The sequence below is a fragment of the Atractosteus spatula genome, chromosome 13, assembly GCF_055471065.1.
Source record: "Atractosteus spatula isolate fAtrSpa1 chromosome 13, fAtrSpa1.hap1, whole genome shotgun sequence".
Lineage (NCBI taxonomy): Eukaryota > Metazoa > Chordata > Actinopteri > Semionotiformes > Lepisosteidae > Atractosteus > Atractosteus spatula.
In genome coordinates, this window is record NC_142718.1 from 28,296,933 (window position 1) to 28,441,111 (window position 144,179).

The following is a 144,179-nucleotide window of genomic DNA, read 5'->3' on the forward strand; positions in this document are numbered from 1 at the left end:
AGTGGGTTTTTTCTCAGTTCCTTTTTTAGATTTGTCATTCTTGTCACGGATCACGCAGACATGATTCTGTTTTGAATAATATTTCCAATTTGTCTTTATTTTTTAATATTAACCTTTAATAATCTTACTCTTTGTCTGAATAGATTTGCACTTTCCTATTGCAGATATCAGTTTTCATATTTTGCTTAGTATGTTAGTGTGTCTGCTTTAAAATAGAAGCCTCCGAGGTACCTTCAAAGGCTTGTGTTTCTAAGCAAAGCAATGTCTTAAAGCCTGTCTAAACAGCATTACAGAAGGGGCCTTAAGACATGCTACATACAGTACATGCACATATATTACAGCAACTGCTTAAAGATTTATTGTAACAATTTACAGGAGAAAAATCTGTCAAACAGAGTGTTGCTTTCAGCCATGAAAATAAATTCCTTTTTGATGCTGAAATGGTGTTAATTTATGTGCAGGATGCAGACTTTTAATTGGGTTTTTTTATTTTTTATTAAATTGGCTGCCAAATATTCCACAATAAACGAGCTGATATTTACTTAGATGTTACATTTCTCTGGGCAGAAAGGAGCCTTCTTAATATTTCATTTAGGGTTATTTAGCCTAGTATTTTTTTTTCTTGCAAAAAGTAATTAATTTTTTTAATGAACAAAGCTATCATGTTTTATATTAAAACACTCACATGAGATGTTTTAATTTAGAAGTAGTTTTTGAGTTTCATGAATTGAGTTCTGAACTAAGGAATTCTGTCTCTTTGTATGTTTTTCTTAGGAACCCAACATGACAGACGTTTCTTCTGTAATTCGGTCTCTTCTGTAGCAAGAACATGAAAAGCAAAGTCTGTCATTTCATTTGCAGTAACTTTTATTTATAGACCAAGGTTACGTTTATTTAGGTTTTTTTGGGGGGGGGGGAAGGGGTAAAATCTTTTGAAAGAGATTAAACAGACGGCAGATGTAAACAAATCTTCCTTTCTCCCATCACTTTGTTAAAATTGAACATTATTCATTAACATAACTGCTGCACTGTTTAAACAACTGCTGAAAATGAATTGCAATGAAAAAGGATGTCATATTTTGAGAAATTTAGACTTACACTGAAGATTTTTTTTAAGCAGTTTCTTTGTTATCTGAAAATGTGCTTTACCTGTAATAGATGAGTAAAAGTCTGAGGAAACTTTGTTAAGAAATATCCATTCAATCAGAAAAAAAATCTTACAAGTTTGCCGTTTTGCATTTCTTTCTTAGTATCAGGGTAACTTTTAAAAGAGCCCCTTAGCCTGACTTGACAGGTCATTCATTTTCTTTTTGTTTGCAGGACAGCCTCAACCCTTAATTAATAAAATGTCAACCCTTAATTAATTAAAATGTCTACCTGTAAATATTGGTCACAGTACAGGATCTGAAGCATAAGGAGTTGTATATTGTGTATTTCAAAATATTTAAAAAAAGAAACCTTGGTGCTAACATAACATATCACGAAACCCATGCTGTGTTCTAAGTAAATTATGCACAATTTCCTTTTTAGTGTCATCAATGAAAATGAAGGATACAAAATTAATATTCTTCTGTGCAACTGTAACTCATTCTGATGTGAGGATTAACTGCAACATAGTTTAATCCTGAATGCTAAGGAACAGCCATGTCATAACTATTAATAATGAAAGAGTAGCCCGCTACTGTGTGAAAGAACATGTGTAAAAATGTACAGTAGGTGCTCAGAATGCCTTCAGTACTGTGGCCAAGCCTTTGCACAGGTGATGCACTACAGTATTTGTTTTGTGTATATACTGTATATAATCTTGATTTTATGATGTTTTGTTGTGTAGATCTGTATTTTTTTTAAGATAACTGGAATGAAAGAGTGCTGTAAATTGTGTACAAGCAGAAGTTTTAAAATACTAGAATGAATATTATGAATGAAATTGGTGCCAGTTTGGCTTCCCATTCTAAATAACAAAAATTACAACTTAATAAGTCATTTGTTACACAATGCTTTGCTTTATTCTTCTTGATTTAGTGAAGGTATTTATGTTCTTCAATTCTCTGTGCAAATTCATTTTAACAGTGATGATTCATAAGATATATTGCATTTTCCATGCTTTACAATACACAATGCTACTGATCCCACTTATAAAGATGGTCTTTTCATTCTTAATGAGCATTAATTATAATACCTCATGACCTACATGTTGTCTGAAGTTGTTACTTTTAAAATAATTAAAAAAACAACAAATGTGAGTGTTTGATTCTGCAAGAAATCATTCATAGCATGAATTAATTTTAATCTGCTGTACAATTAAAGTTGTTTCACAAATGTATCCTTGATAAAAATTATTTGATGTCTCTGGAGAGATATCTATTTATTCTACCTTAATGTATTTTGAGCTTGTGTTACATTAATAAGTGCCATGATTAACATGAACATGAAAGCAAAAGATCCAACAAGGAACCTAGAGATCCTTTGTTTTTAACCAGTAGTGCCTTAAAAATCTCTGAATACAATCTGAGAAAATAAAGGCAGATTCAGTCATTCTATGTTTTTCAAGATGGCATCCCTATCAAGCCTAATGAACATACATTTTGACTTGTTTTAGCAGAGAATTAAAGAGGAAAATGTAATAGTAACCAAAGTGTAACTGTAAATATGTATTGCAGGGCATTAGCTTAAATGAGATTCTTGTGGTGTTCAAGAAATGTGGGAATCGTGTTTAATTTTAAGCCAAGGATCAATAAAAGGTTTAATTTTCAGGTTGAAAACCCTTGCTGTTATTTTCCATAGAATAAATTCTCAACAGATGTTTCCCATCATACCAGTGCAGTTCTTTCTATGGCTTGTATTGCTATGGCAACCACAGTTTTAATGTGAGAAAACTGTATGGTAAGATAGCTCCTGTAGATAAATATATTTCAGTATGTGTAATAAGGCAGCTGGAGAGACCTCAGATTACTTGTACTATTCAAAAGTAATATGGCCAATTGGTGGTTCCATTAAGTGGTGTGAATTTAATTTTAGTTTTGACCTTTAAGCATTGTGCATTATGGGTCAGTAGAATGTTTATATCACTTTCAAGGAATCTTGAACAAATTGTGTTTTTTCTCTTTTGTTTTCAAGCTGAGTTGTTATTTATGCTCCTTTTTTACTATAAAGGGAAATACTCAAAATGAAATCTATTACCTAAGAGCTGTGAAGCAGCACATGGCACCATGCCACCTTTTTCTGAATTCAATATTACTATCATCTGCCATTGTACTTTTTATTGATGTTTTTGTAGTTATGATTATGGTTAAGCTATTTTATGGATTTAATTTTAATCTCTTTAATTATCCCATTTTCTGATGTGCATATTTCCCCAAATTACATTCTGAAATCGTTTGATGACATTTTCTGTTCTTTTGTAGCTTTGCCATGAATCAGCTCACCTACTGTACCTAGGTTCAATATCAGAGTTTTTTAGAAAGAAATCACTGAGCTGAAAAAGCTGAATTGGGGTAAATTAACATGAAGTCGACATAAGCAAGTGGCACATTCCCAAGAGAATAAAACATACACATTTTAAATAGAACGATAATTTTGGAAATGGCTTTGGGGGTAAACGATTGTTAGAAAAATCTGCAGCAAAACTTTGAGATTAATTAATTATTGAGCCTTCATTCTTGTACCCCTGGGCTAAATCCTTATTCTGTGTAGATACTTTTGAACTCTAGCAGACAATGTGAAGGGAATATTTTTTTCCTTTCTTTAGAATCGTAAAATGTTTAGAGAGCCCTTGTTTTCTGCTGGATCAAAAGGTGTCCACTTAAACGCAACAGTTTTGAAATGACTACCAAGACCTAGATATAGAATTAATGTTTTTGTTTCTAAAATCAGTATTTTCCTTTATCCAAATCTTTCTTTTTAAGGCACAAAGATGGCTTCAGAAAATAAATGGAACTTAGCAAATGTCTTTCTTTAGTTTCCTAGGGATGCTTCCAGGACAGTCCTTACATTTAAAACAAGTGAGCCTTGAGCTTTCAGTTCAGGGCTAATGTTTTTCATCACCCTACAAACCTCTAAGTGCTTTTTTGCTTTCAGGGTTTGTTATATGCCATTAAGGTTAATTTTTGCCTAACAGTTCGAGATTGAACTGGTTAGAAAATACAAAATGCTGGGAATATGATGCCACTGGATTCAAATGGGTGTTGAGTCATCTTTTCATGGCATGTACTCACTCAGAATCTAATTTTAGCCTTCTGTCTCCCTCTGCTGTGACTTTACTTTAACCCTTTCAGCACTGATCCTCTGTGCTCAAGACTTGCTGTACATGTGATATTGTAAAAATTACATCATTGCTTGATGGGCTAAATCTGGCTTAGATAGGCAGATTGTGTGTTCAGTTTAAGAAAATGCAGTTCAGTTTAAATGCAGTAGGAGTTTTTGTATTACGAATATTACAATCATATGCTAGCGACAGACTATGATAGTTGATTACAGAAATCATTTCATTTTTTGATTCCTGAATTCCTTTCAACAATTCTCCACATTTTCAATGTGTTTGTTATTTATATGCAAGACAAATATATTTAATATATTATAGAAAAGGGTTTTGGTAAAATATTAAACTAATTAACAAGCTTTTGTTTCAGAAAAAGTAAAGTCTATATTATCACTTAGCTTTCCATTGTGTTTTACAGTTTGATTTTTATTCAGTAGCATTAAAATTCACTTCACTTCATTGATTTATTTGTGATATGATTCCTAATTATATGAGAACATCTGTGAACTGCAAATGTGTACCCCCATTCTAAACATTAAAGAAAGAATTCCTTAGCAAGGTGTTTAGTTAGATCTCTTAGAACAAAGTAGGAGCTTCTCTGAACTTTAGGGGCCCTGGGAAAATATAGTTATGAATAAATCATGTATTTATGAGTTACTGTAGTTAGTCATTGCGATCAACACTCTGACCTTGATTATGGAAAAACAAACTCAGTCCCTTGATGATGCGATATAGTGGTTTATTTGTCATTGTTCAGAGATTAAATCTGTGTCTCTTCACAATCACAAAAAATAAGGCTTGTCATTACTGATGTTATTATATTTTAGAAAATTCAGTAGAGTGAGTAGTTTTAAGTATGACAGTATTAGTTCAGACATACTGTAACTAAAAGATACTTTTCTCGTAATAAATAGATAATAAGCGCACAACTAAAATCTTTGGATTCATTTGAGACTTATCTTTGAACCAGAGATACTAATAAAGACTTTAGCTTCATTACTAGAGTATGAACTGTAGATTTCTCTAATTTCTTCCTGATTTCCTGACTCTACAGATGTAGAAATGATCTGGATAAGAATGCATTTTTTTTTCTGAAAAGCAATAGTTAAACAAGCAATTAAACAAAATCTTAGGAAATGAATTATGAAGGATGGATTGAAGGTATTTTTTTCTATCCAATAGCCCTGACAATCCTTGGAAGCCAAGTACATTATCCTGTTAACCATGTCTCGAGTTTTAAAGATTTGCATTTCAAACCTGAAACATTTGTGCTGTAATTCAATATGCAAAGCCAGTGCTCTAGCCTGACACATTTCTAAGGAAGGAAAACCTAGTCAGGGTGTCAAGATTTTGGTTTGTCTCCGATTGTAGATTGTATATGATCTGTGTGTCATATATGTGTTTATTATGTTTCAGAATTATTTTAGACTCACTGCAACAATCTGAGAACATGGTATTTGACCACATTAGAAAAAGAGGAATTCTCAGACATTTAGAAGAGCATTGTGTTGTCTGAAATGATACTGTATCAACAGAATGGCAGTTTTGTTGATGCAGACTGGAGACTAGTTTTCAATGTGCACCAGTTTTTAGTTCATTAACGTGGATTGAAAGTAACTGACGTCCTGATGGTAGGATATACAACTAAATCCCTGCTGTCCTCCTCCCCTTCCTGTTATCTCTGCAATACCTTTCTTCCTGCTTCAGAAAACAAGGCAGTGTTTTTCTATTGTTAGAGGAAGGCAGAGAGATCAATACTGGTCATTTTCATTGCAGCAGTTTCATTCGTGTGTGGAGTGCTGAGTGGGAGACGGATCTGGGTTTTTCTTTTTTCTGTGTGGTGAGATGTCTATAGCCTTGGGTGATTACAAGTTAACAAATATATTAGTAAAAATTCAAAGGCTTATTTACATACAGTCGATAAATGTGCTGTGTGTGTGGGCTTAAATGACTTCTTTTGAGATGAAATTTGTTTTCATCTTGAAAAACGCTTTCACTTGTGATGACTCCTAGATTCTTTCAACATCCAACAGACAATACAGTCAGTATTGTCATTGCAGGATCTCTTTTATTTTTTTGCCCTCTCCTTTTGTGAGAAGCCCAAAGGAGTATTTTATTTGAGCTTTTCCAGGATTTTTAGTTTGAATACAGATTTCAGACTTCGTTTTTTGCAACATAAAGAAAGATCTTAAGACAGGATTCTTTGCACATGCAAAAACAGCTTTTGCTTTTGTACGTTTGTGATCTGAAATTTCTTGAATGTAATAATTCATAAAAACGTGTTCATTTGTTCTCTGTTTTTTTACTTTCCCAGGGTCTGTGGGTTGGTGGTTGGTGGTTGGTGGGTTGGTTTGTGGGTTCCCCCATGTAAATCATTTTCCCTTTTCAGTTCTGTTTCACTTTCTGGTTGGGTTTACCTGTATGGATACAATACATGAGATGTAGAGAGGTCAGCATGTGAGCATGAGATGAAATCCAAAAATAGTTTTCGTATTTTATCTATGATAGTAATAATTATACAATTTTATCTAGGATTACTTTTCAACAAACTCAAAATGCTGTTCAATAGCATGCATACAATGCACAACAGAAACAGAACAAAAGTGGGAGGACAGTAAATTAACTTGGCAAAACCAAGAATAAAACTAAATATTACATGTATGTACAACCTTGAGTGAAACCTTGATTTGAAAATGTTGACAGTTGTAGAGTCTCTATTGGATTTCAGCAATGAGTTCCACAGACGTAGTGCTGCTGATGAGAAGATTCTATCACCCATTGTGAGGAGTATGAAGGACGTAATTGGAAGATTGAATGAAAATTTACACAACACGGGAGCTATATGCCCAAGCTAGAAACCTGCTGTAGTTTAAGATCATGGGCCAGAGATTTGAATAACTGAAGCCTGTTTTGTAACTTAGATGATACTCAATTATGTAAGGTGTTACTGTTGTCTAATCTTGATAAATTAAAGACATGTCATGTCAAGCAATGCTATGGTCATGTTAGGCAGTACAACCCAAGTCCATGATGGGTAAATGACCTGACCAAAAGGCCGCATGTAAATAAAAAGAAACTGTAACAAGACTGAAGTCTTTGGCAACCCCCATCAACTCTATAAAGCCAATGCTGTGACCCTATCTGTGGATGGCACTGTACTTGAACTTCAGTCTGAAATGAAAAACATGGGGTTGATATTTGATTCAGGCTTGATATTTGACCCACATGTGCAACATACTGTATTGTCAAAACATCTTTCTTTCACCTCCAATATATCGCTAGACTATGTCCTGTGTAATCACTAACTGTGGCTGAAACTCACTGGGGTTTCTAAATCCACATTGAACAAACTCCAGTATGTCCAAAGTTCGGCAGCCAGAATGTACTGGCTTCCTGTCAAGTTTCGTGTCGACTCCAAAATCCTCATGCTCACCTCTAAGGCTCTGCATGGCTTGATACCTCAGTACTTGTCTGAACTATTATCATCCTACTTCCTACCTTGCAACCTTTGCTCTTCTAATTCTGGTCTCCCAAAGCTCTGGAAGTCTCTCCCCAAGGTTATCAGAGAGTCACCTTCTCTAAACTCCTTCAAATCTAGACTCAAAACCTTCTTCTTTAGAGGAGCCTTTACTTAACTGGCTTTGCTCCTACTGTATTCAGTACCCCCATCTACTATTTTCTCTCATTGTGCATACAGTATCTTGTGTATTTTTTTATTGTTGTTGTTCTGTAAAGCACTTTGAGAAGCCACCTTTAAAGGCATATATTTAAAATTAAGTTATTATTATTATTACTATTATGTAAATAAAAAGAGTAAAGAATCCAGCTCACATCCTTGTGGAACACCAGCATGTGAGTGTTAATGGGAAAACATCCGATTTAAAACCTCCAAGAGTATTCAAATAGGTGCCAAACCAACAAAGGAATGCAGCAGTAATCCCTAGATATATTTTCATGCAATTCAGTAGATATCAAATACTGCACATACTGTAAATCAAAGAAAAGAATATTTAGTGACATGGACTCAGAAGCCATCAGAAAATAATTACCTTAACAAGGATTGTTTCAGTGCTGTGTCTCTGTTTGAACCTTAACTAAAAACATTTGAAGAGCTCATTAGGTGCAAGCGACCATCTTTTGAGCTTGATTTTTGTGAGAAAAGGAAAATTGGAATTAGGTTGGTAGTTATTATTTTCTTTAGTCTTGGCCAGGTTCTTTTTAAAACAGGTTGTAGTCACAGTGGACTTTAAACCTACAGGAGCAAGACAAGATTTCAAGGACACGTTGATGACAATGGTAGCAAATAACCAAAGAGCTGATAAATTAGCAGTAGGTCTTATTGTAGCTACCAAGCCAGTTACACAGGCAGTATGAACAGCAGTAAAATGAGAGAACATCAAGCCAAGAGAGGGTGTGGTTATCATGAACTGCATGATTAAGTTACACTGTTCAGTAGAGAGAACGAAAGAAGACTTACAATCTGGTTCAAGCATAGTACAGACAGTGACTGAAGTTTTACTGTTTACCTCTCTTGGTCCTTCCAATATGACCAGAATTGAATCATCTGGCTGCCTGGGTCTGGCCACCTTACATACATCTCTATAGTCCTAGTGATGTTGTTCACAAGTCTGTAGATAAACACTCAGCTTTGTTCTCTTTAATATCTATTGAAGACGTAATCCTGCTCATAGAGCACAGGTCATTTGTCTACCTGGCAGAAAAACAAGCAAAAGTAACAAGACTAGTTTTCATAGAAACTGCACTATTAGTAGCTGAGTGAGGGCGTTACTGAAAAGAGAAAAAAATCTCTTCAGATGCCCAGATGTTGCAATGCTGTAGGTGAGGGACTTGTGTAGCCTGCCATCAACATTGATCCTCTGGCAATGGAGCTGTGCTCCACGTGACGTGTTGAGTGGCTTGACTTCCAGATTCTCTCACGTGTAGTGAGCAGAGTGGTTGCAGGATGCGAAGCCATGAGACGAGACATAAAAAACACACAATCAGAGACGAAAAAATCTGGTAGGTATATTGAAAAATAACATGCATATTCTAAACAGAAATACAAAAACAGAAGAACATAACTAAAGTTTCTGTGTTCTCCTCCACCATACTTGTAGAGTTTGTCAAATCCTTGATTGTAGTCGGTTTACTTTTAGCAGGAGCTGGAGGCTTGGGAGGTCTGGTAGGACAGCCTTGTGACCAAAAATACCCAGTTTAGATGCTTGTAGGCTGGGAATGCAAACGGAGCAAGAACCGATTAAGTTCAATGTATGGCCTCAAACATCTCCGACTTCTAAATTAAGTAAAATGAGGCAAAGTAGTGGTATTGCTAAAATTGTGTTGCAGTGTGGGCAAAAGTAAAACCATATTTTGATTTTATATTCAGGGGACACCTTCCATTTGATCATTTTAATAAATATTTTGCCAAATGTTGGTCTTCATTTCACAGTGCCGCTAGTGTAAATACAATCAATTCTATTTTCAAGATTCCCTTTTCACACCACATTTTAGAAACCATCCGCATCCTGTGTTCTTTAGTAAATTGAACTCTCGCGCTTAAGAGTTAAATGGTTGATTCACTTTATTCAGCTCTTTGAACCGGAGGAAAGCTGCTTGAAATTTAATTTATTTCCCTTGTGACACCAACTTAATAAACCTTGGTTGTCAAGAGCAGATAGCACTATTTGCACAAGAGCTCCACGTTTTTCTTTTAAAAAAAATATCTTGATCAAATAAATTGTTTCTTAACTTTTGATTATTATTCCCTACCATGGGCTTTAACTAATGGGAAAACTTTAATGTATTGCATAATATAATGATATTTTCTGCCTTGAAACACTCTAGACAATTTGCTTTTCAGAAAGCTAAATTTGAATAGTCAATTCATAAAAGCACTATTGTTCTCATTATTCTTACCAGAATGTTTTTGTTGTGCATTTGCGTGATTGTCATTCTTTTTATTTAGTAGAATATTCAGCATAAAAGTCCAACTCTAGCATTTCTGGAAGGGGGAAGGGTATATAGCAGAGTATAGCACTTGGTTTTCAGTGCAAACAGTAGACTTAGCTGGAACATACAGAGTACTCAATACTCAAAAGTAAAATTTAATAAACAGTTGTCAGCTTTTCGGCAAATAAGCCATCATCAGGACAAACAAGTGTGAGGCAAACAAGCTTGTTGTGATGAAGGCTTGTTTGCTGAAACGTTGACAACTGTTAAATAAAATTTATTTTGGCATATAGAGTGTGCGTCCAGCTGTCTCCACTGTTTATATTGCATTTGGTTCTGGACAGCACCTCTGTGTTTTTTGGGTGTGCGTTCTTTGTTCTCTTTTTGTATACTGCTTGGTATTTCATCAGTAAAGCAGTAAATATTCAGTGACCTGAAGTCAGTTATTACCTACCAGCTAAATTTGGATGTTTAGACATGTAAATGAGGTTTATCGGCAGTCCCAGTTGGTTGTCAAATTATACTCCATTCCGAAGATTTTTATTAACTTTATCTCTGCACTTCTTACCTTCAGCTGAATCCCTAGACCTCAATACAAAGCCTTATTGCCTTTGAGTTTGCCATCAATGATGACATGGGAAATCTTCACAATGAGAAAAAAGGTTTCTGTTCTATGAAAGAGTGACTTTTTTAGTGCATTTTTACCTCTGATTTAGGTGCAAAATGTGACTGAAGACCCCATACAACAATGGTGTCTTGCAGTAGATATTTTGAATATCACGTGATGTTGAAAAATATGTTAATTGGACTTTCTGAATATTGTAATGCATGTGTTGAATGCTTAATTTAATTTTTAGACTACAGGATTACAGTACTCGGAATTTTATTGGAAGCAGATGGGTAAGTAATGTTATTACAGAAATCTCATTAAAAAACTAGAAACATTATATCTTGCTGTATCAATCCCTCAACAATGTTAGATAAAATAGTTACTTTGCCACAACACTATTAAAATATACAAATATTGACCATAATAGACAGTAAATAATGTTCAATTAATTTGAAGGTTTGTACATCTTTGTACACAAATATTCATAAATAGATATCTATTTATAATTTATCTATTATATACATACTTTAAATTGTTAAAACAATTGTTGATGAAATTCAAGAATTTCTTGTTGACATGCCATTAGACAGTACATATGGTGAAACTTTGCGTTTTGCATTTTATTTAATATACTGATCAGTTTGTGAATAAACTGAAAGTCAAAATAATGGCAGAATTCTGCAAAGCTGTTATATGAAATTACCGTGCAGTAATTTAGCACTCAAAGAGCATGGCACCCTATTGAAATGCATTACATTTGCTTAAGCAAGGCACATGTACAGTATGAGTCACAGTTACAAACTGAATGCATCTGATGCATAAACAGCTCGGTGTAATTTAGTGTTGTCTTTAATTCTGCATAATTAAGCCTATCTCCTCATCCAGAAGACAGAATGTGCCAGTGAATTTGACCTATAACCTGCTAAGGCAAATTTCTCTGTGACCTTTTTAATTTCTGATTTATGGTAGCAGCTGTCTTCAACATTATGAAAATAAATTTGGATCCATCTTTCTATTGTCTTGATTGCATGCAGTTTGCACGCATTATAAAAGTGCATGAAACTTTGAGACCTCATTATGGTTTTCAAGGTGGAAGTTTTTTGTTAAGACTGGAGAAATCCATTCATGAAGTAAGATTCAACCTCCAACTAAAACTATAGCTCAGGTCTTGTTCCTTTTCCCCCACGATGCAGTTGAAATGCCTTTGTTTATTGCCTTTTTTTATAGAGATTGATTTTGTCAGTGAACAACTTTGTGGGGTTCTTCACGAACTACCATGCTATCTAGAGCCCATGAGCTCTAAATCATGCAGTGAGGTGCTAAGCACAGGCATTGCATTTTGTTTAAAATGAGTCGTATTGTATTTGTGCAGAGATTAGCAAGACATCTGCTTTGCTTTTTCAGTGTAACTTTGGTACTGTGGTACTAGCTCCAGGCTGGCTTCAGAGCTTTCAGAAACAGCCTGCTCCATCTCTGTTCTAAGACTTGGAATGCTTTGGCTAAGTGCCAGTTATGGATCTAAAAAATAAAAAAGAATGTCTGGAAAGAGAATATTCTTTATTCTATTTTTTTATTCTATAAGCACTGTTATATTTACTCTGGAGTTCAAATGAAATAAATAAAAAGACATCCTGTTTAATTTGATTTGGTGCATAAGGACATTAATCTTACACTGCGATGGACTGGCATCCCATCCAGAGTGTATCCTGCCTTGCACTCGATGCTTGCCTGGATAGTCACTGGCTTTATTCAGTATTATGATTCCTCAAGGCGTGGGTTGGAGGCCATTAAATGTTAACATAAGTTAAGGTTAATATGCATGTGTTACATTTATAAAGAGAATGTACAGTATGTAAAGAAGAACTTACATTAAAGGGCTGGTCTGATGTGCAAGGTGTAGCTCAATAGACTAAGTTCTGGCTATAATAAACACAACTCCTGCTCTATTATGATTCAAAGCTCCATGGTTAGGTTTAAACCAGAGCATAGCCAGCACACTTTTTTCAGTTCAAGAAGACATCGGTATGGCAGAGGGAACCAGTATAAAAACAGCTGTGATAAAATCCTCTGTCTTAGACTACATTCAAGTTTGATATACAGTATCTATTTCATAAACAAAACACAAAGTCTTATTTGAATGACTAATTGTTTGGTTTGATGATACTTCCTAATAGTGTATACTTCAGATTCCCTTATCATCACCGTTTCAGTTCCAAACCCCTCCAAAAAGTGGTGTATTCAGTTTTCCTCAATAAGCTTAAATCCTTCCTCACACTCTTAGCTGATGGCAGTTGGCATTGCTGATTGAGAAGTATAGTGTATAAAAAACATCCCCATTTTTCTCATCACTTTAGAAAGCCCAACAAAAGCTGAAGGCAGATCGTTAAAAAAGTTCATTCCAGGTTCTACAGTCACACAAATGCTGTGATCAGGTAGCCTCTACCACATTCTTCCAGTGATCTGTTTTTTTTTTTTTGTTAAAGTAGGTTTTAATGTGAAAGTACTCACTTTGGACTGTTTATTCAGGTATTTGCCAAGAATGCGGAAGAAAACTACATAAATTGACCTCTCCTGACCCTCTAACTAATACTTCTCATTTTCCGGCCTCAGGGTGTGCAGAGGTCAAGACAGTGCTAATTAAACCCAGTAAGTTTAGTTGTAGTTGTGGTAGCATTCCTCTATTCTTTCCTCTGCCATGATTATATATATATATAAAACTATGCTGGAAAAAAAACAAAAGTGGAGCATTTGCACTGAGCAGCAGCACGGTGAGTTAAATGAATCTGACAGCTGGCCTGAATTCACTTTTCAGGCTGCCTGTCATTTAGAGAATGTCCTTGCATCTAACAGGGATTATTATCTAAGAAAAGGCCTTGCACTCTGATTCTGCACTTCATTGTATCAGCTGATTTCATATTGGCTTTTGCTTTAGTCTTTCTTTCACTGTGTCCCCTTTTTATTGGAGTTTGAAATTAAGGAACTTGCCTTTGATACTGTAGTCTATTAAACAATAAATAACGAGAAATGCTGCCATATGTTCAGCTTAAGACCTATTTAAATTGTTTGAGAACAGGAGGTGCTGATTTTATTTGCTGTAAAATCTAATACAGTATATATAACATTTGTAATAAGCAATCTGAGCAGTATTATTTAATGTTTGAGTGATCCTTGTAAAGGTTAACCTACTGTATGTACAATTACAGTAGTAATACAATCAGTGACAGAGACATTTTCCGATCTAAATTTTGTCCTAAGCAAAGATACATATCTAACAGTCTTATTTTATTGTACACTCCATTAAGGATCTGAAAAATAGATTTCAGAGTCTTTGTCTTTGTATTGTTTTGTCATTTTGTTTGTTCTTTGTCCTAAATTTTGGTTCTATGACATTGGGGGAAAAAAGAGAATGGTTTATGTGGGTCTTTTTGGGTTACAGCTATGAGGGAGGCAATTGTATTTTTTTTTCTGCAATTGAAAAGGAAAAACTGCTTTGCATACAATGCACTGAAAGTTCCCAAGAGGGTTTTCATTCCTTCATTCACTTGGTTTAGTCTTAAGCACAAGTGACAAATATTTGTTAAGTGTTCTGGTTTGGACAGCTGCTTTGCATATGACCTCAATATAACTGTGTGTTGCTTGGCCCTGTAAATTAAAATACATTAATCCTTTCCAAAATGTGTATTTTTTTTGCTTCCTTCAAGGGCCTCTTTTAAATTTGATTAATATTTTTCCAGACATTAAAAGACAGAGTCGCAGCAGAGTAAATATAGGTCAGTAGCATTGTCAGTAGTATAGTGGTGTCATGTTCGGTGCTGAATGCTTTATTTATAAATCCTTCTGTTTAAGTTATGTTTTACTTAATGAGCTTCACATTTTGTTTATTCTACAGCTTTTATGGTATACTATATATATATGTACAGTATATATCAATTAACTTACATGATAATGTCTATATGTGTGTATATTATCTATGTTGTATATAAATATCTGAATCCTAAATAAAAATACTGATCATGTGCTGTTTATATATTTATGTATTTTATGAATATTCCACATTGGAAAAGGAAAAACACCAAATAAATTTAAGCATTAAAGTGAAGAATTCTACATTTCACCTTTTAAAGTTAAGCTTGTTTTGTTATATAACAATGCTCAGAACTAAAAGGAAATTAAAATGTGTCTGTTGCTATCTCCCTCAGTTTCATAGGGTCTCTGGTTTCAGTTAATTTACCTTAGTCTCTAGCACTGTGCTCAGCAACCCACGGATCATTATAAATATGCAATACCCTTGAGCTTTGGCTGTGTGAGACGACCAGCTTCCTGTATGTAAATTACATTTCTAGAGGCAGCATCACAGAGGAAAGGCTAGATTGAATTCGACCTTTACTGGATTTAAAAGGTACAGTAACCCCTTTAGATAAAAAGAAAGAGGAAACCAGGAGACTTTACAAAGCATGCTTCAGTATTTAAGTGCATGGTTGAATAGGTACTGAAATGTATGTTTTATTTGTAATGTGAACTATAATCATACCACTTGTAGGTGCAAAATTGGATCTCCAGAATTACGTTAGAGTTAACTGTCTCAGATGGACTTTATGTGTAAATATGGCCCTCATGTTCAACCACTGCAACTTTGAATGGGCATGTTGACTTTAAATGGCAAAATGACTAAAAATAGGTCCTCCTTTTGTTCTGCTTTTGTCTTAATAAAATGTGATTCTTTATTAATTAAAATAATTCGACAGGCCCATATACCTGTCACAAAAGGGCACACTAGTTAAAAAACGACATTAACATTAAATGATTAACAGTTTCATATTACTCTCTCATTTAGTTAGACTCACTCAGTTTGTATTAGTTTGTAACTAATACAGATAAAACAAAACCATAAAAACAAACTTGTGTCACAAGGTTTAATCTGAGTTAAATGGCTTGCAATAAAAAAAACACCTCCACCAAACCAAAAGAAAATGTGTTTTCTTGGTTCTCCTATCATTATTATTAGTAGTAGTAGTTCTGGGCAAACTTCTGTGTAGTTTAGTAAACATTTTGTGTATAAAATATGTACAGTATTTTTTTTTGTTATTTACACAGTTTTTCACTAAAAGGCTGGTGTTTTCTGTTTATTATTTCTGAAAAAAGACAGTACAGATTTATTTTCACTTAAGAGCTCAAGCTTTTGAGCGCATACTTCCATTCAGATTCGGTGTCTTGCTGTCAGATACTGTAAGGGAGAATTAATGTAAATGCATGACCTTCAGAAACCTTCCAGCCTTGAAGGTGGAAAGTACCAAGTGTATTAGGTCGCAGTAGGGAATGCCGCAAAGGAAAATGTTTGCTTTTTTGTGAATTCAAGTTCTACCGTATTTGTACAGATGTCACTTTTAACTTTCCATTGCATATCTTCAGATCTGTAGGTCAATATTCCCGGTGCATTATTTAAGACATCAGATTTTGAAGCCATGATGTCCCTGTTTTTAATCTTGTATATTAATATATTATGAGTAATGTATAAGTACATTTTTTACTAAATAAAGTAAATCGGAGCTGTGAGCATTTCTATTCTAAAATAATATATTTCTACTATGAAATTATAGCCTCAAGTTAAACTGTTCACAGACATGGAAGAGGTCAGGAAAGCAGAACTTTAGGCTAAACTGAAGAAGAGACCAAAGCTTTGAACATATATACAGTATATATATACTTATTGTTTTTTTTTCATGTATATAAGCCAGGTTTATAGACTCACTAACTGAAAGCAATACATTCTTTTCCATTTGTTTTTAAGCTTCATGTGCTTTTTATCTTACTGTAGTTGTTTTGATTAAAGCTAAAACAAAGCTTAAAGCTTTGGAGCACAAAGATTTAACCTTTATGTATAAGAAACACTTTTCTGTAACAATGGAAGTGTTTAGTGTTATTCGTAAATAAGCAAAGACAGTAGCAGTGCCTGAAATCAATTGTGATTTTATAGTTCATCAGAACTACTAAATACAGGTACTATACTGCCTAAATCCAAGATCAAGATACAAATGTATCCATATTATCCAAAATGTATCCATATGCATGCATATGTACTAATGTTGTACATTATTATACTAAAAAGCAAAGTGAAAATTAAAAAAAGGCTTTATTTTTCCTGGCTTATTAAAAAATCAAGAACTGGAATTGCAAAAATTAAAATGGGTGTGCCACCTAGTGTTAACTGAAATATTCTGCCATTAGAGCTGATAACCACAGGGCAAAACAACACCAAGCAAGACTTCAGTGTGATTTGAATTTTGTGATTGTTTTGTTTCCTCGCAGAGACATGCAGTGTTGTACAGTATATGCTCATTTCACAGTCAGATTCCACCTGCACTTCCTGAAATGTTTTCTTTTGCTGTGAGTATGTGTGTAAATGTTTGTATAAACTGAATTGCTTTAACAATAAGCAAAGCTCCTCTGTTTTTGTTGTTACAAGTAAATGTAGAAAAGAAAGTGTCATTCAATAAGAGTTTTAATGGCTTTGTAGTAACTAGTCCTAACTAATAATGTTTACTTACACTAGTTGTTCCCTTATTAATTGACTAATTAATTTATTAATTAGTGTTGGTTATGGATTTGACATTTGCAAACCCTAAAAGAAAGTGTCACCAACATTTTGTTTTTTCTCTGAAAATGTCTCCCTTATTCAACTGAGGCATTGCCATGCACTTTTTCTATGGAAGAGTAAATGAAACATTTTTTGACTTAAGACGGGATAATGCAGTGTCAGTTTTTATTATCCTCTGTCGTTTGTGCGTCTTTTAATATCTGATTAAAATACCTCTCCATTTGTTACAGTTTTTTATGTTTTTTCAATCTGTTTGAATCATAAAAAATAGTTTACAGTTGTGCACTTCAGGTCTCAATGGGAGTTGTAATATATGCGACAATATAAGCATTAATACTGTACTATTGCTTTGGCAGAATGTCACTTTCCACTTCAGGTATTGAAAGATTAATTGGTAAGCCAAAACAGTAGATGTAATGCATGAAACAAAAAAAGTGTGTGGCCAATAATGCCATTATTTTCATTGAAAGTATATTTAGAGTAGCACTTATTGACATTCAAAAATATTTATATGTATTTTTTATTCAACAGTCCTAAGCAAAAAGAAAAATCATTGGTTGGGAAGTGTGTTATCTCATTGGACAATTGCTGTTATGAACTACTGCCATTTTAATGAAGCCAAAGGTGGAAAGACTCACATTCAGTAGTAACTGGATAGCTGCAACAAATCTGCAACAAGAGTCAGTATTGCATCTGTTAGAGGTTAGTTGGCAGAATTTTATTTTTGGCAGTAAAACAGTGGATTAAACCTCTGCTCTGGGAAAGGAAGTGCACCAAAACTGATGCTGTTTCCTTCTCCAATTGGCTGTAAAAATTATATCGTCCTGTTCAAGCTGAAAAGACTGTAACATCTCTGTAATATTTATTAAGGCTTCTTGAGATAGGAGGTTCTTAGACTGCAATTGGTGTGTCCGTTATTACATAGGTTGTGTCAGTGTTCTTTAAATAGATATGTTAAAAACAAATATGCTCTTTAAATAGGTAGGTTTAATCTAGTAATTGTATAATGACTGATTATAATAAATCAGAGTAAGTTTCCATGGCTATGGTGTACAGTATGTGCATGGGTCATAAATCATGTGCAGTTCATGATCTTGCAAGTGAAGGCTGCATACATTGAGACAAATGTTTAAATCCCTTCAGTGTCTGATCCTAAAACAAGTTATCCATCTTGTGCTTTTATGCTTACATTCTTAAATGTAACTGATTATGTTAATGATACTGCCTTAAAATCATAGTTTTGACTCTCCCTAATAAGGGCAATGATTAAATTAATCATGCCTTCCCTTAATTTAAGTCTTTCTTCTCTGATCAGAAAATGGATCTTTTTCTATAACATTTTCATTGAACTAAGGGGAAAATAATCTTAAACAGGAGTAGTACGACTCAACACATAAAATTTGAAAGACTGGATTTAAAGAAAGTATTTAATTGGCTATATTTAATTTGAGCATTTTATTGCAGCCCTTGTGAAAAATATAATTGCTCAAAATCGGGTATAGTACTTATAGGTTTTCTCATAAATGTAGGAGCCAGAAGTATTCAGAACATGATTAAGACGGAACTCTGAATTTATGTTGCTGCTATCCTGTTGCTTTTTTATTCTGTACCTCATTCACAATTATACCTCAAATCATGGATACTGGTTCTTTGACATTTGAACTGTATGTTATTTTCTTCTAAATTAAAAGAACAAAACCCATAAATCTGATCATTATTGCACTGTATCTGGCATTTTCCCTAGTATTTAGCTGGTAAAAATATCTGCAGACGGTATGAACATAGGCACGCCTGGATCTCTCAGACATCCCACCCATGTGATCTCACAGGCAGCCTCAGTCAGACTGGAGCTATTCAGCCGGCAGCAGCTAATGAGCCTTTGTGCAGAGAGCGCCTCTCGTCATTAAACAATAAAGCATATGGTACCGGCGGTGTCAGTCAGTGCTGGGAAATTCACAGGTTTCTGCTGTGCCTCCGAGAACAACAGTGCAACTCAATGGACTGAAGCAGTATGGAAGTCCTTAATTTATTATTACCATTATTTTTTTAAATAACTTCATTGCTCTGATTTCCAAGAAGGCAAAGAAGTGGGAATATACCAGTCGAAACAGGTCAGTTGCTGTGCTGAGGGCTGGAACAAAGTGTTGCCTTATTTACTCTTCACAGAGCTAATGTACCAAGACATACAGTAGGTGTTAAAAGCATTAGGCATGCTTGTATGCCTGGAGTATGTTGTTCCATTGTTATACTGTGTGTCTAATGCAGTTTACAGTATGAGATTAATATCTCACTTCTTCATATAACTAATGAGGCAGCTGACTTAAACTTCCATTCTGATTTAAAAAATCTAAGGTCTTCTGGGGAAACTGGGGGTTGTGGATCTTTATATTTTAGCTAGATTTTAATGCTGTAATCAGAGATCTGGGAGGGGCTTTTTACATTTTTGCTGCATTTTTTTTCATAATTTCTTGTGCTGTGGCAAGGTTTTTTCTGACTCGTGGTCCAGTCTGAATTTGATGTTGGTTCCGATTCAGGTTGAAGCACAAAGGAGGAGCTGCATGGTATTGTAGAACAGCAAGTGCTGCTCTGACCCTCTTAGAAGCCTAGAAGTAGAAAAGTCTGCTATCATTACCTACTGTACTGCATATGATGTCATGCCAGTTCTTAGTCTGCCAAGACCGAGCCTTTGATTATCCTTGGATATGGTCATTTTGTTACAAGCCTTTTCATCTTTATCTAAGACTACAAGATGAAAAATCCAGTTTTGTCCATGCATTTTTTCCATACCAACTACGTATCACTTTTTACAGTTACATTAAGCCACCTACAATACAAAAGTGTATACAATATGTATATGTACAGTAGCTGCTCATTAAGAAATTTATTAAAGAGTTTAAAATGTGTTTAAGTATCTTATCAACTTTAGCTCTTAATGAGGGGTTTACATTTTAATTTAAAATGCTGTTTGATGGTGACTGTGGTTTTTGGTGATTATCAAATCAGCGTTATATCTTGGTTTTTATGAGTGAATGCATTTTTTTTTGTTTGGTCAATCAGAATTATATAGCAAAATCACTATTATATTTTTTCAGGAACATGAAGGCCTAAAATTGTTAGGTATATAATTGCTGGGTTACTTTCAAATATCAGATCACTAATGGTGCAAGCATACTGGAATCTCCATGGAAACCACTTTGGGTATCAAAGCTAGGGGCTGCATAAGCTGTGTGCTGAGAACATGAAGGGTTTTGTCAGTCAGGGGGAAAGTACTAATGATGCTTTTAAGGTAAAGGTTTACAGCTATATCTATAGATAGTCAAAAATAACCCCCACCCCCCACTCCCCCACCTCTGGGATAGGTCTCCCTGGTGCTAAGACTGAAATGCAGCTCTTGCTTCTCCTTTTCTGTCTATTCTAGCGCTGACCAAGAGGAGCTGTATGCAAGGGGAAGAGGCTTTGCCTGCAAATACAGGGGGCCAAGGGTTATTTCAGGCTGGAGAGCAGGCCTTAAACCAAGAATAGAAAACACCCTGAATTACTAGATTCGAAAAACAATGCTTTATGAAATGTATCAGTAATTTGGAAGTTTGTTTTGAGCTATCTGTTTATATTTTCAAAATAGAACATGGTAATATAATGAAAAGCCAAGAAAATCATGATCTCTCTTTCCTGGTTTATAGAAAAAAAATAGTACTTTAATTTTCTGAATACATGTTGTACAGTATATAGTGGTGTTTACTCTAGAACTCTTTTTAAAATTTTTCTACTTTATTGTGAACTGAATGCTTTGAGTTACATTCATAATGTGATTTTAGTTTCTCGGGATTGCTGCTAGAAATGACTTTGTGGTATTTTCATATTTTATTAAAATAACTCTGTCTATCCAGTCAGAGAATAGGTTATCTTGTGATGTTTTATAAGATGAAAAATTTTCACATTCGTGTTTGTGTATATGCAGTATAGGTAAATAACTATTACAAAGTAATTGTGTTGAAGTGTTAAATGTTATAAATTCAGATATCATGAGTAAACTCATGACATTCTGATCCTTTCATCCTAAGTGTAACTGCTTTATGTGCTCACTTTTATTTTCAATATACATAATGTTTTAGGCTTACGCTAATTAGTATTTACTGTGGCATATTCAGACAGAATAAAAAGAGCATCTTCACCACATCTTAATGAAAGGACATGGGAAAATCCACCCATTATATTTTCCCTTTCACACATTTTGAATTGTGTTCAAGTGCATAATGAAAGGTGGAAGACTCAGGAGTAAAACTGAATCGCTGTTGGGCGAGCATAGAGATCCTCTGTGTGCAGCAGTCTTTTACTGCTCGGTGTATTCTGACCAGGCCAAAAGAGCACTCCGCAAAACACCACAGAGACTCCCTCTCCCGCTAACAGTTGACACCATGCATTCCAAATGATGTTATACTAAGCTTCTTTTGGAGCTTTTCCAGATGCAGACAAGCCTGTGTGACAATGGGCACATGAATTGTTGCTTTCTGCAAACCACTGGTGGCTATCTCTTTTGCGGGCTCTATCTCTGGGTGTTAGAAATCCCACTTGCATCTGAAATCGGCTGATAATGAAAAGCTACTCCGGCTCAAACAATGTCCTACTGAATGGAACTCCCTACAAGCTGTTTTCACAGATACTGGCACCTACAGGTTAAGCTGCTGTCTTTCCCTCTGTCTTGGGGCTGTCTGTTTCTATAGCAAAAACTACCCGTCATATTCTCTTACATCTGGGTTCCATTGTGTGTCAAGAGAATATTTTCTGTCCACCTTGGTGACAGTTATTTTAAGACAGAAAATATGTTACTGTAGTAGAGGTTCCATTTTGATTTTCTGCTTTCTTACAAACTATCAGAACACTGGAATCAGGGTCTTACATTTTAATGCAGCACTTTCATTACCATAGCACTGACAGCCTATGCGCTCCCGTTAATTCATATTTTATTTTCTCAAAACATGCATACAATGCTGTCAAAGGTACTTCTGAGTTATTTTAATGCTTTATTTTTGAGGTGATGCAGAAGTTCAGCCATGAAAAAAATGTCTTAGTGTTACGGTTTGGAATAATCTCATAACGCTTATAGAATTATAATTCTAAATAATACGTTCTAATAATGTATTAGAACAATGCTAATAATTCATTTGTGTAGTTGATACAGCATGCCATTACTGGATTATATAATCCCCACTAAAGATCTGTCTTTAGATCTGTCCTTTGCTAAAATAACCAGCCTGTTTTACATTTAGATCTGATCTACTGTACTGTATATGACATCTTCACATCTGGGCTTTCCCTTCTTAGATATGCTATTGTCTTAATCCATATTATTATCAGTGAAACAGTCCTCTCACACTACATACAGTAGATAAAATCTTAATCTAGAAAATCTGGACTTTTGATTAATACTGTAGGTACAATATACTGTATGTTTTTAATTAACATTACATACAGTATATAGACAGTCAACACTGTTATGAGTTCCAAAATTAACTGACAGGAGAATTCATACAGAAAAGCAAGATATGTTGCATGTTATTCATCAGCCTCCAGCCTCGCTGTGCTTTTTAAGGCTTTATTGCTTAATCAACATTCAGTGAAGGGTGATGATGGAATAGGCCTACTTCATGAGTTGCCTTCATGATGTTACCAAATACTCTGAGTGAGACATGGAAAGCAAGTGGTTTCAAATTGATGAATTCTAATTAATGAGTAGTTACAAAATCGCATCTCATTTAGCTTTGCAAAGTCATTCATTAGAATCTTCTCTCAATTAGAATGCAGGGCTTATCTTGAAACACTCTTCAAAGTTACTGTTTATTCTTTAATCAATGGACGGAATTCAGTTGTTCCAAAAACACTTCATTATATATTCTGCTAAAACCATAGTCATCTTGTATTATATAGTTTTTAGTTATGATCATTATATAATAGGATCCTGCAAATGTTAGATTTTGTTATTCCATATCATAAAATATCTTAACTCAACCAACTGTGCAAATACAGTAATTACTGTATGTTCAATACAGTTACACAATTTATCCCACAAACTGTATTTCACCAGTAATCCATTCACAAGCACTGTAGTGTAAGTAATCTAAGTATATTTAACAACAATTAATTTTCCTGGCCATTTAAGTGTGTGAGATTACACAAAATTGTTACTAATGTTCTCTGCAGCTGTGGTCTAGAATACATTTTCACACATTTCTCATGATCAGCAAACACTTTTAGAACAAAGAAAAGTTTACATAATTCTCCAGAAATTGTTCACCGAGACCTCAAGAAGTTTAATGAATATCCTGTATGTTGCTTAGCAACATTGTGAAGCAATAGTTCTACAGTATGCTACTAGTTTAGCTATAAATTAGCACAGATTTATTTTAGGTGTTCTTCTACAATATTGTACTGAATATATTTGTAAATGCAAAATTACAATAGGTCCTTTGTCTGAATTTTACATCACTTTGATACAAGATAAGGCTAATAGCTAAATTACCATAATCTAAATAAAACAATCCTATTACTAATTTTAGGTACAGAGATCTCAGATTGAAGGTTTGCTCAATTCCTGTAAGAAAAGCAGAGGCCAGAAAAGATTAAAATAGAAATGTATGACTGTTTCTGACAATAAAGAACAATATTCATAAGGAATACATGGCAGCCTCCACTATATTCTTATATCAGAGATCTCAGAGGTTCACTAATCAGCAAGTAGATAATTGTAAACCGTCTGAAAGAAATAAGATGCTTTTCCTAGAAATGCCTTAACCAGACTTCCTGTTTAGAGAAATAATGCAACTAAGTAAATAGCTAGCATTGTAATTTGATTTGTCATAATTACATTTACAAAGTTTAATTACTCATTTATTAGCATTACCAGTTATGATAGACAGAATTATATTGCCAAGAATATAGTGATGTAAGGAGACAATTTACATTGATATATTTTTTGCAAAACAAATGTGATATCATCTTAATCACATAATTGTTGTTTACCAAATCACAACATCATATATGGTTTTTAAAATCCATTCTGGTTAAATCTAAAATGTTATTTTATATATGTATAAAATGACCCGTTACCAGTGTTTGTCAGTATGACATATACAATTTTACAAGTTTTACATAATATTAATCAATATTGGTACTTTAAAAAGATACAGTAAGTATTAACATATTGAGATAATAGCTTTAGAAATTTACTTCTGTGTATTTTAGAAGTCTGTATTGTTTTAAATAAATATTTTTTTTAAGTTAGTAGTAATTAGGCAAAGATAATTTAGTTAAATTCCTTCCTCATGATAATTATTTTTATGATTTGTGGGTTTTAGAAACTGTTTACAGCTTGTCTTTTTGTTCTTTTCAATAATTCTTATTGTTTCATGAAGACGCATTTTCTACACTACAGCTGCAACACCAGAAATCTGTCTTTGCAACCTTTCAGCATCTGTTATGGAAAAATATTCGTAGGGGATGTAAAGACAATCACTGACACCCATTAATGCATTGTTGAAGTCAGTGATTTTGAATTGTGGCTTTTCTGAAGACAGTAAGTTTTCCCTGCCTTGGTTTTGTTTCCTATAATACAAAAGAAAAACTGAGGTATTCTAAAGAAAATGGGGTTCGTATTGAATTTACATGTATATGTATGTGCTAGACTCTTAACTGAATTATGATGATGAAGTGGTTTATATACAGTGTGGAAATACAGCCATTGAAACACATTTCCATAAACCTTATAACCACAGGGGGCCTGATGTCCTAAATATGCTTCATTTCTAATGAACAAGTCCTACTTGTGTGGAAGCAAGGATCACACAGAGCTCCTCATCTGGGCTTCACTGCTGCTTGTCAATGCCAGCTCTGCGGCGTCTCTATTTTGGATCTGCTGCTAATCAAACAGCAGTCGACTGCTTATATTTCTACAGCTTATTTACAATTGTAAATTTTGTCCATTGAATATTTTGCAAACTGACTCACCTTGCTATTGTCAAGAGTGCGTTTAAATATAGGCACTGTGGTATACTGGCCTTTTTATAACTGTTTTTTTTTTCCCCAAGGTCGGTTTCTGCAAACTAACTGTTATACAAACATTCATGTTTTGTAACCCAGCTCTTTTATAAGCATGAAATCAAACCTTTTTGCTTTCTGTTTTCAAATTTAGCACTTCTTTTTTTTTCTTTACACCTCTATTTATGTGCATTAATTCAAACTTTTTGGTAACAAACGTGCTTCCAGAGCATATCTTGTTTTGCGCCAAATTAAGTCCTAGTAGAAATATTGAGATTGGGCTACAGGGCATGCATTTTTAATTTCCCTTAAGATGAAAATTAATTATTTCTGAGCAAATGGATGTTTTCAATTTCGATGTAAAAGGACATTTGCAAGAAAAAAATAAGATATGCTAGAAGCACTGTGTTTCTGGTAGAACAGCTATAGTATTGTGTTTTTTCTAACAGCCTTAATTGGCATTTCCTGCATCCTCTCTGCAATTGTTGAAATTCAGTTACAGAATTTGTCTTGACAATCTTGGCAGTATACAGTCGGTTCTTTAGGTTCTTAATGATAACTGACATATATGCTTCTAAAGATTGTGGAACGTTAAATTGAATACATGTCGTCACAGACAACCAACTCTGAGCTGTCTCGCATTTTTTTGTGGTGGTCAATTGATCAAAAAGAAAGAAGTGAACTTCCTCTCCGTGTAATATCGCATACAATTAGTTACTTTCTTTCCATTGAGGTCCTCAGCAGCACACTGATCAATTGCTGGAGGAATGTCGGAAAAAGAGGCTCCTATAGCTCACTGCTAATTAAGTGTGTTGAGAATTCCAGCAGGAATACACTCGGTATTAAACAATGCCTTCCTTGTATAACAGGTGCACCTGATTGCAAGCTTGAAGCCATGAGTGGAATATTAAAGAGGAAGTTTGAAGAAGTGGATGGCTCTTCACCGTGCTCGTCCTTGCGGGAATCTGACGATGAGGTTTCCAGCAGTGAGAGTGGGGACAGTAGTGACAGTGTAAACCCCTCCACCTCCAGCCATTTTACTCGTGAGTGACATGGCGTTTCTCAAGCCACTTTTGTTTCGTTACTTTCCCGGTAGCACATTGTGTATTGCTTCCAGGGCCTTTCCGTCAGACAACATTGTGAGTAGAATTATTTTTGGAAATTAACAGAATGAGCTCTGAGTGGGTAAAAATATATGCAGATTGTGGCTTTCACTAACTCTGTCGCAGTGTATGTGTTCTTTTGTCTATGTATGAGGAAAAAAACTACCCTTCTGACAAATGAGAAAAGTTAGCAGGAAAAAAAAAAGATTCAATGGGCCTGAATTTCCACAGTGGGCAAACAGCCCATTTAATTCCTTTATTATGGAATGGGCACCTTGCCCACACTTTCCCTATAGTGGGGAAATAATGCCTAAAGTCTCAGAAGTCCTTGAAAACTGCTGAACTGTTTTTTTTTTGTTCCTTACTTTTAGCAATGCTGTCATTTTCCCCCTCTTTAAAACAAGCAAATAAGCTTCGCTATGAAATAAAATGATTTATGGAAACCTCTGCTTTACAAAATATTTTGTTCAGTGTAATAAAGCTTAAACTTTGGCCGTCACTAACAAGGTGAAGGAAAATTATATTGAAAACATCCCTCCATGAAGTTATGCTTCTGCAAACCATGTCAGGTAAATTTATTTTTGCACGTGCACAATCTTGGCAGCTTCAATCTTGAAGGATTTAGTTCAGAAAATAGGTTGCTCCTCTCCACCTTGTATTCTTTGTTAAATAACCACAAGCCCATCAAGCCCTTCCAGTGTTAATAATTCTACCATTGACACTTCTATGTTGTCTTTCCATTTTTTTAGAAGGCCCCAGTACCATTAAATAAAACTAAATGGAAAATTTGGCTTTGATCTGTGAGCTTTGGTTTGAGCACACTGCTCATTCCATTCTCTCACACTAGGCTAGGTGACGTTGCTAGTTTCTTTACATGTTAAACAGTCTTGATCTAGAGACTGGAGCTGGGAGAAACTCCCTGCAGACTCTAATGTCGTATCTGTTCCTACTGATAATCACAGCCACTGACCTGGGGATTAAAGCACCCAGATAACACACTGTGCAGATGAATACAGAAGGAAGAACTGTCTCTTTAATAATGGAGGGCTTTACATTTTAGATTTTTTTTATCTGATCAAAATATACAGTAGCTACCTCCTTAAGTTTCATCAGTTTCTTTACGATTGTTCCCTGCTTTTTTTCTTAATTGTAATTTGTTTTAGATCTGATAAAGTGTGAAAAAGATTACTTGTAGACCAGACTCAATCATCTGTTATCTTGCTTGTAAAGATAGTGCTGAAAGCAAGGAAGAATATTCATCCCTTATTTTGGATTCCTGTATATGACAAGCGACAATGCTTGAGAAGCAGATAAATTAAGAGTTTCGTGTAACCTACAGTAACTTGAATTACTTGAAATACTACAGGCATAGCGTAGGCTGCTGATAAAAATCTCCCTTTCCTTATGTTGTGATTACTGAATAGGTAACACATAGTAAATCGTAGAATGAGGTGAATTACCTGTGTAAAACACTTTAGCCCTTCTAAAGTATGTGTAACATGTTATACATTCACTGATGACTAATTCCGGTGACTTTATAATTGGCATCATTATAATTACTACGATGCCATGCAGTGCTATTGAAAATGTCTTTTTGAAATTTCATTGGGATCAAGTGATACTGGTCCACCTTTAGTCATTTCAGGGTAAGACAGAGACCACATTCCATGGCTTAGGGGCATGTTTTTGTCAATCAACTGGAAGAACATACTCTGACAACCCATGTGCCTTTAACTGGGCTGTTGGCTGGCTCTTTACTTGAGATTTCCTACGCTGACCCCTTCCCCCTGAATGTATTTTATTTTCTGTGCAGTCAGTCACCCATGTGAAACCATCAGATTAAAATGGATGAACACTTTATTTGCTCCAGATGTTTGGAGAGAGCCGTATTCCTGTACTGCCTTTGTTTAATGAGGCTTCCACAGCACTAGAAAGAAAATACTAATCTTTGCAAAATATGTATTTTAGCATGTGTTGCCTGCTATACCAATTTAACTTTTCATTTTTTTTTTTGCTGTGTTGCAAAAAAAAATATTTTGTGGTAAAGGCAAATGTCCCATCAAGGGTCTGATGCATTAAAATGGTATTAATTTAGCTGATGCTTTTATGCAAGGTGACTTCTCACATTTGTACCCAGTTTTATATGCAATGAAGTATCTTACTACCTTGCTCAAGGGTACAACAGCGGTGGTCATCCCTGATGTGGTTTCACAGCCACATTTAAATTCACTGCCTGCCAGTTATGACTCTAAACCACACACACCAATAGATTTATATATATATATTTATATAAACATATAAAGATTTCTTATGTCTACTCATTTCATTTTCCATAATCTTGAGACAGAGTCTTGAATGCAGCACTTTAATAATTAAAGACATACTGGAACTGTAGAGGGAACTTACTTGCCTCGAATCCTGATTTTAGATCAATTACAGCAAATGTGAAGAGTCGTACCTTTTGTGTTTTTCAATGTATTCCATTGCAATAAATTCTGTATTTGCTTTTTCCATCTTTAAAGAATGTTTTTTTAGAAAATAATTGCAAGCTCATATACATGGCTTACCGTGTCTACTTCTCGTTTTGTGATTGATGCCAGTCACATAAAGGAAACCAGCTGTTTAGTAGTAATCCTGTAGAGGAAAAGACAGATTACTTAGCCCAGGCATGTTTAATATTGGCTACTGCTGAAATATTTTGACCTGTCATATATATGTATGTGCCAATTTGTAGCAGGGACATACTTTCACTTAGTGTAATGTGTACTAAATACAATTTGAAAATTTTCTGGTGAAATGTAATTCTACCAGGTATAGCAATATGAAGAAAAATCATAATGATTTAATATTTAAAGGATTGTCAGGGAATTGCTTTATACTAATCATTAAGATAGTAATTGGAAATACAGGTATAAAGTGCATTATTAGCTTTACATTGTTTTAGTCTTACAATTGCTGAATGTTGTAATGTTGTAATAGTGGTATTGAATTTGAGAACAAAAAGTGAAGATTTTGCATTTGCATTACCACATACTAATGTGTTCCTTCAAGTATGATTTCAACACCTTGTTAGACCTAATACCGGATTAACACATTAAGATCTATGTAGTTCATAAAATTGTTAATAGAATGCCAATTAGAATGAATTGCAACACTAATTCAATTGTATGTTCAGTGCACTGAAGGTGCTAGCATTCTACTGAATGAACAAGCAAGCTTACTGTGAGCAATTTACCATACTAAATTCCATTATGTGGTCTGTCTTTCCACTTGAAATGCTTAAAGTAATTGTTGTAGCAACACCGAATCAATAAATAAAGCTTGATCTCATACTACTGTATTATTAAGGCATTTGATATAATTAACCATGTGCTCTATTATTGTTTCTTTCTTTCATGTAATCCCTACATTTCTCTGAGTTTTGTGTAAAATACAAGTCATCACAACACAGGAAGAAATGCCAGCATGACCTCATAATGTATTTTATGATGTAATTTTGGTAATACTATTATATTTGTATTATATTTAGTATTATGTTACTTTAATAGATTATATTTGTGCAGGAAATTTCATTGTAATTTCTAGGTTTTACCTTAATCTCAGCAGATCAATAATTTACAGTTTGCTGTTAGATACCACAGTGTTCTGAGCTGTGTTATTAAGCAGTGTGAATTGTACACTGACAATATACTCTGACAGGTAGAATTTTGAAGTACATCATCACTGCTTGAATAAAACTGATAGTAAGACAATCAAAGATTAGACAATTGTTTAAATACTAAATTTATAATACCTGTACATGTATATTGCGATAACTCATATCAGGGACATATATACAGTATAAACCCTAGTAAATAATCAATGTAAACATACAGTATTTTAATAAAAGGAGGTATCAGTTAAACTTGCTTTTAAAGACAACAGATATATTATACAGACAGAGTTAAGGAAGGATAATAATTTCACTTAAGAGAAATATTGACTGAAATACTTCCCGTTTGTAAGTAAAATAGTTCTACAAAGAGCCTTTACTGAAATCAAGAGTGCTCTCTTAATCAACTGAATATAAGAAGGATGAAATCGTGTCATTGTTATTTTTAAGAATGTAAAGTACATCATTTTTTGGAGTAAATGTTTATGGATGGTAAAGCTTATTTCTGCAAATATGATTCACGAGATAATTCTAATACTTTAAAAGCCAACACTTAGTTAGCATAAAGGCGAAAATGGCCTCTAATGACACTAGATAATCTAGTCTCATCAGCTTTATAGGTAAACTGATATTAACGTGTGCACATTAATGTTATAATTCTATTCAACTATACTTCATAAATAATATCATTTTTTAATGAAATGCACCCCTCTCAAAATTATAATAGCTAAACCCTGTGAAAAGAAAATCTTGATTTCCTAATCTAAATTCCTCATATTCTAAATTCTGGTGCTCTTGTCCTGCTCTCCTGGATTCCCCTCATCTGTGTAAGATGTGTGTTCATTGTCTGTGGTGAAGCGCACTGTCCTCATAGCATGAGCTAGTTCTCAGCTGCTGAACCAGATGGTTCCCATCTATTTTAATGTGTGTCAGACATCAAGAGAGGAACTGTGAGAGCCACGCAAAATGCTTACACACTGGATTCCTGCCAGAAGGGGGGGGGGGGATTATTTATTTTCCGTGTATAGCAGCGCTGCTCTTTTTTCCCCCCAATAAATGTGACTAAAAAATTAGTGGTGGCATCAAGAAAACGATGTGTGTTTTCAAATGCGCATTGTTCAAAATGGGGACTTTGCTCACAATGGGTGTTTTTCACTGCCATGAGTCCACTTTCATACAGTAGCTCTGCCAGAGAAGTGAGGTTCTCTGCTTTCAATTTGGATCCTTCAGTTCTTCTAAGGCAAAGCTATGGATGGAGAGACTAATTTATGTATTTTTTTAGTAGTGAGAGCAGAATATTAGGGTCAAAGGCACTGCAACAAACTCAGCAAAGCTCAGAAAGTCTTAAGTATGTCTGCTCTGCAGTAACACTACCTCCTGTATTGGGGCTACACTATCCATTCATCCTTGCCTGTGGGATAGCCCTTTTTATGTATGCTGTAAAAATATTAGTCTTGAAGATGGTAAGCAAACTCATTATCCAGTGACAGAGTCCAGGAGGCATTCAAGCTTGTGTAACTCAGGGTAGTGTCACACTGGCTTAGCTATGAAATCAGAAGCTGATTCAGCATTCCTTGTTGAGAAGGTAAGGGAGCCTGTCTCTGTGGACATTCCTAATGAGATTTTCTGAAGGGAGAGCTCAGGTGCAATATAACTCAGGAGGTTGTGCAGTTGACTGTGCATATGGTGAACTCTAGACATAGGGCAGACATATGCTCCAAAACCTAGCATTAAAAAAGGATATGATTTCTCTCTTGTATAGGGTTTCAGCACCAGGAAATGTGTAATACATTTAGCTCGGGGCTACATATTAGATCGAATTAGGAGACCAGAATGACTCCTTTTGTAACATAAATAAAACAGCCGTGTTCAAAACATGAAAGAGTCGAATATGCATATAGTTAAAAATACATAAACATATTTAAATAAAAAGTGATTCATGGATAATGCAGTTCTTGATTAAAGAGGTGGTTTCTGCAAAGAAAATGTGCTGGAGAATTCCAAAAAAAATGAACCCAGTTTATTATAGTTGGCAACCAAAAAAAACTTTTCCCTATTTATTTTTAAATAAGCATAGCATGGAAGTCTAACAGAGAGCCATCTGAGCAGTTAATGTTAAACCCCAGTGGTGCACTCAGTTTAAATGTCTGTAATTGGAGTTACAGTAGACTCGTTTATTTTCCCAGAGATCATTCAAATAACACCAGGATCTTTTACAAATTACTTTTGTACGAACAGTACCAAACGGAAAGTCCAGTTGACCAAATGGAGTTTTTTTTCATAGCACGTGCTATGTCTGCAGGGCATAATGGTAACATTTGGCTTTCTAATTTCATTTTGGATGCAGCGTCTTCGATCTTGAAAAGGGAGAAACGTATGAGGACGAGAAACGTGCACTTCGAGAGCGTCACGGTCTATTACTTCTCCAGGAGACAGGGCTTCACCAGCGTCCCCAGCCAGGGGGGCAGCACTCTGGGCATGTCCAGCAGACACAGCAGCGTGCGCCAGTACACCCTGGGGGAGTTTGCCTTGGAGCAGGAGAGGATTCATAGGGAGATGCTCAGAGACCACTTGAAAGAAGAAAAACTTAATTCCATAAAGCTAAAGGTAAAGTAACACACAAAAGCATGGGTATTCTGAAATAAGTGCCTTAACCGGCAGTGTTGTAAAATAAATAACTGATCAGGAGGCATCAGATTTTACTCTTACTAGGATGGTATTCTTCTTTATATATTTTGTACTTTTGAATCTGTTTCATAATTCCTGTTATCATGCCAAAACCTTATGACATGAAACAGTTTCCCTGTGTGTTTAATACTACTCGAGAAATGCTGCTCAAATCAAAGGTGGGCTGTACCCTGCTGTGTTCCTTTTGGAGCTGTTTTACTGAAGAAGACCCTCTGACCACCTGATTTCCTACAAATGAAAGGGGTAGGTTAGATACATGAGAGTTAGAAACTTGAGAGTTCTCATGTGTCCAATAAAAAGTGGAGAAAATCCAGTTTTTTCGCAGACGGGGAAAATCTACAGTACATGAGAGAATCACACCTATAAATGCAAGCTGTTTCAGGTGACACCTTGATTTACAAAAAACTGTTTAAAGCACAGTTTAGCTGATGTAATAAACCTGAGAATTTTAAAAATGTTGCGGAAGGTTGTTTAAAAATGTGTTTTAGAGCGCCTACCCACATTATCTTTTAAATGTCATTACTAGAGTTGCATATGTAATTATACAGTAAGTGAATTATATTGCTACAAATTAATTTCATGACCATTTGAACAAAGGAGCAAATACACAGTAGGTCTTACCTGGAATAAAATAACACTCCCTAACCAAGTAATGACCAGATCACCGTGGCCCAAAACGGGAAGAGACACAGGTCTACTGAGATCAGGTTCAGAGGTCTCCCGTGCCTGTGACTGAGGTTGTCATAGCTCAAGCTAATTTCCACTTTCCTGTGAAATGGGGTTTTCCTTGGGAAAATGGATATCAATTTTCGGTGTTTTCTCACATTTGAGATTCACCCTGTCCGCAGTTTTCTCCCAACTTTTCTCCGGAACGTGCACGTGCACTGCCAATGCCCATGCCACTCACACCGCATACTGCTTTTCATTAGTATTAAAATGTTTTAGGTGGTTCTAACAATATATTCAATCCATTGTTTGAATCGGTCCACGAAGCATTGATTCTGACATAGCACAAAAACTGACATAGCGGATTGTTCACACAATTACCCCGTGTAGTGACATGAGCTCACAGCATTACAATGGTCGATGGGCGCAGGTGTCAGTGCAGTCCGAACAGGTGAGTTCTGAGGAGGAGCTGGATGGTGGCCAGAGAAGCGAGGTGTTCCTGATCTTCACTGATCTGGTTGCAAACCACGGAGCCAAGGGAGCAGAAGCAGCGGTCAAAGGAGATTGGAGAGCGAGGGGAAGGAATGACTAGTCGGCCAGCCAAGGAGGAGCGAAGAAAGCGAAAGGGGAAGTAGGGAGAGACGAGAGACTTGGAGGTAGGAGGCAGAAGAGCAGAGAAGAGAGTGAGTGGTAAGACAGGACAAGGCCCTTGAACTAGATGTGACAGGGATGCCGTGCATTTAAGATGTTTCTTCATCTTTCTCTATCTTTTCAAACATTTCAGAAATATAGACAGTAAAGACAATTGAGAACATAGCAGTTGTAGCTTTTAAATAAAGTAGTCTATTTGAAGAAAATCTGACTCTAGCTCTTTTACTGAGGTGTATTTGCCTCAATGAATAAATATCTGAATGACAGATATTGTTGAACATCACCAAGAGACTGAAGAATACACAGCACGGTAAAAGCTCTGGTTATCCAGAATTGTCATTGCTTTCTGATTTACGGTTTATTTCCCTAATTTAACTTAATTTGACCTTTAATGCTTTTAGCTGACTAAAAATGGTACCGTGGAATCCGACGAAGCCAACGTCCTTACAGTGGATGACATTTCCGATGATGACATTGATCTGGACAACACAGAAGTGGATGAATACTTCTTCCTTCAACCCCTCACAACCAAAAAGAGGAGAGCTTTGCTGAGGGCTTCTGGTGTGAAAAAGATAGATGTAGAAGAAAAGCATGAGCTCCGCGCCATCCGAGTGTCAAGGGAAGACTGTGGGTGTGACTGCAGAATATTTTGTGATCCTGAGACCTGTGCTTGCAGCATGGCTGGGATTAAATGTCAGGTAAATGTAAAACACACCATACTGTATATTGTGTTGTATCAATTTTATTTGAATTTGAAGCCATGGAATTTAAGTTTCCTGAACAAAATTCTGTAGTGTCCAATTATGTGTGCATTGTTCTCCAGTACAGACCTCTACATGACTAAAGCATTTTCTAAAGCAAATCTGCCTTTCTGATTATAATTGTAATTTATTTCAGTAATGAATAATAAAATAGTAATTTGAGTAATAAAGTATAACATTAAACAAAGTATTAATAACCTGTTTTATAGGTTAAAATATCACATTTTCAAATCCTGTACTTTTTGTCTTAAAATATCTTTTAATGTCCTCAGAAATCAAAGCAAGTGTAACTTGGATTTTATCTTGCGCAATTTTTGTATGACAGCCGGCAAGACAAAATGAAGATTAAGTGGATTTTTAAAGTTGCTTTTCTGCTTTTCTGCAGGTAGACCGTATGTCCTTCCCTTGTGGCTGCACAAAAGAGGGATGCAGCAACACTGCAGGTAGAATTGAATTTAACCCAATAAGGGTACGGACTCACTTTCTACACACCATAATGAAGCTTGAACTGGAGAAGAACAGAGAGCAACAACAGGCATCTGCAGCAAACGGTTACCATGGTGAAACGAATGTTCACAGTAATCCCTTGGTCCAGGCCCAGCATAGTCTTGAGTATTCCCTTGCAGATACTGTTCCTCAGACTGCAATAATGCACCTTCAGGCAGCTGATGAACTAGAGGAGCCAATAGAGGATGAGGAAGAAGAAGAAGATGAAGAAGAAAATGAGGATGATGAAGAAGAAGAAGATGATGGCAGCAGTTTATGCAGCGGTCTTACAGACTCAAGCACACAGAGCTTAGCAGCTACCGAGTCCGATGAAGAGGATGATGAAGAAGATAAATCAGATGATTTTGGAGAAGGAATGACTCCACCAGTCGTATCAAGGGCTGAAGTGGTTCCTCTTTCCTCAGTATTGTGTTATTCAGATGGTACAGTGGTCCATGAAAATCACAACAGCACCAATTCCTATTACACTAGCTCATCAGTGGAGTATTATCAGCTGGAAAATTCCAACACTGCTGCAGGGAACATAGCAGCTAATCAAGGCAACGAGGCCTACAGTGAAGCTTCATCATACCAAGACAGGGTTACCAATAACAATGGAACAATGTCATTGGTGCCTTACAGCATGACTTCTGAGCAGTACACAGACTATTCTCGGCAGCAGGATGAAAGGTATACTAATCATCACTTCGCAGTCTCAAACGGAGCATCCTCCGTTATTGTCTGTTGTACCCCTGACCAGGAAAACAACGTTCAGTCAAATGGGATATACTGTGAACAGACTCCAGGCCACTCTCAGATGGAGTTTCACAACTACTTGAACAATAATTCTCAAGACCGTTATGTCACTAATGGGAATTGTTTCACAGTTGAGCAGCCAAAGGAGGTTTCAAACGGACTCTCTGAAGTCTCCCCTCTGCCAGACAATAAAAAGAATCCAACACTTGAAAGCGTTCCAGAGGTCACGCCAGTTTAGGGTCCCTGACCCGTTTAGATTTTTTTTAATTAGCCTTGGTCCAGTAATGCAGTAGTTCTCAGCTTTGACACTGGAGGGAATCCTGAGTCTTTTGGTTTCCGTTCCACATGAACTCTTAATCACTGTGGCTAACTGATCCCTTTAATCAAACTTTTTTTGTGTGATTAGACCTTTTTAACTTGTTTCCGCACTGAGTCTCTCCTTCCAGAAATACTCCCCTGTGGGCATGTTTTTAAAAGAAATTTAGCAAACAGAGCCCCATCCATTCTCTTTTTTAGTTTCTCCGTCATATTTCATAGGTCTGATATTAATTATTAAATTATATTAATGGTGTCCATAGGTGGGAATGACATTGAATCAAATTATCCAGCATAAAAAAAAATTTAACTTGTATTCTTCAGAGGCCCAGTTACATTTCACACACCTGAATGAGGGTATATGTGAATAAAAAGGGGTTGATTCTTGCTAGTAATTCTAATTACTAACCCTCATTTGGAACAAAAACCAGAAAACACAGGTATACTCCAAGTCTAGGATGGAGTGCTACTACAATAATTAACTTCTCAAATATGATTAATTGGTTCAAATGTATGTTATTTAAGAGAAAGTTTTAAATTGTGGCTAATGCTTCAGATATGTATTGTTTTTTTCTACTTACATGACTTGATTGCACATGAAAGTCTCATTTTTAGATCTTGCCTGTTTTATGAAAAGTCCAAGTTATGAATAATTTATGTAGCTTTTTGAAAACATCTGTCAAACGTTATTAATTTAAAACACGAAGTGAAACAAGATAAAAGACTTTAAAAAACTGTAAGCTTAAGCCTGTGCTATGTAAGTATATTGTAATTTCAAAGTATCCTTTTAAAGGATCTAGTTTTCAGCTAATCTTGTGGATAGAACTTTTATATGTTCATGTGTCAATTGTGAGAAAAATGTTTACTGTTTCAATTTATTTATGGGATTATGATGTGTATGTAAAATATAAATGTTTTGATAATGAATAGCATGATATTTTTTAGCTGATGACCTTGCAAATTCAAGAATAAGCTGACTGACAACACAAGTTGACTGAAATCACTCAGTGTACTGTATAAAATGTTTTATCTGTTTTATCACAGACTGTCTTTAGTACAGTATGTCCTTTTTATAGTTTATGAAAGCATGCAACTGGATCTGAAAAGTGCTTTTTGTTTTCATCTTTCTTTGCATTCTGGTTTAAAGACCAAAGCATTGTTTGATCTGAGACATTCATATTTCGATGAAAAAGGCTGCTTAAGCACTTTCTTTTTACAATTCATACCAAGAAAGGGCAGTTGCCATATTATTAGGAAAATGTCAGTCACTCATACTTGAAACATTCTCCAGTGGTAGACAGTAATTTAATAAATTGCATTTTGTGAAGTAAACATTTAATGTTTTTTATTCAGTATTGTTCCTGCTTCTTGCTACTATCATAACCTAGAAGTATTTGATTGTTTTAAAATAGTCTTGGTCCAATAATGGTGTGGTTCTGAGCCCTGACTTTGAAGGGAGCTTTTTGTCTTTGTGGCTTTCTTTCTACCTGAAATACCAGATCATTGACTATTTTTACATGTGCTAATTGTCACCTTTCATAAATGCACTTGTAGAATGATCATTTTTCTGAAAGAATTTGTTGGTGTTTCACTTATCATTTCACAGTGCTTTCTATTTTGATCATTCCGCCATAAACACTCATTGAATTACGGTCTTTTACATGATTATGCTTAAGTGTTATAATTTTGATCTAGGGCTATACTTCCCTACACAAATCAGATATTTCCCTATGTAAGTCAGCTATTCCCACAAATACCATCAATAGTTAATTGAGATAAACTAAAAGATTATTTCCTTCCTGTGTGATGGGGTGCTCCACATCTGTGTTAGTAAATGCAGTCAGTACTGGTGAAAAGTGGAGCAGTAAATATAATAACGACTACTACCTTTTTGTTACATATTTTGGCATAATTGAAATTAAACACAATGAAACCTATTACAAAATCTGTGCATGTATTTGCAGGCAGGAACTCTGTCTTAATGTGGTTGCTTTTAAATTAATGCTTTGCTTTCTTTTTTTCAAACTCAAAAGTTTAAGGAAGCATTAGAAAACAAAGGTTATGAGGGATGATCTGTCATTATGCTCCCATGGGTGTGCACATACTGTATACAGTGCCTTGAAAAGTATCCAGACCCTTCCTATGGTGAATTACAAAATGTTGCATACACGTATTTTAAACGTCATATTTTGTTCAAAACCCAAAGCTCAAACTGAAGACTTTTAATGCTAAGATAAGTCGCAAAAAACTAAGGAGAAAAAAAAATTGCGTGGATTGCATAAGTATACAAACCCGTAAATTCATTGCCAGTATTTGGTGGAAGCATGTTTTACAATTGCAACTGCAAGCCACTGTCCTGCCGAAAGGTGATCTTTTGTCCCCATTTTAGATCTGAAGCAGGTTTCCTGTGAGTACTTTGCTTTGTTCCGTTCTCTCTTCACAAGCTTCCTAGACCCTGCTGATGAGAAGCAGTATCATAACATAACATTGCCCCACCATTGTAGTAGGGACAAAGTTGACTAAGTGATGCAGTATATCAGGATTATGTTTAAAACATAGTGCTTTGCATTTAGACTAGAAAGTTCCATATTTTTCTCATTTTGACCACCGATCCTTTTACCACATATTTACCACTGTGAACAAGTGCTTTGTGGCAAACTCCATGTGGCATTTAAGATGTGTTTTTTAGTTCCATACAAGACTAAGGATCTTAAGATTAATGGTCTTGACTTCAACTTGCTTAAATAAATATTACGGGTCTGTTTTTATACTCCTGTCATGATGTGTGCCTTTATGCCTGTTGTTTTTAAAGTTACTTTGTCTTCATAGTTCCTTGAAATTCACTAGCTGACTAAGATACCTTACAGAGACAGGTGTTTGTACTCTGAAATTATGAAAACTATTATTATTTCACACAGAGATTAAGAGTTTTGTGCCAGAGCAAAGGTATCACAACTGTGTTACATATTATCTATTCATTTTGAGGTTTTTTTCATGTGTGCATTAGGTTGTGTATGTAGCAAAGTGTCGTGATTACAAGCTTTAAAGCAACAAAACGTGAGAATTATGCATGGGTCTGAAACTTTTGCGGGGCACTGTAAAACAGAGAAATAAGCCAAGGGTGTCCCTAACATCGTTCTACAATAATTTGAGGGTGATTTTCAGTAATAATTGTATGCATGTTCAAGAGTTAGCAGGTCATTTTATCTTTTTACCATTTTTTTATTGTAAAAGTGATTGATATTTGAGAATTCAAAATTAAATAGAAAATGTACACCATCCAGTAATACTGTATTTTTCCTTCTGTTGTCTGTCCCTGAATGAAAATCATTGTACTTTAAGAGCAATGTGTTTTAACATAATTTTCATGTGAATTATTATAAGTAAAGAGTCAAAAGGGAGGCTTAAGATTACAAAATCAGAAGTAAATATTCTTGTCTTTATACTGCTTGCATTACATTCCACTCTTAGAAACCAAAATAAATGTATTTTGGATTGCAGTACTAAACCTCATACAAATATGCTGAAAACGTAATGCATCATAGAATTTACTGTAATTAAAGGACTAAAAGGATAATGAAATATGTCACGGACAACTAAAGGAAATACAGTTCTACTATGGCCACAGAACTGAAACCAGAAAATTAACTAATTATTAACTAATAATATTTTAACTTCACATATACAAATTCCTTAAGTTGCTGAAGAGAATAATAGACACTTCTGTAAGTGAAATTCTTTGAGATTTCAGATAGGTTTAAAGATCTTTCAGTAATTTTTACATTACCTTGGGCATTTAATGTAATGTAATTATAAGAGTTATATGAATAGTGAGAACAGCAATTTATTTCCTTTTTCATGTATGAAGTGCAATATCATTTAAAAAGTAACAGTGCAATCAACTTTCTTTATAGACTTTGTCCATGAGTTTTATAGTGACTTTGACTACCAAATGCTTAAGATGTAATTTATAAATGATCTTGTCTTAAATATTTGATTTTACATCTGGTCTATGTGCAGTGTTGTACAGTATATTTGCTTGATCAGTTGGGTTGCAATACGTATAATTATGCAGGATAAAACATTAGCACATGATTTTTAATGAACTACATCCCCCCAAAAAATTCCAATTGAAATGTCTAATTAAAAAAAGTCAAAATCATGGTAATTGATTATTGATTTAATTGATGCCCATCCACCGAAAACAGTAACAGAATTTAGACAATCTTTAAAGACTTCATACAAATATAAAAGTATGGTTTATAGAACATAGAACTCTTAAGAAGCAAATATATATTTATGATAACAAAACTCTGGAAAGGGAACATTTCAATTAATATGGTGGTATATGAAACCAAATACTTTGTGCTCTATTTGTCATTTTTAACATCAGCAATAATAAATCTTTATATCTGTGAAATGTTCTGGGAACCTTTTTTTTCCTTTAAATTAACATCCAAAAGTTTTATATATCACATGCAGACTTGAAATGAATGAACTTAAACAGCCAATTTGTTTGCGTTTACAGATTTTTTATGCATTACATAATTATTAGTAATTTTCAGGATCTACAAAAAATAAAGACTTGTTTCATTTTCTTCAAAGTTCACTCTAGATTTTTATTTTAGCCTTTGTTTTAATCACAGTTCTTGAAATTTATGTGGTACAGAGCTGTAAAGGCTGTCTTTTCAGTGTATGAAGACCAGAAAACATCATGTACATACAGTAGGATTGCCAGGCATACAGATCTTGTGCCAAAGTATCAGACAGTTATCTAATAAATCCTAATTAGTGATAGTCTGATGTTTTTATCATTTTCAGTATTGATTATGAATGATATGATGAAATATGTATTTATTGTGGTTTATTACAGTAGCCTGTATTGGAACTTTTGACCTTTTTTAGTCTTAAATTGTCTTTTGTTTCATGATTGATGTAAATTGTATTAGGCTGTAATTTTATTTTCAGCTGTATGAGCCTGTTATTGTCCAATTCAGCTTTTCAAATGGATTAATCAACTCCATGAAGTCAGTGAAACTGGAAAGTGAGTTTTTAGTTGTTGTTTTTTTTGCACAGGGCACTATTGCTTTTAGATAGATGTACAAAATTGTCTTTCAGTTTTTAAATACAATTGAGAGCCAAAATGCAGTTATGTTGACTTCTATTTCTCTTCCACCGGTATCACTTTTGGAAAAAAAAAATAAAACATTTATGGAACAAAAAATTAGTTCGCATTTAATTTGTGTTTAATTAATGATCTGTTTAGTCATTCATCATCTAATGAGTTATTTAGACTAGTTTGCATTGAGCATTACATGTGACTAAAATGTGAAAAAATAAAGGTTTGCAAAAAGCCAAATAGAAAAAATGAGAGACATCACCATATATAAATTTCATATGAAAGTCGTATTGCCATCCTTTTTGTCATCGTTTACAAATTAAGGTTTTTCCAGATTCCAAAATATTAGTATGATTGAGGGAAGTTTAGTTGGGTAATACTTTTGCAATTGGAATCATAGAACTATGCTTTGTGAAAAGTGTGATGTGTAATTAAAGACTTAATAACGTGAGGAAAAAAAGTCAGGCCAGGTAGGAGATCTGTTGAAGACACATCCCATGATAGTGGAGAAAACCCAGTTATCTGCTATTAAGGGCATTTGCATTAAATTATTTTTGGATGCTGAGAAAATGTTGCCATCAGTTGGGCCAGAAAAATTGCCAAACAAATACCGCAGTATTGTAATAACAGACACTATGTAGTGGGGGGTGCTGTCCTTCAGATGAGACCTTGCTTGGTCTTTAAAGATACTATAGCACAGTTCATAAAAGTAGAGTGGTCATGCTGATGACCTTTGTTCCAAAATCCCACATTGGGTTTGTGCAAATTGGCCAAAAAAATGCAATCTTAATTCAAACAACTGTTTTCTCATTCTAGACAGTTAGAATGTTTAAACATGACAGGCCACACATCCCACGTAGTTTATTTAGTTATTAGTGATTAATTGATCCAGGGAACCAGTCCAGCTGTTTTATTAATGAAACCAGGGTACTGTATGAGCTTCAACAACATGCTGGAGTAGTTTGTTCCAGATTCCTATAATGCTTTGTGGACAAAAGTGCACTTTAATGTAGTTTCCACTTACCTTCTGGTTTTCCACTTTTGATTTTGAAAAAGTTCATTTTTGGATTAATTTGTCAGCGGATTTTAGGAATTTGAATACTTGAATCAAGGCCCTAATAATCTTTTCTGTTCAGGAGGAAAAAAAGATTTGGTTATTTTTATGTATGCTGTTTTTTTGTTTAGAGAACTCTATCAACTAGCAAATTATTTATATGAGAACTACCTTTCTAAATCCATATTGACTTGTCCCTCAGAATCCTGCTGCCATATTTATTACGTGTAACAAGACTGTAGAAGTAAGAATATTGGTCTTTAATTACCTGGCTTTAATCACCCTTCTTATGGATGGGCGCTACAAAAGCAATGTTCTAGCCAATGGAGTTTACACCTGTCTCAAGAGACTGCTAAAGGGTTTTATTAATGACTTTGGAATAACATCTCTTGTTTCCATAAGTACAAATGTTTGGATACCACTGGGCCCTGGAGGTTTGTTTATCTGAAGTACTTATAGTACCTGAAGCACTTCTGCTTCTCCTGTACTAATATTTGATAAAGAACTTTCTGGTAGCTCATCGTGTGGCATATTGTCTTTTTCCTTTGATAAATACCTGAAAGAAATATTGAATACATCAGTCATTTCTCTTTCATGATCTACAAGTTCCATATTTTTAATCCCTTACATACTGTACGTTATAATAATAACAACCTTTATTTTATATAGCAATTTGCAGGGTATATTACTCCCATAGATACTGTACAATAAAACAGTAGAGACATATACACAAATTAATTAAAAGTATAAATGTGTTTTTTAAGACATGTTTTAAAAACTTGTAAAATCTGAAAAAGTCATGTACAGTAGTCTTTCTACAGTCTTGGAGCTAAAGAATAGAATATTCTGTTAGTGTTGTTTCTCACTGAAAGAAAAATAGCTATATTGAGAGATACTCTATTGAATTCATACTGGAAAATATTGGAACAAGAGCAGGACTAGAACCATACTCCATTGCTGTTCTTTCAGTGTTGTAATGCTAAAAAAAAATATTTAGCCTTATATTACAGGATTCCTTTCTATCATTATTTATTTATAAGCTGAACAAAAATTACAGTACAAATAGTGTATTTTGGTTTTTATTTGACTAGCTAATTTTCCTGTTCACTTGACCTGGAGTCTCATTGCCGTATCTTAGTCTGAGGTTATTAAAAAAAACATACTTTAATTATGGCATAAAGGAACACAGTTTACGAGACATATGAAATAATCCTCTTGGTCTAAATCTTGGTTTATGAAGGGGTACTTTGTAAATTATACTTTCTTGACAATATAAGCACCTAGTGTGTATTAAAATACAGATTTTATTCTTAAAAATATAATAGGTTCCATCTGGAATTTTAATTTTTTTCTCAAGCTGAATACAATAAAAAAGATTCAATAAAATGCTCGAGTAGGTGAAGAGCTCCATCTTTTGGTTAGTAGAAAAATCAGAATTCAACTGTCGGCCACCTACCGTTAGAACAATGTAACTGTAATTCTGTTTGCAATCAGCTGGGAAAACTGCATGAGTATTGTATGTAATGCATCTTCATCAAACTAAAATGGAGTACTGTATTTTATGTATAGACAAGAAAGAGGTATTTGAAAATGTGAATTATCGTCAACAGTCCAAGATTTGAAATGGCAATGCACATTTTCCATAACAACCCTGTATAGGGAATCAAACACATTACGCATTTCAATTTTAGATACAGGACTGATTCAAAAAGTAGCAGAAGAATCCTGTACTATTTAGTTGTATTGACTCCGTTTTAGTTCAAGGAGTTTGTTTTTGTAAAGGTTAGTCAGAACGCCTTCATGTGTAACGTGGATATTGCTGATGTAATGTAAGTGACTGTGGCCTTGGAACAAGGCAAATAAGCATTAACTAAAGAAAACAACAATCTGCTGCTGAAATAAATTAGAAAATGGTTTATCTGAAGAACAGCGAGTCTTTTGTAAATGTCTCAAAGATAAATTCAAGACTTCCAAACATTTTCGACTTATTTAAAAATGCAAACACCTTGTCATACTTAAACATTCATACAGACTGTATTGACTGATTACAGTCAAAATACTGTATACTGAGAAATCCTGACAACCTTCCATAATTAAGAGTGAGGAAGTATATACATGTATATACTGCAGTACAGAGTTATTTGCCCTCCTTCAGTGGGGGAGTAGAATTCCAAGGACAATATACTTCTCCATACTGGTGGTGTGTGGTACAGTGTGCTAATTTGACCCCATCCATGCCATTTCAGGTATTATCTTTTATCTATATTCAAATACCAATTAGGAACAAGGTCCTCTTCACATATCACGTTTCTGGGGAGATTGTTAGAGCTAAATGACTAATTGTGTATGCATTTACATAATCTGCTATGTTACAAACTGGGAAATCAATAAAACTAAAACGAATGGGCCTGTTTATCGTAATTCTTCTCAGCACAGTCCCATCGCACATCACCAAATTTTAAACTTATGGGGCAGAAGAGTATTACTCACATGCTTCATTCTATAGGTAGAGTGAGAGGAATACATGGTTGGTCTAAAAATGGGATGTAAATATCTTTATCATTCTTAAAAGATATACAAACTAGCAAAGAGAAAATATTGGGATTTGTGCATGGTAGCAGGCTTCAAGAAATGTACTGCAGGTTAAACTTTAATGTACATGCAGGTACAATAAAGATATGACTAACATCTGAAACAAATTAATAGCTCACCCCCGTTTCTGTTGGAAGGACAGATGTGTATGATTATTGTACTTCACATTTGTTTTTATCAGTGGATAGTTGGAATAACTCCCTTCAACAAGACAACTACAAAACTATGTAGGCGACCACAGCAGTCACTGAACTTTTGTGCTCCGAACACATTCCTGAAAATCCCATACTCCGGTGCTGAAAGGGATTGTAACAGCGCAATACATTCTCTGTTTTACGGTGGCATGCCCCCAGACATTTCAATCATTGAAAGATGAATGAGGCACAACCTCTACCCACCACACAGAGGATGTTGCTGTGCCCACATTAATCTTTTTTTCTGCCTGTATATAAGATGCAAAGGCCTCCAGGTTTTTCTCACTGTATCACATCTGGCCTTGCCATTCAGTTTTAGGTCCTCAGGGAGCCAAATGTTTCTACAAATCTGGAGACTGTTCTCCATATGTAGCACCTGACAGAATTAGTGGGATTAATACTCTTTCAGTTTCTTTTAAGACGCTTCAAATTCTAGTACAGTGTAAAAAAATCGAATAAATTTAAAATCAATCAAACCAACTCGTAGTCTTGTCTACGAGAAAAGTTAAATAAAGTTATTTGAACAACCATGTTTTACTGTCAGTTTGTTTTAGCAGATATTATATTGTAGATTTTGTTTCTTCATTTTATCACAGGATATAGTTATGCCTGCATGAACATACCCCCATATATATTATCCAATATTGTTTTTATTTCACAAAACCTGCATTGATTTACTAGTTTGAAAAAATTTTAGCACAGTCACCTAATGGTGGTTAAAGTACAATTTTACAGTTTCAGATTCTAATGTGCTGAATGGTGCATGTTAGGACTATTTTTGTAAATCTCCAGACTTGTAGATCTCATTGGTGAATCTGATTGGATCTTCTCCTCGACATGTTATCATCATTCATAGTGTAAATTACAATAAAGAACCATCTTGCTTTGACTGAGGCAACATGTGAAGTTTAAATTCTTACAGTGCAATATACTAAAGTGTATAAAATGTACCAATATGAAAGAAAATCAATAATGCATAAATGAAAGATTTTGATTTTATAAAGATACAATAAAAGAGCTATGAATGAAGACTTGTGTGAGTGAACATTGAAATGATGACTTGTAATTTTTATAGAAATACTTAACTCCCCTAAATGATTTCTTACTATTCTTTAAAATTGTAGGAAACGTACTTTAAATTCAGACAAATGGGTTCCCAGTGAAAGTTTTCAAACTTAAGTTTATTAAAGCAAATGTCTGACCTAAAATTTCCACATAAGCCTTTCACACCTAAAAATGAAAGAATTTAAAACCAAATATAAAACCTTTTTGTCCATTTTCATGAAATAATGCTGCTCTAAGAAGATCACTTATCACCACAATTTCCTTTCTGAAATGAAGTTTAGTTAAAGTAAGGAAGATAATTGCTGCGAACAGCAAACTAAAACCATGAAGTCTAAAAAAAACTAACAATAAATTATGACATTCAAAGCTGTTAAAAATAATGGTAAAAAAACATTTCATCCAATCACGATACAATTGCAAAGTTCTTTGGTACTTTTTAACCTTTAAGCAAAAGATTAATCTTCATTAAAGGGGAGAAAATAATTCCAAACAAAACAATTTGCCAAAGTTTTGTACAATATAAAAAGACAGGTAAGAATTCTCTCTCCTTCCTTCAAGTGCAATTGTTCGTTTTTTTCCTAACATGAACCTAAAACAGATAAAACCATTTTTAGCAGCAAGTATACTGCGTTAAAAAAGACTTTCTTGAAATTCATACCATTTTTGTTCCACGGCAGTCTATGTAACTATGATGTTTCTTCATTTCTCAAAATAAACAGTCATAGAGCTCAGGTGAAAATCCACAACTGAAACCTGTCATCAGGATTGCATGGAGCTAAGGCTGGATGCTCACGATGCGCAGACAGACACATTTTTGATCCCGGATTAAAAAGCAGCTGGTCCTAAGAAAGAAAAAGAACTTCCTTAATCAGTAGATATTGGCCGACCGTCACGCTGAAGAACACCAAATCATTCAAGTGTATATTGTGATGTGTCTGAGGATGACGATAATCTATCCATCTATTTTCCAACTGCTTTGTTCAGTACTGGGTAATAGGGGAGCTGGAGCCTATCCCTGCCACGGGCGCAAGGCAGGGTACACCCTGGAGGGGACACCAGTCAATCGCAGGGCACACACAGGCACAGACACACACTTGCACATTCACACCAGGGCCAGTTTTCTCAGAAGCCAATTAACCTCCCAGTATGATTTCTGACTGTGTGAGGAAACTGGAGCACCCTGGAGGACACCCATGCATCTGTGGGGAGAACGCAAAATGAAGCAGCAATGCTCACCACCGCCCTGAAAACAAAATTCCGAAAGCTAATTTCCAGTTAAACGGAATTTGAACGACCTACATTACATAAATTTAATAACATGAATTACCTCTCTTAACTCCCACTTCTGTTCTACACCAACCAGTGTATTCCGGCCTTTGTACTGGCAGTCGTCGAGTTTAACAGCTCCTTCTGTGCCATGCAAGCACAATTCCTTTTGAATGTTGTGCCTAATCTCATGATGTGTGGAATATTCAAAATACTGAAAAATAAAAGGTTTCAGCTGAATTTCTCTGCCACACAACTAAATACGCATTAAACATGCTTTGCAGTTTATTACATGCTTGGAGACAGTTTTCCATAAAGGAATAATTCTCTTTCTTACATAAAAGATAAAACAAAATCATTAAAACCCATTTGATAAAAGTGCAATCATCCAAAGGCATTTTGAAAAACAACAGTTGTTTAAGATATGTAGCATGTGGAGACACTGCAATAACAGTATCAGTTTGTAAAATGCCTTCTTCTTCACCTGTGACCTATTCAGTTACAGCATGTTGCGGTCGGAACTGCTGTAAAGCTATTCCAGGCAGTGCAGATTGCAGAGGAACTAACTCCTCTCCTGTTCCTCGTATATTGGGCAATTTAGCATAGATAATCAGCCTACCAGCATGTATTTGAGAGCTGGGAGGAAACTGGAGGTTTTCAGAGAAAACCCATGTACACACAGGGAGAACAAAACCGCTCGGAAAGGTCCACCGCCCAGAATCAATATTTGGATCCAGATGAGAGGCAGCAGTGCCAGCTGTCTATCAATCTGTAAAATTATCTTTTTTCCTTCACAAAGTTAAAAAGTGATTTTCTGTTATAAATGGCTATTTATTTCCTTCAATTGTGAATTGTAAGAACTACCCAAAGCTAAAAACTTTTATCACAATGTAGAAAAAAAATCTGGGATTCCAGCTTTCCCCAGTTACTGTACATTCTGTTCTTATTCTCCCTGTAATGTCTTACAAAGCACCAAGAGCTTTATTGCTTACAAGCAGTGGTCTCTAATCCTGGTTGTGGAGATCCCCAGTCCATTTACTCACCCTATATCACCAGTGTTTTAAACTTACATAATTTAAGTATTTCAACCGTTGATCTATTAAGCAAGTAATGTTTCAATAAAGGAAACGCTGGTCCTTGAGGAAAAAAGAATATTCAGATTTTTGTTCCAGATGGTCTCTAAATTACTTCCTTGAACACTCGGTTTAAGAGAACACTGTTAAAATTGTTCCAGGCCTTCAGACACTGGTGATTTTATGGCTGCCTATAAAACTGAAATGGGGCTCTCCAGGACCAAGGTTGGAGACTCCTGGCCTACAGTATCCTTTCTCCCGTATCACATGTGCAAGGTAGGATATGCAGCTTAATTAAGAACATACTATATGAAACGCATTTAGTTTGACTCTTTGTATCACAGAAAAGCACAATCAAATCTGAATATTCTACCTGGTTTCCCCCAAGTCCATGGCAGGGATACATTATCAGTTGTTTACCTCCTTCATTGTTTTCTCCAGCATCAAGACAGGAATCTTTTCCTAGATTCTTCACCTGAAAGGGGAGACAAGTGTTTTTATTGACACCGTTCAGTCAGAAAACAGCAAACCTCCATCAAATGTTTGAACTACTGTAAGTTTTCTGTTCATTTTGGACAATGTCTATGGAAAGAGAAATTTTAGGATGTGAGTTTTAGCTTTGGAGAGACACCATAAAAATGTATTTACAGAGCCAAAGTGAAGAGGGTTGAGATCAGGCATGAATGCTTCAGGATACACGTTTTTCAAATACCAGGAGAAGCTCTTGCATTTCAGACGCTGCCGGAGATCCACCCTTTTGGATACATCTCCAAAGGATTTCTGTGGAAACAATGTAAGTCATCATGAAAAACCTTCCTGATTACTTTGAGTCAGTGCTATGATACCCAATTCAGAAAGCTGTAGAGACCTGTCTTAAAATAAATCTCCTTTTCCATTTCCTAGCCACATTGTTTAATTACGACATTCCAAACCATTAAGTGAACGTGGTTAAAGAAAGCCCCCCTGCCTTGTGTCTATTTTGGAGGCCATAAAACAGACCTGTCTACTTTTAAGGCTTTTTCTCCTGGGTGGTAATGCATTTCTGGTGCCTCTCTCAGCCACATCATCATCAATACTGCGATTTCAGTGCCTAAGAATGAAATGGACTGCCAGCCCATTACATCGGGAGCAGCCAAAGATCAAATCCAAGAATCTGGCATTACCAGTGCTCTACTCAAACCAACAGAGCTATTCCGACTGAATCTGCCATTCATTGCCCTTGATAAAGTATTGATTTCAGTAAGTATGTTATTTTCTTTTCATTGGAACCCATTTCTAAAACAATTCTGGAGCAAATTTATGGTTACCCATAAATTTATACATTAAACATCTAAGAAGAAAAAATACAAATCACAGTTCTACTCTCACGGAAATCATTAACAGCAAAAAATGTTTTTGATGTGACCATTTGCTAAGATTACTCTACAGTAATTGGTATAAAAATCATGCATGTATATGGTGGATGTGAAACATCTGCTTAATCAAACTTAATTTACTGTACATTAGTGAATATACAGTATTTTCCAACACATAACCAGAAAAAGCCTTCCCCCACATGCAATTCTATTGCTATAGTATTGTATATACAGTACAATACTGGAATTGTACATTATTTTTACAATTTAAACTAATTAAAATTACTTAGCAATAGAGTTGTATGTTTCTTATTCTCATGAAGAATCCATTTTAGAATTATTTTTTTTTTCAGATTTGTAGTATACGTAAAACAACAAAACGGAAACAAGTTATTGTGAGTTGTTTCAAAGCAGAATGAAAACTATGAAACTGTAAACATTAGCTTATTAAATGACTTACAAGTTAAGTTTTGAATTTTGTGATGTGCAGAACACTTCACAATATCATTAAAATACTTCCATAAAAACATGATCTAAATGTGACTTATTAGTGGAAGGCTGTGGGATTTGAATTTGTTTTACTTGGAATCACAGGATAATCATACTTATTGTCTTCATAATAAAAGACTTCAGGTTAAAATTATGTTCTCAGTAGTTACTTAGTCTGGTCTGTCTGTGTTTAAACATATGTATAATATCTTCCTCAAGGCAAACAATGTTTTTTTTTTATTTTACCTTCATTAACCTCATTATAAGAGATCGACTTGCACATAAGGAAGGAGTCTGGGGCTACACGACTAGTCTTTTGAGTCTTAATGATCAGAAAGAGCTTATCGAGACGGTAAACTAGACTTCATCTCCCTCTTGTCCCTCTAATTTCTTTTTATATAAATTTTTTTGACATATCAATGACAAGTCATGTCTACTCGCACAAATGCCAGTTTAGTAACTTTTTTTTTTTTACAAGCTGGTGAAACAAAAACACAGCGCAGTCATGTTCAGTTCTTAGGCCTTTCTAAATATTTATGTTCCATTCAGACTTGGTCCAGACAATGACAAACGCAGAGCCCAGCATGTGGCCAGCTGAGCAAAAAAGCATAGAAATAACAGAGAACAGAGAGACAATCACAAAGAACCTCTGGCTCTTGAAAAATATTAAAATATTTCACTGTAGACATGCTGTTTGCTTAAAGAGAACATTGCACAGAAGCTGCCCTGTGAATATTATGCAAGGTTGATTAATGTATCAATGCATGTCTGATACTTCTGTAAAAAAAAGCCTTAGATTTTTGCTTAAATCTGTCTTCATCTAATAATATTGCAAAAGGACTGAATCACTTAAGATGATATTATAAGATGAATGTTTATTGAAACAAGAATTAATAATAATAGACTCAGCCTCCCACACATCATGGAACTGCCACCTACTTCTTTGGCCATCTGTGCAGCTTGCTGATTTCTCCGGTAAAATATTTCCTTATAATCATCCATCCAGACCTCTGCAAGGCGAACCTGATTGCGCGCAATAACCTGGGTGCCCTTAGGGAAGGTATGCGGGCTTTTAGTGCGGAATACGTGACCAACTACAGAGCAAGGGATAATCTCCAACTGCCCACCACACTGCCACACCTGTAATCACAAGGGGATGTTATTTAATTACAGTAGCACCGCAACAACATCATCAAATCAGGCTGATCTCAGCATGCTGAGTTCAACCAGTCATTCACTTATTCCTAACATAATTAGACAGTAATGCAATCAGACATTCAAACAACAGAGACCATCACGAAAGATGCTATCTTGCTTTAACTGTGGGGAAATGAGAAACCAACTGGTGAGCAGTGAGAATACGGCATCCCTCCCCAAATCCAGATTATATCGATAAGCATTCTGTAACTCATCTGGAAAGCCAAAGGTCTGATTTTGTGCATTGCTGCTGTTTGTTTCAAATATGAACATGGTCATTTTTTACTGGAGCTCAAATATTAATTTATAGTACCTATTAAGAGTTTTATTTTAACAGCTTTGAAAGCTTTTTTTTGTATTGATGCTTTTATACAATGTCAATCCAACAGTTGGTTGAGGATTGAATTAATGTTCTGATAAGAACCCCCCCCCCAATGAAAAACATACCTATCAATAAAATGTTTAATCAATAAAAAGTATTTCACAGCATGAGGTTGAAAGTTACTTTAAAATGTATTGACTATAAAGATATCAATTTTAATAATAAAGATAATTGAATATAATCTTCGTCTCTAAATGCAGTAGCGCCCATTTTGTTTCTAGTGAACTGAAAGGCTAAACAGCTTCTGATCAACAAACTGCACTTACTCGGAAAGACATTTCGATATTTTCTCCTCCCCATATTTCCATTTCTTCATCGTAACTTCCAATATAATAAAAATACTCTTTTGAGATTGAAAACAGTCCCCCAGCAAAGGTTGGAGTTCTGTGAAGTAGGACACACAGTTACAACGATAGGAAGAACTTGAAACATTTGCTGGAATATTGTATTTTTCATGCTGAGGTTTTCAGTTTAATATCTTTTCTCTGTTGTAGCAATACAAATAGGGAAAAACATAAAATAATGAATAACAGAATTTAATCAAGAAAATAATTTATATTAGTTCCGGAAAGATCCTACTGATTGAAGGAATGCCTTTTCTGAAAGACATGAATTGGATCATTCACATCACTTCTGCTCTGGCCTGCAATGTCTGAGAAAGTGATGGAGTGTAAGTGACTTCAAGGTCACTGTTGATATCTGTCACTTCTGGTGCAGATGCATCAACAGCTCTCGAGACATCTGTGTTTTTCTAAAGTGTTCCCAATCGCCCTGCATAAAACTGTTATTTTGCAAAAGGTGAAATGGCAATGTTTTTAATGGTTGTGATTATCATTAAGCCTTAGGCAATTTTGCAGCTAAAAAGTATATAAACACTCTAATTTTACATCTTCATGAATGACAAATATAGAGAGCACAGGCAGAAGTATCTGGTAATATTTTAATATTAACTACTGAAGTTAAACTGTTTTAACAAACATTGTGGGCCATAATAGACATTATGGATTTAGGTACTCTATAAAAAGAAAATCTTATAGAGCAACATATGAACAAAAAGAACAAATATACAAGTCATTTACATTAAAAAAAACTACAGTATTCTTGTACTGAGAAAATGTCTCAACCAAAAGCTTAGAAATAAATGTATTCTACAGTATGTGTACAATATCTTACTTGACTGGATAGGTTTCATCCTTTCTCCTGCGTTTCTCGTGATCTGGAAGACTTTCCCATCCAAAGGATAAACCCCAGTCGAAATTGCCACGGTTGTGATTTTGTCCATATGGAGAAGGTTTCATGAATTCAAAGGTATTGAGGTCGATTGTTGTGATGTCTGGGCTCACTACTGCTGTATAGTTTTCTGCTATTCTGGCAAGTAAAGGTTCCAGCCAGCCTTGGAAACACTCACCTAAGGATTAGGTTGAAAGGATTAGACACCATCAGGTGAAACACCTCACTGTTCACAGCACTGCATATTGTGCAGGTTTGTAGTATACTGGGTTACACCTTGTTTGCTGCACAAAACAAGGTCTGTAGCTTACAGGATGCCTGTGAGTCTGCACTGCTATGCATAAGATACATCTATCTTCCTAATGATGTCTCCTCAGCTCTGCTGGTGTTGTGAGTTTGCAGTGTGAAAAAAAGAAAACTGCATTTCAGGAGATAAATGCATGCAGACCACAGCTCTCATCAGCTAGTATTATGGTCACAGAGTTGATTTAAAGCTGGCAACTCCAAAATGAAAGACATACATATTCATTTAAAATGCAATAAAACAAAGTCAATTGAACTAACCATGACACACATACAATAAAATGTAAAGTAATTTGTATTTCATTTTCAAAGTTCTGCAATGAAAGAAAAAAGAAATAATAAAAGTTTTCCTTCCTTCAGGCTGTGGCAAGACATTTCTACATGTTAGCACAGAAGTGGCAGAAGTGTTACAGGTACAAGAAGCACTTAAGATATACTGCATCAATTGTACTTAAGAAAACTAGCCATTAATTTGCCATTCAAAACTCATCCAGTAGTTTCTCAAAACGGTGGCAATATCCAAATTCTTAATATTGTGCCAATCCATAAAGAGAGTGACTAAACCAAACCAAGTAATTATATTACCATAAGACTCACTTCTATTACGTTAGGTTATTGAAAATATTAATTACAAGAAGAATTCTTTGGAACAGACTACCTAGTTTTATAAAAGATAGGTCTAACTTCAGGTTCTGCAAACAAACAAAAGCAGTAATGAATACATAGTATAACATTTTCAGAAGGCTTTTGATGACGTTTCAAAATATTCAAAGTAATATATGTACTTGGATTAAGAAGTGATAAACAGGATAAAGTATAGATAAGGATCGAATGCACATTTTGGGGTGATAAAGTTAGAAAAGTGTCTCTATGTCAGTACTAGGACCACCACTCTTCCTGAATTATAGCAATCATCTAGATTAAGGCATCAGTTTCTAAGATGACACCCTGCCTTCTTTTTAGATACAGCTGGATAAGATCCTCAGATCTCTTGGCAACAATAACAAAACTAGCTGGATGGACTGAATAATGTCCTTTCATTCTAAACCTTTCTAATTTAACCCAACCCACAATTATAAAATTATAACTGACTTTCCTTTGAGAAACTGAATGTTAATTAAACAAAGTGGAAGCAATCAACCATACAATACAGGCTCTTATTTATGCAATACAGCAATATACTGTAGGCCAGGCCATACTGTATACTGTATTACACCAGGGGATTTTTCTCTTATTGGTAGATTTTATCATTTGTTAGAAAAAGATTCCCTATGAAATATTTTTATGATAAAAATAAACTCTAAACCATGAGATTTATAAGATATACTTACAGTGAGCATCAAGGAAAGTGAGTACATCTCCTGTTGCAACTGAAGCTCCTAATAACCTCGCTGTGATTAGTCCCTTCCTTTCTTTTTGTCGCACTACTCTAACAATGTGCAGCTGTTTTAAATAATTATCCAGCTGATCCTTCAAGACCTCTGTCGATATAAAAGCACAGGAGAAAATAGGTTTTATCAAATATCATGAAGCTATATTCTACAACACTCCCATTTGTGACAAAGCTCTTAAAACTCCTAAGTAATTGACAGGAGTTTAAGGTTTTTTAAGTCATAAAATAAACTAGAATGTTAGTTAACACTACATTCTGTAGTTAAAAAGGACAATCTCATTAAGGACAGCAAGGTAACCCAAAGAGAATTAAATTATATTTGTATTTTGCATTACTTGAATGTACTTTATTACATCAAAGGAAAATGCAAGAAGAATATTTTTTGAACGGCCAATAAATTAATGAAGATGTGCATTGAATCTGACATTAGATGTTCTAAATGTGGAATTTCGATTGAAAAGAAAGCTACATGGCTTTTTGAATACACTTTTCTCATTTGCAACCCAGATACATTCTAGACATTGGCATGTCGGCATGTTCTTGATCCTAGCCATTTCGTTTTGTAGTTCTATTTTATTTGTACAGTAGTAATACAGATCTACAAATCACTTACAGTAAGCTGAATTTGTAAGTTGCCTCTTTTTCTGAGACATCCTTCATATCAGACTGTGTAGAGACAGACACAGTGAGAAAGAATTGGTCTTTATCTCCGAAAATGGCGTGCTGCCAAGCCTCCCTGACCAGAATGCCTTGACTGCAGGGAATTGGGTATCTTTAATACAAAATCATAATGCTCATTGACTCGCAAGTCATGACAGACTGCTGAAAGTCATTCAGAATTAAAAGCAGCTTGCCCTGTTCACTTATTGCGCCTTTAACTGCCTGAGGCCTGCTTACAAGAACCAGCACTGATTCATGCTTTCTTAATACTTTGCTTACTACCAATTTTGGTTTGTCTTATTAAAGTATTTAGCACCAGTGCATCTTCTATCCCCTGTATCCCTGCCAGAACCAGGCATTAAGAACATGTTTTACAGAATGAACCTGCCCTAAAAAAAATACTTAGTAATAAGTTGAAAATACAAGCAGGTCCTATCTTTTATTCGTTTTACCATCAGCACTTGCATCATCCACCAGAATGATTTCTTTCAGAAAGATGGCAGGAGATGTATGTAGCACACTGTATACTGTTCGCAACAATGTGCTCCACGCTTCATTGTGGAATACGATGATTACACTAGTAGTTGGCAGAGGAGGGCAGCGCTTGAAATTTTGTTCAATACACCTGCAAAAAAGGAAACAGTCACACGAAAGGTTGGGTGACAAGGACGGACTTTGGTAATAAAAACTAGTAATGAAGTCAGACACAAGCAGAACACACACAAGACCTCTGAAATTTCTGTCTATCCAAGAAATGACAACTATGAAAAACATAACAAGAAGGTTTCTTTGTCCATCATTTAAGAAGAACCACAGAAACACATAATTAGCCAAACAAAATTCAGTCCTCTTTGATGAATCAGCTATGTCTACTAGACATGCAGACACACCAAAAAAAAAAAATAAAGAATGGTGTCTGTGGTTCATGTTAGATTTGATCATGTAACTGCAGGCAAACCTTAAAGCATTTGTTGGTCCTAAGTGAGGTTTTAAAATTTTAATATTTCATCTACTGGAAATGTTTAATTAGAGAATTATAGGCAACATTTTTAAATTATAGAGTTTCTGGTGTGTTTAATGTTATATCTTGAAAGTCTGTGGTAAATGAAAAGGAATTTAGCATTGTATTTTATCTGATTTACTGAAAAACTCTCTTTGATAAACTGGTACTGACAAACAAGGTGTAGTCTGCAGTTTCTAATGTACAGATGTTCTCTGTTGAGAACTGTAAAAATAACTTTTTAATACCACATTTACAATTAAACAATTAAACATGGCTTTATCTGACATACTGAAAATGCCACCTGTTGTTAAACATATTTTAAGGGAAAATCATTCAAAATTCATTTTATTCACACACACAACTGACTTTCTCTGAACATGCATTCCTGCCTCTTTTCCTAAAGCCTGGCAGTACATGCTTTTGCTACAATGTTTAGAACACAGTTTACTGCCATTTCAAAACCTTCTTCACTTCAACAAAAATCTAACAAATATTGTAATTCTATAAAGGATGCTGTGGTACATCGAAGTTCCCTTAAAGGTTGATGTGTAAATTCACATTCCATTTGCTATTTCAAGAAAGATCCTAAAGAATATTGCAAACTTGAGGAAAATGAGACAAAATAAATGACAACTGAATTAAAGAGATGCAATGAAATTTAGCATGTCTAAATCATTCCCTATCCCTCTCATTTTCCTCTGTTCTGCAAATACCATTCCCTTCTACTTTTTGGACTCTCCCATGGTCAGGATCTTTCATGCCAGGCCAGTTCAGAGTGGCTGCCACATTCCACACAGCTTCAGAGTATGATCCCTGGTTTGGCTATAGGGATAGCCCTAGAGAATGAATATGATTAGATCCAGACAATATTTATCTACACTTGGGAGGATACTGAAAAGAGATGGCAATGGCAGCGCTATAAAGCCACAATGATGAAAGGAATATTATTGAACAATTAAAAGATTACATACTCAGGTGGTCTCGTGTCTGGTCCAAGGTCTCTGCTCAATGAAATCCGATCACTGGCAAACACATTAAAGCAGTGCTTCTCATCTCCTTTCTCCTTTTCCTTCTGCTCTGCTGGGCTGAGCTTGTCCGTGTGGAAAGGCTTCCCGGAAGCTCCAGGAGCATTGGGGTTCTGAGGTGGTCTCTCCAGGGCCGGCTTGAGCTCTGCTGCCGTATAATATCCCGGCAAACAAGGGTGGCTATCGCCCCCTCCGGACTGCCTTAGAGGAGCCTTGATCTGCATTTTTGGCATGGAGTCCCTGAAATTATTGACGGCCCCCATCATCATTCCCAACACGGCATCTCTCTTGTTAACAATGTCCTTCAGCCAGGGTTCCTCCTTTGGAATACTGCTCACAACTTCACGTTGGATTAGAAACAAGAAGGTTATAAAAATAAGGGCAAAAATTGCCAGTTTCCAGGGAAACAATCGCCTTCTTAAAAAGCGCCGCAAGGCAGTCATGTTTGCTTACGATGTCCAGTATATCGAAAAAAGTAATGTTAAGCACTTTGAGGTAAAGATTTGGATGACATACATGAAGTTGGTTGCATCATCAGTAGTCAGTACTACAAAAAAGAAGAAAACACATTTGAGCTCAAGGAAACACTTTTTTCATAAATCGTTCTTTGTAAGTGACTTTATTTGAAAATAATATAGGTGCTGTCCCACACTAGTGAGAATAAGGTGTAAGGATTCATTACATGACTGTTGGCTGATGTTGAGGCAGCATGAACATTTAATTTTTAACTGAAATTATAGTAGCCCATTAGCAAATAGTTTTAAAATTTACAGCTTACATAGATGAGCTTCTTTGCTTTTAAAATATTATGTCCATTTCAAAATAACTTTTCCAGAACCAGGAATAATGGGGACATGGATGTTTTCTGTGCCATTTTGCCTAAAAAATAATCATTTGGAATATTGATATTAATATACATTCCCTCTGTAGGAAACACTCAGATATGTTTATGTGGAGGTATGCCACAGGTAATGTTCTTACAATTTATATTTCATTAAAATGCAAATGATAATGTGTTTTAATTTTCTATTTAACCCTGAAAAGACGTCTAGCACAATGAATTGCTGATCTTGGAAACCCAAGAATTCACCACTGCCAGATATTTTTGAGGGGAAAAAAGGGTTTGAAAACGAATGGGAAATATTCAGGATGCCACAGTATTGTTGGAATGTTTTACTGATTGACCCTCTATGCCTCTAATTGAACAGAAAAGATTTATCTTTCCCATAATAGTATTAATAGAGAACAGGTGTCAGATTTGGCAATGCTGTGAGAGGCATACTACATAAAATAATATGTAACAATTTTGAGAAATTGAGTAATCTCCTTTAAGGATACAGAAAAATACTATCATGTTATTCTGCTTCCTCACCTTTAAATTATTATACCCAAGACATTTATTAGTTTTTTTGTTTCGTTTTCTGAAAACTTCTCTAAATTGTCTTTCAAACACAAAAAAAACTTCTACTTTTTAGAAACGTAATAGTTACTGTAATAACTTTAGCTCTGTCTCGTTTTTTTTTAGTATTAAAAAAATTTGGTTACGCTAAAAATCTTTAAAAAGCTAAATTGATACTGTCAACGTAAAATACATATCAATACCCGTGAACTCAAAATTTGATTTTGCCAACTGAAATATTGTGCCATTACAGTCATACAGAAAACAGTATGCCTGGAATCGGGTGTTAAATGATACTAGATACCAGAAAATAGTAACAGAAAAAGAAACTAGCAAACATCTGCTTCTTGTAAGTACTCATAGAAATAATGTAACGTCAAAACAGACATGACAAAGCTTGAATATTTCGGTAAGTTGTGTTCTTAATCGTTACATAAAATCCCAACAAAAAATGTATAGAGAATTACCCATGCTTTCAATAAATTTGGAATTTCCTACCTGTTCGACATACTCCACAACACAGAATGGGGCGTTTTAAGATTAGATGTTTGCGGATGGATTTAGATTCAACAGTTCAAACTTTGTAAAATTCGTGGGTTTCCTGTAAAAAAAATATAAATGTGGTGACTCCTTCATGTAACAGTCAGCACTCTGGATTCAGACACTCAAATCACTGTAAACTACTTCCGTCTCGTTGGACCCAGGTGAGTTCTTAGATACAGGTAGAGGGAGGAGATCTCAAAGTACGCTTGCGTAAATAGGGTTTCTCAAAGGCAAAACGATACACCTGAGGACGTAGATCTTTTAAAAATATATACACTGCGCAAGTACAGGGGTAATATCGTTCTAAAACACATTGTTTATTGTAAATAAAATGGAATTTGACCTTTTAATTGTAGTAAGTTTTATGTTTTAGATATATCCTTATGCGGCTTGATAGATTTAACTTACAGTGCATTACTTCTGACTATGATCAGTGAAAACAGGACCTAAGCTTGTTTAAAATTTATTGTCTCTTGAATAAAAAAGCACAAATTTAACAACTTTTCTAAATATACCGAATGTCTGTGCTTATGAACAACATTAACGTGATTTAGTCGGTACGTTACATCAGATCCAAAAGGCGATTTTTGCTTAGAATCCTAAGGAAAGGCTTAAAAATCAGTGAGATATAGAAGCAGCACATGTAGTGCCTATAAACATTGTATTAATAAGGATTCATAGGAATTTGTCATTAGAGAAAATGGATTTGGAATGGTCTTTAAGAGCTTTAGCAGAGAGTAGTGGAAAGTCCAAATGCTTATTTCCTGCACCAGTTTCATCTTATGGCACACATTATAATCTATTACGTATTATAATGTGTGCCATAAGATATATATATATAATCGTAGACGAGGTAACTGGTTTGCGCGCTTCTACGTACCTGTATGTTAATCTCGCAAACGGTACAATCATTATTTTGATGCACTGCCTTTAGCTTCAGGATTTTACAACCTAGTTTTACAAAACAGTTTATCTAGTATGCAAATAAGCTTTTTTTTTGTTTTAAATTATGGGCCACCAATACTTCAATGTGAACCTCACAAGTACCTGTGCATTAAAGTAAAAGATGTGGACGTACCATCATGCATTATGAACAAAGTCAAGCATAATTTAAGAGTTACGACACGTCTTCAGTTTTTGTGTAATATATTTTATTAATAATGTTCTTACTGGAATGGGAATGGAATGTCTTTCTTAACTCTGAAGTACTTTGAAGCTCAAACAATTGTAAGTTGCCTGTCTGGTGAAACGAGTTTCGTCTTCTGTAGTTTGGGGAACAGTTTATTTCACCCCACCCCAGCAGGATGCTATGACTATTCTATAGAAGTGCCAGTTCTTTAAGTAATAAGATTTGCTCAGCCAGCCATTCAGTGAAACTGTTGCTGGGTAACAGTACGCCAAGGAACGCATAAAGCTTTTGAACCTACTATATCCAACTGCGCTACCTATAGAGAAAATACCTCCAAGAACGAACAGAAGACAACCAAGTAGTTTAGATTTTCTTTAAGAAGTATAGAGAATACACAACGTTGTAAATATTTTAAAAAAATGGCTTGTGAAGGTCACATTGTTAATAAACTTGTCAACTTAAAAATATAAGATTACTCTTAATAATCCAATAATAACACTTTGTTATCGCAATTACGGTTACTAAATGGTGATTGTATTAATCGATTAATAAGAGGTTTAATTCGCGTTCTTGTCATACAAACACGAAGGAACATTCGGTAAGAATGTAAAACGAGCGATGCTTAAGCCGCAAAAAGGGATATTAAAACACAACTGAAGAGAAACACATTGAGGTGCTTGCTTACGCGTTTCCATGGTGAAATACGAATGCACCAAGTGCGCAGTTAAATCGAGAGAAGTTACTAAATTTCCACTTTTTAAAGAAATGAAAAACTTACCGAACATTTAAGTCAGAGTGAAGTACACCTTCCACAATGTTCACATTTGCTAAGTCATTCCTTGCAGATGGTGTTCATAAACTGGTAGTGAGGCTAGGGGGGTAAAGACTAGGAGCCGGAGATGGTGGCCATTCGAGTGAGAAATCCTACTAGTTTTCTGTCAACACCCTTGAAAAGTTTGAGCAAGTTAAAATGCTTCTGTTCTATCCCCCCAGCCCCCCTCCTGGTACCTGTAGCGGTGTGGTCAGTCATCACATAAAGACGAAATCATCATTAAAGTTACGTTAAATTAAAAAGATCTGAACTCAGTTTAAAGATTTTTTTAACTTATATAAGCCAACGCACGTACTGCAAATGTCCTCGTTTCCTTGCTTCCCGATTCTTATCAATAATAGATAGTGCAGTCTTCTGAGCCCATGACTCCAAACAATGAAGAAATTGTGCTCAGATCGCGGTATTCGGCTTCAGTCGGGGGACAGAAAAGAAGTACTATTTTCAGTGCTTTGCAGAGCATCAATGCAGTTCTTCCACCAGATTTTTGTTGAATGTACGGGTATTAGAAGAGCTTGCAAATCTATTCGGACTTGTTGCACATCAGTTTATTTAGAATAACAGAGATATGGACTAAATTTCCAGAAAAATGTAATAATGCGCTATTGTTTTGTCTCGTTTATAGTGAAAGGTTTTGGCTAACACCGCTGAAATAAAAAAAAAACTATAATACATAATGTAAAATTACCAACACTAAAAATACCACAATTTTATATTGAAATATACAGAGAACTACTAAAATACTGAACACCAGTTCAATTTTGACACTCGGTATTCTCGTGTTGTTATTAATAAAGTTCTCTGATGTGCAGTAGGAGTATTTGGAACTATTGCAAAGTCACCTCAAATATTCCTGCAGTCTCCAACCCCACAGCGTGGGAGGAAGGTTTCTTTACTTGCCAAGCAGGAATTACAAAACCTTAAACCAGTGAAGTGTCAGAGTCACCGTATTCCCACTAGTGTAAAAATCTGTGGGATTGCCCACAGAAAATGGTATGCCTCAGCCCATTTTAAATTGCATGTTCTGTGGTTGAACATGCAGCAAATCCTAGTTTAATCACCTACCGTAACTTCATAATTGACACGCAGTGTGTCAATTTCGCAGTGTGAGCAACGTGTGGCCAGATTGATCAGTTTGCTCACAATGGTAAAGCTAACAGGTTAAAATAACAATTTATCATATTTATCACCATATGATTAAGCAAAATAAAATGTTCTAATTTTAAAGAATAATCTGAGAGCAGTGTTACCACCATGTAGTGTGATTTTACTGGATCTCAGAAGCTAAGCAAGGCAGAGACCGTTTGATACTGGGATGGGAGACCTTCTAAAGAAATCAATTTTGATGTTATACATGGTGCTAGTAAACCAGAAATTCCAAACAAATGCAACAAGTGAAAAGGACCACTGTTCTGCTAGAGATGCTATGCTTGAGATCAGATGTTAAACTGAGCTCCTGAAAGCAAATCATTAAAGTTTCCCCCTTAATTCAACTGGTGAAGTAAATTCTTAATTCTTCATCTGATCTGATGTATAATGACTGTATGGCACTTCAGTGGAGGATTATGTGATGTTTGTGATGTGCTTTGGGATCCTTTGGGATTAAAAGAGATATGCAAGTACTGTTAATTTCCCATGATTGAATAAGTGTGAAAAACAGCTTTATTACCTTAGAGTAAGAATAAAGGTATCAATCCTTTTTTGTTGCAGAATAACACTTCAAATTCGAACAAGTACATCTTTCAACAGTAAAATTACATTTTCCACTCAATTTTATTTACCAAATAGCATTAAAAATAACTGATGTATCATTCAGAAATCCTTTTGATACACTCTGTAAGTTGTGAATACTGGTGTAGCTCAAGGATGTGTGTGCTTTTATTTCTTGTACACCAATGACCGCACCTCCAGCAACTCTTCCATGACACTAATTAGGTTTGCGGATGACATCACTCTTGTACAGTAGGTGTCATCACTCATGATGATGAAACCATGTACAAGAGGGAGGCGAGTCTGTCGGTAACATGGTGAGATAGCAACCACCTGGAGCTTAATAGCCTTAAAACAGTAGAAGTATAGGTTGATTTCTGGAACACATTCTCTGAAAACCTCTCCCTGATAATCAATGGTGTGGCTGTGAGAGCAGTGGAGTCCTTTAAATTTGGGGGGAATTATGATCTCTAATACCATGAAATGGAAAATAAATATCACTAGTATCACAAAGAAAGCACAACAGAGAATATACTGTACCTTTGGCACCAGATTAAAAACTTTGGTGTCTATGATACAGGTGTCAATTTGGTAACTTTGGTGTCAATTCTGATACAGTTTTACAGGGCCATTATAGAGGGCATTCTGACTGCCTCTACAATTGCTTGGTTTGGCAATGCATCTGCCTACTCCAATCACTGATGACCCTTCCCACCTACAGGAGGTTACCAGCTGTTTCATAAGCGTCACAGTAGTTTGAACAGCTTGTTTCCCAAAGCTGTCTTTTTGCTTATCCAGAACTTCCAGTTATACAGTATTTGCATTGTTTTAATGAGGTCCTTTGTCTTGTTTGTGTATGGTATATACAGAATGTTTTTGCAGCATCAAATATACCAAGTAGTAAATTCTATGAACTTCTGTCCTATCTCTCCATGCGAGATTGAGGAAAAAGCATTTCATTGATGACAACCACCGCTGTATGCTGTATTGTTGTGCATTTGATAAATAAACTTTGATTGATTGATTAAATTCCTTTACATGAAATGTACTTGGCGTAGAAATATGATTCTGATCATAGTTTTCAGGAAGCTTTAGTTATACTCACATATTAAGAAAAGGGTACTTTGAAAACCAAATTGTTTACCTTTGCATTCTTTTTTTCTAAAAAAGTGGGTTCAATGGTACAAAAATTAAGACAAGAGACAGGAACCAAAACATGTTTATCCTTCAAAAACATTTTATGTATAATTTATTGGCAGACTTCCTACAAGGGAAATGCCAGCAGTACAAAAAATACAACCCTCTACAGCAAAAGACCTTCCTGCAAAGAGTGTAGAGCTTCCACTAAACAATGGGCAAGTCTACATGAGAATATGTAAGGTGAATCACTGAAACGATAAAAAAAGATCTCACCTAGATTTACAATACATTCAACCTCAGAGCCGATTTGCAGTGCTTTAAAATGACTAGAGCAGTACCCTGAGGTTTATTAGTTGCCCATGTGCACATGTGTTGGGCACGTTATCACCTCTGTCACCTCTTAGTCAGCAGCAGTTCACAACAATATTATCAATATTAATAGTGAGCTGCTGTTTTAACACTTGGTTTTAATTACATAAAACACAATTTCAGAATGTTTATTACACACAACAATAGAAACACTGATGTTTTTGAAAACTGACAGTCACTAATCATCTTTCAAAATCGTTTCAAGATGTAGTGACAACTACATTTTCATTTTTACAGTTACTATATGATGCACTTTGCTCAAACAAAAGTGTAAAGTACAAATTAACATATCACTATTATTTAAATTCTTTACATGGCTTTAATAGGCAGTTGTTTTCAATACTAAAAAGAAAAGCACTTTTAAAATATTCCCAGTTGTGCTGAATTTTGTAAGTGTAAAGAGTCAAAACCCCTGTGTCCATAAATAAAAATAATACACTAAGCAACTTTGACCTAGGATCTTAAAGCTGCACGTGCTTTGTCAAGAATATCTTTTCTCATCTTTGGATAATTAGGGTGTGCATCCAAAACCTACAAAAAAAACATAAAAGCAAAAGATTTTCAGACATGGAAAAGAAAATAAAACTTAATAGCTATTTTATGTTGTCAGCGGTTTTGTGGAATCAGTAGAAACAAAACAAATACAAGAAGTGACAAAAATGTCTGGATAAGTGTACTTGTGGGGAAAAATACAATAAATTGTGAAATAATATTTAATATTCATGGTAAATAAGTTACAAAAAAGTAAACTAAACATACATACTCCACACAGATAGCACTCAAGGTTCAAAACTGAACCCAGAGCCCCAGCGCTGAGAGGCAGCAATGCTAACTGCTGTGCCACCATGCTGCCAATGTGTAAAATAATCACAATACAAATTTGCATGGTATAAACAATAACCATTCATATAAACCACGTTTTTATTTTTTAATTGGTCAAATTAATATTGTTATTAAAAAAATTAACTTTAACCCGCTTAACACAATTTATTTCAATTTATGGTTGATAATGATCTTTCTGGGTAACACATTTCTTACCTTATGGCATATATCAATGGCATCAACATATCTTTTTGCTTTCAAGTAATTGAATGCAAGCTTGTACCCTAGAATATAAAATAGAAAACAGTTCGGAATCATCAAACTCATTAAATGAATCAACAAGTATGAAGTTGTTGCTGCCACTGTTACTATCATCCTGAACTCAAGTACATTTGAAACTATCTTGAGTAAAATAGTACGGGTTAAAATATGCAGTGTTAATATATATTCTGCTAGTGACCTCAAAAACTATTTTTTTTTAAATTAGCACAGTAATATTAACATACCAATAGTGGGATTGGTTTGATTTCCATATTTCCATGCCATTTCATAGTTTAGTGCAGCATCCCTGTATGATTGTTCCTTTTCCATGATGTAGCCCATATATTCATAAGCTTTACAAGAGGACTGCAGGAAGAATACAAACATTAACTAGAAAACCTTATTTCCTTTACAGTTTGATGCCCGGAACTACATAATGGAATTAAAATGTAATTCAGTTTACAGTAATAATCTTCATTTCTTCTAAACTGGAGAATAAAATATGCACTTTTTATCAGGTAACATGTGGTAACCCCAGAGAGGTTTTAGACCAGTTGCAGTGAACATTTATGTAACATTATTTTCAGAACTGAAAATATTTACTGTTTCATGTCACTCAAAACAGCGCAGATGTGGAGACAGACCTATAGAAGTTTGCAGGGTCACGTACTGTACAGTACATCTCTGTCTGGCATCTTGTCTACTTGCAACTAGTTATGATTTGTATCTGTGAACTGTCTACCTCTGTCTCCCATCTTGAGATGCTGTGCCAATGCACTTATCAGCTGCACTGCATTCATATTACAGACATGCAATCCTAATATAAACATCCTGGTCTTGATTTTGTGTTCCCTCCATACAGACACTATACTGTACATCCTCACACATGGTGCAAAAATACAATGTGTTCCCATTAAGCATCTGTGGGAATAATCAGCTTTATTTTTTACATTGAGGACTACATAGTTGAAGACGACGCTATCTCACGTATCACATATTTTTAATTTGTATTTTACGTTTCTCAAATATATCTCATTTCCTTGGATTGTGTCTAGCAGCTAATCCACAATACATATTTAATATGTTAATGACTGAACTGTGTGATACGCTGCATGAAGATTCAGATGCCTCAACAAGGAGATACTCTTCATAGTAATGTGCTACTTCTGTGGTCCCAAAAAGGTTAGAGAGTTATATTTTTACACATACAGTCTTTCAAAGACACGAAATGGGGAGAGTAAGGGTCCTTCTCAGTCTTCATTATCCAAGTGAATCACAAAGGTTGAAGACTGTCTTATATTAAGTACCTTATTGACTGTGCTGATTACACAGATATGCCTGATGTGGGTGGAGAATCTTGCACAGATTCCCTTATTGGGCACTTTAGATTTACATAATAGGGAGAGAAGCTGGGAAAACAAAGAAAAACTGGCAGGCAGGCATGTAATTTCATCTTTACTTTTTCCTCCCATAGCCCTTGGATTTTGTAATGGCATGTCTTATAAGAAAACAAATTTCAATAGAACTGTAGTTCAACTAATTACATTAATAACTGTTGCTTAAATATTTACATTTTACTTTTTGCACAATTCTTTTTCCCAGTGGTGTGTGTTTTTCTGTTTCTAGATGAATTTTTACATTTGTTATATAGGTACATTGTATTGGTTTGCACTGCCAAGTGTTTCAGTGCCTCCCACAAATTTCTCCAACAGACTGTGACCAAACATCTCCAAGGTATTAGTTACTACATTTAAAGCGACAATCCCTTCTACTGTTAGAACCTTTATAAGATTGGAAGTGTCCCCATCAGATGCCTCGAGCAATGGAGGGGAGGTGCTAGATTAATTTTAAAAAAACAAACAAATCAAAAAAAGTGGGCGTGGGACATGAGGCACTCCTCACAGTCAGTGAAAACTTCTTCTGAGCCTCCAAGGTAACAACCTTACACTTTTAAATCAGCCAACAAGCCCTCATTTTAAATGTAAGCGCAAGAGGCACAGGTAGCACTGACAGAGGCAGAGCACATTTTTTGGCATCTATCTGTGACACTTTGTGATCAATTAAACTCTACTCCCCAGTCCATAAGAGAAAGCAATCATTTGCCTCAGGGGACAATAAAATCTTATCTTATCTTACATCCAGCAAATTCTTTAACTGTCTGGTGATCCTTCAAACCTAAGCAGTTAAACATGTAGGTGTTCAGGTCTACATAATGTTTTGATCTGTTCTTACCTTATTATGACGAAGGCAGCGCTTTAGTAATTCCCCTGCCATGTCATACTTTCCCGACTGAATATAAATGTCAGCCAAAAGCAGCCAGCTTTTCTCAAACTCATCTGCATCAATGGCATTCCAGTTCATTTTTGCAATGCGTTTCAGTTGGTTCCTTGCCCTTGGAGTCTGCTTCAGAATCATATAAGCTGTTGCCATACCAAGCAGTGCAGGCACATGATCTTTCTGTAGAAAAAGACACCTTGCTGCAGTTGAGTAGTTACCTTATAATACTACAGCTAGGTATTACTAGTTCGAGAAGAAATATGACAAATGTTAAACAAACTGTGACTATGGGATTACCATGGTAAAATGTCTCAGAAATGACTATCACCTTCATTTCTGCTTAGGAATCACTCGGCACCACTTATCTAACATTTTAGGATTGCACAGTGGCATTAATAATTAGCAAAATGGCAAATTTTATCTGTAGCATATTTTCTTAAACTGTCTTACAAAAGCGTTTGGTTAATTGTTTAAGAAGACTGATTCATATCACCTTAAAGAAATAGTACCAAAGTAAAACTACAGCTACAGTAGCTCATATAGGTAAAGGCAGTAAAATAAATGGGCAATACTCATCTTGATATTATTTAAATTAGATCATTTAAGCTTGACTGATGACTGATTTTTTGTATAAACATTCATCTGAATACTGCAAAAGAAAGTCTCCTCCATTACTGTACAAAACAATCATAAAAACACATTCTTACCAAGCTGTTTAAATTTACTCTTAGGGCATTTCATGTATACTCCTATCTTTTAAAGTTTACTCACCTCTGTGTTTGCAATTTCTGTGAAAACATTTAGTGCCTTTTCAACATTTGCTTTCTGCTTGGTTGCCAAGAGGCAGTAGTTCTCCATGATATGTAACTGAACATGCCCATCAGGGGTCTGTGGTTTCAGCTCCTTCAGGAGTTTTTCTGCTGTTCTTACAGCCAGCTGTTCAGACTCTTGCTTCTCTGTGGAGTTACTGCAAAAATGAAATGATACTTAAAAATGATCAATTCTAACAATTATATTGTAAAGACCAAAAAATGTATTACAGTGTTTTTCATCAAATATCAGACACTCAACATAAGGCTTAGAAAATTTTTGAATATTCTGTAATTTACTCTACTATGATATGAGACAAAATAAGTTTCTACTACATTTATAATGCATTCTGAATACCTTGTTTCTGAAGTTTCTCAAAATTACAAACATGTCTTCAACATCTTTAAATGTTCTTTTGTTCTAAAATCAAATGGTTTAATCATACACCTTTTGTGCTCCCAAATTTAGCAAATCTAGCTCTACAGAAAATGCATTTAGACCGTACTCATCTCTCATTTCTGCTTTCAGGCTTTTACTTTTCACTACAAAACATGCAAAGAGATAAGAACAATCTAAAAGAACACACCCAAAACTAAAAATAAATAAGCAGAATAAAATGATCAAAAATATAGACTACTAGAACAACTGACATTTTCAGAAATGAGGAAAAGTACTTTTCAGGCAAAAAAAAAACATTCCTAATGACAGAGGTAACAAAAGACAAAGTTTTCTGTATAACTTAAGCTGTAACTCACCCAATGTCACCATCTAGATTTTCAAACACTTCACCTCCCATTGTATCATTGTCTGGATTCAAGCAAATTTCAATCATGTTGTAAACAGCATTTTGCCCCCAGTCATTGTCTTTGCGAGCCTTGTTAAAATGTCGAAGACCGTCATTAGGCTCCCCTGTGTACCTTCAGAAAAAGTAACCAGTAATTGTGAAATTACACGTTTGAGGATAACGCACTATTTTGAACTTTCGTGCATCAAAAGGTTTTAACTTATAAATGCTACAGAGATGGAAAACAAAATCCAAAACTCAATCATTATTTAAAATTAAAACGCATACCACAGGTAAAGCCCTTTGCAGTAGTTAAATCCTGGGTCTAGCTTTGCTCTTGAAGAATGCTTCTCTGCCATCTCTAGAAATCTTGGGACCTCTTCCAGTTTTCCCGCTCTTCTTAACAAGTCAATTAAACGTGACAGTGTTGGGTAGTTGTCTAGCAAGAACAAGTGTGGGAAAGATGGTTTCCAATAAGTCAGTATTGCATTTGCAGACAGCATTTTGAAATCTTTTCCTTAAAATGCTCTTTCCTAATGTGCATGTACAGTAAGCAAAGAAGGCAAGTGTTGGATCTAACCTGGTTTACGCTCTAAAAGCTGTTGAAAGTGGAAAACAGCTTGCTCATAATCCTGCTTCCTGAACATGAGATCAGCCATCATCTGCAAAGAAAGTCAATGGATTAAGTGTAAAAGTGCATTTGATACAGGGTATACATATAATTAGTGCTAGCAAAACAAAAGACCATACTGTTAACAGCAACTGCTAGGCAGAACTAAAGTACAAATGCTAAAGTCGTATGATAAAAAATAAAATTGAAAGCTGCTCACCATAGTTGCAGCTTCATTATCCTGATCATTTTTAAGAAGTACTGTACACTGATGCTGACATGCTTCTGTGTCATCCTGAGAAAGGTATAACCGTGCCAGCTCCAACATCACCTGTAAACAAGACGGGGTTTCTTAAAATATCAAAATGGGAATTACTGTCAAAAAGCATAAGGGTTAGCATGGGGCTTTTGTTCAATTCCAGACAGAGGCCACTGCTGTGAGGAGTTTTCCTGCTCTCCTTGCATTGTGAGGGTTTTCTCCAGATATTATGGTTTCCTCTCACATTACAGCTCACCCTAGCCAAGAATAAACTGTTTTGTCAAAATGTGTGGATTTGAATGGTTGTTTTTTGCCATCCTACTGTTGTGTCCTTCATTTTCACAAGTGCTACACTTAGCAGCCTGAAGAAACATGTTGGATGTATGAAAATGTGCATGCCTCATAATACTGTAGTCAACTGATCTTCGCATGTTTTTAAGAATGAAATTTATATGTATCATAATACTTAAGACAATCATAGAGTATTAAATGAGTGACTTCCACAACGGTTTTCAAGTTCAGGTACCTTATTATTGCATTATAATCAGAAAAGTAAATGGAAATACAACATATTACCTGTAATATCAGCATTTACAAAATCTAGGTCACATCCCTCCTTTTTCTTGTACAGAAAATTATACAAAACTATTTTCAACACATAGAAGTATATAATTTCTTTTTCTAGACACAAATATCGAAATCTTTGAAGAATGAAAGAGAAACAGCGCGTTTAGATAGTAGAAGAGTGTTCAAAGAGGATATTGAGATGCAAAGTGTTGAAAAAACACAGCTGCACTGAGAATAGAACGTGTATCACAGAGCACAAATCGACCACTGAACCAACCTTGTTATCACTCTCACAATAAACAAGCGCCTCTTTGTAGAATTTGATGGCTTTCTCATAGTCTCTTTGACACGTGTAGTGCTTGGCAATCTCTGCACAGATCTCTGCTGCTAGCTGTTTCTGCACAGGAACTGCATCAGGCTGCTCCAGCTGCACCCGCTTCAACACTCGAGCTTGCACGTCTCTCGCCTACAAGACATTTATGCTGTGAGAATAAATCCACACATTTCACATGAGCGAGAATCTTGGTTATTAGAGTCGCAGTGGTTTGCGACATTTCATCTTGTATATTTCAGCAATTTCATTTTAACAGGTTAGAGCAGCTCTGATAAAAAAACCCAAAAGATTACATGCTCACATCCAGCTGGACATGTTGTCTATCTATCACACTGCAACAAGTATCCATATTGGCAATGCATTTCACTACTTTGTAAGTAAATGACTGTAACACACTGCTAGGTTACCAAATGGAAATGTTCAAATACTTGCTTTCTGTAAGGAGAGTAGAGCCTGTTCACTTTTCTCCATTTTGCTTTGAATTTTGGCTAAAAGAACTAGATAGCGGCCATCTTCAGTTAGTTCAGCGAGATCATTCACTGAAAAACAATGATCCATCAATTCGGCTAACAGATGCTCCGTTGCAGACTGATACAGATAAAGTTAAGCTATCATTTAAAACAAATATGATAATCCCTGGCAAATGTGGTAAATGTGGAAAATCAGGTAAACAAAAAAGAAATGTAATTAAATGGCTAGCTAAGAAGTTTTTAAAAATAATGTTTTAAATGTAGCTGCATTATAGATCAATAAAGGATGAGCTAACAACAAATCTACAGATGTCTTTTAATCTTACAGATGTAAAGTGAGTAAACAAGTGCATGGAAATCTATGGAATACAATGTTCAGAGTTAAAAAAAATGTATTTCTAATTCTTCTACACAAATTGAACTTAAATTTGCAATATAGTACCTGGTTCATGATCTAGTGCCTGTTGTAAAACCTTCTCTGATTTTTCACACTGCCTCAGTTTAAGTAAAAGCTCTGCCAAGTCATAACGAAGGAAATTCTGCTGACCATTCTTGAGTGCTGCTTCATAGTAATTGATTGCCTACAAGGAGGAGGAAGAGAAAAGGAGTCAGAGGAGGATGGCAAATCAATTCAGCCGAATTCCATTTAAACAGAGAAAGCTGAAGCTGTTGTCTTTCACAGTTTCAAAAACATTTTACAATGTATGTACTGCGGTGGCTGATTAGGTGTTCTGTATGTTTAACATTTAAACACATGTAAAAATCCTGAATACAAAAGAAACTGTGTATATTAGAATAAATCAAGAGGTGAAACATACAACCAACATACCTTAGAATAGTTGTGAGTTTTAACCAGGGCTTTACCAATCTTGCTGGCCAAGGCACCATCCTTGGGGTTTTTCTTTAACGCTTGTTCATAGACTTCAATTGCCTTTTCTGGCTTTGAATGTTAAAGCAAAAAATAAACAAAACAGCTTTCCACGCACTTCATAACATCATAAAACATAGGGGAAAAAACACTTCCATAGTGTCTTAACATTAATCTTAAATAACTATGGACAAATTACTTTAATACTTTGTACATTATTTTTTTTAAATCACAAGGAAGTACTACTTATACAGTATGCTTACATACTGGATAAACTAGATGATCACAAATATTACCATTATAGATATTTACTGCAGTGCACACTTTACTGGTACTAAGATGGTACAAAAATTACTCTAATTCCACTGATACTCTTTTTCTAATTCATATTTGAATAATACATAAAAATGCATAAAAGAAGCAAAGATAAGACCTCTTGAAATATGTTAGAAAAGAACAATGCTTGTCATGGATGTTATGTATTTGATCTTGTTTCATCGCATTGCTAGACGTTACTCATAACGAACACAAATAACCATAAAGAAAAATTCAAAGCAATGCCAGTGTGAAGATTTTGTACTTTGAAGGACTCTCAAGAGGCTGTATTATTATACAATGAGTAGAAACAGGGTAACCACTTCATTTCTTTTACCTTTTGAAGTGCCATTTTGGTAAAGGATTGTGTATGGAATAAATAGCAGACGTGTGCATAAATTAAACTTTTTACTTAGTTTCAAACTTACCTCTTGAATGTTCATATAGGCATCTCCCAACAAGAGATATGTATGGGAGCTAGGCAGTTTCTCCACCAAGTCTCTGAAGACAAAATAAACATTCACTGATTTGCATATTCACTTTTCCTTTGTCCTGACTTTTTTTTCTATGAATGTGTGCTTTTGCAGCTTTCAGTAAATGCCCTGCAAACATAAATGTTTAAGACACTAACAACCATTCTTCCTGAACACTGACGACCATGGCACCCACTGCCCTTGTTCCAGATGCATAGACTTTTGCAGCATCAGTAAGCATATTTTTAAATGCCCACTTGACATTGATATACGTCTACAACACCCATGTCATTTGGATAACCCTTTCTAAAGTATGACTGATGTATATTGAATATATCACCGATTTATACAACATCCTTGTTTTTACCTGTAACAACTAGCATAGAGGCGCTTCTCCTTTCTGTAATGCAGATAAATGTCGGCCATTTTTTCTTTGGCTTGAATGTAGTACTGCTGCTCTGGCGTAATGTTCCGAAGCATACTAAGGGCCAGTTCTGTGTCCCCCCGAAGCAGAGCCAGGTCTGCATTAGCTATAGTGACGCGCAGCTCTTCTGGAGTCCCGGAAAATTCGTTGATGGCATCCTGCATCACTTTAGCTGCTTCGTGCTGGAAATACAAAAACAAAAAAAAAATCAGGCAACTTCCACCAATTTTACATTTAAATACATATAGATTTTAAATAATCAAGAAAATGGAGAGTGAATATAGTAATAGTGAAGTGAAACATTTCTCAAATAGTTTTTTTTTTTCCATGGAATTGTCTCTACCTGTTCTCCATTCAGCCAGTGGGCTTCTGCTAACTCCAGAAAGATGGACACGCAGTCAGTGGGGCTGATTTCCACTTTTCTACTTTTGGATTTTGAAGAACTACCAGATCTCTTCCTTCCTGGTAAAGCCATGGCTATCTGTAGGGTTTGAATGGCTTCTTGCACCTGTCCCATTCTTTTCTGGACCTGTGCCTTAATCAGGTGATACAGAGGATGTTCCCGTACCTACAGATAAATATTAGACAAAGCATGACAGTGAATGCCATGTGAACAAAGCCTCTTTTGCCCTTCTTTATGTTTATCATCTGAGCTTGTAATAGATGATACTATCTTTCCTAACGTAGAAGAAGAGATTCTAAACGCTGTGCCACAAAAGCATTCACATGAATACTGATTTATCATAGGGTAAACTGCTATCTACATTCATTTCTAATCTAGATTTGGGAGAACAAGGCAACACACAGCAGTTCTAGAAACTCAAATACAGCATTTTCACTAATGAAGTAGAATGTCATATTATCACAAAGTAAATCTCATATAATTTTGTAAAAAATATTTGGAATTTATTAGACCACAACAGGTACAATACAGAGTATATTTTGATACTAATCACCAATCTACTGCCAGTATATTGTCAAATTATAAATTAAGTGCTTAAGAGAAGCTTTTAAAGAAGTAATATGAAGCAAGCAAGCACGTTTCCTGGTTTCCTCTTGTATATATCACTAGAAACAGCATATTAGAACCAAATGGCTTTCAAAACTCTGGATAGTGAACAAACATTTATGAATGTGAAGTCTTTCTGCAGGCAGCACTAATGTGGAACTCTCACCACAATTATGTAATACTGTATGATTTTTATTCATAATAATTCAAAAGTAAAATAAAAACCTGCAATACTTAAAAAAGGTTTCTTTATAAGCAGTGAATCAAAAGCAATTTGACTCTTTGATCACTGAGACCAGTCAGTCTGGAGCAGAGAATTTCGAAATTATGTACACATCAAAACATTTGCAATGAATCTATAATACTCTTTGTTCAATTTTTATTAGACAACAAGCTAAACCACATCACATGACTCACCTCGAAATCATAACTCAGGCACAGTTCCAGGGACTGTGAAGAGAGTTTAAAATTTCCTTGTAACAGGTAAATTTGTGCCATCAGCAAATGAGCATCGGCGTGGGATGGATTCTGTTCTAAGCAGTGTTTCAGGCTACTTTGGGCAGCATCAATATCACCTATGTGAGACATAAACAGCTTTTTAAAAAAATAATCTGTGTATCTATGATACATTATAATAAGTGTTAGTGCATCTCTGTGTGAGACACCTCTAAATCTTTCTTTACTTTACTTATAGTAGCATAAGTAATAATATTATTATTACAATAATAGTATTAGTATAATATATTGTATAGTAATATAATTTTATGGGATTTATTGTCTATACTGGAAATCACTGTGCAAACAACTAATGATTAGAAAAGAGGATATTGCAACTCTAATGACAAAATTTTTGTTTTAAAGTTTCTTCTGTATTTCATAGTTATTGTCAGCATTTTATTTTTTTAAAAACTTTAAATCTAGACAGTTATTAAAAATATTGTAAATCACGTGCATTGATCTTGGGCTATAGCTAGTAAATACGTCACTTACAGTACATCATGGCCTTAAAAACCGAGGAAGGAACATATAGTATGAAACTCCACCGCACTACAGTATATCTACTCTCACCTGCTTGGAATTTCACTTTAGCCATTAGATACATAGCCTGGACAAGCCCAGGCACTGTCTTGACCACTGTCTCCAGCACTGAGGCACAGTGTCTGAGCTGGGGGGAGGCAGGCCGTCCTTGAGATGGTGGCTGGTGAAGAAGAGAGAGATCATCTAAGGTCACATTAAGATTAAATACGGTAAAGAGTTGGTAACAATTTAACATTTACAGATTTTTAAAAAACGAAAATGCATCCACTAATGAGATACTCATTACTATATTTCTTTGTAACTACATTATGGGTGAAGTTTTAACATATTATGTTCTGCCCTTAGGCTCCCAAATTAAATTCCAATGGCTTTATGCTCCAGAGGCTGCATTTACTGAACTCAGTGGATATTCAGATCCTGCACTATAGTCATTGTCTCCATTTCAGGGCTTAAAAAACACAAATGTATTTAAAATTACCTGTGTTGAGCAGAGAGCAATGTACTCCTTGATAATTTCCAGCAGGAAGGCCGGATTGAGCCTCTCAAAGTATTCAACCCCAAGTGGCAGTCCTTGCAGAGCAGAGAAATGTGTGTCCATAGCATCATTAAGCAGGTTTATGACTTCCTCCTGAGACTTGTACTTCTTTGCTGCTAAAACTGCTCTCAGGTATGACAGTTCCTGTGTGAGAAGGGTTTACATTTTATAAAATTCAGCACTACTAAATGGTGCATTCACAAAGCCGATATAATCAAGATATTAATTTCTGCATTATTTCATTGCGGAAATTATTTTTGTCTTATGAAAAAAAATGCTATAAATATCCACTATGATCTTTTTTATTATCTGCTAAGTTTTAGCTTTAAAAGTATCATAAGCGTAATTAAATTCCCAAAAGGCCTGAGGGAAAAAAAGCTGGCAAATCTTGCTGTTTACTTTAGGATACACATAACAGATTTGTTTCTATAAGGTGGTGCAACTCAACAAAAACACTCTCAAACACATCCTGGTAAGTGAACAGTAAGTATACGGATATGTTAAAATTTGCTTACTCAGAAAAAAAAAAGGTGTGCTAAGGTGTGTCTATACTCAGAAAGAAGCCAAGATCCTGGAGATTATTAAAAAGCATTATAGAAATACCAGGCTACTATAGACCATAAAATTCCAAATTACTTTCCAAATTCTATATCTGCATACTTAAATCAGTATTATATTGATACTCCTGAAATTCTCTCATTAAGTAACTTAAGAAGTCATGTAAGGTTTCTTTTGACTTAATGAGGCCAGGAGTTTCAGAGGCTCAGAGGGTAGGTCTTGAGTCCTACGGCTCTTTGTTGTCCCTTAAAGATAAGTTCTTTATGCATCAGTAAGCAATTAGAACTGAATATGTAAAGACGTGAAACAGATTTAAAGCTTTTCTTTATTATAAGCTCTTATATTTTAAAAGTATTTTAAAGACATTAAAGTGTATTTGGCCATTTTTAATAAAAATCATCTAAGATGTTTTTATTGATCAGTAATATCAGAAGATAGTGATATATTAATATACAACTTTATAAGACTTACAGTTGTTCCTTGTTTACTTGCTAGCTTTGGAAATATGGGCCTGTGTTTTTTTTTTTAAAGTAAAATGGTTTACTCAGCACTTTCCCTTCAAGCTTTTTTATAATATAATTTCTGAATGTGCCCTATAAATGTTTTTGCTGACAGGTAAAAAGTATCGCTAAAAAAGGACACAAACCTATTAAAATGTGTTAATGTGTTAATATCTAGACGAGAACAAATGCATTTTCAGTAAGGCTTTTTCAACTTGATGTTCAGTACTGATAACAAAGTACATTTCAGACAGCTGTACTTATAAAATTTTATTCTAGAAATGTGTAATTATTTTCCGTAACTGATGACAAGTTTCCCTTAATTCTGGCATCTCACTAAGGCTTGATGCAAAATAATTGCTTTCTATGCAACTGAACGAGTTTGATAAAAATGCGCAGCAATGCAATCAGACTCCTAAAGACATTTTATCATCACTGAAAATTAAAAATTGTATGTTGTATGTTGCAAATTAACAGGCTTTAAGAAATAAAAGAATTAAGGAAAATGCAGATGTTAGTCTGAAATTTAAATCTGCTTCGTATATTCTAAAGAATTCAAATACAGTCCTTGTTTCTGTAAGGTCTTGCACCACCTGTGCAATGTACATTAGATGTTACATATGTTCTAAAACAGAAAACAAATACTGTTTTTTGAAAGACTTCAATCTGTAGTCTTCTCTGCAGATACAACATATCTGTGGAAAAGCATAGCCATAAGAGCCAGTGGAATCCTTGATTGTTATTGCTGTGCTGTTTCTCTTATTATTCAAGGTCTCACCCCAGATTTTCCTATAGACTGCTGGATTTCAGTGAGAAACTCAAGCTGTTGCTCTGCATCTTCAAGGTGCCCCTCAATTAGCTGGCACTGAATGATTCCTACAAGAAAAAATAAAAAGAAGATTAAGATCAAAAGTAAAACTCTACGACAGGGATAGACAGGGAGAAACTTAATCAACGTGTCATTTAATAAAAGTGCTAAGACTGCTGCATTAACCCTGAAAAAATATTTTTTAAATAAATATTTTAAGTGTACTGTAACTAACAAGTGTAACTAACAAGAGGTTTGTTCAGTACTGCCAATGATCAGATTGACAATTTAAGGTCACATGAAGAATAATGCTGTCAACATGTTAAAAATAGAAATAAATGAACGGGCTGCCTCACCAGTCAGTGCAGAGACACTGGTCTCATCCAATGTCATTGCTGTTTTGTACCACTTTACTGCCTCCTTTATTTTCCCCCACAGAACCAACTGATAGCCAAGTTCAGTGGCCAGTTCTGCATCGCCTGGAGCCATGGAAAAAGCTCTCTCCACCAAAGTGTGCATTTGCAGAAGGATCTTCTCATTTCTTCCACACTGTGGAAAAATAAATTAACAACATTTTTAACATAAACCTTAACAATCTACGACCATGTCAAAACACACATTATTAAAAATCCAGAAACATATTGTTCACATTATGTATACTGGGTTTATATATCAGTAAATCTAGTATACATAACAAAAATATCTGATCAAATATTTCATTAAGTGTAAATATAACACTTCGCTTCAAGTACAGCATTCTTATCCAGAACTAATTTACGATTTGCATGTTTTAATAAAAAGACTTAAATTTAATGAACTAATGTCATCTGAAATGATTTTTATGTTCTTTAAAGAATTATATATACAATGCTACTGAACACTTACCACTCTTGTAAAAGCTAATGACATCCTATAGAAAAGCTCAGGATTGTTAGGCTCATGTCGTTCCAGGTTGCCAACAAGGTTAGTGAGGTGATTTAAACACTGAAAAAAAAATGTTTGTCTGTGAAACGGCTGCAGTAAATTATGTGATCGTTCTCAATCTATGTATTTTCTTTCATAGTAAAGAAACTGGTATTTTGTAAAAACAAACAAATAATTTTAAAACAGTTTATCCTCTTTTTCCTGAAGATCTTAGCAAATTACAATCCCATTTAGGAATGGAAGGACAGACTAGAAGTGATATATTCAAAGGAGCTGTAAAAATACAGCCAAAATAAACTTTATTTGAAAAGAGTTTTACAACGTTGCCACCCAGCTACAGTAATAATGGTTATTTAATGTACGTTTCATTCATTTACTTTTAAACTGGGAAAGTAACTGGGAAAATTCATAAAACCACAATATATTTGGAGAGGTATATTCATTTTTTAAAAGATTTTTTTGTTTCAACAAATGCAAGAGAAACACATTGATCGACTGTGTTTGATGAAGTACAAAGAGAAGCACTATAATTATAATATCTGAATATGAACAAATTAGTGAAAAGTAGTATCTGCATGCAAGAACTGCATGCTTCTCAAGTAGCTATCTGTACAGACTGAAAAATTTTCAAGTCATAATTCTTACCTCATTCACGTCTCCCTCTCTGCATAATGAATGGAGTGCCAGCATTCTAAGTGCTTCAAGATTATTTCTGTCCTTCTGTAAAATCCTGCATCAAGAAAACAGGTTTCTTTTCTGAAGACAAATATTCATCATTCTAGTGAAGTACTATAATATTAAATAATATTATTATTAAATCAAATTATTATTTTTTGGATATTGAACAGGAGGTAGGTTTCAGTTAAGTTATATTTTCCAATTCCGCTAATTCGGCACGTTGAATTAAATATCAACATTTTTATCACAAAAAACTTGGAGCTTGACTAAAGTGTAGGTTTTTGCCTGCTGGCTACTTTTTTAAAGTTTTCAAACTCTTGAATTTAAAGAACAAAAAGCACAACTGAATGTAAGTAAAAATCTGTGGAACTCCTGCTCTGTGGCTAAGAATCTGCACTTGTGGCTGGAAGGTTGCCGGTTCGTATCCTGTGGCCAGCAGAGGAATCCTACTCCATTGGGCCCCTGAGCAAGGCCCTTAACCCCAACTGCTCCATGGGTGCCGTATAAATGGCTGACCCTGCACTCTGACCCCAAGCTTCTCTCCCTTTCTGTGTGTCTCATGGAGAGCAAACTGGGGTATGCGAAAAGACAAATTCCTAATACAAGACATTGTATATGGCCAATAAATTGATCTTAACTAAAAGTAAGAATACATATTACCAGTTGCTTAGTCTCTCCTTAGTTCTGCACTTCAAACTCGCCTCACTGCTGGCGAGTGGAGTAGGATGCTAATTCTATAAGTCTGTAAAAACGGCCTTAGTCAGTGGTGCAAACATCAGAACTGCTCAGCTGTGCTCACTCGTCAGCCATGAACAATGTCTGTGTAAGATGAGCATAGACTATAAAAGTTCAGGTGGGTAGCTGCGTCAGCATGCGTAGGCTGCAAAGGAACAAGTAATAGGTTTATTCCATGCTGAAAAAAAGAAGAAAGAGAACACAACGTTTCGGCCGAAGAAGGCTCCACGGCCGAAACGTTGTGTTCTCTTTCTTCTTTTTTTCAGCATGGAATAAACCTATTACTTGTTCCTTTATAGACTATAAAATATGCCTTGGATATTAATCCTATTTCTATACAGGAACAGCTCAAGGTAGTGTATATACAGACATCAACTGTATATTTGTAGTGGATTTCTGATATATCTTTCACAGCTCTGCTTTGTCCCTTCATGTAAATGATTTGTTTCTGATTTAATGCATCTTGACACCCTCTCTCTCTCTTGGAGGCACCCTCCCCAAATATTTTTTTGTGTATATCCAAAAATATCAACTGCTTCTGGCAAAATCATTCACCCAGTTTACCTCACTTGATTTTATATTAAAGGAAGAACTTAGTTCTATTTTATCTGATTGAAATTCAGCAATATCTGTATTGTTTATCAGAATGAGTCCTTCATAAATGTTAAATTAACAGCATTAACTCTGTGTGACGATTATTATGTCCAGTACAAAGGCAAGCAAGGTGGACTATTTTGTTTTTGTTTGTTTTGCTATATGCTTCATCTACACCCTAGGCCTAATTATTTAAATGAAAGTCAGCAATATGGTCTTATGTGATTAAGGTTCAATTATATAATTGAAGCAGTTGGTAGATCCTAAAGTCCTAAAAGTCATTTTTTTGGAAGAGACAAGGCTGACTGCCCCTTGTCTACCACTGCACGCTACACATCACTGCTCTTCAGTTAGCAGTTATGGCATTAAGTCAATGCTCTCTATTCATCACACCTGATAGTGGGGAAGCCCACTGAGCTCAGGCTGCCAGATTTGTTCCAGTTCATAGTATCTTAAAAAACAGATGAAAGAAATCAGGCTTGTGAATTGCATGGGTTCAGCAGATTAATTCAATGGCCTTTTATTTTATTTTTATTTTTTTTCTAGGACCCTAGAAAAAATCCTTCATGAAGAACAGTCATTGAAAAAACAATAACGGTAGATAATCCTGTAGCATTAATCCTAGTCTTGGTTTGAGCTTGAATACAATTTTATCGTTAAGCCTAGAAAAAGTCTTAAAGAGCGAAAGCAGAAGTTTCATATTAGACCCAATATGATCTACCTCAATTACACATTTTGTATGTTTTAGTCTTTCTCCTTTATTCAATAATAATGGCTTAATACAAGTGACCGCAGTCACAAACTGTTGAACTTTAATGCAAAACGTATGACAGAAACAGCATCCTCAGAAACATCATAAAGAAACACAACAGCAACAATTAACATTTGTCATTTTCTGTACCTATGTGCTGCTTCAACAGTTTGCTCCCAGTCTTGCAAATGTAACAGTAATTTCATTTTCTTTATAAAGGCAGGGAGGAATCCAGGAAAGTTAACAATAATCTGGTTGACAGTTTCCAAAGCTCCAGAGTAGTTCTGACGCAGCTCGAAATACTGTACCTAATGAGGAACAAATAACAGATTTCATAAATTGATAATGAGAAAATAAACTTCAATAAACTAAAACATAAATACCACATCTTAATTAAACGGATTAATGAAACCATGAAGTCAACATATGAAAATCATATATTGCATACTTTATTATACAAAATTATGATCATACAGAATTAGACATAAGTATAAGAACCCTATATCCAAGATAGGAACTTTCATTAATTATAATATTTTGTTAAATTATACTTGTCGATATTTAGTAAGTTTACTGAAGACTAGCAAGCAGTAATAGATATCTTTTAATTTCTCAGAGATCACGCACTGCTGCCACACAGCGCTGGAGCCCTGCTTTCAATTCTGGACCTGGGGTGCTATCTGTGTGGGGATTTTGTATGATTCCTCCATGTGCTCCGTCTTCCTTCCTCCTTCCAAAAACCTACTGGTAGGTTAACTGGGTTCTGAGAGAATTCTGAATGTGTGTGCCCTGCAATGGACTGGCATCCCATCTAGGGTGCACCCTGCATTGCACCCAATGTTTGCCGAGATAGGCTTCAAATCCCTTGCGACCCAGAATTGGAATAAGTGGTTAGAAAATGAATGGATGTATGGACGGACTTGGAGATCACATGATCAGCATGCCAGAATGATAACCACAGTTGGAGCACCTGCTGCTTTCCACTCCTTTTCACTGTCTTTTTTAGTTGATTTCATATTCATGAGCAATTACAGCATTAATTACAAAGCAATCCCCTGTTACCAAGAACTGGAAAGAATTAGTAGCTAAAATGGCTGCTATGCTGAAGAATTCCATTAAAAGGTGCTGATTGTAGAAACCGACAGTAGTGGTGAACTCATGGACTGCTGCATTATGTGCAGACAAAGACAATAAAATGCCAGCTAAGCTGTAGAGGCTGGAGCATAAGGTCACAAAAGAGGATCGCTCCCAATTCAGAGTTTCTTGAAAAAACATCACTTATAGCCCAGCAACTACCTAGCAGACATGCCTATGTGGCACTGATGAAATCTCTGAAGGAGCAGGTATCCATACTTCACTGATGTATCCTATACTGCTCAAAGTCCTTCATGCTGGTGGACAGCTACTATTTACTTTAGCACAGGACACAGACGAATACATTAGAGGGGTTCATCAGTCCCAATGTCTCAGACCGGTTCTTAAAAATTAATTAAATTAACTGATGGTATTGTAAAATTTTTAAAAAATCCACAAAATCATTAACTTTTTAAAAATACTGCATGACCACCACGTTGTCACAAACTGCTGGTCTTGCTACAGGCAAGAATGAGAATTAGCAAAAATTGTGATTAAAACCAGCCCTTCTTGCTCACTAAGCACTGTAATGACTAATGTCATGCGATTTACGAGAAAGTAAATACAGGTTGTGCAAGCAGACATTTCACCGCAGAAATATTCCGTTCAGAATTAATAAGTAAGAAGCATTTGTCGGCAAAGCCGTCTTGAACTCCAGAGTAATATTTCAATTGGATTTAAAGAGATGTATTCACAGGCCTGCTTGTTTAGAATGAAATAGGGCCTTTTCAAGTCACCAGAAGTTTGGAATCACAGACAATGACGGCAATATGGTATGGCACCTACCTAGAAATTTAGTCTATTTTGTAATGTAAATTGGAGGTTTTACACGTTACTGTGTACATTTTACTTTCATTGTGGTTTGAAATGCACTCATTAATGTCGATTCTTTCTAACCCCAAAATATACAAATAGCATTGCAGTTCCCCTTTAAATCTAAAAAGGTCTGCTTTGTCAAAATGGATAGCATAACACTTATTTTATCAAAGGTACTATTATTGTTTAAAGGATTCCTTTATTGCAACTGTGTGTGTAGATAAGGTCAGATCTAGGTGTCTTACCTTTTTGCATCTGTACTATCTTCCCTTGTAAAGAGCGAAATTGCATATGGTGATGCCAAAGTAGTTTTATTTACATGGCGATTCTTAGAAAAACAAAAGATAAGCAATTCTGACTTTATTCTACATTTAAAATCCAAACTTATATCTAATCCTTTGTCACCAACACTGTTTAAACGTGTATTTTTGTCACAAGGCATTTTTTTAATGAAGGTCAGTACAGTGTCATGGAAGACTGCACTTCGGCCTCACTGTACTTAAATTATGGGGTTGCTTCTAGCCTAGAAACTTTCTGTGTCAGGTTTTTATGTTCTCTGCATGTTGATCTAGGTTTTTTGCCCACTTTCCAAAGTCTTGCTGGCTAATTTACTGATGTAAAATTTCCAGTATGCAAAATGTGCACTGTGACAGACTAACGTCCAGTCCTTCCATCCTGTGCTTCCAAGACTAAGATATATTTTCTGATAATAATGGATGGATTTTCTTACTAATGGTCTCTGAGTTCAGAATATTTCCAGCACTTGGAAAACGAGGGATTTCTTATTTTTCTTTTACAATTTTTTTGCTATCAATAGTTTTAAACTACTGTAGGGGGAGGCATCAGTGTTTTCAAGTTATCTGATGAAAGTATGAGTCACCAATTCACCAAGGGGAGGAGATTGAAAGGCTGTTGCCAGTCAGGGGGTTCTTTGGAGAGGACTTCCATTTTTTGTTCTTACTGTTGCTCCATATGGAAGATACAGTTTCAAGCCAAAATGGAAGAGTTTCTTGATTTTAATCATGCATCAGCTGAAGATTTCTATTAAAAGCTCTATTAAAGAAAAATCTATCTAATACTCTTAAGTGTGGATACCAAAATCCTCACTGAGGCCCTTGTATGTCCTCCAACTTTCAACTGTATTATTGGGCTAACAACATCTGTAATTTGGTCTATTCGTTTCAGGAACACCTTGCATTGTTGTCTTCTTCCACTTTCCTCATTTACTGTAAATGAAAAATGGTGTAGAGCATCTTTGCAAAAACAAGATCATGGGATGTATTAACTGGTTAACATACTATCAAAGAAGATTCACTGGAAGCATCTTGGATGTCCATAAAGCTTCCTACAAAGCTGCATAATGGCTCAGTAACCTTGATATACATAAAACCTGCTTCAGCTTACAAAAGAGGAAGAATATTTCTTTTAAATATAGGATGCCAATACTTATGCCTACAACATTTTAGACGTCTGTTTCTCACCAAAGTCTGGAAACATTTCAGTATGAAGGGGATGCATTAGAGCAAGTCCTTTAAACTTGAATGCACCAGAATCCAAACCTGAATGCAACAATGACTCTCTGTGATGCTATTTTTTTGGTTAAAGGTTACAACATTTACGAAACTGCTTTCCTTTTCTCCGACCAGCAACTGCTTTTAAACAGCTTTCAAAGTGTTGCAGTCATTTTATATATTATTGTGCAGCTGGGGTAACACACTCTTTAACCTTGAACAAAAAATGGATTTGATTTGGGAACAAAGCAAATGTGAAATGGATAAAATGATCTAGTATGGGCTAGAAGAGCCTATTAGGAAAAGATAATCCATATAATCAATATTCATCTAATAAAATAGCTGTCAAATGTATGAAAACCCAGTCAAGTGGAAGAGAAACAGAACTAATCTTTTCCAAACATAACCATTTCTGGATTGTTATAAAACCACAAAAATGATTTCCTCTTTCAATAAAGTTAAACACAGGACTTGAAGTACTTCAAGTAATGCTATGCCACTCAATTTTCCAGAGATCTGAAGAAATGAGAAATTAAAAATGATTTCTTGGTAGTAATTCAGTAGTACAAAGACATTGTGAAGTTCATCAAAGTTACATTATTGAGCACTAAACCCCCTGCATTTTATGTGCAATTTAAATACCTCACTCCTTAAATCTTTGAAGTGGTTTTAAACTATATGAATCACAAGACATATGGAGCAGATCTGATCAAATGAGAAGCATAAGAGTATAACTGTCTCCCACAATGACAATGAAACTTCAATAAATAAAAACAAGTTTACAGGATTGGGAAGGTATCTAAGAGGATTTACACCTATATATAATTAAAATTAATGGCTGATGTGTAAAACTGTCAAGAAGATCTACTTCAAATGATATACATGAAAAATTATAGAGGAGGAATTTTTCCAGACATAACTGTATAAATGTCAGAGGATGGCCATTTACACAATGCATGGGTAGTTATTGTACCTTTACCAGTGCCTGAACGGCATTTCTGATGTGCTTTTATGCAGCTACAGTATGCAAGTTTCCACAAGAAAACAAATCCTCAATGATGAAAGTCCCAAAATATTAATTATAGAAAAAGAAACATTTAACAAAAACACAAATCTTTAAAACAAGATTATCGTATTCCGATAAGCAATATTTTAAGGCTTTATAGCCTGTCTCTACTTGAACGTCCTACCAGTAGAAAAACGTTTATGATCTCGGAATCTGAGCTTCTGCCCTGATTGGCCTGTGACATAAGGTCAAATCATTAGAGTGCAAAATCGAGGTGAAAACTGGCAAGAATTCGGTCACATTCAAGGTATACATTGTGCAAGGTTTTCCTTTGCACGAATGAAAAAAGAACAACTTTTTTTGAGTTCCACCAAATAAAATATTTTCACAGAATTTGAGTCTACGTAACTGAATCATTGGTCTGTGAATGTCACGTGGTCTTTGAGAAATGTTTAAACTTATATAAATATATAATGTCATACAGTATAAGCTTACATAAAATGTATGCATGTATACATCTAATTAAACTATATATTCACATTTTATGTCGGGATTTTTTAATTCTGCTGTCTGTAAATAATGTACAATAAGGAAAACTAGCTGCTCTACTAAAGGAAACATTCTTATATATGGGAATTTTCGTTTTCATGGGAAAAAAAAACAAACATTCAGGTCTTAAAGGGATACAGCAAAAATACCATTGCAAGTTTTCCAAGAAAACATTTACACTACAGTACGTATAAGGCTTGGTTTACCTTTCCCATCAAAGCAAAAACATCTGCTTTTTCCTTTAATCCTTCATCAAAGTACTTGACAGCTTTCTTGACATAGGAATCTTTATTAGATGTCACATCTATCCATCCTTTCAAGATTAGCCCCTGGAAACACAGTTAGACTGTTAAAATTGAATGAAGTAAGAAAAAATAATTGTACTGCTAAATAAAGCATTTTACTGTAATAATTCAACGTTTTTTTAATTGAATTTAATTATTCTTTTAACTACCATTTTAACTATTACAAAGATTTCTTATGCTACAACGTCCATGGGTCCACCATGGGTAATCACATGATTAAAACTGCAGCAGCACGACTGCTTGTATTTTCCTTTGGGTTTTGATACTGGTGCTGTCCTATGTACTGGTAGACCAGGGGTGTCAAACATATGGCCTTCAGCAGCTGTAATCATGAGTCCTTGGCCAGGATTCAATTTGCACCTTGTCGGTGAAGCAGGCACCCATTGTGATCTGTATCAGCCTCAATACAAAATGCTCCCTGTGTTTCTCCACCTCTACCTAACGGCAGTTGACAGAGGCTGGTTTTTGTACTGTATGTAAATAGCTAAGATAGAATCACTTTATTGGCCATATACAATTACTTGTATTAAGAATTTGTCTTTTCGCATAATTGGTGAGGAAAAAAATCTCACTCCACAAAACCTGCACACACACATCCTCCAGCCTCCTCCTCCAAACTCTGGAACACCCTCAGCAACTGAACCACCATTGGTCAATGAAACTGTACTTAATGTTTTTTTATTTATATCTCAAAAGGATATTTCTAAACATATTAATAAGGGCCATGTTATCGAAGAAAACAAAAATAATGCTGCATTGTTCAAGAGAAATGGAGAAATTAAGATTTGTAGACTTCATAGAAGTGAACAAAACACTGATTTGCTTCATACTGTATGTACAAGCAGCAGTTGAAAAAGAGCAATAGCATTAGTTTAGATGGTCATATTGCTGATATATTGCAAATATTTTTCTGCATTTTTGTTATTTTCATATGATGTATATGATGTCCCTATCATTTGTTGCTGTTTTCCAGTTAAAAACACTAAAAATTCACTCATTACAAAAAAATAGTTAATCAACTGCTCAAGCAGAACTTAAATGAGATGCTGATCTCTAATGCCAGAGCCCAAATACAGTAACTCGCATTTCAGTCCTGTAGTTTAACAGCTGATACACAAATACACCTGTTACCCGGTTTGAGAAGGTAACTTATTCCTTAAAAACTGTTCATAATAAAAGCTTTTGCATAATGAAAATTAAATTCTCATTATATGCGAAAGCTTATAACTCATTACTGATGTCTAAAAATTGCCTTTATATTACTTATTGTTACTTAAGAATACAGAATTGTCTAAATAACAACACTATTGCATGGTTATTATAATTAGCCCATTTAACTTATTATAGCAGTTAGCAAGACAACTAAAACATGTAAAAAGTGTAAACTGCTGAACATGTGTACAGTGCAGCTGTAAACCCAAGGCAATTCAAAAACCATTTGACTGCTTTTTTAAATCCTATCACTTCAAGTTTTACAGCCAGGGGAAATTGTTTTTTTTTTGCTTGTGTAACACATTTGTTGACATGGTGTTAAAATTAAAGGGGATTCAATTAAGGGGTTCAATGATAATCATTTGGTGAAATCACAAGATGTGCTCATAATATTTTTTTCAAAAGAAGAAAACTTAAGTAGGGTACAGTAATCCAAATTATATCACATCGACTGTGAAGGAAAGCACATTTGTTGTAACAAAAATGGATTTGTACAGGGAAGAAATGTATTTAAATAAAGGTATTTCAAATACATGCTTCATTGAAGCGACAATTCCTATTAATCGATAATTCGTATTGCAAGGGTGTGTGAATACTGTTGCCGATTTTGTTTGCCAGTTATTGAATAAGATTGCTGACAATATTTTGTAAAAGAACATTTAAGTGGTGTACGGTAATTCAAATTGTATTTTAAATAAACGTTTAATAATGCTAATTTTGCTCAAATGGTATCTAATGAAGAAACAAGGTATTTTATTGTAAAATAAACACAAAAATGCAAAACATTACGAGTCATACCATGCAATGGTTTTGCCTAGTATTTCTCTAATTTATGTAACAGTATACAAGGTCTAACTGAAATACTTTTAAATCAAATCTGGTCCACTATTACAATCATATTTACCTGGAAACCAAAGCTCGTGTTTTTAAGTTAACAAATTTACAAAATGACAAGTAAATAAATGAATGCATGCTGGTATACACTGCTGATAAAAATGTTATTCATAAAATAATAAATCACTCTGTATAAATACAAATCCAATTAAATGGTCTTTGTTCTACAATAGGTACATATACAAAACGTGATAGAAATAACTGCTTCATAGCACAAGCATAAATCAATTATATCTGTAAATTTTTACATTAAAACATATACAGCTACAGTACATACTGCTGATTTGAAAGGTAAAAACACTCACTTCTTTAGCACTATTGGAAATCTTAATCATTCGTTCAATGTATTCTCTTGCTTTGTCATTGCGTCCCAGATGCCACAGAAACAGCCCTGCAAAATACAGTCCCTTCTGACTTGCACTCTTGCGATCTTCCTTCAGCTTAGCATCCAGCTCTTGGATAGCATCTCGATCTACAAAAGAGATTAAACAGCAACTACATTCACATACAAGTGAGGTGTATTAGGATACTTCCTTAGATATTGCGATACAAGATAAACTTATAGCTGAATTGTTTAACAATACCCTTCACTGGTAAGTACTCAACTGCTAGAAACGGGAAGCTGGAGCCTGTCCCAGGAAGCAACAAGCACCAGACAGGGTACACTCTGGATGGGACACCAGTCCATTGCAGGACAGACACAGACATGCACACATTCACACCTAACCTACCAGCATGCTTTCCAGTATGGAAGGAAACTGGAGAACCCAGAGGAAATCCAGTCGGGAAACCCACTGAGAGAATACACAAACGTCAAGCAGACAGTACCCCAGGTCCAGAATTGAACCCCGGGCCCCAGTGCTCTGAGGCAGCAATGCTAACCACTGCGCCACTGTGCCACCCAGGTTACTACAACTGCAAATAAAATACTTTTGGTTAAGAAAGCACGTTTTTGTTTGTTCACCCAAGATATTTTTAAATGAAGCCATCAACCCTGTGCTCTGACCCCAAGCTTCTCTCCCTGTCTGTGTCTCATGGAGAGCAAGCTGGGCTATGCGAAAAGACAAATTCCTAATACAAGAAATTGTACATGGCCAATAAAGTGATCTTATCTTATCTATATCCTTAAAGGCCAAGAGTTCAAGAGGAACTTGGGTACTGTTTGCTTTTTGGCAGTTTAACTTCACTGTATAGATAAAAAGCACTATGTTTACCTTACACCTGAGTGTGTATCTGTTTTCTTAGATTTGCCTATTTAAAAGAGGCTTACTACTGCTCCAAGTCCCTAGTGGTGCATCACTGTTACTAATGTAAAAATGACTGAGAAATCTTCATCAGCCAACCATAAAGCTGCTTTGGAGCTTCTGGAGCACCTACTGAAGCTCACAGAAGAGAAAACATACATGCCAGAAAAAGTGTTTAACTGTGACAAAACCCATTACCAAGTGTGAAAGAATGGCACCAAGGTCTAAACCTATAGGCTACTGTTGCTGCTGCTTTGTTAAAATGTTTTGAAAGATTGCTTGGTCTCTTGCTTTAAGATGATTTACTGCACCTTAAATCCCCATACTTTAAACTATAAAAATAAGAATCATTTGCCCATGTACTGCGTTTGTGTCACTGCACTGGGATCATAGACTGGCTTAACAATGTTTGGAGCACAAAGTGGAGTGCTACTTGCGCTCAAAGAATTTGACCTTCAAAGCTCTATTATTTCTACCAATCCCCTAGGTTGGTTCTTCTTGTATATTTTAGACCTAAAACATAATTAGATTATAAAAGTTTTAATAAAAGATGAAGATAACTAGATAAAATGTAAAACACAATGACAATATATATTTGGATCATTGTAATTAATAAAATAATATAAAGGTAAATATCCTCATAGGAATATGTTTGTGAACCCTTAGATTCTGTAACTAGTGGCACCTTCTTGAACAGCAATGACTTCAACAAGACTTAACTGTTTAATCAATCTGTTGAAACAGCTTTTGTTACAGAACTGCTTTAAGTCTTGACTTGACTTCATTCATTCATTTGAGGGTTTCATTGAATGAACAGCTTAATTAAGGTCATGCCATAACATGTGAATAGGGTTTTGGGTCCAGACTCTGTCTTGGCCAATCCAAAACGAGAAACTTCTTCATTCTGTTGTAGATCCGCTTGTATGTTTAGGATCATTGTCTTGCCACATGACCTACTTTCGGCTCAGCTTCAGCTAACGAATGGAGGGAATTGACATTCTCCTCCAGTGTTTGCTAATACAATGCCAAATTCAGGGTTATATCAATGATGGAAAACCATCTGGGCAGCTTCAAATCCCAACTCCCATCGCCATGCCTGACAGCTGGGATGAGGTTCTTCTGTTGGAAGACAGTGTCTGATTTTTACTTCATATACACTTTCTTATGTAGCCAAAAAGTTCAACTTTAGATTACATAGAGCATTCAAGTTTTTCAAGAATGGGAATGCCCACCAACAGTAAGGTCCTATGGTGTTATTAACCACTATAAATCTATACCAATCACTCTTATTCTTACAGTGGCATGGAAAACAATCACCATCTATGGAGTGTATATTGCATAGACAGCGTTGAAACTCCTGAAGCATACTGTATATGATAATCACTCATTGAAAAGAATCTCCAAAAAGAAAAACATACCTGGAAGTGGACTTTTCTTATGGGCATAAATAAGGGCCATCAAAGTGCAGAGTGACACCTCTCGTCGGTCTTTAATACTTTCCAATTCCCGAATGGCCTCTTGAATTTTGCCTAAAGATAATACCATTAATTAAAACACACAAAAATGCAAACCGTATCTTCTAAATATTTAAGTGATTCGGCATAGGTCAGCTGAAGAGGTCTTTCCTTTACCTACCTTCCATTAGAATTCCATAGGCATGGAAAAATGTGAAGACAGGATCGTTGCTATACTTCTTCAGAGCCTCATTTGCAGCATTCTGTACATGACTGAAATATTTTTCCTGGCAGTAAAAATTAATTGATGCCTAAACACACAAAAAAAATCAAATTGAAAACATAATGATTAGCATGCGATTAAACTACTTAAACTAAGATATTCTACAATTGGCCTCCCTGTAACACAATACTCCAACATGTCCTGTTACAGTCATTTTCATAGTCATCAAGCATATTTCATAATATGAGCACCACCAGGCCTTCCATCCTCTTGAGGAGTAACAGCTTTGTAGTTTTTCAGGTGAATGATGTCAGGTGAAGCTGATGACATTCTTAAAACCAAATAAATGAATTTATGAAAGGCTGCAAAACAGGTTCCGAATCCTGCCATCCAGCTTGGTGAATGCCATTTCAGTCAGCTGGTAACAATAACCCCAATTCAGTCCCGCAATGCCTGGAAGCTAAATTGGTGCTTTGTGAGCACCTTTATGTTTTCACCCAGTTGAAACACCCTTCTATATAGATAATCGTGCATAATATACTTCACCAACAAGCAGGTTATTCATGTTTAACTTTCTCCAGAAAAGGGTGTCTCAGATGAGAGATAATGGCTGCCAGCGTAGTATTTTTAAACACTGCTTGATTATTTAACAGCATACAGGTGCTCTGTAGTATAACAAAATAAACCATCAATGCAATAACAGACCTTAAACAACATTTAAACTATTAGGCATTATAATGTGACATACCCCAAGACCTCCTTATCAGAGAAAAGCAAGGCAACTGCTTTTAGTAATTGGATCAACAAAAAACCTTGCTGTTTAATTGCTTTACTTCCCTGCACCCAAAAGAAATGCTCATGCGCCAGAAGATTCTGCCTTTACCCTGACCGTCACTATTTACTGTGGTATCCATAGAAACAGTGCAAGCTGTCTTTTCTTTAATTTTTCTATCCACCACACAGATCAATGGAAAACCAAGCCTGACAGGCGCTCTTTGCTGAATTAATCACAGGAGAATACCACACGTGTTTGGTAAAACCTTTCCACGTGCTGCAAACTGGATCCTTCTATTCTTTTCAACACGGAGTCTGGCCAAGAAAAGGGACTTAATCTAAACTGAGCACTTTATTGGTTCAATAAAGGTCAAGCACATCCTTTCACAGTTTTAATATGATTATTATATAAGTGTAACGTGGTTTGCTTGCACCATATGTAATACTTAGCATTTTTCAATGATGTGTGAGGCAGCCCACAACATGGGACACAGGTTTTAGGCAGGATCTCAAATGTAGATGCACCCCACACACAAGATTTAAGGTGAAAAAGGCACTTTATTTACATGTGTGGAAACAAGCAGCATAGAATAAAATGACAAAAGAAAACCTATGCTCCTCTTTGAGCTCTTTCCTCACTTATTCCAGTCTCCAAATACTGGTGCTGGGGCAGCTAAACCACCACCAGCACAATCAATCAACCATAGCGGTGTATTTTGCAGAAATGGTAGTGGTTACTCAAACATAACTTTCGCTTCAGGTTTTGGCCATCTCAGCCAGCGTCTTGTGCTTCCCCGTATCTCACACTGTATCAGTACGGTGGACAGTGGCTTCCTGGTGCCGTCTTCACAGTGTCACATGTTTGTCTTCACCGAGCTCATGAAGCAGTACTATCAGCATCACATCTTCCCAGCTGGTGTGGTAACACGACATATCCTTTTTACCCACGATGGTTTGCTTAATAGCCAGGCAGTTCGTTATTCCAGTCTTCAAACTGGATTTCTAGTGCAGCAACTTGTGCTGTACTGTGGCTCCATGGGCAGTAAAATCACTGCTTATTTTATAGCAGAAAGGTTTAATTCCCGAAGCCTGAGGCCAGTACTAAATTTTAGCAGTTTTTGCTGTAGTGCAGCAGCACCCCCATTTATTTTACAGTTGAGCTTAATAACTACGTCTTGCCAACCTCCCTGTCTGCAGCACAAGCTTGAGCTCCTGTTTCGCCCTTGTACTATTGCCACGCTCTTTACTGGTTTGGCGCTCTATTTATCTAAACTGGAGCAGGATGCACAGCTGATGCCTGCTTCAGTGATTTTTGGTGTCCAGACTCCTGTGAGCTTTGTGGCTCCAACTTAGGCAGGGGGAAAGCTACAGAAAACAAAATGAGACCGTGGGGAAAACCATACCAATCAAAGTACACCCCCATGCGGCATCACGATTTATATTGTAACGCATACAGCCACCATTTGTTGTGAGAGCCGGCTTACTCACCGCCCTTCACTGTGAATAGCAGGGACCGCAGCCGCCGGGCTGAAGGGAGATATCCCTTTGGCTCAAGTTGCTGGGTCCCTGTTGAGGGTTCGTCCCCGACGGTGGGGGGCCGACCTGATGCGGCACGTGAACCCCGAAGCGTTACAATATTAAAAGGTTCCAAATGTGTGATGTTTGACCACATTTATCCACGTTCACAATATTAATGAAATCTATTATTGCAAAAGCCATGCTGGCATTGAGATGTGTTGCCCCACACCTTGTTTTGGTGTGACCAGTATATTAGTGAGTGATGGACATTTTCTCCCATGTCAGTCACTGAACACTACAGCAGTTTCAAAGCCACTGTAGGTGTCACTATGGCATCCCTAACCTGCTTTATCGTTGCCTGAAGCCCAGTTTGGAGGGACAACCACAGTTTTAACACGGTCCACTCCTCAGTTGTACTGTAAATTATTTAAAATAGCTTACATTACAATATAATATTATCTTCCACTAAACATTTCATAACTGTGGCTTTTGTGGACACAGAAATTGCAAAACAGCTGTACCTGTATGTTTAGGGCTGTGGGGAGTTTATAAGTGCAATTTCTATAATGTTCTCAGAACATTTACATGACTCCATGTTTAATGTTTTGTCACACTAAGTATTCCAGTAATATAAAGTATATTACTGGATCCAGTAAGTATCCAGTAAGGTAAAGTATATGTTTCCACTTTGTGAAGAAATCAACTGAAAATCCATGAGGTTCACACAAACATTATATTTCAATTTCATCCAACTGTAACAGGGTTGTACTGTATACTATGCCATAGTAAATTTCAGTTAAGAGCAATGATGGTTTGTGTGTGCGACTTGTGCATATTCTACACATTCTTTTTAAGGCTGTTTGGAATCTTTAGTTCAAATCACACATATTATCACAGAAAACACCTAAGGCCAGATTATCCACATAAACACGCTGAACGTAATATGCAAAAATAATTAACGGGTATAAAGAACTTCACCTCACAGTGTTACTTTTTAACAGCAGTCCTTACAAACCAGTGGACACTCTGTACTGTTTGCATACACTACAGCATGACATTAACAGCTATGATGCATTTAATTGCAGGAATACAGAATCTTAAAGCGTCTAAAATGTCAAGTTCGCGATAATGCCAGACTTCATAGTTTCGGACAATACTGTACAGTGCTCGAAATCGTTTCAGCACAAAACAATACATGCATGAATCTAGTAGTATCAATATATGATACATTGTTTTTGTCACTTTTTACAACATAACAGTTACTATTTAAAAATTTAAAATGCATTATTTGCAACATTTTCGCTTATGGGAATCAAGAGTATTAAAGTTGGTCTGCCTTCTGCTATCGAGAAGCTAAAGATAAAAACATGAACACCATGAAAACTCACCAACACCAACTCCTCATCTGTATCTGGCATGGTAGCGTCTCTGTCGATTCTGAACAAGTAGCGAATCAGATAAAAGTGCCTGAGCTGCTCTGTTATCAATTCAAAAATAAAACCGTAAAGTACAGCATTTTACTTCTGTCTCGCCATCTTGATAGTTCCACAGCGTCCAGGTTACTAAACAACGGCCGCCATTTCCGTGAGGTGTTCAGGAATTACTTATGGAGCTAGCTCTGGAGATCGCTGAAGCAAACTTGCAGCACAAGGTGGCGCACAAACCATAGTCGTTTAAAACAAAATATAAGCAGTAAAACATGATTTTTTAAATTAAAAACTCAAAGAGAAGGACAGGGAAATTTAATAAAATGCGGGTTGTTAATGACAGAAGTAATTTTGAATTTACTAAGCACACTTTAATTGTATAGATGACTGTAATGTTGCTAATAATTAGATTAGTAAGCATTAAAACTCTTTAAATTCTTTAAATTTTAGAACAAGAGACAACTCCTGAATACCCCCCAAAATTGGTAATTGCCTTATTTAATGATAACGCTGATTCCTGATGTTAAATTAAACTGTATTCCATTAAACTGAAGATCCATTCAAAGGTCAAAACCAAACTGCTCATCAGACACTTTAAATGCCTGGATTTGAAGTTAGAGAGGGACACCGGTAATGCCTTTCTGTTTGACCTGTAATAATCATTGCTGAAAGGGAGACAATGACATCGCTTATTCCAATCAAAGGATTCCCTTTTTGGATACTAAAATGAAAGCGACTCAACTGGTAAAAAATGGAAAAAAACAGCGTAAGGCGCTTCAGCTATTAACAAGCAAATATTAAGTATGGAACCATAGCAACAGAAGCCCTACAGTACAGTATGTCTTCCTGTTAGTGCATTATACTGTATTTAAAGGTAATCGGACCGTTTTAGTCTGCTCAATTGAATTCAATTTAATACCACTGTAATAAAACAAAACTAACTTGATAGCAGCAAACAACTCCATGTGTTTTAGTAATGTATCAGCAACAGATGTTTTGGTAGTTGGTTTCCAGGCATGTCATTGCACATGTTTTTAAATGATGTGGCATGCATATCATACAACAGTATGATAGGGCATACCAAGTGGATCATACTGAAAACAAAACTCACCCAATGTTGTCATTGTCACATAGCCTGAAAGAAATTGTGTTATGTAGTGGAATGCAATTTGGCTTGTTTGTTTGTTCCAAAGCCATAGGTGTAGTTCTGCTTGAAGTGGGGAATGTCACTTTTAATTTTATCCGGTCCAATGTCTTAGTATAATGATTATTTTATCATTTCCCTCTATGGATTAAATCTGCACAATTATGAAGCTCTCACTGTGAAGGAGGAAGTCTGTGTATTGAGATACTGAGATTTCTGTGAAAAATGTACAGTATGTGACATGATGTACTGTAGATCACAACATGCTAGGATAGCTGTGGAGCCAATCTGAGTACATTTGTAAGATCATTAGATATTATACATCATCATTTAAATGTATTAGTGGTGCATCAAGGAGAAATACAAACATCAGATCTTATCAACTCTTTATTTCTTTATTTCACTTTAAAGTGACAATTAAAATATTTTAATAGTCATTAAAACTATGAAACACCAAAATGATAACATGCATTTGATTGAAATTGTTTGCAGTAGTTTGTCTTCCAAATGCACCTTTTAGAGTTGTTAATTTTGGTGTGTGCTTGAGAGCTTTATTATAAGCCATAATTGCTATTTTAATCCTTGTGTTTTACATGGGAGCATCTCACCCGGTCAGTTAAGGGCTCATTTGTGAGTTGAAGATCATACTGTATATGTTGAGGAACAAGTATTCCATGCTGAAACGAGAAGAAAAAAAAAAGAACAACATTTCAGCTGTGGAGCCTTCATCAGGCGTGAGAGAAAGAGGTGATATACTGTACATACCTGTATTGTATACAGTATGTGTGTGTTTTTGCTCACACTTGAAGGATTTTATTCAATTAACATGAACAAAGAAGACAGGACAATACTGAATAAAAGTAACAGACTACTGTATGTAAGGTACAGTAGTCTTGTGTGTCCAAGAACTGCAGTTTATCAGATCAAAGAAAGAAGCGGATAAAATGGTATAAAGTAATGAATATAATCAGGATGGTAACCTGATTTCTCTTTACAGTCCCTTCTGTTTGCAGGATCAGGGACTGTTTGATAATTCTGTATTTGTATGCAACCTAACTGAACTAAGCTTTGGTACAATGCTAATGAAATGTGTGTAATTAGAATAGAATATTGTAGCCTCTACATGTAGTGAAAATATCACAAAATAGGGCAAAATAATGTCTTTATTAATTTTACATCTTGTTTTAATAAAAAAAAATAAACAAGTAAACAGGTAGAAGCAAATGACAAAAAATACAGCACATGCACAAGGAGTTAAATAGGACCAAATGCCAGAAACCCTCTGAAGGGTAATAGAATTTGTACAATTATATTTAGATTAAAAGTAGCAATTCAGCAGGTATATAAGAATTAACAATTGAAGAATAAGTAATACTGTATTCTGTCTTACTGTATTTTAAAACCGTTGCAATTGATGTATGTGCATGATAAAAAAAAACAAGTTATGTGCACCATATGCCATCTTTTGCCAAAAATATTTATTTAAGCATCTCATTTGCAATGTTTATGTGAATTAATTACGGCAATTATGTGACTCAGATTTTAATTTTTTAATAGGTCATTTCTTCCATGCCCCCAGTAATGAATCAATTAGAATTCGTTTGTTATCTAGAGAATGACCAAATTAGCATAATGTGTGGTTCTTTCCCAGCAATGTCCCAATCTTTCTTCCTCTGCTCTAAGGCCTATTTACTGTACAGTCATGCATCACCTCCTCTGCACTCTCTTGGACAATATGGTTCATCTACACAGAATGGAAGACTGTTTTTTTGAAGAGCAAATGTTGGTGTGTATATCAAGTTCCATTTTTTGCCTAATTTGTATTGCATGTTCTGTGATTGCAGTGGGTATTCAATTATGGAAGCACTATAGATGGAATTAGAGCTATCTCTACTTAGCAGAAAATCTTTTAAGATGATGTTAATGTTGAAAGATGTGCCTTTAGCTTGACATAACTTATTGAAATTCATGAAATCTAGATCCTTCTCAGACCACATCATTATCCTGATTCTTACCATCCCCTACATTGCTTAGAAATTAAGAAAGTTAAGTGTGCTCTTGCTAAATTCCCAGCCTTCTCACAATAATAGCAGTGTGCACATTTATCTGTTAACAATTTGTAGTATTGACACTTTCAAGTCATACCAATTTGTAATACAATGATTTTCAAATGTTGATGGATTTCAAGAGAAGCTGGGTAATATCTGATTTTGAGCTGTAGAGTAGTAGATAGTGGACATTTTTATAAGATATTATTCATTTGTAACTTTTATGTTAAAATCTTGGAGATAAAACAATTGGATGTAAGCTTGGACTGTTCAACTGCTTAGCCCATTTTATTTTACCAGTATAAAAATGGGTCAATATCTCCAGCCTTTGTTTTTTTTCTCATTGAAGTGATATTATTTTATAAAATAATTTGTTTTCTATATATTACAAAGGATTGTGAGTTTGTATCTTTAGAGTTCATTAATCATTCTACTCAATATTTGATTGTTTCAATGTATGTGTTCTATATAATGGCTTAATTTGCATTTTTGAGTGGGAGTTGCAACACTGCAAACTTGCTGCAGGGTTGATGAGGAAGACAAAAAGTGTAGTAAATATCTCAGTTTAAGTACTTATACAGTACTTCAGGGTGGTCCTGTTATTTGGTACTTAATGAACCACAGCCAAGAGTTTATTCCTATAATTCTTATTTACTGTACATGTTGTAGTTTAGAATTTTATATTCAAGAAGCTAATCTATACATAGTACTAAATTTGTCTAGTAAACTATAAATAGTTTACTTGGAAATGTATCAAGAGACATAACATATCACTCTTATATATTCTATTAATATATCTCTAAAAAAACAAGATGAATTCCATTAAAATAAAAATCTATTATGTGCATAGTTATTCCTGATACTGTATTCAATTGCTCACAAAGAACAAAACCATTTGGAAAGTTGCAATAAAAAGTATCACCTTTTCTATTGTATTACTGTACGTGTACGTTTTCCCTCATAAGGCCAGTTTTTGCAGATTCTAACATTCTGTTTCTAACCTGTGAGGATTAAAGGTAATAAATTCTGATAAATTAGAACATATGTCAAGCTGAAGCTGAAAAAAGGAAACCAGTTAGTTTTTTTTCCTGAGGCACTTTTTGAATTTGTGGAAGTGTAATAAGTAATGATGGTCCCTCCCCTGGCTCCCCCTCTCTATTGTTCTGATTGCTGGATGCATTTAATCATTGAGCAGCAATTATTCTGAGCACAAGATTCTTTTGACAACCATCTGCTGTATCTTAGATGAACATATTTGGCATTATAAAAACAGAAAATGAGGCATCGAGAATCAAGATGTGTGATTTAATCCATCCAGAACTCAGAAGCTTTACATTTAAATAGATCATTGAATTTTCAAAATAACCATTTGATTTTTGTAGCACATTTAGGAGATTAGGAGTAAATACTATTGTGGAAATATGATTAAGGTCAGGGAGTGTGTTTAGTTCTTTGTATGCCTGACTACTGCCACTGCCACTGCTCCTAGTACCAATAAGACTAAGACTAAGACTAAGACTAAGAATATGAAGAATGATTGCATTTATATAGTCCCTCACATCGCTGCATCTGTTACTGATAGTATTAACTGATATTTACTATATTTACTGTATTACCACTGATATAGCATTGGTACTGTCAGACCATTAGTCAATAAAGACTGAAATGGCAAAGATTTACAGTACAGTATATTGCTGAGTATTCTCTGTATATATCTTGTTTAAATCCTTTTTTTAAATAACAATATTATTTGCATGACATAGCCATGTGCAATTTATTTTAATGTAGCAAAAACATTACTTTAAGCATGCCATTAGAAGTTTTAAAGTACCCTCTATTTTTTTAAAACAAATTGACATAGAGTCATCTCAGTGACCTGAAGGAATGGGTTGTCAGATTAGTGCTGGATTCATATTCCTGTCTCAGAGGGGAAATTACAGTTAGAGTGTCAGTTATAATTTCAGTGCCATAGTATGTGACCATTGAGTAATCCTACTTTCATTAAGCTGTTAATCAAGGTACTGTAGGTTTGTCTTTTTCACTCAGTTTACTGCTACTAAGAGATGTGTTGCTGATCATTGCCGATATTTTTTCCACAGAAAAAGGCATGTTGATTTGTCACATTTCATTTTGTTGAAGCTAAGATTATGTTATCTGATATTTTCCTACTTTTTAGTGTGTATTTAAATTCAGCCTCCTTTGCTTCAATTATCATTGTTAATTTGTTTTGAACAGAATGTCACGAGTCCACTTACAATAATGTCTTATTCACACAGAGCCTGTGAAAATGACTCAGTTTTCAGTATGCTTAATGTGTTTATCTGATTAAAAAACATTTTACAGGCTTGCTTGTAACTCCATCTTATTTTCAAACTTGAGTCATTAAAACACTTTTTCATCTCAACAACTATATCTATAAACCTTTACATGGAACTGATAAACCCCAAGGCAAAAATGCCCAGAAGAAATACAGTAACCATACAGTATATCTCTGTTAGTGAGAAGACCAGTGCACCAGTGGGTCTCAGAATGACTTAAGTATGGATTTTATGCAGCATTTTATTTTCCTTTGATACATGGCATTTGGAGTTATTTCATTTAAATGAGAAAAAATTTAAACTGAGCTTTTTGATGTGTATAACATATATAGGTTTGTAAAAAGGCATTATAAAATGATAGTGGAAGTGTACTTAACATGTAATCAGATCAGCCACTTCTTCCCAAGGGCTACTGTTAGTGCTGGTTTGTACTGTACAGTATATATAGTATACTATAGCCTTTTCCAGTGGTGTGATAGCATTACAGCCAGGCAGGAGGTTCTGCCAAACCAAATACCAACAGTTTATACAGAATATTTACTCAGCCATGCAAAAAGTTTCTAATCCATTTTAAATTTACCTTTACTATATTCACTTTGAAGTCAAATACCTAAGTGTTAGAATTGCATGTCCTTCATTGTTATCACTTTCCTGCAGCCTGATTTTCAGCAAATGGTTCTATTTCAATTTCTCTGCATCAACAGTGTAGGCCACATGTTATAAATGGTCTTTGCCCCATAGCAGGATATCTGACTTCTCAATTATTTATTTAATGAGATTAAGTAATTCAGCAGCCTGACTGTGTCTCTCCGTAGGACATAATTAGTTATAACCACATTCCTTCCCCTTGATTACTTGGCATTTTCCAGCCAAATGTTTTTGGTTTATTGGTAACAACAACAGTAGAGAATGGTTTTTAATGTGCTTCCATTCATGTTACAATTACATATTTATTTCTGCACACAGTAGTGCATGGTGCACTCTTTTAGGACAAAGCATGGATTTTACCACTTTGCTTTGTGTACTGTATGTGTTGAATTAATAACATTCATAGTACAAGGACAAGCACATAGTACAAATAGTTTTCTTCTCTAATCCTGTTAGAGCTCAATTTAACATCACAAAATAGAGATGGACTAACTACAGGACCATGTAACCTATATGAGGACTATGTAAATGTCCTTGGTTTTCAAATAAATAGATCATATCATAATACTAATTCTTTCCATCTTCAGTGGTGATTTCAGCTGCAGTTACAGCTGTTATAGCCATTAGATGTTCAAAGATGTCCATGGGGATTTGAGATTGGTTGACATTGCACAGGCTAGCATGTTTATTTAGCAAATATGTAGGAGTAGTTTCTTGTAGTTTGAATATCCCTTCTTAATAATGATTTATCATCCAGCTTACTGGCAATAATCCTGGCTTTCTGAACTGACACATTATACAGGTCAGCTGTTTCCTGGTGTTTTGGAAAAGCAGCATTTTGAAACTGCATAAAGTTCCATGGAGTCCCATGTCTGTATTTGAGGTGCTTCTACAGGTTCTGCACCTTAGCTTACAGTTGCTAGACTTCAGAACCTCGGTCCAGGCATCTGAAGCCCATGAATCTGTAGACCTGTGATTCCCTGGTCATCACCTACTTTGGCTGGGCTTTTTTTGGCTTTCATGTTTGACTCATCCCCTCTAGGAACTCCTATTTTGAACGTCTTCAAAACACTCAGGGCACACTGGCATCCTGGAAATGTGGATTTCCAACCCATTTCTTTCTCTTACCTGGACAGTGGACTTTTGGAAGCACCTTGGCTTGGTCATGGGTAACTCTGGTCCTGCTCCTGGTTCATCCTCAAGCAAGAAGGCATGTTTGGAGGGGCTCAGAGGTTTGGAGCAGCAGTGCCAGTTATGACCAGACCTCTTACCAGTCTAGATCCCTTCTGTGGCTCTCCATCTAGTGGATTGGTGTCACCACACCATGTTTATTGTCTCCATGTGTCAGTCAGTAGTGAGAGGCACTACCAGTTCCTCATGATGCACTGCCGCACTGCCACTCTGCCCATGTCAAGAGTTGTCAGAGTTGGATACCTTGCTTTTAACTTTTAAGATTTCCTTTTCTTCCTGAAAGCTTCTCAGGGTCTTGGAGAGAGTTCAGGTCTTTCTCTCCTAGTTCTCCATAGCCATTATGCAATCCGCTTAAAGAAAAGTGTAGGATAGGAAATCTGATTTGTTTCTCCACTTGGATGCTTCTAAGTTTCAGTACCAATTTGAGACCGATCCTTCCCTCATCAAGAGGAGTCTTGGGGATCTGCACACAAGAAAACTCACAATGAACATCAAAGTAGGTCCGGAACCTTAATGACAGGCTTTTGCAAGGCTTACAATGAAGGGATATTCAAAAACACTTCTAACACCATGCTAATCCTTTTATCCAAATTCATCCCTAATTAAACTCCGTATTAGAATGTGCATTGTTCCACCCGTTACACCATATCATTAAAATATTGACACCTGGAATCTCTGTTTACAAAATAAAGGTCCTTTAATGACCACTAGTAACAGGTCAGCTGTAATTACACACTGATTTGCCTGACAGATTTTAAGTAGACAGTGATACACACAAACGGTATAGTGAAATGAGATGACAGGCTTTTGGGCACAGAGCAAATAAAAAAAATGGGAAAAAACTTTAAATATCAATATTGAGAAAAATCACAGAGAAATTGCATATCTGCAGATACACACTGTTAGTTGAAACTTATAATATTTAATATTTACATTTATCAATTCTGTGCCATAATCATTTTGAAATCCTGAATTTAAATTCAAATATAGTTTTTTGGTATGGTGTTTATCCTATAACAGATATGCCACATGCTAGTACAAACGCTTCAGAAATTTTGCGACAGCTTAATTTAGATTGTAGTAAAATTATTAAACATACCTTATTTTTAATGACTGACACCATATAAAACATTACCATTTTGACAATCACCCTTAGTGACACACAGCAACAACAGTAATAATAGTTTCTGCATTTTGCCTAATGACTTCCAGATGAAGTCTAAAAACCACGTAAAATGACCCTAATGCTACTAATGCATTCATACAGGCCACTGGGTGCCAATTAACAGCACTCTGTAGTGGATGTCCTTTTTCCATTTGTGCAAAAAGAATTGCTCATCAGGCCAGAGAGTGGAGCTGTTTGGTTGTATAGTTCTTATTCCCAGATCCCTTATGGTTGTGAAAAATGTTATCCTTTCACAGGAAGGGAGTGGCATGCTTACTCCTGTGGCAAATGTGCTTATCATTGCTAAAGAACAGATTTCTGACATGGATTTTATGTTTTTACACATACTGTAGTGCATTATATAAAGGCATGTAAAATGTATTATAGCCTTTAAACTCTACTGGGAAATACTGTATTATATATTCTTGTGTACTGGTGATATAAAGGCCCAATTAAGGCTCCTAGTATTTTGCAGCACTTACCAAGAATTAATGTTTCTTTTGATAATGGATGAATGGGGAAGCTAAATGCTTAAGAGGAATTCCTCCAACAGTACAGATATCTAAAAAGAAAATAAAAGAGAAAATTAAGGGGTAGCACCATTTATTTATGCTGTTATTTCCTCTACATTAAACATACATGTTTGACAGCAGCATGAGTTTAAATAAACATTTTAAAATAGAACTGTACCCGTTTTAGCTTTAAATTGCCAACACCAACCTCTCTAGGAAGCTGTGAAGTTCTGAGCTGGGAAGTAACAGCTGATCAGTGACTGAGGAGAACACAATGATGTCAGGTTGCTAAGCAACAAGACAGAAGAATGTGCAGCATCACCCCTCCAAATACACATATAAAAATGACCCCTGTCTGAGAATTTTCTAATGTTTTTGCTTGTTTATGCAATTGTTATATTTTCTTTGTAATAAAAAAAGATTTGAAAAATGAATAGTTTTGAAAAAATATTAACACAGATCATGTGATGTGACAGATGTGCTTGAGATAACAAAGGAAGTTTTTTTTTTAGTAGAGAACAGTAATAGTGTTATTATGTTAATACAATGATTGAAAGCATCTTTGCTGGTAATTTAGATTTTTTTATATTGCTATGTTTTAGTTGAAACGGGAACAAAGCATGTGCAATTCAGAAAATCTGGTTACAGTTTAGTTTAAGCCTAAATTCAAACTGTCTATAATAAACAATTTAGTAAAATGTTATTAATGGTGCTAGTTCTAAACAAAGTTATTACATGCTAGGCTAGGGTTACTGTTAGAGTTATGGTTCAGGCATTGATTCAGGGTTTTCTTACCAGCATACAATAAATTACAGTAGACATTAAATATCACATTTATACCAATCTGTTAGTATTTAAGAAATATGTTTCGATTACAGATTATTTATAAATACCATTTTCCACTCCTTTATCTAAAGTGTTACTGAAAATGTTGCCTATATAATATTTCATTATAATCTGTAATAATGTTTTTGCATGTTTTTCTTTTGTGGCAGATTTGCATTTCGACGTCTGGGCAAACATTTCTTAGCTGCACAAACAAGGATTTGCAAGACAATTGCTTTGACAATTTCACACTGAGGTTTCATCTTAGTTCCCCTGCTTGCAAAGCAGAGAAGAATATCAGAGAGAAGTTGAAATCCTTATCTGGTCCGTCACTCTCTGGGGTGCAGTTTCTGACCAATGAATTAAAGATATAGAACATTAGAAAGGTTGCAAATGAGATGAGGGATTTTAACCTATTTATCTCAATTGATCGGAGCCAATTGATCTGAGGATCTCATCCATGACTTTCTTGAAGGAAGAGTTTCAGCTAACTGAGACATATAATTGAATAATAAATTAAATGTTACGAAGCGTCTTTCAGGACCCTATGCAGACGACACAATCTGGAAGGGAGTGAACACACACAGGAAAGAGACGAGGAACAGGGCTGGTAGACGAACAGGGGGGAGTGGTCCAGGGCGAACAGTCCAAAGGGAAATCAGTGGTGAGGCAAATGTCCAGAGCCGGGTGATCAATCCAAGACGAACAAGACAAAGCCGGAGCGGGATCCGGCAAGAGGTCGTACACAGACAAGACAAAGTTAAAAACCGGAGTGGGATCCGCCGAGGGGTCAGGGGAGGGGGAACAGAACCAGGCGCTCCAGGTCCCGGACGTAGGGCGACTCGGTGGTAGGCGAGCCTCCGGGCATCCGAGTTCCAATGCGGAGCCCGGAACAGAGTGAGCTTCTGGCTTTTTTAGGGAGGCAGGAACAGGGAGCAGGTGCGCCCTTAAGGGGGAGGGGCTACAATCGTGACATTAAATAGAAGTAATGTAAAGAATAAAAGTGTGACAGAAATTATATATGCAAACTAAAAATATGGGACATACAGGTGTGTCAGGCCTTCTCCACACACCCGAAGAAGGCTTCACAGCCGAAACGTTGTGTTTTCTCTCTTCTCTTTTCAGCATGGAATAAACCTATTACTTGTTCCTTTGCAGCCTACGCAAGCTGACGCACCTACCCACCTGAACTAATGGTAATCTATGGACTTTGTTTATGACTGAATAAAACATAATGGGGACCCAAATGATTTGACGGAAATAAGGGAAATACTGTACATCTGGATATGAATTACCCATTTATTTCTAGTACTTTTTATTGTTAAATGCCATCCAGAGCTTATGGAAATATGCAGTAATACTTGCAATGCTTGCTTCTAAGCTTTATCGTGCTCCAACATGCAATACTGCAGATGTTAATGACACTGCAGAACAAATTAACATGATGCTCTCAATTGTGCAACTTTAGTGATAGTTGTGGGATTTAACATCAAATTCAAAGGTATCCACGGGCAATCTAATTCATTTTTTAAGCAAATTCTAAGCAACAAATTAAGGCAAAGTTACACTGATATGTGTTTTTGATTTAGAAAATGAAAAACTAACCTCTGTTGTTTTTAAAGTCACCTTTTCCATAAATAGGAATTCTGATGAGTGCTGTAATGAAAAATGAACCTGGTCGATTTATCTTTACAAGGCAGTAGACAATTGTTTTTTAAATATGTATACAGTAAATGTCACATATTTAAAGGTGAAGCATTGAATCATGAATCATTATAAAAACTATTGCACTTGCCTATCTCTTTGTCATGAATCTAACAATACATGTGTCACTAAGGACACCATTGTAAACCAAAGCTAAAGTACAAAACTGGGACAAAATGGGAAATTCTAAAAAAAAAATCAGTTTTGTATTTTTGTATATAAATATTAATTCTATATATATTTAATTTATTGTATAGCCATTTGCAGAACATTCTAAAAGAACCAATGTATGACTGTTGTCTCAAAGTAAACTACCCTCCTAAGTGAAGCTACCACAGATAAAAGTGTTTTATGCACTAAATAATTAATCAGCTGTTCAGCCCACACAGGATTTGTAATAGCTCCCATCACCCAACACTGAAATATTTAAAACAAGGAGGAATAGAAGGAAATGTGATTTATCTGGCCTTGTTAAAGGAACGGTGTTCTTTTAAGATCTACAACACCATCAAACTTAAAATACAAAATTCTTGACTTTCATCAAGTCATTTGATATTTGGCTACGATAATAACAAACCCATTTTATATCTAGTCACTTCATAGAGAACATACTAAAAGCAATATAAAAACATTGTAACACTATGCTATAATCTAATGTTCTAATATCATATCTAATATAATATGTATTTAAATATTAGTGTAATTTTGTGATTGGTAATTCAACTATCTGAATGTCTTTAAACATTTTTTTATCTAAAGTTTGAATGCTTATTAAGCAACAAGCATACTTTTGCCTCCCATTTTCTGTTGTAACTGATGTGTAATTTTTCATTCTAATTGTACAATTTTACAGGATATCATTAATTTCTTTCTGCTATTCTTAGGCAAAAGGATGATCATATGTACAGTATGCAACAACGGCATCATGTTTTTCTGTCTCGCAGTACTCTTTCTTTTTTCATTCATACTGTACATGTTCCACCAGGGGTCAAGTTGCTCCTCGCGGTGCGGGGGGCCTGGGTTCAGTTCCTGGGGTGCTGTCGGCTGGAGTTTGTATGTTCTCATGGGTTTTCTCTGGGTGCTCCTGTTTCCTCCCACAGTCCGAAGACATACTGGTAGGCTAATTGGCTTCTGGGAAAACTGGCCCAGGACTGGCATCCTGTCCAGGGTGTATCCTATTCGTGCCCATTGCTTGTCGAGTTATGCTCTGGCTCTCCCCACAACCCTGTTCTGCTTTAAGTGGATTAGAAAATGGATGGATGTTGCATCAGTCATCATGATGTTTCTTAATAAACATTATAGACCATACTGTACATTGAAAGCATTCAGGTGCTTAAGTCCTATAACGCACAGTATGCAATACAATAATTATGTTATTATTGTACTTGTACATATGTTTTTCAGGAAATAATTATTAGAAGGATTTGTATTGTTTTTCTACTACTTTCTTTCCAGAAAATATAATCTGCTATTTACCCATCATAGAACACATTTAAAAGTACACAAAATGACAATCTACTGTATACATTACGTTATTCTGCATCTCAGTGCACTTTCTTTTTTCCCTTATACATGTTGCATGTTGATTTTGGTACAAATATTTTTACTACACAGGCTGTTGCATTCCAGTTGAACTTAAATGTACTGTGAACACCAGTCTATGCTTTGTTATAAAACCCAATGCACTGCAAATCACTCTGAGTGAATGTCATCCAGCTAGGTGAGTTCTATTGTGCCATTGGCTGTACAGCTGACAAATTAGGACTTTGCAGTTATGCAAGTCACATGTACAGTGCAGAGCAGAACAGAGGGAGGATGCTACTCAATCTCTACAGGCACAAGGTGGAAAGGCAACAGCCAGCCTGGTATTGCTTTTCCTGTTGTTTTCAAATCGAATTATATGTGATTTTCTTTATTGTACTTAATGATACCCTTATTTTCTTGATCTATTGGACTCATTTATGTCCAGCAGATGACTGGATTATTATAGGATTGAACTGCACTCGCTGGCTCTTGTGTACAGTGCAATTTTAGGGGACTGATAAAGAGGTCGACAGAAATCTTCTTGATCCTTCTTTGTTATTAAAGAGGCTGGTTAGCTCAGTTGGTTAGAGCATGGTGGTAATAACACCAAGGTCACAGATTTGATCCCCGTACAGGCCAGGTGAACTCCTTCTCTTTTTCATGGGCAAAGTGGCCGGAAGGTTGCCGGTTCATTTCTTGCGGCTGGCAAAGGAATCCTACTCTGTTGGGCCCCTGAGCAAGGCCCTTAATTATCTGCAGCCTATCCAGGGGTGCCGTATAAATGGCTGACCCTGTGCTCTGACCCCAAACTTCTCTCCCTGTCTGTGTGTCTCATGGAGAGAAAGCTGGGGTATGCGAAAAGAAAAATTCTAAATGGAAGAAATTGTACATGGCTAGTAAATTGATCTTGTTAAAAGCTGTTTTGTCTACTTATGTAGTGTTGAACTGTTCACAAAGTACAGCACAGTTCTATGCTAAGACATTTTCTGAGTCTATATCACCAGAATATAATGAGAATAGAACATCATACTGTACATATTACAATAAACCTTTATGCTAGTGCTTCAATAAAAAAACACTTTAAGAATGTTTCACAAACTGGCATTTATCTAAAGATAACAATTTCTCTTGTGGTTTAAAGGCTTAATGATTGGCCACTCATGATTCGAGAATAGTTCTGGTTATCACCAGATATCTGGTTATCAACGACTGTTATGCTACTGTATACGTTGTTCATGACTTAAATGTTATTTTTGTGTTGTAATCATGTGTTAAAATTTAATTTAGCTTGTCTCTTAAGATAGATGTTTTAACTATTTTCTGACTTATTTATAACTGCACATGACACCATCAATTTAATGGCTTAAATTCTTTTTTTACAACAAAAGTTACACAATCAATAAAGAGCTTTTTCAGGTATCATCTGAAACGATTGTAGAAATCTGACACTGGCTTGGGGTCATTACTCCTGATCTGGCTTAAGTGAAATTAAAACAGACACCTGACGTTGTGTGTGACATAAAAATGGTCACTCAAGCACCCATTCATGGTAATATCAACTGGTGACTGGAGCTGGACTCTGACTATAAAACTCTCTATAACACAGTTGCAATTTGGAGTACAGTGAGAAATATACATTATGTATGTCTTCTCCCACTGTACTCTGGAAGGAGAGGTTTTCATAATAATTAAACTGATCTCAAACCAAACCTTAACTGAACTGCACTATGATTCCTTGTATCCCTACACTATCTTTACTCAAACTCTGAAAAACCTCGTATAATGCAAGGGTTGGACTGGTATGGCAGCTATAAACCTGTGATGTATCTTGCAATGGTACAAAAACTATAACCCCTGGTACATACACACTCTGTTCCAGCTTATTTTCTAAATAAAGTTTAATAGCTGGTTCCACAGTGTGTGGCCATCCATTTGTTATAAACTGACATACACATGGTGGCACTGGGTCACAGTCTGTCCACAATTGCACCTCTGTGAGTCATGAGGCAATGGGGGTGGGCAAAGTACTAGGTATTGCCGGTAGTGGCAAGCCATTTATTTCTGTGTCTGACTTCTACCTAAAGGCATCATCATATGCTATAAGATTAATCACCCACATCTGGATTTGTGACAAAATCTGTTTTGGCATATACTGTAGTCTGTGTGGTGTATGATTCCTGTGATATCAAACTGTCTGCCAAACAGGTTGGTGCGAAAGTTCTGCACTTCAAGAATCATCCACAACTATCCACAATATTCTCCTCCTTGAACTACAAGTAATCTGTTTCCATGGGTGGTAAAAGCTAAAGGACATCTATTTACAACCTAAAGTCTCTGCAACAAAACCCCTAAAAGATGAAGGTAAAATTCTCTTCTTATTTGCACCCTTTCTTATGTTCTTATGGATGTGACTCAAAACATAATTTGATTGTATCTGCTATCTTGTAGAACAGCACTACACCAACCCCATGGGCGAGGCATCATTGATAAGAAAGTCTTTTTTAGGAATAATAATGAATCAGCACCTCTAATGAGTGCAGTGTCAGTTTTACTTGAAGAGTTTAATTTTGTTGTGACCCTTGACACCAAGTGCAGAGGTGCCAAAACTATGGACAGGTTAGGAAGCATCAATATTGATTTAGAAGCCCCACATATGCTTCAAGCTTTTATCACCTCATAAGGAGCTGATGCTTCAATTACAACATGGACCTAATCCTATATACACTATAGTGGGTGTAGATCTTCTCAGATTTTCTTAGCCAATACAGTAGGCCAAGTAAGCAAACTCTTTAGCTTGGAAAACACACTTCTCTTACTTGAAAGCTGACCTCTACTAGTTATACCAAAACCATATCTGGATGTCTCAAATGATCCTCCTTAATTTCTCCAATTATCAGGCCATATGGAATGTTCTGTAACAGGCTATCTGTGTATCACTGAAAGATGGTGGGAGAGAGACAGCTCTTTTAGAAAAATCCAAAGGGAAAGCAGTTTTAGCTATATTAATTGTAGGATATTCTTCTGATTTCCTGAGCTCTTGTCACGCCCGACATCCCTCCCCAAGAGGCCGCGCCACTACTCCTGTTATTGTTCCTGTGATTGTGACTAAGCTTCCCCAGGTGTACCGTTATGTGTACTGTTATTTAAAGACTAGCACCTCCAGTCCTCGGGGCTCAACATTAGAGTAAGGATGTCGCAAGGCCCGCCTAACACCAGGAAACCCTATGTCCGTCTCCTGAGGGCATAGGCCTCATCCCCGACACCTCCCGCTTCCTGAGCCTGGGGTCTGGAGGATCTCGCCCTGTCACCCTTGGACCTCCATGTTTTGCCCGTGTTTGTGTGTTCCCCCTTCCCAGGGATTTTAACCGCATCGCGTCCCAGGATGGATAACTTGTTGATGGACTCCCGGACTGTGCCCTGACCTGCCTTTGGGCCTGTTTGGATTTGGATGCCATTCTCCCCCATTCACTATCTCACGGACTGTCACTATTATTTTGTACACTATTAAATCCCTGTGTGTTCTCCCATACCAAGCCTCCTGTTTTCTCCAGCTCTTACTGCATCGCATAGGGTCTACTACAAGACCCGACATGGACTTCTGTCCATGGGCGTAACAGCTCTAGAGGTTGGTGCAGATACTGTATGCACTGCTCAGATCAGATTATTTGTGAACAATTTTCTTCCATTAAGAGTGGCATAAGGCTCCAAAGTATAAACTTTGTTTTTAATTCTTCTGCTTCATTGTGAAATTTCTCTGTAACTCGAAATTACAACTATTAAAGTGAGACTGAACACTCATTTGGACATTGTTTCAGAATAACTACTGTTTTGGTCAACACAATTTGTCCTAAAGTACTTACCAATAGTACTGAAAAATGGCATACTTGTATCTTCTGGACAAAGGCAGGAAGTAAGAACAGCTGACTAAGCAAATAAATATAATAATCATGTATACATTGGTTTCCTTTCATTATACTGTTAAGCCAGAATCTACCTCTTCACTGGGAGAATGTTGGCTTCAAGGAATCAAAAGCTCTGTAAAAAAGCTGTGCTGTGAACCTAATCATCAATATTAGGGTATGATGTGCCGGTCACTGTCACACAGTGCCTGACCAGCTCCATCATATGCTTATTGAGATATGGGGTGGTTATGGCCCAGATAGCTCCCAAAATAATCCAGATGCATAAGTGCTTTTGTCTTACAGGTATCACTGACACTTGTAACATGGGTTTGGTCTTATTAGGATTAGTGGCAGGGCAGTGTCATTGACCCAGGACAAGGACATTTCCCCCAGTTAAATCTTCAATGGGGAATGCAGGCATAGTGTCTGCCACATTCCTTTAATTGGAATGACAGAAAAGAGTCACTAACCTTCCCTAGTTGCCAGGATAGGTTTAGCCACGCCATCATGAAGGCGATGGCAGTGACAGGATAAAATCTGCCCTGTGAGTTAGACAGAGATGGTGGCCAGCGTACATTATTGCAACAAAGGATCATCTTCCTGGAAAGATGACAGCACAACAACAAACCCTGCCTGAGATGTGTCAAGTGGAGGAGAACAGTACTTCAACATCACCACCACCAGTTTGCAGGGAAAGCAGACCATGAAAGCACTACAGAAGCACTACAGAAGTCTTTTTGAATATGCAAAATCTCTGTGGTTTCTGAGGGGACTGTGTCCACATAAGCTTTGTTTCATACACCGTTAACACGGAGATGCCTAGCCTACTCAGACTCCACCCTGTTGACTGCCATCTAGATACTCCTGCTGATCCAACTTCTAACTTCAACAGGGCCTGCCAGTCTCAGAAAAGTCATGGATTAAATTTGGGAGACAGGCCTAAAGTGTAACTAGTAGTGTCATCTGTTGCTGGGGGAAATCCATGTCTTGGGACACTTCATTGGTTTGAACAGCATGTCCTGGAGAAAAGCAAATCCCAGCCTATCCCTCAGACGGTGACGCACATGTAGATCTCTGTTGTCTTTTGTGCTTTTTGAATGGCACCAAAAAGCTGTTGCAAAGGCCCCTTTGCGGGCATACCTGGATCCTACCCTACAGTTTGTTCTAGACTATGACAAGACCGATAATTTGGTGGTTGAGTTCTTAAGCCAACCAAAAGTAACAACTATATGATAGAGCTCCTGGCTGTTGTGAATGTTGTCTGACATTTCCTCCTCTACTGTTTTCAGCGGTTCACTTGTGACAGAATGTTCTCTCCCCTGCTCACTGCAGCACTGCCATACACAACAACATCCACTTCACCTCTACGCCCTTACTTAAATATACAAGCATTTAATTTATCTCCTTACCTTTTACTGCTTTGAATCTAGTGATTTGTTTCATGGGTGCATACATGTAATTAATCATACAGTAGATACACTGCAATCTAAAAGTTAACCCAACAAACATTATACACATACTTACATAACAAACACTATCCAGTATTTTGCATCCCCTGATCTAGGCCCCAAGGAAACAGAGCTTCAAGAATATGTTGTCTTTATATGTGCCTGCATAGAAAAATGGTCACTCAGGGGAAAGGCTTAATGTTAAAAAGGGCCTGCTCTCTGCTCACAAAGGAAATCAGTTTGAATCTGAGTATAGGAGGCTACAGTGTGGTGTAGGTGATACCTTGTATTATGGGTTTTCCATTTTATATTGTTTATATTGACAATGCAGATATTTTGTCACCTAGAATTTTTTCATGTTTCTTGTTTTTTGTTTTATTGGAGTGGGAGTCATTAAAAATCATTGCACTCAAGTGCTACTGGAGGCTTGTCCATCATTTGTCCTTTTTTTCTGAGTAACCACCACCCACGTCTACCCACTACCCACACTCAACAATGGGCTGTGAGTTTCATCTTCTAGAAGCTCAGCTGCAGCAAATGCTTCTACTGGTGCCACTGCCACTCGGATATTTGTGTGGATCAGGAGGACGATTGTGTAGGGATGAATGTCCTGGATTATTCATGTTTGGAAGCTGGTATTTGTTCTTTCTATATTCCCAGAGCAAGATTGTTTGAGTACCTAAACTAGACTAGCTACTGAGGTCATTATCATCACAGTAGTCCATTACTGAACCCTATGGGACCACAGTTAAAGGGCCTATAGGGCCTATGACATGTGAACATGGTATGTAACTCTAATGTTGGATAGAGAACTGTGCATCCCAAGGACCTAGTATTCAGTAGGTGCCTGGGTGACAAGGCTGCCCCCCAGTCCACTTGGGTATCAGTCCCCTGAGTTTCACTGACTATGCATTCATCCAGGAATGGCTGGCTAAGGTGCATGGCAAAAAACAATTTGACTTGAACCAGGCCAAGTGGGACTTGGATGCTAGTGAAATGGTCTGGGTCTACATCCCCCAACAGAAGAAGGCACACTCCCCAGAATTGTCCTTAACTTTGGAGTTCCCCCAGAATCTTGTTTGACCAGATCTCTGAAGTTAGTGTTGCTCAAGCACTTTAATGTGTTACAGTATATTTCTTCTATCTCTTCTTCTCCACTAAGAAGGACGGCTCCCCCCTACAGAAAGAATGGCACAACGAGAGACCCCTTTGCTTAACCCAGTTTGTTTGAGGATTATAAACTTCCAGAGAGATCAGCAGAGGTTTGGAATATTCACGTTCTGCATCACTGTCAACACCACCACCTAATCATGTACTTCATTGGAATGACATTCTGGGTCCCTGGAGTCTATTCTGAAGTTTGTAGAACAGATCTGAAGGCCTCCTTGCTATTCTGAGGGGGCTTGTATTTGACAGTTTACAGGACCTTTTGAGACCAAGGAGGACTACTGTACATTTGGCTCTATTATATGTGGGCATTGGAGACATGTGATACCTGCAGGCCTGTAAGCCAAACATTTTAAGTGAAAGGACAAACTAGAAGGCCACCAAGTGATACAAGTGTCAGTGATACTTGTAAGCCAAAAGTACTTACGCAGCTGGACAAGCAGGAGAGCTTTCTGGGCCATAACCATAATCTAGCAGAATTGCTTTAAGTTCATAGCAATGGATTTTGTTTGGGACAGACAACCTTCATCCCAATAATTTGTGTGAAATGTCGTACTCATTACACTAGGCTATGGTCTATCAGTATCTATGAAACCATCCTACAATTGTTGTGATCCAGAATACTGTATATACATGTTTGCATCGTTGTATTCAATAAACATAAAGTGCTTTTTGTAATATAATTCTGAATTGCTAAAATATGTACTATAGTTGATAATATATACTCCCGTGCCAAGTAGTCTTTCATTATTTCAGTTTTAACATCATTTGGTGTTACTGTATGTGTTTAAAGGAAAAGAAAGAAGTGGCTTCGAAAAATGGGGAAATGGGGATATTCAGATGTATGTTTCTTATATAAATTTTAAGAGGAGTCATATATTGTATGAGTGTCGACTGCATTTTGTCAGTTTCAAAATAACTTTGAACAATAAAATGGGTTATAGGAAGGTGCTTAAGCTTTGTTTTTATCCTTTTTTCCAGGCACATGACAATTTGTTTCTCTAATGCAGGAAAGACATGATAAATCTTGAAAGGTCCTTAGTCAAACACTGCTATGCTTTAATGCATCCTCTCCTCCCTGGCACACTACTGAATAATTCAGTTCACTTAGCAGAAGACCTCGGCATTAATGAATCCCTTGTGACTTGGATGTGGCACTTGCTCATCTATAGCTCACCTCGGAAAACGCCCTTGCCAGCAGCATATACTCTTTTAGCTGCCAAGAACTGTTGCCCACCTGAAAAAATTTCAGCAGGACCCAAGGTGACCAGTTATGAAGAGGCATACGAAAACAAACCTGTTCTGTCCTGTCTCTTGGGATTCATCAAAACTCTTTACCTGTTTGACTTTATTTTGACTTTATTTTTCATGAAGCTTGAGACTAGTAGTGTAGTCTCTTGGATATGTTTTATCTTTTTAATGAAAGATAATAATAATAATAATATTAGTTGATTGTTGTTGTTGCTTGATCCCAAAGGTACCCAGGTCATCCACGACACATGAACGACTATGAGCCAGAGTGAAATTTAGCTAGGACACCAGGGTTAACACCTTCATGAAAATAAACAGTGCTATGTGATGGTTAATGGCCAAATAGTTAGGATTTCAAGTTAAACATCTCACCTGGAGAACATTACCACCTATTATTTTTGTTTTATTTCATAGTTGCAATTATAGCACGCAGTGACATGCATGGAAAAGATCATCAAAAATAAATGTTTGCGTGTTTTAAAAGCTTGAACATCGTACTGAGAATTGTATCTAGAAATGGAAAGACTGCTACTAATTCTGCAAGGGAGCAAAACCCCTTTGTAAGCAGTTTGGTGATTTTTTTTCATATTTTCTTTACACCTACTGTGTATTAAATAATTTTGGGGAGACAACTCACCAATGGAATTAGCATGTTTATTAATCTGTTTCCAATAAATCACATTTGGATCTGTGTAATTCTGAACTGTTGCATTTGGCTGGAACTCTACATAATGTGAGGGATTATCTTTGGCCTTTTCAGATGTTTGGTGGAGAAAATCAGTGACATTTAGTGATCAATAGTTCAGCTGGGTAGCTGTGTCAGCATGCGTAGGCTGCAAAGGAACAAGTAATAGGTTTATTCCATGCTGAAAAAAAAGAAGAAAGAAAACACAACGTTTTGGCCGTGGAGCCTTCTTCAGGTGAGGGCCTTCCCTCACGCCTAAAGAAGGCTCTACGGCCAAAACATTGTGTTTTCTTTCTTATTTTCTTCAGCATGGAATAAACCTATTACTTGTTCCTTTAGTGATCAATGACAACTAATGACCAGGCAGAAATGTCTTGCTCTAGATAAGCTCTGACTCTCTGTATAAAAGAAGAATCATGGTCCAAATGACTGGACCCAATACTCAAGTCATTCTGTTTCAAACTTCTTCAAACATTCAGTTTATGATTCTTGAATTATGAGGCCTTACATGTCACCTCTGATACAAAAGGGATATTCACTTTTACTTAAATCATATAGTAACTTATGATGTGGAATTAAATTACTGTCATCAATAAATTGTTTATGGTTCATTTTTGTATACAACACTATTAATTTGTTTTCTTAAACATATGTTATACTTTAACAAATCCAATATAATTATTCAAAATAAATTTCAAAATTCAGATGTTGTGGTATAAAATATTTTATGATATTTCAAGAACAGTACATTTTACAAGTGAATAATATTTAAGTATTGGGAGCAATATTGCAAAATCTCTTCACTATGACCCACACCAGTCAAAGTCAAAGACAGATTATTGACTCTTCAAAATTAATATTATCCAGCATCTAAGTTAGTTGGGTTAAATTTGCAACTGCATTGCACACAGACAGTCTTGGTCTATCAACATAACATAGTATTAAACGTGAAAGTGTTGTCCAGCAATCTGTGAGAATTCACTTTTTCACTTTATATCAATCTTTAAAAAAAAGCCATAAGAATAGAAATTTGATTGAACAGGATTTGAAAAAAGAAAAAAAAAGAGATAAAGAAATCATGTTTAAATGCTGAACAATCTCATAAAATAATTTGTTTATGGACAGAGGTAAAGGCAAACAGACTAGTAGACATAGATACAAACAAAAGCTGACAGATCGATTGACAAGGACAGGTCAATTGGTAAGTAGATTTCCCTCTTCCAGAGGCTGTAAAATAAGAAACAGATAACACCAAACAACCAGAAAAGGAGGCAGAGAGGCAGAAGTATGACAGCACTGTAGACAACACAGAATATAAAAAGTACAGTATATACACATTCATTTTCCACTAAAAAGTTGATAGGTTGAGCAGGTTTGGTCTTTGCTTCTTGTACCTCCTATTTTTAATCAATTATTATTAATTACACATTATAGGAGAAACATTTACTATTATATCACAGTTATGAAGTGCATCATAATTAATCTTTATACTGTACATTATAGTTTCCATGTAAGTAGGATTGTAGTCTACATCTAGGGCACAATTTGTAACCGTGTGCTTAGTAGCAATATAGCTCTGTAACCATCCTCCAACACATTAATTTCAATGTACCTCTGTGAAGATGGATGACGTATCTAAGCAAAGTCTTGACTCATTCTATGAAAGCTGAGAACAACATGCATATGAATTAGATTTCAGAAAGGTTAACAATTTGAAAGATGAATCATTTTGCTTGAATTTCAAAGAAGCATTAAAATAGCCAATACCAGTTTTATTTAGGACTTTTTTAGTTACATGTATGCACCATTTTCTTTTATTTGTTGTTAGAATTTTAAACTTTTGTTCTGAAATACTGATACCTAAAGTTTAGCCAGTGCCTATCCAACATTTTTCAGAAAATATGGGCATATTCAGTAATTTAGAGGGTAGTTTAGATAAGTGCATCAAACCAAAGCCATATCATATTTTAATCCTTCTCTTTATAACTTTTTAATGTTTGGGTAGTATTTAATATATCTAAGTTCTTCATTGTTTTGGTCTTACTATGAACAATTAGACTTAAACTGTTTCTACCTCATTGAAATTGTGTGTAACAAAATGATTCAATCCAGTTTTGAAGCAGTGCATTCTGTTATGAACTACAAATATGTAATGAAGGAATCAGCATGGCGAAAACGTCTGAGGGAATGAGAATTTTTAAATGGTGCGACATAAGATTTTAGGGTCCTACTCTTTGCATAAGCAGCATTAAAAGTGCAATCAATCTATTTTATTGTGTTGTAAAACGTACAGTATATTTTATAATCAATTTGACAGAACGACGGTAAACATCTGAGCAACATGGGCATATTTCCTGTACCTATTTAGATAACATTGGAATAGACACAGGAAATAATATCACAAAAAAAACCCCAAAAGAAATATATAACAAAATCACATTACTGAAGGTATCATAACCTTTAAAATAAAAATTCTACACCTTTGAAAATATTTATGTGTATTAAAATCTAAAAAAAACTAGAAATTGTCTTGAATATATCTTATCTAACTGATTTTGAGCTGAAATGTTTTTCTTGTGTTTTCTTGTTTTTCTGAAGTGTTTAAACTTGAACAAAAAAGTACCCTTCATCTAAAAAAATGCAATGGTCCACACTATATTTAATCTATTATCATTTTATCATTTTGCTACTGAAGGATATACTGTAGCTCTACAGTTTAAAAGCAGTTTCTTCAGTTTGCTTCTGTAAATGGTTAAGATACTCTATGTTAACCTGGGACACAGTGAGGTTTAGGATCCTCTTTTTGTGTTGGGGTTCATACAAATTTAAAAATAAAATAATCATGCTCAATACATGAGGTATGTATTACATATTTTCTTTTACTTTATAGAATACCATGGTACTGTTTAGTAAATCCTTACCTCATGTAACATACTCAAATCTTTATTAATAACATTTTATATTGACAAATTTCAACATAGTATATACGTGAATACACAGAAATGTTTTGTTGGTTTTAACCATTTTATTGAATATAACCCATTATGCATCATTAAGCAAACATACCTTACTTAAATAGCAGAGACCAATACAGAAAAAGTGGTGCTACATTAAACATATAGTTTGTGTTAATGTGCTGTACTGTACGCAATGTGATGAATGGTGTTGAACTGTAGGACAAAGAAAATATAAACAAATTGCTAAGACATACCTGAGGTACAATAAAAATGTAGTTTTTATTCTTTTGGCTTTTTAAAATTTTACCATTAGTTAAGGTAATAGCATTATCCTGCATGCAGTTCACTAATACACTACAAGCATAATAAAAGATGGCATCTACTGAATGTCTGCTTGTGTAAGTAAACCAAAAATAATATATATAATATATATTTATGTTAAACAAGTTCATTACTATGCTCTTCTGTGAAAAAAAATGGTGGACCCTTATTCCATTTACAGTAGTTCTCAGTGCAGAATGAACCATTTTACAAGAACAAATAAATGAAAATAAATAGAAATGTAAACAAATGCAGGAAAGAATCAAGGACTTGGTGACTTCCTCCTTGACACCTCCATTTTCAGGCAGTGCTATTGAATCATATAATAGGCTCATCTATGCTCCATCTTTGAATATCACTATGCAGAAGCAGGTAAACTGGTCCCATTTTACAAAAACAAAATTGTACATATCAAAAGCAATGTGCAAAAAGTTAAAAAAAATCTATACCTCCCCATGTACTGTTTTCTCTGGGGATGTCTTTAATGAAAAAGTGCTATGGATCAAAAGTAATAAAAGTGGCTGTTATGTTGACCTCAAGCCCATATTTTAATAGCATATTTTATATACAAAAACGTTGAAAAATAAATAAAACGAATTATATTACAATATTTATATTAACATTGAGTGAACTCTAACCACTTACAATTTTCGCAGCTTAAGCAGAGTGTGTCGTGTTCTATCTTTTCTGCCTTTTCTATACAAAAGACGATATCCGTTTTTGAAAAATAAAAACGTTAACAGAAGCATTTCTTTTTTTTGTTGGAAAAAAAGAAAGAAAAACTATTTTTAAGAGAAGCAACAAACTATTGCTTAATGACATGGAGAGATGAGATTCTGTTGAAAAAGTTTTGTTTTGCCACCAATATATGGCTTCCCAAATCTGAAGACTTTTCAACAGAGGAGGAAACATAGCGTAGGCAATATATCATGCATCAGGGACAGCCTTCAAACTACTTATGATATAGAATATAGCGTGTTACCTGTCATAAGCTTGCAGACTAGCCTGGGTGGTACATATTTGAAGCAATAGACACTCTGCCAAGAAAACCTGCTTGCTCAAACATGCACCACAGAGAAATTAACTATTTACATCACAGAGGGATTTCATTGCCATTCAAAACGTTGTCTTGCGGAGAACTGAAGATGTCTAAACAATACTGTGGGAGTTAAGGATCTATATTGTACTGTATTCTTGGACAAAGAAAAATATCTTTGGGTCAATTTGAAAGTAAAAAAGGAATGTGGGGTTGGGAGTGGATGGGCATTTTTGTTTTTCTCCCAGTCTTTGAGAAATGGAAAATAAAAGGTTGCTGATTTTCATTCAACCCATTTCCTCTCAGCTTACAAGTGGGTTAAAAAGGGAGTAGAATAGGCACATACAAATGTCTGGTTTTACCAAAACATGATTAAGAAGCACCTCAAAATGCTGAGAACCACCCTGAAACACTGACATGGATAAAATATACTTTTTTTTTTCTTTTTTGATGACTGAATGATCCTTCATGCATGATTATGAGTGCACATGCTTCCATGCAAAAAAAGTGTATGTGTTTCAAGACATTGGTAAACACTTTTTTGTTGTTGTTTCTGGTCCTCTTACCATTAAAGCAGTACATAAACCCCCACCCTATCAACATAAAACCCTTTTACAAAAATAGTCACATATAGAATAAATAACCTATGAATTAAAAACAATGAAATTAAAACAGATTTTGTAAAAACAATAAAAAATATGGCAGTTGGAATGCAAGACACTGGGTGAAGTAGAAATAGAAGAAATAGTTATACTAAAGTGTTTTAGGTTTCAGCAACACTCAAAACAAACAAAAAAAAATGTTTTCTGGTCCCTTTAACTGGCCCCTACAGTGCGAGTAGCCATTTTACTCTCCCATTAAGCAGTGTCAGCTGGTAGTAAGAACAGCAACCTCCCGTTTAGGTATTTGACTCCCCTCTGCCATTTAGAGTCACAGTCTCCTGACGAGGGTCACTGCCTTATATTAGGCACTGACCTTAAATAGTTTAGTAAGCACTGTCAGTTTGGCATAGATCTCCACACAAAACGGAGTCCAGTTGACACAAATAGGTCACCTTCAAAGGCTGTAAACAATTTGTCATATAAATGGACTTTTTTAAGTTTGCATTTTTTTTTTTACTTTTTATGCTCCCTGACATCTTTGCCCTTATCTTCTTTCTCTCTCTTGTCTTTCTCATATTTGTCTTTGTCGGGTTTTGTTACACTGTCATAAGAAGGTGGGGAAGCTGTAGAAGGTGTCATGTCTGTTTTCTCAGTGGTTGAGTTTTCGTTATATTTGTCTATTACCATTTCTTCTTTGTCCAGTATGTGTACTCCAACTTTGTTTTGTTCTTTGTACATAAAAGAGGCCTGCTTAACGGTTCGCCTCATGAGATATCGCCTGAATGCTCTCTGAATGATAACGGCAGACACATCCTCTTGCTTTCGACGAAGGGTTGTCGTGATGGGCTCATAAGAGACCTTGGATGGATTTGATGCCATAAAGCGTTCTTCCATTTGTCCGCGCAGTGCGTCCATTTCTCCACCTTCTCCCAACACTCGTTTTGTGAAAGCAAACAAAATATCAAGGCAGTGAATGCGTTCCCCACTGACCATCGGCAAGTCCATTGCAATAAGCTGGATTTTGTTTGGCTTTGGTACACGAAGTGGAGGCTCCAAAGCATCGGCAAAATCAGATAGTTTAGCATACTCCATGAACTGAGTGGCATCAGGATCGAATTTCTCCCACACCTCATAGAACATTTCAAAATCATCCTCGCTCAGAGGCTCAGCGCTTTCCTCCGTGGCAACGCTGAAGTTTTCTAGGATGATTGCAATGTACATGTTTACTACGATTAGAAAAGATATGATGATGTAGCTGACAAAGAAAAAAATCCCCACAGATGGGTTCCCACAATCACCTTTCACAGAGCTGCCAGGATGGTCTTTCTCACTGTCGCAGTCAGGTGCCCTGCTGTTAAGTATTGGGGCCAGTAATCCATCCCAGCCAGCTGACGTTGTAATTTGAAATAAACAGATCATGCTGTTGCCAAAGGTTTCAAAGTTGAACATGTCATCAATACCAGCTTCCTTTTTGACATAGGCAAAATTTGACATGCCAAAAATGGCATAGATAAACATTACTAAGAAGAGCAGTAGACCAATGTTGAACAAGGCAGGAAGTGACATCATCAAGGCAAAAAGAAGTGTGCGGATTCCTTTGGCACCCTTTATGAGCCGAAGGATGCGTCCAATTCGTGCAAGTCTGATGACTCTGAATAAAGTTGGTGAGACGAAATATTTTTCAATAATGTCCGCAAGAAACATGCCTGTGGGAAATTTAAAAAGAAAGAAAGAAAATTGGAATAAGACTTGGGGAAAACAATGTCGCTAAAATCTACTTTGATATCAATGCTGCCAGTGGTAAGTGCTTTATATCTAAAGATGTTTAAAATTACGTTTTGAAACATTTATACAAAAAGAAGAAAATTGTCATAAAAAACATAATTAACCTTTAGAGCTGTCAAAGACAATTTTAAAATATTTTGTTCCTTAAAAACATACATACCGACTATTGACAGAATGACAACAACAAAGTCAAAAATGTTCCAACCAATGGTGAAGTAATAATGCCGAAGTGAAATCAACTTCAGTACACATTCTCCAGTGAAAAGGACAATAAATACAAGGTTAATCCAGTAGAGAATATTTTCCATGTCTTTAGACTGGTCATCAGTTTCCACCATCATGGTAACCATGTTAAGGCAAATGAGAATCATGATGGTGATATCAAAGGCTTGCTTTGTGACCACGTCAAAGACGCATCCTTGGAACTTGTTCTGTAAGAAAAGCACATAATATTAGATATTTTAAAAATAAAATCTATGTATTTTTTGCTTTTTGAGATTTAGTGTTATATCATTAATTCTAATACAATAATAAAGTTAAAATGTTTTCTTTTGTAAACAACAACAACAATAATAAACCTATTTTATATAGCACCTTTAAAAGTAGCTTGTCAAAGCACTTTACAGGAAAAGTAAAACAAAATAAAACCAAAGAATACAGTTAACAAAGAGAGGAGATAACAAAATAAGCACAAATAAAAACAAGGGATTAGAAATACAGCAGTTGGTTGAAGATGCAGTGAACAGATACCGATACCAATGAAATAAAAGCCTTTCCGAAGAAGAAGATAGAAGATTTTCAGTCTGGATTTTAATGCACTCAGGTAGGTGACTCTCTAATATCCTTGTGGACAGACTTTTGAAGCTTTGGTTCATAGCAAGAGAAGGCCCTGTTACCCACAGAGTGTAAACGAGCTTGGGGGACATACAGATAAGAAGACCAGAGTCAGAAGAACGAAGATCACAAGGTGGGGAGTAGGAAAGATAATAAATCAGACCGGTACTGAGGTGCCAAGCCATGTAGAGCCCTATAGGTGAGCATGGGGATTTTGAAGTCGACACAAAACGTGATAGGAAACCAGTGCAAGGATTCCAGGACAAGAGTAATGTGATCACCTGCACGCGTAATGTGATCCCCCAGCAAACAGGACATTGCAGTAATCAATTCTAGAAAAGATGAATGTGTTGACCAACTTTTGTGCTACAGTCAGAGACAACATAAGACATACTGTAGTCTGGCAATATTTCTGAGATGAAAGAATATTTGCACAATATTTTGCACAAGGGTCAAACGTCAAGCCCGGAACAACTATCACCCCCAAATTCTTCAATTTAAATTGAAATTACAGTGCCATGCAAAGATTAGGTTACAGCACTGGCTTTACATAGTTAATTGGAGGTACCAAGAAGCAATACTTCAGTCTTGTCACCATTTCAATTAAGGAAATTTTGAGTCATCCAGATTTTTATGTCAGAGATTAAAATAGGGAATGGAGAAACAGCTATTTCGGGGGGGGGGGGTATCGAGTCCTGAGGAACACCAGACTTAATGAACCCACTTTCAGAACTGAAACTTCCAAGAGAGACACTGTCGATGATCAGTAAGGTAAGAGTTAAACTATTTAAGAGCAGTGTCAGAAACTTCAAATATAGTCTCAAGATGAGAACGTAAGATGTTATGATTGACATTGTCAAAAGCACTGAGGTCTAGGAAAAGAAGATCGTTAGTGCCTTTAATCAGGGCAGCTTCTGTGCTATGGTATTGTCTGAAACCAGATTGGAAGGTTTTGAAGAGGTTATTTGCAATCAGATGGTTATTTATTTGAATTGCAACATTACATTCTAAACTTTGTGCAAGAAAAGATAGGTTGGATGACAGAAAATCAAAATTAATTCTGCTTTTAAGTGATTTAATGAACCAGTCTTCATTGATGATACAGATTTAAGAACAATGTAGTGTAGAAAGCAGTATGAAGTAGTCTGCACATTATAAAGCAACGGTCATTATTTCAAAGTTCTATATGTCCGAGGAAGACTTTAAATTTACAAGAAGCTATGAGTTTTGTAGAAGTGGATTAAGACTTAAGATTTGCAGTATTATTTCATGATCTTAAGGTTAACTGGAAGGCTTTTCATGAGAAAAGAAGATAATAGTAGTTACAGTATAAGAAAGTTAGCAGATTGAGTGAAAGTCAGAGGCAACAGCCCTGCAAGAACAGACAGGTGCCTCTCTCACATTCACTGGCAGAGCTTCGAGGTGAAACTTAAAGCAAACCAATGGAGCACGTACTGTACCATATTTAACTTTTCCTACTCAAACAGTAAAGGGTTTGTATTAAAACACATACAGATGACACATGACTTAGTGATGATATCAATGAGAGTGATTATCATTTGCGATTTTTAGAGGTATAAAAGTTTTAACTACAGTATATAGTTTTTAAATCTTTTACACTGAGAAAAACAATACCTACCGCAGGCCTGGGGATAGGCTTTTGTGGTTTCTTTGATCCAAGCTTCTTCATTGCATTGTAATATTTTTTCTGTTCCTCTGTCATGAAGATATCCTGACCTCCAAAGTAATGGACCAAAACAAAACTGGTTACAACCTAGTATATTTTTATTTTCAAAACAAAATGCTGGTCTTTAGTAATTACACATATCCTGAAAAGCTAGGAAAAGTACCTCAAGGTAATCTTTACTAATGACATGATGATAAAGACCTTTTGTATGAATCCCTGACACACAACTGCACAGCAAATGCCTTACTATGTGACTCTTGGACCTGAAACTGCTGAGTCAGATACCTGTTCATGCAAATCACTGTGCAATATGGCCTGAAGTCATGTCAGCACTAAAATGTTATAAAAGGCATTTTTTCTGCTACACGGACTCAGCCAGTCTCACAAAGCATTCATGCTCATTACATGCAGATACGCTGCTTAAAGGAATACATTGTGCCTTGTACATTTTTCTTTTTTTACTTCTTCCCTATTTCAAGTCATCTTGTGTGTGTGTTTCTTCATGATCCACAATTTTTATTCTGGGCCATTATGTAACTGTGTCAATGATCTATGGCAACAAAAGCTGATCCTTAGGAAACTCTGGAAGGCTCAAAAGGGGTATGGGAGTATATACAATAAGCATTTCTGTCTTCAGTGCACTATTCTTCGCCAATGGGCCTTGTAGTATAGCTATAAGAAATAGCTATATGTGATATATCATATGTAATATGTACAGTAATATACAATAATGATTTCAACTAATCCATTCATCCCTTTTTGATCCACTGGTCCAGTGAGGGTTATAGCTTGGTTTAAATAATGAAAATAAGCAAGCATATATTAATTGCTCCTTTAAGTTACTGTATATTCAACACCGTGTTTGTCATTTTTTTGTCTAAGTTACAAAACATTCCTTAGATTTGTCTGATATGATACATTAAGGAAAAATAAACAGACACGGTTTAATTTTCATGTTGCTTATCCAGTACAAAATACTTATCTTTTTCTTTTGTTGATTGAAGTTGTCGATAATGACACCAATGAACAGGTTTAATGTGAAAAAGGAACCAAAGATGATGAATATAACGAAGTACAAGTACATGTAAAGGTTTACTTCATAATCTGGTTGATCTTCCAGCTAAAAGGGAAATTTAAAAGCTATTATTTAGTGCATGTATAGAACAATATATCAGGCAGAGTTTCTCAACAGACAACATAGTCTTTTCATCTTAGCTTTTTAGTATGAAAGACTTCATTATAAAATGATTATATAAATGGGACTAAATTATTAAAGTAATGTATGAAGTTTCATTTAATAAACATTAGGCAAAACTCACTTTTTATACAGAAGATTTTTATACAGAGAACTAGACTGAATTATGGTATATCAAGTTTAGGAAAAAATGCAGTTTTTACTTTTATTTTCCAATGCTTTTTTAATCTAATAAAGTGAAAAAATTAGCTGGGCAATCTATATTCTGAGAACTGTGGTATTTGACTGAGGATTGTGAAAACACAGCCTATTACAAGCTAAACAGTATCACAATACCATGCGACTTTGCTGATAAAATAAAATAAGATAAGACCATGACTGACTAATGAAACCTCCAAACCCTAGAATTTCATCACAAACTGTTGTTTCAAATATGATGATACTTTTTTTTAACCCTTTGGCTGACTGAATAAATCAATCCATCCGTTCATTTTCTAGCTACGCTATTCAACCAAGGGTAGCAGGGGAGCTGGAGGCCATTCTGCCAGTTCATCACAGGGCACACACAACCACTCCCACAGTAGGGGAGAACCAGGAGAACCAGGAGCACCCAGAGGAAACCCATGCTAACACAGGGAGAACATACAAACCCCTTTAAGGTACTATGGCACCCCAGGTTCGTAATTGAACACAGGGCACTGATTCTGTGAGGCAGCAATACTAACCACTGCGCCACTGCTCCACCAGTACGCCCGACTGATTCAATCATTTATAGTTATTTATTATAGATTTAAGCCTGTCTGCTTAGCTCACCAAAGACAAAAAGTGATCACAAGACTATAATTTTAAAAACTTACATCCCGTGAATCCACAGCAGCATACATAATATCCATCCATCCTTTAAATGTAGCCTGTAAACAGATGACAGTCAGTTTGCAAACCATTTGTTCTTATATTGCACGAGACTCATTTTCAAAAGAAACCTCAAAAGAGACAGCATTTAAAATATAGAACATGATAACAGAAAAGATTATACATTTCCTTGATGAATTTTCTTTCTAGATCTGTAACATCAAAAGTTGTGTAATACAATTGCAATTCAAAGTTAGGTACCATGGTTAAATGTTTATTCAGTTATTCTATACAGTGAAAAAGGTGAATTATGAGTTCTAATGATGGCTTAATGAACCAACAAAGAAAACAATGGTCACCTGATGCTCAATGATTGTATTTATTTCTTGCTGAATCCAATTTTAGTTGAATGCAAAATTACCTTACCTGTAGAGAACATTTACTAAATCAAACTTATTTTATTTGTACTAATTGTAAAATTTCCTATAGATCTCATTGTGCCCTTTAATTTATATCTAATATTGTGCTTTCACCAACAGCTCAGATGTGTGCCATGTTATATATAGTACAGTATATACTGTATAACATTATATTATATTAACATTATAACACTACATTCACAGCCATCATAAACAACACCTCTCATCAGCTACATGGGACTGTTATTAGGCAGCGGAGCACATTCAGTAACAGACTGCTCCAGCTACGGTGTTCAAGGGAACGTTTCTGCAGGTCGTTCCTCCCGGCGGATGTCAGGGTGTATAACACTGCCCTAGGCTAGGACTGCTAGCCCCTCATCTGCTCATCTATGGACAGCATGTTGCACTATTGTACTTTTTGGACATTACATTAATATACTGTTTAAACTGTGGTACTTTCAATCTGTATATGCCTATGCGCACTTTGCACATATTTTATTGTTTTACAGTGACTATGAGCATATTTTGCATATACCTAACTCTATATATTTTATGTTGTATTGTTGTACTTATTTTATTTTAATTGTTAGTCTATTCTGATGTCTGTTTTTGCTTGTCTTGGGCTGGGCTCACCTCAATTTCCCTTCGGGATCAATAAAGTCTTATCTATCTATCTATAACTATATATAATTTATTTTACTGGTGTATTAGATTAGACTCAAAGACAATATTTATGTTGTATTAAATAAAACATAATTTGAAAAAAAATAGCAAAGCAGTTTCATATCCACAGTTCATCCTGCTGTTTAAGCATACATATGTAGAGCCAAACTCTTAAAATGTTGCCAAAAGCTTGAAATATACAGTAGCATAGTCATCCAGCTCTAGGCTACACTCATCTACATAAATACTTTTCATGAGAAATAACACAAACCCAAGGCTAGCATGCTATTTGAGCTAACCAGTGATTACTGCATAACCCAACAGCCATAACAGCATTGCAAAACACTGTGAACTACACTCAAGGTGCACCTTCCAACCTGACTACAGTAGATGTAACAGCCATAGGCAACACATACTGTATCATTGAACCAAATATTTTCCCAAACATTTTGCTGTTTGAAAGAGATCTTCACACCTCAGCCATAGGCTAGAAGTACGATCTTCCTGTCCACTGCTCCGTAGTCTGCACTTTATCTCTAGAGGATAAATACAGTCCTCACCCCTATATTATTATTAAAAATTGTTGTTTGGCCATTATAAATTGAGCTATAATAAACTATACTGTAGATACAGCAAAACATGCACTCAAGTACAAATACAAAACATAATCAATATGAAAAATATCGGTACCATTGCAAAATGATTTAAATAGTGCAAAGGAAAGACGCAAAAGTCAAAGTGGAATAAAAGGATGGTGACATTTGTGTAATATTGAGCCATATGGGATGCATACACACCAAACATGCAAATTACAGCCAAATACAAACTCCTTTTTTCATCTCTCAGAGTGGTAGAATATTACTTTTACGGTGCATACTGGCTACACTATGACTAGCATGGTGCTCAAATGCTGCAGAATGTAATGTAAACCACCGCTTACCACTTGTAGCAAAGCTAGGTAGCCAGCTCCCACATTGTCAAAGTTGATCTTTACATTCTTCCATCGACTACCGTTCCCAAGTTTCAAACAATCTGACATGTTGTTTACAACGTTGACAAGGAACCGTTCATCCGTTGTGGTGTTCACACAATGATAGTACTTGCCAGCAAAGAGATTCACACCCATTATACTGAAGATGAGCCAGAAAATAAGACACACAAGGAGCACATTCATGATGGATGGAATTGCTCCAATAAGAGCATTGACAACCACCTAGAATAAATGCAGTAAGGGGAAAAAAGAGGCCAACATTATTATAAAGGTTACATATTACAGAAAATGCATTTGACTACAATAATATCTCGGCTGGTAAAAGAGGGAAAAGTAATCAACAGCTAACATACATGTCAATCTCAACACAAGGGTAGGAAACACTACAAGGAAAAGAGAAGGAATGATATTTTCGGGGGGCACACAAAATCACAGTAACAGATGTTTCAACAACTGCAATGTAAAGACAAAAAGGGGAAAAAAACCTTTTAGAAGCACGATGAAGTCACAAAATTGTGTTTACTGTAAATGAAAAGAAAAAACAAATAACAAATAAAAACAGTTAAAAACATAGTACATTCAGAAAGAACACAAAAACACAATACAATAGTAAGCCTGATCACAGTCAAACAGTGAAAATGTTTTTTTGTTCATGCATATGCAATAATCCAATGGCTATCATATGTAGAAGAACAATTATCATGGAACTTCTGAACATCTAGTATATCACTGAGCAGATATTTCTTTTAAAAAGGTATGAAGTACTGTAGGTAATGACAACAAGAGAATTGTCACATAATTAAAACAAAGATTGTATCGTGGCATAACAAAGTTCATTCTAATTCCGTCCTTCGGATGAGACGTAAAACCGAGGTCCTGACTCTCTGTGGTCATTAAAAATCCCAGGGTGTTTCTCGAAAAGAGTAGGGGTGTAACCCTGGCGTCCTGGCTAAATTTCCCATTGGCTCTTACCAATCATGGCCTCCTAATAATCCCCATCTATGAATTGGCTTCACTACTCTGCTCTCTTCCCCACTGATAGCTAATGTGTGGTGAGTTTTCTGGCACACTATGGCTGCCGTCGCATCATCCAGGTGGATGCTGCACATTGGTGGTGGTGGAGGGGAGTCCCCATTACTTGTAAAGCGCTTTGAGTGGAGTGTCCAGAAAAGCACTATATAAGTGTAAGCAATTATTATTATTATAATTAAATTAATTCACAAACAAATTCAGAGGTACATAAACCATAAGATAAGAATTATCATCAAATTTCTCTATATTTTCAGTCTTATGTCTATGGAAATAGAAACATTTACGACTGCTCAAGGGATGACATTAGTTTTTACTATCAGCTATCTACTCGGGTGTAAACTTCAGCAGAGGAAAAAAACTGACTATCATATCATATTCAAGTCTGATGCACAGTATTGACTTTAGCCTGTACAGTATCACCTTTAATTAAAGCACAGATACTGTATAATCCTTTCTAAATTTTAATACTGTATGTTTCTTCAGTATACATTACAGTATACTGTATGTAATTATTCTACTAAGAATGGTTACCCTCGTCACATTCTTTCAGTTGCTCAATACTTGGAATAATCTCCCAGACCAGATTATAAATATTACAGATTCTGATTTTAGTCAGATGGTGCTTTCAAATTAAAAATTTTCTTGTATACATTGCAAGTTTCTGTGTTTAAATTTGTTCCTTATTGTTTTTGTATGCGTCTTGTTTTATTCTAAAGCACTTTGAGATAATGTATCAAGAAAATCATTTTATAAAGATTGCTAATCAATTACCTAAATGTAACATTTTTAACATAATTTGTTTTCATCAATATTAACATAGAATAACAAAAGCTGTAAGAATTAAATTTAGTCCAACTGAAGTCATTGCTTCCTGTAATTCTATCATTCTTAATTGGGCTGGGTGGCTGCATGGATATTATGTTTTCTTTGGTTGTTTTTTCAAAATTAATAAAAGAAAGCCACATTTTCTTTTAGTGACTGCTTGGCAAAGCTATCAGAAGTCTGCTGGCAGTCCGATAGCTGTTAGCTATGCTGTGGGTAAGGAAGAGATACCCCCATTCACTGAGCATGCTTTCATGGGTCAATAAACCTAAAGGTCATTCCTCTGACAGAGCTGGTTTAGCTTCACATTTGCCAATGCATGTGATTAGTGGGGGCAGGGGAATTGACTATAGGTCTGTGTCTGCCTGGCTGCTCTCTTATCTTTGGAGTGAATCTGAATAACCTAAGAAAAACTAAAATATAGAAAAATTAAGAAAGTCTATAAGAGTAATAGTAATAGTTAATAGTTATAACACTAATAATACTAATAATCTATATAGTATATGAAACAAACATCAGCAAGCTCAAAAATACTAGTGAAACCTTTACATAAAAACAGTATGTAGAGCTAGTAAAAGATGCAAAAGCAAAAGGAATGAAATGGAATGGAAAACGTACAGTACTCTGCACAGGGAAGAAGCTTTAGATAGATTCTATTTACATGCAATTATAAACGTGTGGGTGCAAAAAGGATATTTTTTTAGAATATTTAAAAAAAGCATTATGATTTTCAATCTTAGAAACTTCAAGGAGGTATTTCTTTTCTAAATCTATTGTTTAATAAAATATTTCCATTTCTATTTTCAATATACATGTATGAAGACAAACCCTGTCATATCCACGACAAATGTTCATAACTTGCTCATGAATTTGCTCATTGATATACTGTACTTTTGCTTAGCTTGCAGTGATGTAAAACAATAGGCATGCAACAGTCCAAATGTTTTTGACACATCTTACCCTCATCCCCTCAAACCGTGACAGTGCCCTTAGAGGTCTCAATGCTCTTAATGTCCTCAGGGATTTAATGGCAGTTAATTCTGAGTAGCCCAAAGCATTAGCTACTAAGCTGACCAAAGACACCTGCATGACGTGACAGCAAAAAAAAAAGCAATGATTAGAAAACAGCTTGTGGAAACTAATTAAAAAACAGTGAAGTGAAATATGTCATGTGTAATTCAGATCAATAGGTAAATATGAGGAAAATGTAACAGAATGTCAGATTTTATTTCTGGATATTTTTGTACATACATGTTAAAACATATTAGAGTCCCATGGTCAATCCCCAATTTCAGGCCTTTATACAGTACTTATTAGGCCAGCAACCATGTCAGCCTGCAACTTACAATTGGCAGCCCACTGAAGCTAAGCAAGTGTGAGCCTGGTCAGTACCTGGATGGGAGACCTCCTGGGAAAAACTAAGGTTGCTGCTGGAAGAGGTGTTAGTGAGGCCATCAGAGGGCGCTCACCCTGCGGTCCATGTGGGTCCTAATGCCCCAGTATAGTGATGGGGACACTATACTGTAAACAAGCGCCGTCTTTTGGATGAGACGTAAAACCGAGGTCCTGATTCTTTGTGGTCGTTAAAAATCCCAGGGTGGTTCTCGAAAAGAGTAGGGGTGTAACCCCGGCATCCTGGCCAAAAGTTCCCATGTCTCCTAATAATCCCCCCCCCCGAATTCCGACGGCAGGCGGAGCGACGCGCCGGTTGGAGTATTCTCGGTCACATTTAATGGCAACGTCAGCTCAAAGATTTGGTTCAAACCACCAAATGGAGATGGGCGTGCCGACAAGCGGACCCTGCTGATGCAGGATTAATGCTAGGATGAGAGAGAGATACAGTACTTATTGGGACAAATTGATTTTAAGTAATATAAACTAGTATAAAGTTTGGATTTGGTTTGGATTTGGACACATAAGACATAAGACTTATATGCAGTGACTGCTTAAAGTCTGTGACCCATTAACATCCACAAAGTCTTGACATGTGCCTTTGACATGTTTTGTCAAGTATTAACTGCAGCCACTTTCAGTTGTTGCTTGTTTGTGGGTTTTTCTGACTTTAGTGTTCTGTGTTCAAAGAATTTCAAAGAACATTTTCAAATTCCAAGGAATACATACATCAACAATCAGGAAGTCCAACCAGCACCAGGCATTTGTGAAATATTTCACAAACCCATAGGCCACCCACTTCAGCAACATTTCCAAGATGAAGATGTAGGTAAAGACTTTATCGGCATATTCCAGCATTGTCTTAATTGTCTTCCTCTGCTCAATGTAAATATCTTCAAAAGCCTGTTAAAAATACAATCTCTTATTATATTATATTATTTATTATATTATAACATTCTGAAACAATTCTCTGATGTAATTGCAGCAATAAAACACTTGCCTAGACATGGTCTAGGCATGGTCTAGCATGGTCACAAATGGTTAGACTATGTTTTAAACTCATTTCAATTACATTGTTACTGTGTGATGTAAACTTTTTTTCCACAAAAAAAGTCATCAATCTCCACAAAGATACAGTATGTTAGGTAAAACAGAAGGTTTTTCACATTTTTCAAATTCCTACTCTTTATACTCTGTTGTAAGTAGTGGATATATTATTACTAGGTGTAATAAACTACAGGTACGTCATTTTACTCTAGAATAAATACCTGAGATGGACAAAAGTTCATCTGAATGTATCTCGCACATTTATTATAGGTCAAAATCTACTAAAAAAACAGCAAGATTTGTGCCGACATGTTTGGTAGACCATTAAACTACATTACTTCACAACCTGTCTTCAGCTCACATAAGAGTAGGCCTCTGATATGCCCCTCTATTTAATAGCAGTGACAGTGCAACTGCAGAGATACCTCATTGTTACTTTAGGTTACATGGGAAATCAATATATTAAAATTAAACCAAAGTGGCATGCACTCATACTATAAGATCTGGTTACTTCTTTAGATGTGGGGGATTTACAAAGAGGCTACCTTAATGCAACAAGAGTTGTACTCACCAATGCACCGCTGCTGAGGAGGATCATAAAGATAATGAACGTTTCAAACCAGTTGTGCTCGACGATCCTGAAGCATGTTTTTCGAAGGTTCCACCACTGCTTCCAATAGCCTTCCTCTATATTGACCTGACAAAACTGGAACTTCCGGACACATCCTAAAATAAAACATTAAAAAAAAAGGTGTAGCTTATCTTCTGCAAAAAACGACCAAATAAGAATATTTCTGCATAGTCTCGAAATTCAGTAGCTCTACATTTTTCCACTGCTTGGGACTGAAATACAAAGTGTCAGGAAATGATAGGGACAGACAAGAAGATCCTACTTTGAAACTCTGCTGAGTGTAGATCGTTTTTTAATCCAAAGCCTATGTTCAGCTTTTCAGTTTTTTGACTTTTGCAGTCATTCAGCTGCACTCATCACTTCTCTCAACTGGAGACACATCTAAAAGAAAATTGCTTATTTTGCAGACAGACACTCTCTGAGCAGTTGCTTTGGATTTGAAACAAAGTGTGAATACAGAACAAAAGAACCCCAACTACCAATCCAGGAGATGACATTTAATTAAGAATGAATAAGTAATATGGTTGTGTTTTATTCCATCCCTTCAAGTGTTATGTGTCCTCTATCATACCCAAGGGTGAGTACTAGTCGAAGCTTTTCTGTTTATGTAAAAAACATCTTTTTTTTAGTTTTCTAGTCAATATGTCTATTACACTATATTTGTCAATTTTATGGTTCATTAATACGCATGTCAACATCTTCCAGGTAGCCATTAGATCTAATGTTTTAACAAGTAGAAGCTGACAAAACATTCCATGTACCCTAATTTCCATTTCCTAATTTCACTTTCATTAGCCTGATTGACTAAGCAACCAGATGGAGCTTTAACAGTGAAGTTCTGATATACTATAATATGTCTCCGTGTACAGTATTTTCTTTTTTTTTGTAGCACACTCACCCGTCCTTGTCAGACCCTTAACAACTTCAAGAAATACATTTGTGTGCACATTGGGTACTACAACCACTCTTTAATGACCTTCTGTGTATAAAGCACATCATTTGTGGGTAACCTTAGGGATGACAGCTAACACTTGTTAACACTAGACACTTGTAGAAAGAATCCAATTTCACACCATGTCATACCATGTCATTTAAATGCCCAAGACCTATAAGGACTAGAATAGGTACCATAAGGCCCCCAGCGAAAACCAAACACTCTACAGTATATCAAAGTATCTTCAGGAGAGAATCCTACCAATGACAATGTCATGAAGTTGCTGAATGGTTGCTTAGATAACCGAGTCCTTCAACTTTAGACTAAGTGTCGTTGTTAAAAGGCCAATAGGAATTTTTACATTTAATGGAATAGTATGGAAAGAAGGACAGAGGCATGTTCACTAAAACAACCTGTCAGAGTGCGTTGAGGCACTTATCAAATTTTAAACAAATTAACTTCTAAGAAACCTCATGTGAAAATTATTTAATCGTAAAGATTTGATAGAGATACTGCAGCAACATTACTGCTATCCTGTCAAACAAAACACTTCTGCCAGTAGCTGTGATTGACAGAATGTCATTTCACAGAATGTATCATACAGATAAGCAAACAAGTGTGAAAATCTATATACCTACTCTCCCAAAAATCGATACTATTTATATTGCTTTCTTTAATGTTTATAAATATCACGTATCAATTTTAATTAAATCTGTTTATTAAAAAAGTGTTCTAATAAATGTTTTTTTCATTCCCAGAAAAAAACAGGGGGTTTCCCATAAATTGCAAAACATTAAAAGCATTTTAATCTCTGAAAAAAAAATACTTCCATAGAAAGCAAATCACAGTTTCTCTGGTGACATTCAGTGCATCATGTATGTGGTATGCACAGTATTAGTTAATCACTGAAAGCAATGCTTATACTGCATAAGGCTTCATCATCTTTCATGCTAAGTGCTGTTGCATAAATCACTCTCAAGTGCCATCTGAGTTATTCTTAAAATAATGGCATATCATTTTTATGTTTGAGAGTCCAAAGAAAATCAGACATATTCATGGTTCTAATCTCACATTATGTAATATCACCAATAGCTAATCTGAGTCTTTTCTGTGATATTATGACACAAGTGTAAATATTTCCCACAGTTTGTTAAATTCTGCATTATAGAATTTACTTTCTCATAAAGTGTAATAGGCTTCCGTTTGATATTGAAGGGCTTATAATAATGCCACAAAACTTCTCTCAGAAAATGGTTTACTTACTGTACCACAAAACAAACTTACTTTACGAAGAAAGCACATTTTAAAATAAGACGAAGTTGAAAAGGGATTACTTGCCCCTTTCTTCACACCTACCTTCAGTGAAACAGGCCTCGGGTTCGAAAGATTCCTCAGGTTCAATTTCTATTGGTTCCCCCTCCCCAGGTGGCCTTATGTCTACAGTACTGCCTTCTGAAGAGCTGGACTGATCTAGTTTCTGAAATAAGAATCCAGAACATAGCCATTACAGAAGAAATATTCGGCAGCACCTCATATACCTTTATCTCCTCGAGATCCGACGTATTTGATCTTCAAATTCATAACATTAGTTAATTTTGTGAAACAGCTGATGCACATTTCCTTCACAATAGGTAAGCTCACAGGGTTGGAATGTAATCAAGTTGGGCTTGTGCATTAGTCATACAGTTTCATGCAGAATCAATCAAAATACCTACAGACTTTACAATTGTGATGCACAAAAATTTGGTCACTTAAATCAAATAAAGTAATCGTATCTTCTGTAAATTTAAAAAATGAAATGGCATCCAGCAGTGAGCTGTAGGTATAATTGATTTTACTAAAACTCCTTAGTCACAAGCTGTCTAGCATGCAGTATTAATGGTGCAGTATAATTCCAGTCCTGTGATCTAACCTATTGTAAGGTGTCCTTAAGTATTTTCATGTCTGTTGTGGATGAACCTTAATGGAGCAATACAAAATTTACCCATTACACCAGACAATTTTAATGTATTGATTTTTCTCAGATGTTGCCTTCATTGACATGAAAACACACACTTTACTTCCATTCCTTTAAGCAATACTCAAACTTCAATCATTTTTAAAAAGGAGGGTATGTGCATTAGCTTCACAGCAAAAACCAGTACTGTACTCTTAGTCCAAGAATATGTAAACTGATGTACATAATTTTAGTGGCAGATGGTTACGCATTCATGCCTGGATAATACAAAATTAAGAATTTAGATTTTGACAATAACACCTACAGCTGATGTAATACACACTAGAAAAGCAATCTACAAACCAAAGGAAAGTAATGTGTGCTTTAATACTACCAGAAATTCTATAAAAATCAGAGATTATACTGGGAACATGTTGTTTAACAGCAATAGGAAAACAAATAAAAGGAAATGTGGTCTGTTTTAGAGAAAGAGAATAATACCAAAGTTATCTTTTCAATTGTGTCAGGTGTATACAAATAGTTTGCTCCTTCACTGTACTAATTTGTCTTTTTTACCATTACCATTACCAAGTGCTTGCCTTATTAAAGAGGCTTAATTGCAGAATGTGCTCACAGAGCTAGTTGAGTTTAAGGGAAACTCAAGAAGAGACATTAATGTTAATGTAGTTCTCCTTCATTTCAGCACATCAGTCCTTGCAGGTCAGATCAATGTGACTGCTAGGGTCACTGTCTTGAATATTTGCAGATACTTCAGTTTAAGACAGGAATAAGATTGCCCTTAGCGACTGGTTTAAAAATAAAAAGGAGTAGTTTATTTAATTCTTCTTGAAAATTGATGTGAGCTGATATAAAAAAGAAATTCTTTCTTATTTCACTGAGTTAACAATAACCCACCCATAATAAGACAATTACTTTTCTAGTGTCCAGAACATATGGAATTTACTACTTTGCTGCATGTTTTAAAAGGGCAGGTATGTGCTAAAAGGACTAAATACTATTAGAGGTAGCGTAACAGTAATGGCTGCTGAGATAAACAGCTAATGCAGAATGGGGAATGATGTAAGCATACTAAAAGTAAAGTGTAGACTGAACTAAATACTATTCTCAAAAAAATTGTATCGTACTTCTTGTTATAACCATCTAACTCTGAATGAATTTTGCTTAGTTAGTCTTAAATTAAATAATCACATAGCTCTCATAAAACATGGTAGCTTAATTACCAGGGATTCAAAAAATTCTCTGCACAGATACAGAGACTGGTTTGAAACATGAAAACAACTAATGCAGTCTAACCAAAAGACGCATTCAGTAGGTTGAAAATAAGCAGTATGTGTTAGTGTTATGCTATTAGTGCATTATTGTTATTACTGTTTTTGTTAGTGTTGGTCTTGTTTGAATCCCTGTTAATAATAAGCATACTTCTAATTGAGAAGAAAATGTAACCTTATAATTAATGCAGGTTTCTGAGTTCTGTGAACTTGAAAGGGTCTGCTTTCATCATTCCATAATGAATAGCATTTATAAATGAAAAAGCCATAATCATGTTTAGGCAATGAACCAAATGAATTTTGACATACTAAAGCAAAATCCATTTCACTGAACCAGTCTGACTTTTCAAGCTTTACAGTAGGTGCCCACTGTCTACTAAACAATCAAACTGAAAACAAAAATGTCAGAATAAAAGAATGGGCTTTTACTATTGGTGAAAAAGGTGGAAAGGCTCATTCACTGGTTATCTGTTTTGCGAAAAAGCTTATGTTAAACAAAAAGTAAAAGAAAATTTGGGGTTCCAGCATCAGAACTGCTGCTTAACTAAGGAAAAAAGGAACTAGAACATGATCAGGCAGATAGAAAGAAAATCAGCAATCCTTTATTTTTTTTTTGTTTTTCCTTAAATGGCACTGGCAATCTGCATGGTTAGTGTTACAGTATGTACAATAAATTGGTCTTACAAGTCTCCTCTCATTGAAAATCTGGGGTGCTTCTTGAAATCAGCTGCAATAATAACCAGATAGGTTAAGCTAGGTAAGGCTCATACAGTACTCAAATGATCACATACAGACCTTTATGTTTTCATTTATCAGCAACATGTCAGGGAAAATACATCTAAAAGAAAAAAAGCTCTTCTGTGAAAAAAAAGCTTTCAGTTGTCAATATACTGTATTCTGATGACCCAATCACATCAAATAACCGGCTGATGATAGCCCTACTGGTGAAGAAAATACATGTACTCCACAGAGGCTGGAAAATGTCATGATTCCATATCTCATATTCAGTATACTGTATGTTCCATCAATATTCATGCAAACTTTAAAATGTTTTTAAATGGCAACATCAGGTACTGAAACCATCTCATTTTAAAATGTAAAATGTCATTTGTAAGCAAAAAGGTCACACAGGTCTGAATGCAACAGAAGTACAGTTACACATAAAATAAAGCACTACTTGTTAGATGTTTGCAGACAGGAAAAGAATGACCTGCACACCCTTGATAAAAGAGTATTAATCATACAGTCCATTGATTCTGTCTTTAGATGCTCATGTGAACTCATCCGAAGGCCCAGATTAAAGTCTGGATTATTGAAAAGAGAACCCACCACCTATTTGGGGATTATTTAACCAGTATTGAATGGCAGACTTTCTTTGTGAAGAAACAGGAAGCCTTAGCCAAATATGTTGCCTTTAATGACCAGCTTAGAACTTTATAACTGGCAGAAGGGTCAATATTTATATAACTAAGCCAAAACGTCAGACGTCCCTAAATACCAGTTTATGTCATATATTTTCATTTCTTCCACTCTGCCCTCCCAAAGATAAAATGCTTAATTAATAAGTGAACTTTGTTTTTTTATTGGTGGATGTATACAAGTTTAATTCAGTCCAAGATAAATTCTTGGCCTTAGATGCATACTGTACAAGCATTGTAAATGTAAATACTGTAATTATATTGTGAAACCCATAAATTGCGTAAATAATGTAAACATGAGGCTAAATAACATCCTAGTACACACACCCTTACAATGTTCACTAGAATACATGCTTAGTTACTTTCTATTCCCATCCCAAATTAAGCATATAATCAGTTTCATATTAATGACCAATGTATATCTGCAGAGTCAAAGTCAATACTATTTCAAAACATACAGTATGCAGTAGTAGGTTATGGCTGACATATTTAAATCAATCTATTACGTTTACCATGCATGTTTATGTAACATATTTTCACTTTTTATTCCCCACCTGAAAATACCAATTTAAAAAACAAGCCAAATTCTAATTAAGTTTTATATTTCAATTAACATTAAATGAATATGTTTTAGAAAACCAACCAAGAAAAGTAAACAAGCCGAACTATTGTTTCAAAAATATGTCCATGATACAAACTGTATGCGTACCATCTACTGATTTTGTTTTAAAATACGTAAATCAAAGCAAATTGATTGAAGCATTTAATGTCAACAAATACCTAATAAGTTCTGAAAATTACCATTTTGAGCTCCTAGAAAATCCACAGAAACATATTATGGCATCTTTCCCACCCTCAACATCTTAGAATGAAATTTCTTTCAAGCAGTAAATGTGTGATGAGTCTTGTGGATTATGATAATACAGTATGTACAAACCACGGTGTTTACACACAATTCATAAATCAAGTTAAAAGGAGGAATGATCAGCCCAGGTTTTTTCAATAAATACAGTAAAATACTCAACAGGATTAATTTAATTCAGGATTACTTTAATTTAATGCTGAGACATTGTTCAACTTTTTTGGGGGAAAAGGTGACAGCAACCTGTGATGTTTCCAAGTGGTGCAGATTTTATTTAAAATATACACAAGGATTGGAAGACGTTATTGGATAAGTCACCTTACATTTGTAGAAAATAAATATAGTTTCGCATATCCTTTCACTAAAAAAGAAAGTTTTTGAAACACTATCCAGTGAAAGTGGTGAAATTCAGAACAGCTGTAATAACTATGATATTAAATAAAATTGTTGAAATTCCACAGAAATGTATATCCTAAATATCAATAAATATTATTCTTAGGTCTCATGGAAGAGAGGAGCACAAGGATATCATTAGGACAGAAAAATGAAACGAGCCTCCAAAGAAATGATCAACTGTTGCTATAGTAGAATGATCTATTATGGCTATACTCCCAATTGACATTGTCTCTGTTTAACTATTTTCCCTGAAAAAGCAGTGTCTTCATTAGGGTCACCTTTCACTATGGTTTTAGTATAGAGTTGTAAGAGGAGTAAAATGGATTCCAGTCAGAAACAAACCAATGACTAAAACTCAGAAGCACAGTCACTAATATATCAAATGATTTCATATATTTAGAAAGGTTGATGACTAGCGAATACAGTAATACTTCGAGATGGATATGAACATTTTTCGTATTTTGTTCTGTTCGAGAAATGCTGCCAATGGTTAAAACCACTGTTAACCCTATACTGTAATTACACTACACAACCCAGCTTGGCCAGTATGTCTTTGGGAGCTAGTAATAAACTAGCATGTGGGGAAAAACTCCAAAACGAGGAGGGGCATGAAGACTCCACACGATCCGACCCTCAAAGTCAGAATCTAATCCAAGAACCTGGAGGAGCAAGGGAACAGTGCTTTCTGCCATTCCACCATGGGAGTATTTAGGCTCAATTTATCAAATCGATATATAACCAAGAAGCTCCATTTGTTTTTTTCTAATCACTCCATTATTCACAATAAGGTTATAATGATGAGATTCTCTTTCTTGCAACATAAAATATCAACAATTAACCTCACAGGAACTTGAGCCAGTAAGTGATCTAAGATTTTCCAATAATTTTTTTTTATAACAGTGGGGAATATATCTCATATTATTGATAATGGCTTTAAAAAGCTTTAAAATGAACTTTGTACCTACATCACTTTCTATCAATTTATTGTTTTTATTGCAATAAGATAAGAAATAAGAATAAGAAAAAAATAAAGTT

General features: G+C 35.6%; 4 protein-coding genes across 4 annotated transcripts in view; 1 reads left to right on the forward strand and 3 right to left on the reverse strand.

Annotated features, from left to right (window-relative positions):
* Positions 1-19,248: 19,248 nt before the first annotated feature.
* csrnp3 (cysteine and serine rich nuclear protein 3) lies at positions 19,249-37,853 on the forward strand. The gene is made up of 5 exons (XM_088930413.1): positions 19,249-19,523; positions 26,313-26,486; positions 32,546-32,805; positions 34,605-34,901; positions 35,350-37,853. The coding sequence occupies exons 2-5, from the start codon at positions 26,339-26,341 to the stop codon at positions 36,442-36,444; spliced, it is 1,800 nt and encodes a 599-aa protein (XP_088786539.1). The 5' UTR covers positions 19,249-19,523; positions 26,313-26,338; the 3' UTR covers positions 36,445-37,853.
* Positions 37,854-46,645: 8,792 nt separating this feature from the next.
* Positions 46,646-59,997, reverse strand: galnt3 (UDP-N-acetyl-alpha-D-galactosamine:polypeptide N-acetylgalactosaminyltransferase 3 (GalNAc-T3)). Its single transcript, XM_088930307.1, has 11 exons — positions 59,819-59,997; positions 57,868-58,468; positions 56,346-56,518; positions 55,172-55,321; positions 53,481-53,715; positions 52,574-52,691; positions 51,668-51,868; positions 49,533-49,664; positions 49,258-49,359; positions 47,873-48,025; positions 46,646-47,387 (listed from the first exon to the last, which is right to left on the reverse strand). The coding sequence occupies exons 2-11, from the start codon at positions 58,362-58,364 to the stop codon at positions 47,274-47,276; spliced, it is 1,875 nt and encodes a 624-aa protein (XP_088786433.1). The 5' UTR covers positions 58,365-58,468; positions 59,819-59,997; the 3' UTR covers positions 46,646-47,273.
* A 4,753-nt stretch (positions 59,998-64,750) lies between these two features.
* Positions 64,751-96,622, reverse strand: ttc21b (tetratricopeptide repeat domain 21B). Its single transcript, XM_088931153.1, has 29 exons — positions 96,473-96,622; positions 92,751-92,880; positions 92,534-92,644; positions 90,177-90,343; positions 87,667-87,789; positions 82,595-82,752; positions 80,332-80,416; positions 79,648-79,746; positions 79,119-79,311; positions 78,733-78,830; positions 76,840-77,040; positions 76,392-76,521; positions 75,741-75,898; positions 74,658-74,882; positions 74,258-74,496; positions 73,846-73,918; positions 73,064-73,174; positions 72,677-72,815; positions 72,197-72,303; positions 71,708-71,896; positions 70,825-70,935; positions 70,575-70,656; positions 70,283-70,433; positions 69,966-70,127; positions 69,172-69,367; positions 68,356-68,580; positions 66,369-66,489; positions 66,079-66,146; positions 64,751-65,571 (listed from the first exon to the last, which is right to left on the reverse strand). The coding sequence occupies exons 1-29, from the start codon at positions 96,500-96,502 to the stop codon at positions 65,494-65,496; spliced, it is 3,960 nt and encodes a 1,319-aa protein (XP_088787279.1). The 5' UTR covers positions 96,503-96,622; the 3' UTR covers positions 64,751-65,493.
* Positions 96,623-121,049: 24,427 nt separating this feature from the next.
* The window catches only part of scn1laa (sodium channel, voltage-gated, type I-like, alpha), a 62,219-nt gene continuing 39,089 nt past the window's right edge, over positions 121,050-144,179 (reverse strand). Inside the window, exons 18-27 of the mRNA XM_088930162.1 lie at positions 138,600-138,720; positions 136,250-136,404; positions 135,361-135,534; positions 134,200-134,322; positions 131,335-131,607; positions 129,318-129,371; positions 128,248-128,385; positions 127,218-127,322; positions 124,905-125,175; positions 121,050-124,665 (exon numbers count right to left, since the gene is read on the reverse strand). Of these exons, the coding sequence (XP_088786288.1) occupies positions 123,473-124,665; positions 124,905-125,175; positions 127,218-127,322; positions 128,248-128,385; positions 129,318-129,371; positions 131,335-131,607; positions 134,200-134,322; positions 135,361-135,534; positions 136,250-136,404; positions 138,600-138,720 (2,607 nt within the window). The 3' untranslated portion in view covers positions 121,050-123,472. The remainder of the gene's footprint in view (positions 124,666-124,904; positions 125,176-127,217; positions 127,323-128,247; positions 128,386-129,317; positions 129,372-131,334; positions 131,608-134,199; positions 134,323-135,360; positions 135,535-136,249; positions 136,405-138,599; positions 138,721-144,179) is intronic.

What these genes read in the sequence shown, in the direction of transcription:
- csrnp3 (XM_088930413.1), top strand. Translation starts at nt 26,339, where the DNA reads ATGAGTGGAATATTAAAGAGGAAGTTTGAAGAAGTGGATGGCTCTTCA. An exon ending in TTAATTCCATAAAGCTAAAG is followed by an intron (nt 32,806 to 34,604) that starts GTAAAGTAACAC and finishes TAATGCTTTTAG; the next exon opens with CTGACTAAAAATGGTACCGT. An exon ending in TGGCTGGGATTAAATGTCAG is followed by an intron (nt 34,902 to 35,349) that starts GTAAATGTAAAA and finishes GCTTTTCTGCAG; the next exon opens with GTAGACCGTATGTCCTTCCC.
- galnt3 (XM_088930307.1), bottom strand. Translation starts at nt 58,364, where the DNA reads ATGACTGCCTTGCGGCGCTTTTTAAGAAGGCGATTGTTTCCCTGGAAA. An exon ending in ACCCTCTTCACTTTGGCTCT is followed by an intron (nt 49,360 to 49,532) that starts GTAAATACATTT and finishes CTCCCCTTTCAG; the next exon opens with GTGAAGAATCTAGGAAAAGA. An exon ending in AGAAGTGGGAGTTAAGAGAG is followed by an intron (nt 47,388 to 47,872) that starts GTAATTCATGTT and finishes TTTCTTTCTTAG; the next exon opens with GACCAGCTGCTTTTTAATCC.
- ttc21b (XM_088931153.1), bottom strand. Translation starts at nt 96,502, where the DNA reads ATGCCAGATACAGATGAGGAGTTGGTGTTG. An exon ending in GCCTGAGTTATGATTTCGAG is followed by an intron (nt 74,883 to 75,740) that starts GTGAGTCATGTG and finishes ATTTATCTGTAG; the next exon opens with GTACGGGAACATCCTCTGTA. An exon ending in TGCAAAGGGCTTTACCTGTG is followed by an intron (nt 70,128 to 70,282) that starts GTATGCGTTTTA and finishes CTTTTTCTGAAG; the next exon opens with GTACACAGGGGAGCCTAATG.